The sequence below is a fragment of the Neovison vison genome, chromosome 9, assembly GCF_020171115.1.
Source record: "Neovison vison isolate M4711 chromosome 9, ASM_NN_V1, whole genome shotgun sequence".
Classification (NCBI taxonomy): Eukaryota; Metazoa; Chordata; class Mammalia; order Carnivora; family Mustelidae; genus Neogale; species Neogale vison.
In genome coordinates, this window is record NC_058099.1 from 1,340,133 (window position 1) to 1,443,093 (window position 102,961).

The 102,961-nt window shown below is 61.8% G+C and overlaps 2 protein-coding genes across 4 annotated transcripts; one reads left to right on the forward strand and one right to left on the reverse strand.

Annotated features, from left to right (window-relative positions):
* Window positions 1-16,915: 16,915 nt before the first annotated feature.
* Window positions 16,916-36,239, forward strand: DBH (dopamine beta-hydroxylase). Its single transcript, XM_044264210.1, has 12 exons — window positions 16,916-17,233; window positions 19,634-19,780; window positions 21,378-21,635; window positions 22,446-22,622; window positions 23,220-23,322; window positions 26,662-26,828; window positions 29,659-29,802; window positions 30,190-30,228; window positions 30,839-30,898; window positions 34,265-34,392; window positions 34,794-34,953; window positions 35,822-36,239. The coding sequence occupies exons 1-12, from the start codon at window positions 16,916-16,918 to the stop codon at window positions 35,951-35,953; spliced, it is 1,833 nt and encodes a 610-aa protein (XP_044120145.1). The 3' UTR covers window positions 35,954-36,239.
* A 5,540-nt stretch (window positions 36,240-41,779) lies between these two features.
* On the reverse strand, window positions 41,780-102,748 carry SARDH (sarcosine dehydrogenase). 3 transcript variants are annotated; one of them, XM_044264509.1, is made up of 23 exons: window positions 102,663-102,748; window positions 102,389-102,446; window positions 101,946-101,996; window positions 98,854-99,199; window positions 97,537-97,715; window positions 96,037-96,216; window positions 95,393-95,516; window positions 95,114-95,214; window positions 88,434-88,538; window positions 87,174-87,303; window positions 84,473-84,559; window positions 84,181-84,271; window positions 80,958-81,099; window positions 77,771-77,854; window positions 75,735-75,848; window positions 69,870-70,008; window positions 68,298-68,411; window positions 62,769-62,916; window positions 58,831-58,924; window positions 46,841-47,003; window positions 46,197-46,365; window positions 44,479-44,614; window positions 41,780-43,147 (listed from the first exon to the last, which is right to left on the reverse strand). In XM_044264509.1, the coding sequence occupies exons 4-23, from the start codon at window positions 99,170-99,172 to the stop codon at window positions 43,022-43,024; spliced, it is 2,745 nt and encodes a 914-aa protein (XP_044120444.1). In that variant the 5' UTR covers window positions 99,173-99,199; window positions 101,946-101,996; window positions 102,389-102,446; window positions 102,663-102,748; the 3' UTR covers window positions 41,780-43,021. The 3 variants fall into 3 exon arrangements, with proteins under 3 accessions (XP_044120444.1, XP_044120443.1, XP_044120445.1); XM_044264508.1 differs by lacking the exon at window positions 102,663-102,748 and adding an exon at window positions 100,970-101,103 and having other exon boundaries at window positions 102,389-102,628; XM_044264510.1 differs by lacking the exon at window positions 102,389-102,446.
* Between the last annotated feature and the right edge of the window lie 213 nt (window positions 102,749-102,961).

Genomic DNA, 102,961 nt, shown 5'->3' on the forward strand with positions numbered 1-102,961 from the left:
AAGGGGAAGCAACTTGCTCAGAGTCACACCCCAGGACCGAAAGGGTGAGTCCTTACAGACCAACACATGTCCGGCCGGCCACCTCACCCTGTCAGGTCCCCTGGGCACGGTGACTGCCCAGCTTCCCAAAGCTGTTCAAGCCATCCTGACTCTAGAGAGTTTCCTTATAGCAAAGCAGGCAGGTACCTCATTCCACTTAACTAATGGAAAGAGCTGGCGTCTGCCCCTGTGAGTACCTCTGTCCCTTCCAAGTGGGATAATTAAACGTCACCTGCCTCATTTCCTAAGGGATCAGTGGCTCTGCTTGATTCACTAATTAACTGTGTGCAGTACCTGCTTCCACCAGGCACTAATTTCATGATAAACATCCCTCATCGTGGGCTCAGTACGTCCCAGACACGAGGCTGAACGCGTTGCCTGCACTGTCTCATTTAAATCTTCTCAACAATCCAGTGAGACAGACGCTGGGAGTGCCCTCAGTCTGCGGCGAAGATCGGAGGCTGGGGAGCTGCAGACCAGAGCGGGGCTAGACTAAGTCCCAAACACGTGCTCCTTACACCCGCCTTCCGGATTTTTGATGTTCTCCCCAACCTAGGAAAAAATATGGGAACATTAATGGAAATTCCATATAAGGAGGCTGGGTGGGGGGAGAGTGTGAGAGATGCAAACCAGCCGGCCAATCAGCGCCCAAGGAGTCAGCTTAGAAATCCTTTAAATTGACATTTTCTGTCAAAATCCCGATTATGACAACTGAGCCACTTTTTTTTTTTTCAGGACTGCTTAGATCCTGGCAAACGTGTGCCAAGAATTTTAAAAGGAGCATCACTGCCAAGTCCTCTTCACCAGCCATCTCCAGCGGCCTTCTCCCTACGTCTGCTGTCCACGCACACGCCCAGAATTCCCCAGCTGTGGTCTGGGCAGCTGCAGACCTCCGGAGCTCCTGACCCCATGAGGCACTGATTTCTTTCCCATGCTCTGCAGAGGCAGGCTCCGGGAGCATGAGACGATGCCCTCAGAGCCCGTTTTACTTAATACAGGACGGAAAACACATCCTATAAATTAGAGAGCCTGCTTACTCTCCCTTTACGGGCGGTCACCGAGGCATGAAGTAGCTGACCACTGGTCCCGGGGCGGGGGGGACGCACTGCATTGAATGGATTTCCTTTGGAGAACGATATTCCAAGGTCACCACTGAACTCACTCTTCGTGTGACCGAACCATGGCCTGGCTCAAGGAAAAACCTCATTTCCAAAAATAAAAATGGGGGGAAAGTGAGGAGACACTGGTCCGACTGGATGGAAACAATCCACTGTCAGGTTTCCTTTAAACAGCCAGTTCTCCTGGTGCTGGCGACAAAAGGATTTGAGCTACACGTAGTTCTTTCAGGTTGGCCAAAACCAGTCGTGGGGGCGGGAGGAGCGGCTCCGTGCCACCCCGCCCCTCCCCGGTGCTCCTTCCACTACCATATGCTTTCTGCTCCATGACAGCTTCTGTCGATGGCGGCTACCACGGCCGCATCACCAGAATCTTTCCCAGCACAGAGCTTCATGGACAACACTCAGATCCAACAGATGGCCGAGTTGGTTAAAAAGCCCCAACCCGTTCGAACACGTGTGGCTGTTTACAAGGGTTCATTTTCCACTGGGGCCAAATGGGGCTTTGGATGATCATCCCTGTGCTCTAAAGACAAGACCTTCGTGTCCATCCACTTTCTTGGGGGGCCAGGGTGGATCGCTTGTAGGGGAGGGGCCGTGACAGCCAATGCCCATTTGTCTCTGGGTCTCCGCAGTCCCTGACTTGACATCTAGGAATAAATCATGCCCGTGACTGCGGGTGTGTGGGCCTCCTGATCGTAGCCGCACACAGAAGGTAGTCACGTGTCAACTCAGACGGAGGAAATTGTGCTCTTGGAGGAAAAGGGTGTGCATGCAGCTGCTGCTTCTGACCTGAGTCTCATCGGATGGGGACACTGGGGAGCCAAGTTCTTGACGAGTCATGATTTGGCCCGGATACTAAGAATGGCCCGGAGCTTTTCCAATTCCCTTTCTGGGAATCCTCAAGAGGGAGTGAGTTCACCATCACTAGACGTGTCCAAGCAGCACCTGGCTGACCTCTCATAGCAGACAAGCTGGCTGAGCTGGCCCCCAGGGGACCCCTCCGGTCTAGGAAGTCCCTGAGGTTTCAGAAGGGGTGGCTGATGGCAGCTCAGCTGGGGCGCCCCCCTGCCCGGCCCCCATTTCATCTGCCCAGTGGCTCTCAGGCCACCAAAGGGGGCCCCATGTGGATGGAGTCTTCCATGTTCTTCTGTCCCCAAATAGGCACTGGGCCAAATGACCCAAATGGCTGCTGTTTCCACCAGCACGTACTTCTGGAAATTGCTGGTGCCTTTGGGCAATTACTAAATTAACCTTTGTTTGGTCTTTGAATTGTTTTCTTTCCCTGGTCTGCACTCCTGGCCCTCCTGAGGGGTTTTGCCGTTGATCGAATGGGCTCTGTGTCACTTAGGTCACTGAACCTGAGTCCACCCAATTCCACAATGTCCATCAGGCCAAGCCCATTTAGAGAGTAGATTTTGGGGGGGGTGAGGGGAGCTGAGCAACGCCATGACATTGTGATTATTTTGTGATGTTGGCGAGGCAAGGTGCACTCGCGTTCCGGATCAAGGGCTCTGGGCGGGGTGTCTTTTAGGTGTGCCGGGGAGAACAACAAGGCCGGCGGGAGAGGGCAAGAGGGTGAAGGTCAGACACGGAGCCTGCAGGGCCACGGGAATGGGCCGCTGGGGGTGCCCGTGGGGGCCGGGCACACGCCGCGCGGTGTTTCCATCGCCGTGGTTTGAACAGACAGCCTGTCGGTGTGAACGGGAATTGCGGGTGGTTTTCGTGACTGCAACTTTGTACAACGTTGTGAGCCGATAGCTCGCTCCTGAGGAACCTGCGAGGGTGATGGATGACGGCGAGGCGGCGCCGGCAGCCGGGCCCGGGCTCCTCGGTGAGTCCCAGTTCATCGTGACACGTCCTGCCGGGGGTGGGGCGCGAGGCGGGGGCCGCGGGAGAGTCTTCCGTCTCCTCCGTTTCTGGGCCGTTTCTCCCGAGAGCGCCGCTCCTCTCATCTGCGCTTCCCGGCCGGCCCACTCGCCACAGCTCCAGCAGATGCCCACCGGGCGGCCGGACACGCGCGCGTTCCCGTGCGCGCACCGTGGTGGGAGACGGAGCGGGGCCCCGCCGCGGGGAGGTCGGAGTGGGCGAGGTTTCCGAGGGCTGAGGACACGGGGCTCCCTGGGTCGGCGGCACGGGCCCGGGACAGGACTACACACGTGGGGTGAGCTCACTAGTGCGCGGCTCTCCCGACAGCCCGGGGATGGGGGGCAAGGAATCTTGCCTTGTTTTCCCCGTCTGACCCCGGAGAAGGTGAACGGCCTGCTCTAGGTCACGCCGAGCCCCCCAGCCCCCCGTCTGACTCTGAAGTCTGTGCGGAGCCCGTCCTATGCTGCCAGGGAGGCCCGAGTCTCTCCTGCTGAAAAACAGGAGATAAAAATAAGACATTGCCTATTTGGACTGTAGGATCCTAAAATTAAAGCGATCTCCCCATAACCTGTCTGCTTCTGTTAGCACGCGCTTCTGGAGGAGGCGGAGTGCTGCTCACTTGAACAGAGGGCGAAGGTGATGTGACATGGGCAGACGTCACACGTGCCGATGCTGTGTCATGGGAGGTGGGGAGAGCAGAGCCTTCCCGTGGGACAGTCTCTAGGGGCCACTGCCGTCACGCACCCGGGGCCCTAGAGCACCCGACTGTCTCTGGGGCACAAAGATCGAAAACAAGGGCTTGGCCATTGCTGTCTTATCAGACCCATCCCTGCCGCCAGCCCCCGCTGCCGTGGCCGACAGGACAGGTTTGGACTGGGGGCCAGGAGGAGGGAGGCTGTGGGAGCAGAGGAAGAGGGGCAGCCATCGGGTTAAGATGCGGAAGCAGAATGAGCATGACAGACCGCGGACAGGGACTAAGCCGGTGCTCTGCAGTCAAAAGGGGCAGGGTGAGGTGTGGGACGCCAAGGTTCCCTCCTGCCCTCACCTGGCTGCTCCCCACCCCCATGTCTGGGTGGCCTGGGGCGGCTCAGGAGCCTCACCTAGGGTTCCTACACAGTGCCATGACCTGGAGATGCCCACGGCCCTCTCATAACCCCCCAGAGGAGGGCAGAGGATGAATTCATCCTCAGGAGCCCCCGCCTTGCCCCTCTCCACCCAGCCCCTGTGTGCACTGTTCGTGGTCCCGATTCCAGGCACAGTCTCAGCCGTGGGCTGCCTGTCCCCTGTCCGTCTGCTCGGGGCCGGAAGAGCCATGAGGACAGAGTTTTGCCTTTTCTGTTCTCCACCGTCTCCTAGGGCCAGCCTCGGCGCGAAGGCAGGAGCCGGAGGATCTGAGCTGGTCCAGGATTTTCTGCCCCCGACACAGGGTGACCAGAAGCACACCGTCCCTTCGCTCCTCACACCCCCGCTGGGGACCACTGGCCACTGAGACTGTTCCTGCTGGACTGACGAGGAAGTGCAAGTGACCAGCCAGGCTACAGAGGTCCTGAGCAACTCAGGGGTGACTCGTGACCAGAGCCCCCTGTCCCTGTCCCGGGGCCTCCCAGGAAGAAGGGGCAAAGCCCGTCTGAGCCCATCAGCCCTGGGGACTCTTGGATCAGCCTGAGACCCCTCAGCAGAGCTTCTGTGTCCCTGAATCTGTCCTGCACACATCCCAGGGCCCCGGTGCTTCAGGAAGCAGACAGACTGTTCCCCAGATGGGGGGTAACCTCAGCTCTCCAGGCTGGCCCGGCCCACCATCCCTCCCCAGGCCCAGCCCTGCCCTCTCGGAACCGATGTTCTAATGGGTCTACTGCCACCTCCCAGGCTCAGCCCGCAGTCTGGGCTGGTCCCAAACTTGGACCTAAGGATGCAAATCTGGTGGTGGTCAGACCAACAAGCTCCGCACTGCAGTGGGGCAGGGCCACAGAGAGACAAGGGCTTAGAGGCGGGTGGGAAGGGACCGGATCCTGGCCCTGCTCCCGGGGTGGGTGAGTGCCCTTCCCACTCAGCTGCCTTCAAGGCTCGGCTTCCCCAGGTGTGGCTCTGAGCTGCACAGATCCGATTACCACCAAGGGGGAGGGTGAAGGGAGCCTCGGCTCGCCCAGACTCGGCGGGGCCCTACCAGCATGATGCGGCCACCCTCACAGCAAACCCTGTGCGGAGTACCCAATCCCCCGTCTCTTCTGGCCTCAGCCTCGGTGCTGGTGTCTGGAGCCCTGGTCCCGGGGGCTTCCTCCATCCCGGGGGGGGGTGGCGCTCAGTGGGACGGTCTCCTTAGCTCTGATGGGGCCTGGGGTGGGGTGCTGGCATTTACCCGTGGCCCCTGCCTGTGGCCGCTTCCCACTGACCACCCCGGGGACTCCACAGCCCTGTCTGGCAGGCCTTCCCTCATCCCCTGGGCTCTGGAGAGGGCTTGGCATTCTTGTCTTTCCCTTGGCAACACTCTGCTGCGTGCGAGGCTCTGGGGAGAACATCTGGAGACACGTCAGCGTGGGCCTCCGAACTGGGGCCGATGGAGGCTCTGCCCCAGACCTGGCCAGGCGCCAGGCCGCTGATCTGCGAATCGTGGCCAGAAACGTGGCAGGAAGGGGAGGCCCCAGCCGTAAACTCTGCCCTCCACGTGCCCTCCAGCACCGTCCCTGGTCTTGTCGCTGACCCCCGGCACCCCAAACCGGACCCCCCCCCCCCGCTGAGGCTGCAGAGTGGCTCCTGGGTGGGGAAAGGGACCTGGACCGCTGTCCTCATTATGAAACCGTCATCACACGCAAGCACATGTGCCCTTCCCCCGAGCTGGCCGGGCCTCTCCTGCTGCACCATTTTCCTTTTGCTCTGTTTTTTGTTTTGTTTTGTTTTAAGGTTTTACTTATTTATTTGAGAGAGAGAGAGAGACAGATAGAGGAGAGGGAGAAGCAGGCTCCCCACTGAGCAGGGAGCCCGACGTAGGACTCGATCCCAGGACCCTGAGCTCATGACCCGAGCGGAAGGCAGAGGCTTCACTGACTGAGCCCCCCAGGCATACCTTGCTCTGGTTTGTTGTGGTGAGAAGCTGGGGTATTCACACCACCAAGAGACCAGGAGACCCATGGCTTGTGTTCCCCATAGGCAACGTTGCGAGAGACTCATGTTTGAGAGATTTACATTTCCCGTCCCTTCATGGGGAGCCTCCTCCAGGGCTGCCTGGGTGAACTGCGCTTTCTTCCCCTGAAACCTAGGGTTGAGGACCCCCTGCCCCCGCGTGTGGCGACACGTGGCTCTTACAAGGGGCTCAAGCCGGGCGCCTGGGTGGCTCAGTCCTTAAGCGTCTGCCTTTGGCTCAGGTCATGATCCCAGAGTCCTGGGATTGAGCCCCGCCTTGGGCTCCCTGCTCGGAGGGAAGCCTGGTCCTCCCTCTCCCACTCCCCCTGCTCATGCTCCCTCTCTCGCTGTCTCTCTCCATCAAAAAAATAAATAAAATCTTTTTTTTTAAAGGGGGGCCCAGGGGCTGTGTGTCAGAGGCGGGTGGTGGAGGCTTTTCGTGGGGCACTGCCTTGCCCCTTCCCGGCTGGCGTGGCCCGGCTGGGGAGAGAGGTGGGGGGTCCTCGGGCTGTGGCTCCTTCACTGTGGGGCCGATGCCACGTGGTGTCGTGTCTGTCCTTGCCACACACCAGCTCCTCTACCCCTTTCTCGGGAGCCCCGCCCCTCCCGGCCTTGGCACGGCAGCCGCGCCCAGTCGCTGCCCCTCCCTTGCGGCTTTTTCCTCTCCTCCTTACAAACTGCTTTCTGAGGCTTCCTCGAGCATTCTCGTCCCGGGGCCCCTGCTATACGTGCCCTCCCCCTGCCGTGCTGGACAGGGCCCGTCTCTCACATGCTCACCAGTACCGGTGTCAGTAATCCGGGCTGTTTCCTCCCACTTGTCGGCGGAAAGCGCTCTTGCGAGGGCTGACTTAGCGTCGTCCTGCCTGCCGGTGAGGCTGAGAACCTTCCCCACGTCTGCTCCGATCACCTGCCCGCTTCCCCGTTCCCCAGTTCTCGGGCCCCACGCCGATGTGCACACGCTCTTTACACGCTCGGGACAGGAATCCCGCGCCTGCTTGACGGGACCCAACTCTGTCCTCCCAGGCGGGTGTCTGTCTTCTCCGGGGTTCAGGGTCTGCCATGGAGGTGAGGCCGCCAGCTCTCCCGGGCGCTGTCTGCCAAGCTTGCTGGGAGGCTCGTGAAAGTGGACGGTCTTTTCTTTACTGTTTGAGCCATTCGGAGCTGATGTTTGGTTTTTAACCCACATAGGATTTTCGTGGATATGAGCTAGAAGTTTACCTGGTCTCGTTTGTGTTTTGTTTTGATGCACGAAGAGCCAGGCGTCACCGATTCCCTACTGAAGTGGAAACTGCGTCCATCAGACACCCAGGGGTCTGGTCCCGGAGCCTCTACTGCCCTACGATCCCCGCGCCCGTGTGTTCGCCGGCACACGACACGTGCCACTTTCCCAGGACCCCGGAGCCGCGGTTACGTGGAGGCTTGCCAACATCCTCTTACTCTGCTTCATGGTTTTTTTGAGTTGTTCTCTTCTGAATGATCTGTATAAGCCACCTGGGAGATTGGGAACCCTGTAGGGGCCCTAATTAAACCTGGATTGAACAGCAGATCAGCTCGAAGAAACCCTACATCCGGAGATGTGGAGCGAGAGTGGCCAAGATGCTCGGACCAAACAGCCTCGTTCAAGCCCCAGCCCTGCTGCCCCCCGCTGTGTGCCTTTGGACAAGTTGCTCGACTTCTCTGGGCTTTGGCTTCCTCAGCTGTAAAATGGGGTAATAATGACACCAATACTGCTCCAAGGGTTGGTATAAAAAGTAACTGAGCTATCATACGGAAAGTGTGTGTGGAAATCAGACAGCATCTCTGCTAAGGTGCAGAGCTACTGCGTTTACTACTAGGAAGGGAAACAAAACGCGGCCAGTTCTGCCGTGACTCGCCCTTGACTGCAAAGTCTATCCCTGCTTATTAGAATCAATATGCTTGAGCTTTGTCTTTGCAACATAACAGCTCCCACCAGGAGGACAAGGTTTTATCTTTGCTTACGTAGATTTTCCTTTTTATCCCACAGTAAAACTTGGAAACCTACATTCTTCATGTCGGCTCTTACGGTCTTCAGAAATTTTTAGGAGCATAAAGTAAAGGGATCTCGAGGCCCGAAGCTTTGAGAAGCACAGCTCCACCTTCTCAGAAAGGCAGGGAAAGCTTGGGATTACCTGAGTAGAGGCCAGAAGGCGGCGAACACAGTCAGAGGCTCTTGCTGATCGAAAAGGAAAGGAGAGAGTCATGCTAACCTGCGGAAGGGTATGGACGTGCGTCGGCAGCAGGTGTCCTACGTGCTGGGAAACCTGGGAGAACACCGAAGCTGCCTGCCCCTGGTCCCCACGCAGTTGCTTCCCCGAGCCTGGTGAGAACGCGGGACAGAAACACAAGACACAGACACGGAGCCTGGATAAGCCACGCTATGACAATTCCCTGACACTCGGAAAATTCCGCTTCGTAAATTCAAGTGAATCCAGCGGAGATTTATCAAGACAATTACGAGTTTAACAAGGTGGCTGGTTACGAAATGAACACTTAAAAAAAAAAAAAATCAATGTTTTTGTGCCTGTCACTTTAACCCAATTAGCTGTGTGCTGAGAAACGGCTTTGGAGTGAGGGGAGGTCAGGCAGCTTAACCGAACCCGGGATGGGCGTTCATTCCATGAAAACAAAGCAAACGCGGCACAACAGTCGCACGGGCGGTCCGAGCGGCGGGCACGCAGGTCGCTGTGGTCTCGTCCTGCGCGTCCTTGTGTCCGACCGCGAGAGGGGCCATAGCCGCGGACCGGCCCAGACTTCGCCGAGTTCGGTTCGGTTTCATCTCCCCGTGGATGCTTGCGTCCCGCCTTCCTCTTCCTCGGGTTAAGGTGCTTGCGTTGTCTGGTCGAGTCATCGGATGTAGCACCGTCAGAACGGGTGGGGGTCACCTCCCCGAGTCGGGGTGCTGGGTTGGGCGGCATCTTCTCTCCGGACGTGGAAGGAGGGGCCTGCGTCTCCTGCCGCCCGGTGCTGCCCACAGGAGGAGGACAGGGACCCGCTCCCACGCCTCCGCAGGTGCGTCCCTGCCTTCCTCACCGCGGCTCCGGGCGCCTGCGTGAGGCTCTCTCCGGGAACACGGGAACCTTCGCTCTGCCCCCGCCCACCTGGACACGGGCTGCGCGTCTAGAACGGGCCTGGTTCGCCGGTCTGCGCCTGGCCAGTTCTCGGAGTGGAACGTGGGCATGTCTCCGTGGCTCTGCTTCTTGCTGTGGCCAGCTTCTCCTCTCTGTCCTCAGTGTGTCACTTGGGGAACATCTATCAGATGGCCGAGGGGCGCCTGGCGCTGTCCCCAAGGTCCCGACTTCTGCTTCGTCTTTCCATGACTTTGCCCTTTAAGACGAGCGCCTGGCGCGGCACCTGGTCTTCAGCGATTTGCTCCTCAGATGCCTCCTTTCCGCTTCCAGCCCATCTATTTTAAACTCCAAGCTCTCTAATTAGTTCTTTTATATAAAAGCCCATGCTTGCTTCATGGATCCGATAACCCCTCTTATCTCTCTAAAGGTAGTAATTATGCGTATTTTAAATTCTCCTTCTGTTGACTCAATCGGTTTGCTCCCCTGGGCGTCAGGGTTTCTGTCTCGGAGGCGGCGGGTCTCGGGTCTCTTCCGCGGGGCTGCTTCCTCGCGTGCTCGGTCACGTGGCCGTCGCCTGTTTTGGGATCCGCTTCCCCGCGGATCTCTCTGCCGCTGCTGCGTCTGTCTCGAAGCCTCTGATGGAAGACGGGGAGGTCCGCGCACCCAGGCGAGGCGGGCGGGGAATGGGTCCCTCGCTTCACCGAGGTCTGTGGTTTCCTGGTCACTGTACTCCTATGGTGACCACCCTCTGCTTTAATCTGGGGACTTGGGGGCTCTCTGTCGTCCATGCCGGTGGGCAGGGAGCACGCAGACCATTGCCCCCATCCCACCCCTGTGTCCCACCTCCCCGACTCCTGATGCGGGGCGGCTTCAGCTGCGTCGGCAGCTGCCCAATCTGCGCATCTCTTGGAACGTGGTCCCCTCCGATTTTTTTTTTTTAAATCTTTCTGTGATTCCTACAGAATTCCAATCCCCTGAAAAGACTCATTTGTTCAAGCTAATTTTTTTCTTTTACTTATTTTTCAAATTTTTTTTTTCTTTTAAAAACCTTTTTCTGACCCTTAGTAGGACTGGGGAGGGGGCATGTTTCGCTTCTCGTGTGATGGAAGGCCCCGAGTACTATTAATCAGCCTGCAGAGAGCGTCTTGGCCCCGGATGCCCAGCGGGGCCCTGGCCAGAGCTGGGGAGGCGCCACAGGTCCTGCATGCAGGCCGGCCCCCAAAGCACACGGCGTCTCTTTTCCGCAGAGGATTTTGTCAGGCGGAGACTAAAAAGGAGGTCTTCCCGGCATTCTTAGACCGCACAATGCAGAGTAACCAAGACGCCAAAGCCACACAACTCCTCAGTGACTCCTGGGGCCTTCCTCCGAGCGAGGGATGTTCGTCTGCTCCCCGACGGAGACGCGGGCCGCCCCGGGGTTCTGCTGCCCCTTCGTGTCTATTGATGACTTGGTTTTTCTTTTTCCTTTTTTAAAAAAGATTATTTATTTATTTAATTGACACAGAGCGAGATCACAAGTAGGCAGAGAGGCAGGCAGAGAGGGAGGGGGAAGCAGGCTCCACGCCTAGCAGAGAGCCTGATGGGGGGCTCGATCCCAGGACCCTGATCCCATGACCTGAGCCGAAGGCAGAGGGCCAACCCCCTGAGCCCCCCAGGCGCCCTGACGACTCAGTTTTTAGAAGGCCGGCCTCCGTGCCGAGATGTTGGGAGGGACAGCAAACAACCAGGAGACTGCGGCAAAGGACTCGGCCAGACGTGATCCTGCAAGGCTCTGGGATGGATCTAGAGCCCTTAGCAGTGACCACACGGTGACTGACGTCCCAGTCCTGCTGTCCGGGGACGAGCTTTCTGCAGTGTGACACTCAGACACTCAGCCCTTCCGAGACAACCTGTTGCTCCAGACACTGACCAAGTGCCTCCGGAGAGACGCCCACCCGCCTGTCCTCCAGCTCCCGCCACCCCCTCACCTCCTACGTGCGGCAGATCTGTGTCCTGGTCATTTTAATTCGCCTCCGAGCCCCCCCAGCCCCCTCCGGGGCGTTACTGACGCGTCTCTCCCTAACTTGATCAGCTGCGGGAAAATTGGATCAGGGTGGGCAGATCGTGTCCCGTTCTTACCACGTGAATGTCAGAGGCCCCCGGGCATGGGGACCTGCTCGTGTCTACAGCTTCCTCTTTGAAAAGCAGATGGCCAGCCTTGGGCTTTATTGAATTTGTGTTTATGTATGTGATGCATTTGACCGTAGCCGGAGGGCGGCTGCCTGGTCCAATAGCAAATTTGGCCCATCAATGAGGTTGAAACCTACTTACCTGTAAGCAGCGGTTTGTTCTGGGGACGCGGCTTTGTCTTTGGGGTAGCAGAGACAAGCCAGGTTGGACGAGCTCCTCGATCAAGGCCTTCGAGCCTTGGAAACGATTGCAGTCCGGAAGCCCGGCTGCCTTTGCACCCACCCCCTTCCCCACACCCCAAATCCCTCTTCCAGGGATTTATCCTGAGAAACCACAGGCCCAAGCGCGAAGGAGAGCCATGCACGAGTGTTCGGCGCCCCACGGCCCCTGCTCGTTTAATTAAAAAGCAAACCCAAATATTTGTCAACGGGGAGCTGGGCACATCGATCGGAGCCCCGCCGTGCCGGAACCCTTGAGAACTGGCCAAGGGAACAAGGTCGGGCAGGTGTGTGAACAGGTGCTGTGTGTCCACACGGCGGTGGCAAGGGCGGGAGCGAGAAGCACTGACCCATCCCCAAGAGCACTGGGTTCCCGGGGCAGCCGGCAGCCCCGTTTCCGCCGGGAGCCTCCAAGAACTGCCAACGACCGGGACCCAAGCCGGTGTTTGCCCCTCAGGGCCCAAAGCCCCAAAGCGGCACCTTCCGACCACCAAGTGTCTGTCCGCGGATGATGGGCCAACAAAGCCGGGTCTGTCCACAGCGCGGAATGTCACTCAGCCTCCGGAAGGAAGGGCACAGTGACACCAGCTACGGCGTGGGCGGCCTCATCACGAGGCAGAGTGAAATAAGGCAGCTATGAAAGGGCAAATCCCGTAGGATCCTGAGGTCCCCAGAGTGGCTGGATCCATGGAGATTGAGAGCACAGCGAGGGGGAGGGGAGGGGTCTGCGTTCCACGGGGACGGCGGGATTCGGTGGAGGAAGATGGAAAGTTCTGGACACCGGCAGGGGGGACAGCGGCGCAAGAGTGGGAATGTGCCTCACGTCCCTGTGCACCTATAAACGGTCGCGACGGTGAATGTTATGTCACGTAATACACGCACTACACAAATAAACAATAAATAATGAATGGAAGTTGGACGTATATCATGGAAAGGGATGTTGAGAAAGGATTCATGGAACTGTTAATAGATTCATGGAACTGTTAATAGTAGTTACGTTCTTTGTTTAAAGATTTTATTTATTTGACAGAGAGAGAGAGCGCGCACAAGCAGGACATAAGCGGGGCTTGGCAGGCAGAGGGAGGGAGCCCGAAGCGGGGCTCGATCCCAGGACCCTGGGATCACGACCTGAGCCGAAGGCAGACGCTTAACCCACTGAGCCACCCAAACGTCCACATCCAATAGTGGTTGTTTTTTGAGGAGGGGATTCTGGGGGCTTTTACTTGCCCTCTGACCCATTTGGGGCACCTTTGCCTTTGAAGGGGGGGCTGTCCCAGCGGCCCGGCCTCTCCTATGACTTGACTCCATCGCCGCCATCCCCCGCCCCCTCCAGCCCAAAGTGAGATAAGCCACCAGGGGCAGAGAGGTTGAGTCCTGTGATCCTGCCTCTCTCCCTCCGTCACTCTCACTGGGGTGAAACCCTGTTCCCGCGGGTGACGCTCATCTAAATGCCGAGGGACAGCGCTCCCCCACCATGTCCCCAGTGTCCCCCAGACGCAAATACGGCTGCTCTGCATCACCTTCACCTGGGGCAGGACCTCTGATGCGGTTTGCACTGAACCTCCCTGAGCTGATTTCTAAACGTGCCTGCGTCTGAGTGGGCAGGGGCCCGGGGGCTGGGGGGTGGGCCGCTCCGAACCTGCTGCCGGAGTTGTGTTTGTTTGGCTGAGGCTTAAGGAGTGGGGGCCAGGTCAGAGGGCCCCCGGCTGGGTGCTCCAGCTGTCTCCTGCGTCCCGTGGGGTATGGCAGCCCCAAGCTGCTCCGGACCAGGGAGGAGCGTGAGGGGTGTATCCCCCAGAGGAGACACCGGCCCCCAGTGTGTCCCCCACAGCCCCGTGTCCCGCCTCTTGCCCAGCTAGAAGGCTGGATTGTCCCTTCCCAAGCCGAAGGGGCACAGCCTGCAGCCACCCTGCGGTCCCAGTGGAGTGGCCCGACCTGACCTGGCCCACGGGGCTTACGGCCACCCCTGCCCCTGCTTCCGTTCCCCCCACTTGCTCCAACCCGGGGGCCCGGGCACCAGCCAGGGTGGGCGTCACGTGGCAGAGCCATGGGGGGTACAGCAGAGGGTGACAGCGTCGGAGAGATGCGGGAAAGCAAAGGGCTTATTAAAACGCTGAAATTGGTTCCAAATGAGGTCAGCCATCGGAGCGCCTTGGAGGGGAGCCAGGCACTGAGCCGTGAGCTGTGTTTATTTCCCGACAGCATGCGGTGACGCCCCGGGGCCACCCCAGTCCCTCTGCTTCTGGAGGGCAAATGGGACCTAAACACCAGGGCTGAGCCGGACGGCCGAGGGAGCAGGGGTCAGAGGGCGCGCAGGAGGGAGCCGTGCGGCACAGCATTTGCTGCGTCCGCCGGGCACCCGGGGAGGGCAGGTGGGTCACGGGTTGCAGACTGGGGCTGGAGGACCGCTGAGCGCAACTTCCTCACCCCAGCTCAAATTGCTGGTTTGTAAAAATCCATTAATGCAGGGAACCGCACATCGCGGCAGAGGCCCTGTGATTGGCCCAGGTCCCTCTCACCCCCCGTGGGGCGCAGAGCCTCCCCCGCTTTTCTGCCTGGTTGCATTTCTCATCCAAGTGTCCCTTCCTTCCTCCTGACTCCAGCGGAATGTCCCTGACCTTGGCCGCCTCCCAGGGCAGCACCCTCCCCCCAACGGCACCCCTTGCTAGAAGTGCACTTTGGGGTCCTTGACCTGGTACTTGGTCTGGCCCAGCCCCAGGGGCAGGTTGTTAACCTCTCCGAGGCCCAGTGCCTTGGTATCTGAGGACAGTCGTGGTTCTGGCCTGAGGCTGGGGGGCGGGGAGGGGGGTGGCCCAGAAGGAAGCTGGTGGCAGGCTGGGCGTGGACTCGCTTTCTAGTGCTCGCGGATTCCTAGCGCTCGGTAATTATGATTTCTGCCACCGGCTGCCTCTGCCTTGTCACCTGCGAGGGGAACGCCGGCACTCCAGCCCCGCTCCGAGCCGGAGAGAGACGGTGCCTTCGGAATCCTGGTAAAAATAAACGTGTGTACAGAGGACTCTGCTGTTTACTAAGAGCGTCACAGGCCTTCCCTCTTTCAGGAGGAGCAGCTCCGAGCATCTGTGCATCTCCCCGTACCCAGAGAGAAACGGAGGTGTGCTCGGCAGCCTGAAGTCCTGCTCGGGGCCGACACTGCCTCCTGGGAGCTCCTGACCCCCAGCTGGGCCGTTGCTCCCAGGCCGCAGGGGTGAATCAGACAGAAGGTAAATAACTGCTGCGCCCCAGTCCTCTGGTGATCTGGTGGAGAAGGGCTTCCCCAAGGATGCCTGGCTGGGAGCCGGCAGGATTCGAACCCAGAACGCTGACATCCAGGTCGGTGCACCGTGAAGGCCTTGGGGTTTCAGTGCCCCAGAGTGTGGCGCCTCTGGTCCTTCTGCCTGTCTTCCAGCTGGACCACCTGGCTGGTGGGTACCAAGGCTGCCAGGAGGCTCACTCACAGCCGGGACCTCCGCATTTGGCCTGTACTGATGCCTGGGCCCCCCGGGCAAGGAGCCAGCCAGCCCCACCCACTTGCCGTGGCCACTCCCTGATCCCGGTGGGGAGTGTCTAGAGCACAACTTGACCTCAAATGACAGACATCTGCTTACAGGGCAGTTTGGAGAATGTGGGCTGCCTCCTCTCCGGGGAGAACTTCAGGGCCCCCCCCTTCTGTGCAAGGCAGCTCTGCCCAAAGGCCTCTGGTCCTGAAGCCAGACACCCCCTGGTGCCCCCCGACCACCAGCACGCATCCTCCCTGGCCACTGTGTCCCTCTGCAGCCTCCAGCAGGTTGGTCTGTTGCCCCAGGCCTGGGGCCTTCCGGGCTCCAACTATTCCCTGTGCTCAGTGTCTGTGGGTGACAGATTCTCGAGAGGGTGTGCCCCAGGGCTTCCAGAGCCCAGCTTCCCCCTGCCCAGGCCTGCGGGTGGACCTGCCGTAGACGGGAACGGTCCACGGCCTCCGCGAGGCTTCCTTCTGCCTGGTTTGGCTTCGTAGGGCAGCCGGGCTCTCATGAGGCAGGACGTACTCCCGCCAGGGCCCAGGGAAACTGGAATGTTCCCTCGATTCCATCTTCAGGCAGATACACTCATTCCTTCCTAAGGAACAGGGTTCAGAGCCAACCTGAGCCAGGCACGACCTCGTCTGGGCTGGCCTCTGCAGATGCGTGAGGACTAAACGTCATGCCGGCTGGTGACATCCCCGTGAGCCTGTGGTTGGGTTCTGGGTTTCTCCAAAGAGGGGAGGAAGAGGAGGAGGAGGAAGAAGGAACGGAGAGCCGGAGAGAGGGAGCCAGGAGCCTGGAGGGAGGGACTGGAAGTGAGAGCAGAGGGCAATCAGGGAGAACTTCCTGGAGGCAGCAGCACAAGTAGCCCACTCTGCAGAGGAAGAGGGGTGGGGCTGGGGTGCTGCACCAGGGCTGTGAGCCCCAATGGATCCGTGCAAAGGCCTTGTGGTAGGTGTTGGAGAAACAGTGCTATAGGCCAGCTGGCCTTAGAGGGTTCACTTCCAGGTTGGGCCCACGCTAGGCTAAGGGATGTCCTAGGTCTAGGAGTTTTGGTGCTAGGGAAGCAGGCCTGTTGCTTGCACCCTTTTCTTTGTCCCCCACCAATGCACCCTGTGCCATCTGGCCCCGCCCCCCTAGCGACGCACCCACTCCTGTGGGAGCAGCCGTGGCACCAGCTGGAGCGTGTGAGGAAATAGACAGGCGACCAGAGTGGGAACAGCAGGCCATGGAGAGAGTGTCTAAACACAGGGACTATGTGGGGACCGTCTTTTATTTTTAGCCTGAAATTGGTCCACCCTCCAGCCTCACAGAAATGGCTCCCTGGGCCAGGCCCTCAGCAGCAAAGTCTCGCTACTCACCGGTCACCTCGGCAAGGAGCTCTTGTGGTCTCGGTCTGCCCGTCCGTGGACGGGGTGGCGGGGGGCCCATCCTGCTGGCTGCTCCGGGACAGGCAGGACCAGACCTGCCTGCCTGGTGGTCAGCCTGGTGCCTGGCCGGAGGCATCTGGAAGGCCTTCTGGCTGAAGGAGGGGCCCCTCTGCAGACAGCACTTGAGAACGATAGGAGGGAAGCAAATCAGCCAGTCGGCTCCAATTCCCACTGATGGTGCCCATGTGTCATTAGGCCCAATTAGGAGAGCGAGGGAGGCAAAGGGTTTGCCCCAGGGCACGGGCTGGTGGGCGGGTCACCAGGACAATTGAATTCCCCACCAGACAAATGTGATTAGCAATGCAGCCTGGGCCCACCCCCCGGAGGGCCGGGACATAAATGTCCCAGTGGGGCAGCCGAGCTTACCGCGCAATGCAGGTCCCCGGCCCCAGCGCCCGTGAGGTGGCCTCCATGTACGGCACGGCGGTGGCTGTCTTCCTGGTCATCCTTGTGGCCGCGCTGCAGGGCTCGGGACCCCCCGAGAGTCCCTTCCCCTACCGAGTACCCCTGGACCCCGAGGGGTCCCTGGAACTCTCCTGGAATGTCAGCTACACGCAGGAGATGGTCTACTTCCAGCTCCTGGTGCGGGAGCTCAAGGCTGGGGTCCTGTTCGGGATGTCAAACCGCGGGGAGCTGGAGAACGCTGACCTGGTTGTGCTCTGGACCGACGGGGACACTGCCTACTTTGGGGTGAGTTGTTCCCTACCTCCGCACTCCTGACCTTGTCCCTTCCCAGCCCCCACCCGGCCTTCATCCTGCACGTACCCTACCTTAACCCAGCAAAGGAAGTTCCCCTGCCTCTCCATTCCCGTTCCCTCTGGTCTTAGCCAAGTCCGTGTCCCAAGCTTGGGTGTCTCGGGGCTGCCCATCTGAGAGCAAAACGGCAGACAGACGCCCTCCCTGGTGTCCGAGCACACACCCCGGAACAGCAGGCCGTGCTTCCGAGGCACGCACACCAGGGACACACACACCGAGTAAATGAAGGGACCGACTGCCCCCACCCTCATGGGGGTGGACCCCAGGTCCCCCACCGGTGCCAACACCACCCAGGACCCCCGAGCCTCGCGGTCACACGTGGCCGGGCGCCACGCCGGGCGCGCACACCCAGTGCCCAGGACGCAGCCCTCGCAGCCCTAGCTCGCACACGAGGGTGAAGTGAGCAGGTGCGGACGCTCCCCCTTCCCCCCGCCCGGATGCGGAGCAAATCTACCCAGCGGACCAAAAACAGGGTGTGCTTTTGACTCCTAGCCTCCAAACTACCCCTCTTGCTCCTGGAAAGCGCAGAGGAAGGGGAATTTTTCCTGCAAACTGGAGATGGAGAGGTTTTGGGGCACATTGCCAGGTGATGGGGGGCCCAGGGGACAGGGCGGCCAGAGCCTCCGTGGGGAGGAAGCACCCACCTCTCCCCAACAGAGCAGACACGGGAGGGGTAAACATTTTTTTTTTTTTTTTAAACTCAGGAGGCACTTTCTTTATCTGTAAGCAGAGGGCTTTCCTTTCTTCACTCAAATGGGGGAACCTGTAGGAGCTGGGCATCCAGCTCCTGGCCGCCCGACTCGGTTTCCCTGTCTGAGGAGTGGGACAGTAATCCCTCTCCACGGTTCTAGGCTGCGTGAGCTCAGGCGAGCTGGCAGCGGCTGACATTTCTGGAGCCCAGCGGTGCTCCGCCCAGCCCCCACAGAACCTCAGCCGGTGCGGTGCAAGCTGGGGACAAATGCTTGGGGCCCCCCAGATAGGACAGGTGGAGGTATGGGTGGGGGCCCAGATCTGGCCGGCCGGGCTGCACTGCTCCGTGTCTCATGCCGGGTTCAGGGACTGCGTCACAGCCAAGAGACCTGGGGCAGCCCCAGCTGTGCGCCATCAGCCCTTCCCAGTGGAGTCCCCGGGGCCCCGAATCAGGAGCTCTAGCTCCTCTGGGGACAGCTTTTCCTTCGCCCTCCCCCACACTACAAGATTAATTTGCACAACAAATTCCTGTGCAAACAAATGTCAGACTTGTTTTTCCTCCGTGGCCCATATGTTCAACAAACAGATTCTACATTTCCAGCCGAAGATCAAACTAACTTTCTACCTCTACAAAACGAGTCTGCGACTGAGCAGTGTCCCTTAGTGGGTGCTGTTTTCCTCTAGGGGAAATCTTGCAAACTCTTTTTGCAGGTTTCTTTTTTTTTCTTAAGGAAATGAAGACAGCCTGCTTTAGGTCTGGTACAGGGTTAAAAAGAATCCTAAGGCCAAAGGCTTGTGGTGCTCCTGAATGGGAACAGAGTCCTGTGGCGGGGGACCTGGGGGGCCTGGGGGGGTTCTTCCCTCCCTCTGAGCATCCCCTGCATTGGCCTGAAGGGCCCTGGATGGCTGGGCCTGACAGCCAGGTGCACAGGAGTCGGGGCGGGGGTGGGGGGCAGGTCAAGGTCAGCCAGATCCACCACCTACACGACCTTGCAAAATGCATTTTGGCCCTCCCTGGGCCTCAGTTCCCTCCCTGCAGGCAGAGCTAGGGCTGGGCGAGGGAAGCAAGATGCTCGGGGCACAGTGTTTAAGGTGAAGCTCGGTCTCAGGGGTGTGCGAGGTCCGGGTGAGCCCTAGGGAAAGACAGCCACCTTGAACCCCCCCACTGGTTTCTCCCTTGCTTCCCGAATCTGGTCCAGCCTCCAAGCATCCCCTTTCTGAGGCTCCAGGTGCTGTTGGGACCCTCTGCAGACCAGGGGAACGGTATGTGTCCAAGGCACCCGTTTGCCGTGCTGGCAGCTTCTTGGGGCTCAGAGGTCTGGGCACCTGCTCAGGGATGGCTTCTCTGGGCACACCGTCCTGGCGTGCTGGGATGTCCAAGGCCCGAGTCCCCACATGGGGTCTCAGCGGTGTGCGGTGAGCTGTCCCTGTCCCTGCCCAGCCCCGCGAATCCTGGCTGGCGTCTGAGAGCCCTGCTTCCAGGAGTAGAGGAAGCCAGTGGGATTCGAGCTAGCTTTTGCCGTTTCCAGGCAGATACAGAAAGAGCGAGTGACCCCCTAACCCCGGGAGCGCTCCCGGGACCCACAGCGCCTGAGCTCCGGCCCTGCGGCTTGGCCCTGGCACTGATGGCGCTTGTCCCTGCAGGACGCCTGGAGTGACGAGCAGGGGCGGATCCACCTGGATTCCCAGCAGGATTACCAGCTGCTGCAGGCTCAGAGGACTCCAGAAGGCCTGTGCCTGCTCTTCAAGCGGCCCTTTGGCACCTGTGACCCCAAGGACTACCTCATTGAGGTGGGTGGGGACCCCGTGTGCCCAGGAGATCGTGGCGTACCCCCAAGACCTAGGGCAGCACCCCTGGTCCCCTTATGCAGACAGAAAGCCAGGGAGGGATCTCAGAGGCCCTCGGTGAGGACAGGGACCGGCTCTGCCATCGGCCTCCGGTCCCTCCAGAGGTCCTCCTGATTGACACAGAGCTGAGATATTCCTAGATGCGGGTCCTGCCCTGAAGCCACCAGGATCTTGTTCCCAAGTCTCTTTCCCTCGGGTTCATCACCTTCAGATGGAATTCTGGAAAGAGCCCAGGAGACCTGGTTTCACAAACTGTCCTTTTGCCGATGGGCTGCAAGGCTTGGGACAGTTCCCTTCCCCCTCCAGACCTCACTGGTTGACCTGCCTGTAAAGTGCAGGAGAAGCAGGGTGACCTGTCAGGCCGGAGCAGTCCGGGAGTCCGGGAGTCCACAGTCATCGGGGATCCGAAAACCATAGGCTTCCCGCACTGCTCCAACACACCCACGAGGGGAAACTGCCCATCTTGGCCTTGGGGACAAAATTCTGTTAGGTTTTCCAGCACACGTTGACCTAGGTCACCGTGTGTGACCTTTCCAGCCTGGCCTCAGTGGCCACGTGGGCCAGAAAAAGAGACTGAGGCCCTACCGGAAGGACTGGCTCGGGGACCCCCACATGCTGGGGACAGAGCTGGACCCAAAGCGTCCTTCCAGCACTCCGTGGAGTCCGCACGCCCCGACCCCCTTCCCCACGGACGAGGCAAGGAGGGAGGGGCGGAGGACCCTCTTCAAGGACTTTGCACAGGGCGCAGCCGCAGCACACGTGCCGCTCAGGGCCTCGGGGTGCCGGGGGGGCCACAGCCTGAGGCTCTGATGTGTCCTTGGATGGGAGCTTCACGGTAGGCCCAGGTTTCTGTAAACTCAGAGAGCAAAGGGGCTGCCCACCACGGATACAAACACACACACACACTCTGGTGCCCAGAACACCCACAAGGCGTTTTCAGGCCCACATCCTAGACGCAAACCCAGGCTTACAGTCCCGGCAGCACAGCGGGGGAAAGCCAAGCCCAGACTCTCCCCCCCTTGGGTCTGTCTGTGACCTCTAGCCCAGTGCCCACTAGAACTTTCTGTGTCTGCCCTATCCAGCACCAACCCGACGGGGCAGCCCTCCGAGCTCAGCAGGACTGTTGAGAAGCCCCGGTCCGGTGTTTTTCCTTCACGTGGCTATGGCTCCTCATGCCCAGTTGTCATTGGACCGGAAGGGATGACTCACACTTGGTCCCCTGTGGCCCTGGGGATGGTGGATATCTGAGGTGGGGCCCATGGTGCGGCCCAGCAGAGGCTAGAGGAACTGGAAGTTTCGCGAGTGTAGATAGATTGTGTTTGCAAAGAAAACATGTAGTTGGTGCCCGGTGCCTGCTGTGGGCTGGAGGTGACTGGCCGGGGACGGAATCTCAGCCGGGTCCGCGGGGAGCCTCGAAGACCCTGTCCTTCACAGAGACAAGAGCCGGGCATGTCGCCGGCCAGGTCAGGAGGCAGGGACCTCGCCGTGCCTGGTTATGGGAGCCCAGTGCTGGGGGGGTGTCTGCGTGTCTCTGTTGCAGGACGGCACTGTCCACCTCGTGTACGGGGTCTTGGAGGAGCCTTTTGGGTCGCTGGAGGCCATCAATACGTCGGGCCTGCAGATCGGGCTGCAGAGGGTCCAGCTGCTGAAACCCAACATCTCCGTCCCGGCCTTGCCCTCGGACTTGCACACCATGGAGATCCGCGCCCCGGACGTCCTGATCCCCGGCAGGAAGACCACGTACTGGTGCCACATCACCGAGCTTCCAGACGGCTTCTCTCGGCACCACATCGTCATGGTACCTGGGGGGAGGTGGACCCCAGAGCCTCGTCTCGTCTCTGCTTCCCGCGGGCGCCTCCGAGGCTGCTGGAGAGACATCCCAGCCTTCCGTGGTTCCGCTGGCCCCAGGGGTCCCCTCGCTGCCTGAGCCCGAGCCACCTGTCACTGCTCACCCCCCACCCTCCCAGGGCGGCTGTCCTCTGTGCCCCTGCTGCCCAGACTGGACCAAAGGACGCTGATGTTTTGATTTCTGCGTCTTCCCCTGGGACTGGAAGGGCCATCTGTCTATCAGGTCATACCACCTCCTGTGAAAAGGCAGCTCACCTCAGACTCAGTTGTTCTAAACCCACCCAGAGACACCACGTGAGGGCAACAGCTGTTGACTGCCCGTGTCCCTAGCGCTGGGGGACGGGGTGGGGGGACTTACTCCATCTCCATAGTAGCACACTCTCAGTGGAGAAAGTGCAGCCCAGAGAGGTTGTGTGAGTGCCCAAAGTCACACGGGAGTGGCTGGCCTGTTCCCCTGGGCTCAGGCTTAGCCTCAGGGAAGCCTCTATGTCCTGGCCCAGCCAAGGCCACACTCACACGAGGACAGCTGCCTTCCTGTCCCCGCCTTATGCGGAAATGGCTTGCCTGGGTCCTCGTGCCCTCGGCTCTGTTTAGGGTTGGTGGCTCCCCCTTCAAAGCCCTGGGCCCCAGAAGCACCCCTGGAAATTGCTTTTCTTAACCCTCCCATTTTACAGATGGGCAAGCAGAGTCCCATGGGGGGCGTGGCTGTGGGCGAGCGGGCGATCGCGGCCTCAGGCTCTGTGCCCTCTCGCCCCCCCAGTACGAACCCATCGTCACCAAGGGCAACGAGGCCCTGGTCCACCACATGGAGGTCTTCCAGTGCTCTGCCCAGTTCGAGCGCGTCCCCCCGTTCAGCGGGCCCTGCGACTCCAAGATGAAGCCTGATCAGCTCAACTACTGTCGCCACGTGCTGGCCGCCTGGGCGCTGGGTGCCAAGGTGCGCCCGCCCCTCTCCGAGGCCCTCCCTCCCTAGGCCCCCGCGCCCTGGAGCCTCCGAGCAGGGCACTCCAGAAGGTGCTGGCGAGGCCTCCAGACCCCCGCCCCTCATGGCCCCCACCCCCAACGTTGTCTCTTGTCACCCCCTTTGTGGCATTTCTATAGAAACAAAATTTGAGCGTAAGTCCTTGGTGCGAATCGATCTTGTTTCCCCACTGGACTTGGGGTTTGTGCACCTGGTGGTCCCGGCGGGCAGCTGTCAGGGCCAGATGCCACGGCCTCCGCCGGCTGCACCCGTGAGGTTTCCATCGGCGGCTCCCACCAAGGCAGAGGAGGGCGAGGCCAGGGCCATGCGGCGGGCCTGGGGGGTTAGGCTCGTCCCCGGGACACCAGCTCCCCCTACTCCCCGACCTCGAGTCTAATAGGGGTATCAGGGTGGACTGGTAGTGAGCTGCCTGTCAGTGGGAGAACACGGTTCTAATCCCACTGCCCCGCCAACACCCCCCACCATAGCTCAGGCCGCAACAGCTGGGTGGAACCCTTGTGAGACACGCCAGTGTGCCTGGGCCCGACTCCCTCCCCGACCCGTCCTCCGCAGGCCTTTTACTATCCGGAGGAAGTGGGCCTTGCCTTTGGGGGCGCCGGGTCCTCCAGATTTCTCCGTCTGGAAGTTCACTACCACAACCCGCTGGAGATCCGAGGTAGGGAGTTCTCGGCACACGTTTCTATCCCTGCCTCTGTCCTCCCTTGGGAGTCCTCGGGCTTGGACATGCCCAGTCGGGGGGGGGGGTGACTGGGGGGTCTGCCCAGCATGGAAGCCCCCCTCCCGGTGGTGCAGCCTCCTCACCACCCATCGGGGCAGGCGTCCCTCCTATGCCTCCCCTTGTTCCTCTCCTGAGACTGTAGTGGGCTCCCTGGGCTGGGGCCCCTTCCTGCTGGCTCATCGTTGTACCCCACGCGGCGGGGGCCCCGCATCCCACCTTCCCCACAAGCACCCATTGCCAGGTACCGCCCTCCAGAAAAGGCAGGCACAGGCTTCTTGCGTGTCCATCTGCAGATGAGGAAATTAAGGCCCAGGGCTCAAGGGACCCCCACTGGGGCCCCGAAGTGAGTAGGCGGGGCCAGGAGGTCTGGGTCTAGGCCGACCGTGACCTCAGTCACACAGCCGTGGCTGAACGGCCCTCGAACGAGCAAGGTTGGTCGGACTCTACAGCTGGAAGGAATCGCTTAGATACTGGTCTGCTCGGAGTCCACGTGGCCCACCCTCCTCCCCACACCGCTTCCTTGCTCTGTAGTGGGGTCCACAGCTTCAAGGTCTGCGAGCAGAGGTGCCAGACCAGATCGCTGTCCCCTGTTTCCCGGGATGTCCCACTTCTCTCAGGCTGCTCAGACCAGTAGCTGCCTCTTGTGCCCAACTGCCCCTTCCCAACAGGGTGACTGCTGGGACCCAGGCACGAGATCTCTGCCCCCTCCCCACAATAGGCTGGGCTGCCCCGTGGCACCTGACAGGACGGCAGGGGCAGGCCACTCCAGAGCCAGCAAGGCCCCTGCCCAGAATCCCCCCTCCGATGGCCTGACGCCTGGGAGGCACTGCCTCTGGGATTATCTTCAGATCAAGGGAAGAGCCCAGGCTCACCCCGGGGGCATTGCTGGCTGGGTGCCCTGCCCCCACTTCTCAAAACACATCCCAGCAGAGCAAACGCACACTTGCATGTGAGCCCGCATCTGGGATTTTCAAATCCATGTTTTCGGGGCAACGGTGGCAAACAGGCTTTGCTGGTGGGGTCTTCTATGTATGGGACCCTCCACAATGCCATGGGCTCCCTGTCGGAGGGGCGTCTGAGGCTGCCCGGGGCCTGGCAGGGCCGTGCTGTGCGTGTTTAGGGAGGTAGGTCTGCTCTGCACAGAGCTAGCTGCTGGATCACCCCGTGCCTGCAGGCGCATAATGGGAGTCGATCTTTAGGATGGTGATGCCAGTTGTTATGGGGTCAGAAACCGAAACGTTTCTGTCTGCGGCACCAGCCCCTGCGGCACCACTACACGCGGCCACATAGCCCTCTCCCTCTCCCTCTCTCTTTCTTTAAAAGGACGTTAGTTTTCATTTGTGGAAATGAGGGGTAGAAATAGCCTGAGAGATGAGAGTGGGAGCTCCAGCCTGGGTCCCGCCGTGTCCCTCTCAAGCCTTGTGACCCCTGCAGCTGTCCTGAGGCTGGGAGAGCTCCCACACCCAGCTCCCGGCTGCATGTGGCCACCGGGCTGTGCTCTGCCAACGGCTGCCAGCGAACTTCCCGGGGAGGCGTAACTAATATTTTCTGCCACTGCTGGAATTATCTGCAGTGTGCACGGAGAAGGGCCTAAGTCAGCTGGGGCTTTCGCATGATATGGGATTTATTGCTCATTTAAAACCTGAGAGCAAATGGATTTTTGAAAACTCCTTAAGCGTCAGGGAGGTCTGTCTCTTCCTGATTATCTGGTTATATTTATGGATCCTTTGCCAAATATAAGGACGCTCTGTCATTTCAAAAATCTGGAGATGGGCCGCTCGGCTATAAATATCAAAATGCCACAATTATTTCATTATTTAATCCCCATCTGAATCTTAACCAATTGCCTCTCTTTTTTATTATTATCCTCTGATGTAACCGGCCCAGAGACACAGCAGCTGAGTTTGGACATTGCGGGGGGCGGGGGGGGGGGGGGGGGGGGGGGCGCCAGAGCAGGGAGGCAGAGGCAAGAGGGGGCGTTCTTGGCTTCACCTTGAGGTGGACGAGCAAGGAGACCGCTGGGACCCTGGCAACGCTCTGGGCTCAGATCCCAGCTCTGCCACTTTCCAGTCCCGCGATCTCGGGCAGAGTATTCAGCTCAGGCTGCGAGACTCAGTTTCCGCATCTGTAAATTGGGGAGGATGAGCCTTCAGTTGCGTGGGCTCCCCTGCCTGTGTCCCAGCTCTCCCGTACATGCTGAGAGGTTGGGCCCGTGGCCAGGGCTCTGAAGTATTCGGGGACTCGGCTGACCAATTTCAGGCAGGGGCAGAGCAGGGGCCACTGGAGGCCACGTGGTTGTGTGGCTGTGCCCGTGGCTTCTGGTGTCTGTGACCTCTGACCATCAGCTTCGTTGAGCTCCAGGAGGCCTGCCCAGGGAGCTTCACAGACTCTCCCATTAGCAAACCACAAGAACCAGCAGGTGTGACCGGACAGTTCTGGGCAGAAGCACAGCATTCTCCTTTGGAAGAGGCTCTTGACTTTGAGCCCAGAGAGGGACAGCGACTTGTCCGAGAGCACACAGCACCCTGTTGTTGACCAGGTGGAGTCTGGGGCTGTGCACAAGCCAGGGGCTGGAACAGCGGACACCGGCCCTGCTCTAAGGCTCCAGGCTCCTGCACGATGTCCTGTGATGTCGTCAGATGCGTCCCCAGGGTGCACCTTGAACTTCTGGCGGTCTTCAAAGGAGTCAAGTGGGAGGCTGCGAGAAGGCTGCATCTTAGGTGCCTCCCATTGGCTTCAGCACGTGGACGCGAGCGCTGCCCCCCCCACCCCGGCCGGGCACCAAGACTCGTCCGAGAGACGGGGCAGCCATGGTTCCCTGCCCTCCCGTTTGCACAGACGCCCCCAAAGGTGGTCCTGCGGCTGGATTCCCTTCCAGATTCCTTTGCACGTGGGGAGGAACGTGGAGTCTTTGCAAAGGCAGCTGAGGAAGTGCCGGCTTCCCAGATGTCCAGGGATATCCTGCAGATAGTCTGCAGGCTGCTCAGCCCCAAGGACGCAGACGCTCGGTTTTAGTTACCCGCCTTCATCAAGACTTTCCAAAGCATCCACTTAGTTTTCATAGAAACAATGTTTCTTTCTCTCTCCGTGGGTGTCGCACAGGGCGTGTGAATGCCGGGCACAAACAGGTGTGGCGGCCGAGGCAGCTGGTTTCTGGGGTGCGCCACAGGTGGGAGCGGCTGTGGCGCCAGCGTGGCCGAGGGGGCCGGGGGGCGTGCCGGAGCCCAAGCACTGGGGTGAGGGCACCTCCGCTCACCTCCACCCCCTTCCTCCCAGGCCGGCGGGACTCCTCCGGCATCCGCCTGTACTACACGGCCACGCTCCGGCGCTTCGACGCGGGGATCATGGAGCTGGGGCTGGTGTACACGCCCCTGATGGCCATCCCCCCGCAGGAGACGGCCTTCGTCCTCACCGGCTACTGCACCGACAAGTGCACCCAGATGGTGAGTGGCGCGGGGCGGGCTCCTGCCGCTCCGTCGCCCCAGCTCCCCAGCGGAGGTCCTATGGGTGGTGAGGGCGGCTTTGGGGCTTTGGTTCTGCAGCCCTGCAGTTTCCCCGCGGTCCCCCCTCCCCTGTGCGCGTCAAGGAGCCTCGCTGTGGGCCTCCCTCTCTAGCAACAGCCTGCCCACCCCGGCCCGGTCCCGAGCCAACCGCCTTGAAACAATGAGTAAAACCATTGCGCCCTCCGGCTCCCAGGGTAGGCGCTGCGGCGGGGCTAGAGTCCCCCTCAGCGGCAGGACCCCCTCCCCTCCCCCCAGACAGTCAGACGATACATTGTTACATGCTCTTGTATGTGGTGTCTGAGAGCAAAGCAGCAGAACAGGAAAGCCTCCGACTTCTGACTCGCTATCTGGCGGCTGCGTGCCCTTGCCCTGCATGGTTTCACAGGGTGCCTCCCCAGAGCCGGACCGCTGAGCTCGGGGGCGCCATTCTCAGGCTAGGGGAGGGTAGATGGGGCGCAGACCCCTGAGCAAACGCCCCCAGGTGCGGCAGAGACACCCCGATTCTGCGCCCTCGGTGCTCCCCTGCCTCACCCAGCCCCGCCTGTGCTGACCTACCCCGGGTCGCCAGCATGCATCCGCCAACGTCGCACCTGTGGCAAGAGGCTAAAGGGAGGTCCTTGTATGCCAGGAACACGTTTTACCAGGTAGGTCCCATAAATTCTCATGCGCAGAGGACATGAGCTTGAATAAATCTCACAAAAACTCCAGCCAGAAAGTGCGTCCAAAACTTCCCACACACGGCCCTGGTGGGTGCCCGGGTCCCACACCTGCGCACCCCCCACGTTATCCATATTTCTAAATACTCCCTTTCCCTCTTGTTCGGTGTGAGCTCCCCCGACTAAATTGTAGAGTTGAGGATCTTTTCCTCCGTCTCTTGGTGGATGTTCTTTCCTGCGGATGACCTCTTCGTAACCTTTGTCTGGCTTCCTGGTGGGTCTTGTCTCGCTATTGGCTTCTGGGTTCTTTTTTATGATGTCTGCGAATGTGCCGACACTTTCTCCCACTCCGTACCTCTGCGTCCCACAGCGCGCTGCTAGGGACATGCTGTCACCTGCTCTCCCAGCAGGGGACACGAGTGGGGCTCACTGGGGCCAGAGTCTGGCAGGGGCAGGGCGTGGAGCTGAGCGCGGCTCTGTCTGACCTCTAGAGCTCTGCCCACCGCAGCAGGCCGCAGGGGTGAGGTGTAGCATGCACATGCCTCTCCGGGGAGCCGATTCTCCAGTGGACTCTGCTCCTCGTGGGCTCCTGAGCTTGCAGGCTTCCCGCCATTGGGAGAGCAGACCGCCCGGACCCGCAGAGACGGAGCTATTAGCTGTACAGGAGAGGACCTCCTTTTGTCCGAGACCAGCCTCTGGCACTCTTTCCCGTGTCCCCAGAGCACCCATCCGTGACACTTCCTGCCACGGGAAAGGCTCCGTGGCCTGGGCCTGGAGCTGGGGGGGTGACCTACTCAGGGTGCCCCAGGGAAAGGGGCCCCAGGACACTGTGCGCTGTGCCCTAGAGAACGCGCCTAGGGAGGCTGGGCGCACAGACCTGCCGGCTCTTTCTAGTCTCCCAATACTTCGCAGCGGGGAAAGGACTTACTCTTCTTCCCCTACAGAGAGCAGGTTCTTCTTGGAAGTTGCATCGTGTGGGCTGCTCGTTGAAGGGACCCACGGAGCCTGGCCTTACCTCTCCTTTAGCAGATCCCTGGGGGCAGAAATTCAGCAATCGAAAGGCTGGTGTAGTGGAGAGCAGTCGAGATATCCTTATCGAAATGGACTGGCCAAGGGGAAGTACCGCTTTGGGGACGGGGGGCCACGGGACGGCCCCTCTCTGTGCAGTCACCAAGCTCCCGCATCTCTGGGCGATCGGCCAGAACACGGGGCCCTGCGAGCCCCCAGGGGCTCCTAGGCCCCACTTCTAACTGTCACATGTGTGGCCACGCGGTTCCCTCGTCCCCAAATCATTGCAAGGGGGCCCGAAGTTTCCTTAAGGCCGAGGCAGGACAGCAGCGGGTGGAGGGCACGAGGGAAGGCAGACAGAAGACCCCGTCCTCCGGGATCACCCAGTGACAGAGCCGCGGCCGCGGGGACGCCCTGAGCCGCTGACAGCGTGGACGGCAGCTAGCGGAGCGCGGTCCTGTGCGGTCAGGGAGGCGAAGAGTAGCTTCAAGTGTGTGATCCGCTTAGGAAATGTTTGGTCTCAACAAAGCTCACCTCAAGTTCTCGAAAGCGGCATTTGTCTGGGAAATCTCCTTAGGCATTAACGGTGAACAACGGCGTCTCGAAGGGACATGGTCAGTGCCATGGCCGTGAGACAGGGGCAGGTGCCCTGGGGGCTGGCCGGAGGCCTGCGGGCATCACCTCCTGGTGGGTGCTGCGTGGGACGGCCTCGCCCCAGACCCGAGCCTGTGGAGCAAGGAGGTCACATTGTGCTCGTCTTGGTGGCCCCCTGCCCGGGGTGGGCTCCCCTTAAAGTCCGTTGACTAAAAGGAGAGTGGGCGGAGCAAGCTTCAGGGGTTCCAGAGAGAAGGAAGCAGGCTGTCCACCCCTTACCGCAAGCCTCCAGGGGCTCCTGGCCAGGCAGCAGATTTAGAGGCCCACGGCAGTGACAATGACTTTGCCCTGTGGGCAACTCAAGCCCTACTGAGTTTCCAGAGGGACCCTGGCCGTCCAGGGAGAAAGACGTCGTGCCCTGCGGCCTACGGTCGATGCCCGGAGCCAGTGGGAGGGCTGGGGCCAGGGCCCCCTGCGTGCTGGGCCCTAACCCTGCCGTCTCCCACCCGTAGGCCCTCCCGCCCTCAGGGATCCGCATCTTTGCCTCTCAGCTCCACACGCACCTGACCGGGAGAAAGGTGGTTACCGTGCTGGCCCGGAACGGCCAAGAGAGGGAGATCGTGAACCGGGATGACCACTACAGCCCTCACTTCCAGGTAGGGCTGCTCGGGGTCTGGTGGGGGGTGCTGGCAACTTCTCTCTTCCGCAGCCATAGGAACACCCTGGTAGCGGGTTCCTTCTCCTGGGTCAGGCCCCAACACCCCAGAGCACACAGCAGCCAGCCCTTCCCTTCTGGGGATTCGGTCAGGGGAGGGCTCTGACGGTAGGTTCCGGCACGCGGCTGGCTGCAGATTCGAGGGCACTCGGGCAGCCCGATGGTAAAGTCTGTCCTGGGCAACTACCTTCCTGTCTCATCCTTCCGGGCTGGAGGTCGCACTTAGCCAGCCTTCCTTCCCCCCGAGGGGCTGGGAGCGCAGTCCTGGAGAGCCGGGGAGGCCAGGGGGCTGGGAGCTGGGTCTGAAGTCTCCCCTTTGCCCACCCAGGAGATACGCATGTTGAAGAAGGCCGTGTCTGTGCACCCGGTGAGTGCCCAGTCAGGAATGGTGAGGCTGGGAGGGCTGGGAGCGCCCCCCAGAGGAGAGACAGAGGGGGTGGGGGACGGCAGAGGCCTTAGGAAGATCTTCTAGACCCGCATCCGTGCAGGGCAGGGGCCGGGCTCAGCCCACAGTGACACTCGCCAGGACGTCACAGGGAGGCCCCAGAGGGGCCCAGAGGAGGCAGCACCCAGGGTGAACTGCGTGCCCCTGCCCGACCAGCTGGCCACAGACCCTAAGAGGTACAAAGAGAGACAAGGGCATGGGGGTGACTGGTGGGGCCCCGGATCATGCAGAAGAACGCCAGGTCAGGCCACGAGGTGGCCCAACTTCACCCACGGGCTGTGAAACAGGCAACCAGTCTGCACTGCTGCGATCGGGAGCGCGGAAGCCGACAGGGAATCAGTCCCTGGGGACACCCACATTTTGACCTGCACATGTGGGGGCCCAGAGAATACCACAGGGTTCCTTAGTAATAGGCTGATGACCACGTCACCTGACATAGGCAATAGCTCGGTCAAACGTGGGACAGGCCCTGGGCACCTATTACCCCCAGGTAGGCAGGTGTTGACGAACCTCTGCTGGCTTGGTTCCCCAGGGGGACGTGCTCATCACTTCCTGTACCTACAACACAGGGGACAGGGACCTGGCCACTGTGGTGAGTCACCTGACTTTTCCCTGCTGCTTGCTCGCGGAACGTGTGAGGCCTAGAGTGGGGGTGGGGGTCCCATTCAGGGCTTTCTGTGACTCATGAGGACAAGTCTAAGTCCTCTCCTCGAGCACCGGTGGTCGGGGGCAGGGGTGACCTCCCTCCCTCACTCAGTAAACCGTGGTTCTCAGGACGTGGTCCCCGGCCAGTGGCGCAGCTTTCCCCGGGGAACTTGTGGAAACACAAACTCACAGGCTCCACTCCAGACCTCGAGTCAGAATGTGGGTGGGGACACGTGGCCATCTGGGGTCGAAGGAGCTCCCCAAGTGACCCTGACACCTGGCGGAGTTGGAGAGCTGCTGATGTAAATGTGTCCGCCCTGTGTGCAGAGGCTGGGACGAGGGACCCGCGGTCGATCCCTGTCTTCGGGGAGCTCCAACCCCTGGGGGAGCGGGGGGTGGGCAGGTGACAGGCAGAGTTAGAATAAACACCGCTGGGGCCCCAGCCAGGGGGGAAGGGGAAAGGTGGTCTGGGGGTGCGGGGGGAAGGCGACTGAGCGCCCGGGCAGAGGGGAAGCTGCAGGAAGGCCCCCAGGACCCAGAATGATCCTCAGACCTCCGAGACCAAGCCCGCACACTGTGGATGGTGAAAGTGAGCGGTGAGCGGGCTGTGGAAGCTCCGGTCTTCACACCACCCACCCACCTTGGGGCTCCTGGCAAAGACCAGACTGTGCAGCTGACTCTGCTCGGCAGGGGTGCGAACGGAGTGCATTTGGGCTGTGCTGTGGGTAGCCCAGGAGGAGGGTCCATCCGGGAGACACTGTGTCCCCCAAGGCTAGCTGTGCGGGCAGGTGGCTGCAGGCCATCAGCCGCCGGCGCGCCCCGGAGAGGGAAAGGCCGTGCCGTTGGTGCCGACCGTGGTCCGCAGACACCAGCCCGGGCTGGCCCGCAGAGTGAGGCCTGCTAACAGCTGCTTGCCCGTCACCTTGTTCATCCCCGGGACCCCCCAGTTATCCTATGAAACGGGAGGCTCCCAGGGGAACAGACCTGGGGTTACGGTCCCCGGGAATCTGCTCGACCCCATGGTGGCCGCTTTTGGCTTTCATTCCGTGGTTTTTCCAATGGCTTCTCAAGATACAACCCACACACCCAGTAATTCACCCGTTTCGAGTGTGCAGCTCAGTGGCGTTTTCATCTGTGCGCACGTGTGTGCCACCATCCACACGGTCAAGTTCAGAACAGAACAGGCTGTCTTTCCGAAACAAACCGGCCCCCTTTGCCGCCACCACCCCCCAGCCCCCGGCAAGCACTGTCCCTCCCTCTGTCTCTGTGGGTCTGCCCCTCCTGGGCCTTCAGCCGCAGGAGTCCTAGGACTGTGCTCTCTCGGGATGGGCTTCCTGCCCTCAGCGTCTGTCACCAGGGTTCACCCGGGTTGTCATGAGAACTTCCCACCTTTTCACGGCCGAGTGACGTCCCGGTGTCTGGACGGACCACGGTCGTGGACCCAATCTCCAGGGATGAACATTCCAGTTGTTTCACCCCAGGCTTCAAGGTACGAGTCTCTGTGATTTCACAGGTGACAGGAGGCTCAGAGAGGGAAGGCGCTTCCCAGAGGTCACACAGCCGATAACGGGCAGAGCAGGGATTTAATGCAGGGCCGTGTGCCTGCAGGCTCTTGACACACTGATCCTCCCTCCCTGGGCATAAACTCGGGGAGCAGGACAGCTTTGCAGGAGCACAGCCCTGACCTAAACCCCATGCCCCTTCTTCTATCTCAAGAGGGGTCCGTCCATATGACAGGTGTTGAAGTGTAGTGCTTCCTCCACACGCTGGGGCTTGGTCTAACCGCTCACCCCGTCCAAGCTCAGGGACCCTCGAAGCCTTGCCAGAACCCTGTGAGGCAGGTGCCCTTGGGATGCAGTGAGATGGAACCACCAAGGGCCCTCGACTAGCAGGGGGCAGGGCTGGTCCAGGTGTCAAGGGCTCTGAGCTCTCATGCCAAGACTCCTGGCAGGGTGGTGCGTCCCCCACTCTGCAGGTGAGCCCACTGAGGCTGAGGCGGGAGCGGGGGACTGGCCCGAGCAGTGAGGGGGACCCCCAAGCACAGACACCCCCACACTACTTCTGCGAGGGCCCTGCTCCCTGCCCACTCTCCCCCACAACCACCTCCTCGAGGGAAGCTGGTGGCCTGTCCCAGGATGTTCAGGCCCCATGAGCACTCCAATGTCTCCAACTGCCCCAGCTGCCCCACAGCCTCCTCCAGAGGCCCCTGTGTCACTGGTGGGACCAAGGAGGGGGACGGCGGGCTTCCCGTAGTGTGACCACCCTCGCACCTGAAGGACAGAGGCTTGTGATGTGCTTTCCACGCGGAGGTGGAGAGGGAGGGACGGTGCCGTGAGCAGAGCCTTCCCCGGCTCAGGACTCTGTCTTGAGCGCAGAGGTGGGGAGCTGTGGGAGTCTGCAGGGTTGGAGGAGAGAGGTGACCCCCCACCGGAGGCCGGGCAGTACGGTGTGTGGGGCTCTGGCACCCTAGGAAACCAGAGGACGGTATAGGGACACCAATCCGCAGGGGCCCCGCAGGAGATTTCCCGTCTAGACGGCCAGCCTCCAGCAGCGTCTACGAGGGCCGGGGGCTGAGGCAAGCCTGCGGCTGGGCTCCTCGCTTTCTTTCCGCTGCCAGGGAGCGGCTGCTGCTCTCCCCTTGGAAGGTGCCGGCAGCCAAACGCCTAGCCCCCCCCCCCACCCCATTGTTCACAAGCAGCTGGGAACCCGGGATGTGGCACTGGGCCGGGCAGGAGGCACTCAGTTGACTTGCTGGGGTCCCGGCTGGCTGTTCTGTCGGTCCCTGCCGAGTGCGGCGTGTTCCTCCGCCGCTCGCCATGCCCTGGGAGGCTGCTGTGTGGTCCTCGGGCCACCATCCCCACTCCCGGAGCCCCTCCTCCCCTTAGAGCCGAGTTCTGGAAATGTCTGGCGGACAGTGCTGTGTCTGCGGTGTGAGGGGAGGCCTTCCCTGCCGTCCCTGCCTCCGGGCTCCCACCGGATGCCGAGGGGGCCCCTCTTCGGCCAAAGTGGAGAAGCTCTGTCCACTCAGGCCTTGCCCCGTAGCTTCCCCAGGACTCTGTTTCTGCATCCATAAGATAGGCACACTCGTTCCCCGCTCTCCTCGCCCTACGGTCGTCCTCTGGCTCACACGTGTGGCCCCGGAGACGCAGCTGCCGGCTGACTGGTTCGGGGTCTGACTTTCCCGTCGAGGGAGGTGGACCCCCGAGCAGCCAGCGTTCTGATCCCTGAGAACCCGCTGAACCCTCGCGTGCCCAGCACGGTCCGCGGAGGAGCGCAGGTCCCAGGTCCTGATGGGCGCGCGCCCCTCCCGCAGGGCGGCTTCGGGATCCTGGAGGAGATGTGCGTCAACTACGTGCACTATTACCCCCGCACGCAGCTGGAGCTCTGCAAGAGTGCGGTGGACCCCGGCTTCCTGCGGGAGTATTTCCACACCGTGAACAGGTGCCGGTCCCCAAGCGGGTCCCCGGGCAGGCGCGGCGGAGGAAGCCCGACACAGGCAGGGCTGGCCCCGGGGGAGGTGAGGAATCCAGGCTAGGGGCTGGGAGCAGGAGGCACAGACCGGTGGCAGCGGCACCTCCACGTCCCTCCGAGGGCCGTGGTCACGTCGCTAGTCCGTCCCCATACCCTTTTCCTGCTGAGCTTGGACTTGGCCCGAGAAGCCCCCTTCGGCCCAGTTCTGGAGCAGCCGTTCCCAGCCCTTCCGAGGCGAGCTGGGAGAGGAAGCCCTATTAGCCGTCACCAGCCCGAGTGGCAGAGCCCGGATAGCTGGTGAGGGGGGGCGTGACACCCCCGACCACCCCACTGCCCGCCCCCAGCCTGGGCTGTGTCCCCTGCCCCACCAGGTTTAATGCAGAGGAAGTGTGCACCTGCCCTCAGGCCTCTGTCCCCGAGCAGTTTGCTTCCGTTCCCTGGAACTCCTTCAGTCGCGACATGCTCAAGGCCTTGTACAGCTTCGCCCCCATCTCCGTGCACTGCAACAAGTCCACGGCCGTCCGCTTCCCGGTACGCAAGCCCCGCGGGGCGGCTGGCCCCTCTGCACCCCAGGCACCACCGAGGACCCCAGCGTGGAGTGACAGGCTCCGCTCCAAGGAGGGCAAAACCACTGGAGAGATCCGGGGGTGGCAGACGGGGCCCCAGACAGACAGACGGCCTGCAGAGGGGAGGACCGATGGCACCGCCAGGCAGGGTGGCTACCGTCCCCTGGGCGACAGCACATCACGGCACTCTGGTCGGTGGTGTGAGCGGGGCGCCAGCAACGCCCCCAGAGCCTAAAAATAAAGTGCAGGGGGAGGGGCAGGTGAGAAGCCAAACAGTCTGAAGCCGCAGGCTGGCTTGTCTCCTTATCTGGGACCCACAGCGATTCGGAGGCTCGTTTATTCCCGAGCGAGCAAAGCCCCGGAGAGCGGCTGGTGGAGGCCAGGCCCGTGCTGAGCAGGGTGGGGAAGGGTCTTTGTGCCTGCGGTCCGGGAGGCAGATTTCCTGCAGGCATCTGGGAGCTGGATTAACTGCCGAATGGAACATTCCCGGCACCAAGGGCAGGGCTGATGCTGGCTGGCGGCCAGGACGCAGTGTGGACACCTGGTGCGGCAGCCTTGTTGGGGAGGAGGGTCTAAAAACAGCCCGCACCCGGGGGCTCCGACTGCGTCACCTGGGGGCGCCGGAAGTGAGGGACAGCCAGGGAGTCAGGGGGCTGGTGGGATGGGGGTTCTGGGTCAGGACCCCCAAGTAGCAACCCGAGAGTGGGCGGGTGAGTTCAGGTCGGGACAAGATGAATTTGAGGGCAAGAACCCAAGAGGTCATGGCAGCTTGGAAGGGCGTGCCCTGTCTCATCCCTCTAGCCTCAGTTTACCACCTGGTCCTTTCTTTGCAGGGTGAGTGGGATCTGCAGCCTCTGCCCAAGATCACCTCCAAGCTAGAAGAGCCCACACCTCGGTGTCCATCCAGCCGGGGTCAGAGCCCCACCAGCCCCACTGTGGTCAGCATTGGTGGGGGCAGAAGCTGAGTGGGGGGCTGCCCCTCACTCCCCCTTCCATGCTGCGGCTGTGGGCTCCCACCAGCTCTGTGCACCCCCATTCTCTGGAGACCCCTGTTGGAACAGCTCTGCGTGCCCAGGGTGGACGGGCTGGGCCAGCCCCAGCCTGAGACCATGGTCCATTCTAGCATTTGCCCCACAAGGACCCCCTGCATGACCGAGAGGGTCCCATGAGAGTTCCCTCTTGACCTACCCAGGACTGGGGTGACCATCACCTTCCTCACACTCACCTTGGAGGTCTAGAGCACAGGGTGCCCTCCCAACCCCCACCCACAAAACCCTGACTGTTGCACGGGGAGGGGAGCCATGCCTGGCCGTCGGGCGGACCCCCAGCCCGGCCCCCGCGTCCCGGCCCCTGCCGATGGCGGTCTGTGTTGGTGTGCTGTGGGTCCACGTGCTGCTTAAACGTTTCCCTGCAGAGCGGCTCGTGTGTCGCAGTGGGCGTCTTCTCTGTCGCGGGGGCAGGACAGCCACTTAGCTAGTTAGAGGTTTGCCTGGGAGACTGCTCCCTTGCAGGATAAATCGATGTTTTCGCCTAAAGGGAAGCGTTAACAACTCTCGCCGCCGCCGAAAGATGACTCGGCAAGGACCCAGACCCGGATCCGGGTGCCGGCTCCTTGGGGCCGTGGGATCATCAGTCCTGGGCTGCTTTCCCGGCGGCTGTGGAGCAAGTGGGTAGACCCGGCTCTGGCCTCGGGCCTGCATAGAAGTGCTGTGCCCCCGTCTTGCTACAACACCCACCTCCCTGGCCCTCGGCTTCCTCCTCTGTGCCGGCGGCGTGCGCGAGGCTGTAAAGCTCCCCCGTGGGCCGGTGCTCCGGGCTGGCCGGCAGAGGTGGCGCTGCCCCCGTGGGAGAAGGCCGAGTCGGAGCCGCCTTTCCACAGCGGGCGCTGTGCCCCGCGGCCGAGCTGGAGCAGGCCTCATGCTTCCCGGGGCGGCCTCCGCCTCCGCTCCCTCTGAGCTGCCTCCCATTTAAGGCCAAGTTTGGCTCCTTGATGGTTTCTGGAGGGAGTAACGGATGGGACTGTGTTCAGCCAGTTCAGCAAAAATGCCGCCCAGCCTCCGGGGGGGCGAGAGGCTGATGGATGGACCCCCCGGTCCCCCCCTCAGATAACGGCCACTGAGCGGCCGCCTCTCCCGAGACCCAGTCCATCACAGACGCGGACAAACGGGCCCAGACGCGCTGCACTGCGTCGTGTAAATCACGGCTTCCCGCGCTGTAAGTCACGCGGCGTGATCGCTGTGAAATGCCGCCCGGGCGGAGGCTGGACCGCCGGCCGGCCCTCCATCTTCTTTATAGCCTCGGGTGACAGGTGCAGGAGAGGCCCCTCCCCACAAGCGCAGGCCTTGGGACCGTGGCCCGGAGCACACCCAGCCTCTGGCCTTCATCTGCAGGCCCGGCAGGACCCCTTGCCTCTGACCGGGGTGACTGCCAGCCGGGACAAGGGTCCTGGTCAGCCCCGGGCTGTGGGAAAGGGTACCAGGGAGACCTGCGGGCCACAGTGGGCCAGCCGCACCCACTGAGCCCCTCCTGGCCACCATCACTTTGTTCCCAACCCCCCTCCAGCGACTCTCCAGGCTCTTCTGAACAGCTGGTGGGGAAGAGTGACCTTCTCGTTCCTCTCTCTGCTGTGCAGCCCCGGGCAAGTTGCTTTCCCTCTCTGGGCCAGTCTCCCTTGCTGCCCTTTGAGAGGCAGGGGCTGCCAGGATAGATGGGAGGGACCCGTCAGCAGTGAAGGGCTCTGAGTCCCAGGCTGAGGTGTGCTCACCCAGGATCAGTGTTGGGAGGGGCTGGAGGTGGGGGGCGGGGAGGCCTTCTCAGTCCTCAGGCTCCAACCAGAGAAGGTGGGTGTGCCTGGGCCAGCCCCAGTGTGCTGCCCGGTGGCCATCAGCCTCCTGTGCCCGTTCAAGCCTGATTTTCAGCAGACTGACATGCTGTGAAAGGAAACATTCAGGTTCTCGGGCACACCTGCCACATTCCCAGCACTCCATGGCTACACGTGGCCGTGACCGCTACGGCCCCCAGCACAGACCCAGAGCACTGATTTCCTCATCATGGCAGTTCCACTGGGCGGTGCTGCCCTGGGGCTGCGTGGGGGTGGGAGGCGCACGTACCGGAGGGGCTGCCGTGGGCCAGCTCTGCACAGAGCAGCTGGACCACTGCAGGGGCCAGGATGTTCCACGGGGGCATTTTGGCAGGGCCTGTCTCCATGGCTAAGAATTGCCCCTCACACTATGGAAGGTCTGGCCTCGGGGGCCCCCCACTCACGTCCCGCGCGAGGCATCAGCAGCACGCCCCATCGTGACCACTGGCCTCCGAATGCTGGGCGTGGACAGGCACCCAACACTCTGCTCCCTCCCTGCTGCCGGCTGTCAAAGGATGTCTTGGTCCCGTCCCCCGCCCGCCCTTCCCATCGCGCCGACGGAGACACAGAGCCTCGGGGATCCATGCCGGCTCCCGCCGTTTCCACGGCGGCGAAAGACGAAGCTTCTCCGCGTTGCCGAACAGCCCTCCTTTCGTCCCCTCCTGCCCCGGTAACACACACTGGAAACCAAGATCAGTCTCCCTGGGACACACAGCGTTTGTCCTGTTTGCTCCCACACACCCACCCGGCCGCACGCATAAACGCCACACTTCCCTGCCCTTTCCAGAGGCTCTGGATGGAAGGCAGCCCGCGGCGTCCTAGGAGTCCCAGGCCAGAAACTCCTGCTTTTGTGGAACATTCCTATCAGGGACGTGGGGAGCCTTCAAGGGAAGAGTCTAGACGAGAATCCAGGAGGCCCTCGCTCCCTGCTTTGGAACTTCAGAGGGGCTGGGTTGTGCCCCACCCCTTGAAAACCCAGCTTAAGTGGGGTCTAGAAGCTGCCCTCAGCATACATTCTCATGAAAACCGGAGTTCTGGGCCCAAAATGGACCCAGGACCATCACAACGGCCCCCGAGGTGGCCCCACTGTCCCACTCTCCTTCCTCCGGTCTGACACACTCATCCAGTCCTAGCCAGGGAGCAGGCCCTGTGCTGGGCTCTGGGGCTGGATCCGGGGTGCCCTCGCTCACATTCCAGTAGGGGACACACACAGTCAATAGACACTTCAGAAGCATACCGTACGCAGACGCAGTGAGCCGAGGAAGTGCGGGAGGGAGGGCGTTAGGGACATCGGGGACAGCCTGTCCAGAAAGGAGAAAGTGACGAAAGTTAAAATCCCAAAGGAGGTGAGAAGCTGAGTCCCGTGGGTATCTGGGGAGGAACTTCTGGCCATAGAACAGCCGTGCAAAGGGCCTGAGGTGGGGAGCTGGGAGGAGGCTGGTGTGGCTGAGCTGAATGGGCAGGGGCGGCAGGAGACGTGGGTGCCAGAGAGGCTGCAATGGGGAGCCAGCGGGCAGAGGAGGCCGGCGCAATAGCCAGGGGGGACGTGTGGTTGTGGGGCCAGGGGGGTAGCCATGGGGGGGCAGCACGGGGTTGGGCTCCGGACGGACTCAGGGGAGAGTCACGGAACATCCTCACTGCCACCTGGGGACTCCTCCCTGAGCTCAGCCCAAAGCCCAGAGGTTCCCTCTGTCTCCCCACCCCTATCCTGTGCCCCGGGGTGTCTACCTCTTTTTGGGGACCTTTGCCCTCTGTCGTCCTCCCCAGGCAGGAATGAAAGCTTTGTTCTGGGCTTTGCTCCGGCTTCTTCCTCATCTGGTAGGGCCCATCTGGTAGGGCAGCAGCTGAGGGACCCCTGGGTGCTGGCCCATCGAAGGGGTGGTCCCCCCCGGGCCGGTTGAAGCCCTGCCCCCTGGCCTGGCCTTCGGAGCCCTGGGTCAGAGAGGGGCTCCTGAGTTTGCCTGGCATGAAGAGGACTAGCACGTTCGCTGGGGAGCCTGGGGCTTTAGGCCTTTAATTTGGGGGGACGGGAGCACAGGGAGAACAAAGCAGAGAGAGAGCAGGAGGAACGGGAAGCAGCTCGCGCTGGGGGCGTGGGGGCCTGCGGGGCTCAGCCCGGGGAACCAGCCATGAGGCAGCGGCTGGCAGCCCTCCTGCCCCAGAGGGTGGAAGCAGCAGGGCTGCCGCGCTGGATTGATGGTGCCCGGTGGCGGCTGGTGGCGGCCCCGCTCTGCTGAGCCCGTCATGGCCCCCAGCCTCGGCTCCCTCCTCAGGGCTCACAGGACACCCCAGCATCTCCTACCCCTGGGCCTGGGTGAGGGCTCAGAGGAGTGGGGGCCTCACAGGGGTCCCAGGGCTCCCAGTGGTCTGCCGCTGAGATGGCCCAGCCACCTGCCTCTCCCCCAGTGACGGGGGTCGGAACGTGCTGGGGGCCTCGGGCAAGCCCTCCGGCCTCTTGTGCATCCTCTCCTGGAGCGCCCTCTCACTGCGTCCGGGCTAGACCGGGCTCCACTGGAGCAGGCAGGAGGCCCGCTGGGGACCTCCTGAGCAGAGGCAAAGCAGGGAGCGTGAGGACTCTGCCCCCCCCACTCCCCTTTGCAAACGGGATGGCTGAGGCCCAGGTGAGGAAGGACAGTGGCCTGGGGCACATGGCAGGTCAGGCCCACCCCGGGACCTTAGCACGTGATGGTCTCACTGTCTACAATCATTTCGGGTATGTTTCCGGTGCCTCTCTTTCCCTAAAGCTTGCATTGTCCCTCCGTCCACCGTGCCGGAGGGAGGAGGGCCCGTGCCAACTCCCAGCACGTGAGGCGTCCAGAAGCGGAGGGAGCGCTCTCCCTCTACCCCCCTACCGCCTGGGCGTTCTCCCGCCAGGCCCTTGGTCCCCCCTGCGGAGGCAGGCATCATCCCTCCCAGCGGGGTCCCTCCCCACTCAGCCCTGGAAGACCAGAGGGGGCCTGCCGGCCTCTCTGACGCCCAGGCCGGGCTGTGTGTGGGGATCTGGGACCCGAGCCGTCTCTGACAGGCCAGTGCAACCCGCCGGACAGGCAGGAACCAGCAAGACCATCACGTGGGTGGGGGGCTTTCCTCCTGCCCTGCGGAGGGGCACAGCCCATCCACCCTGGGAGCTCCAGGGCTGCTGAGGCCGGCACAGGTGGAGTCCGTGGACACGGGAGCCCCCGTCTCCTTGTCTGGACTCCCAGCCAAGCTCAGCCTGTTTGCCCGGAATTCCTGACAGCGAGCGCCTTGCTGCTCCTTGTCCAGCAGAACCTTTGAGAACAGGTGGGGCGACAGGTGTCTGGACGGGGAGTGGGAGCGGGCCCTGGCGCACTCGGAGGTGCCGGCCGTCTGGCCCATCCCTGAGCCGCAGAGGCAGTGAGCCTGGGGCCGCAGCCCGGCCTGGACCTTCCTGTTGCCAGCGGGGACGCAGCAGGAGAGCTCGGGGGGGCTGTGCCGTGGCCTTGCCCACGTGTGACCAGTGCCCCTCCCGGAGAGATCAGGGTTATTTCTCCCCAGCGGGGAAGCGAACACGCCAGCTGCGAGGGCTCCTGTCTCCGAGCGCGGCCCTGGGGCAGGGGTGGGTCGGGACCTGGTCTGGTCCCCAAAACCTCAGCCTTCCCCTGCCGCCCCCAGGACGGGCGGTGTTGGGGGGAGACACGGACACCGGCCCAGTCCAGGGCTCTGTGGCCAAAGCAGGGGAAGCAGGCCAGGCCGTCGGAGAAGCTGTCTCCCCTCCTCTCCGTTTCTGGCTCCTCGGGGTCCACTCGGCTTCCCCAGAACCTCTCGGGCAGGAGCTGGGCCCGCCTGGGGGGGCCGGTTTGCCAGATGCTCGTTTGCCTGAAGCGTGTCAAAACCAGAGGCCCAAGCTCCCCGGCCTGTGGTCTGCGGAGGCGGCCAAAAAGCTTTCCAAAGGCCATCTGAAACCCAGACGTCTTCCCACGACTTCATCTTTATTAGCCTGACGGGTTCCAGGGGTGTGAGCCTCTGAGGGCCTGCCAGAGCCTGCCCACACCCCAGTCAGCCGGCTTCTCCTGGTGTGTGTCCGCGGGAATCCCGTCCTCCCGTCCCCACGCATCGGTCGCCTTCTGCTCCCCAGAGGGTCAGGCTTGCCTGGGCAGGGCCGCACGGCGCCGCTTTGCTGGGGCTGCCTGGTGGCCACCGAAGCCCTGGGGGTGTGATCCGGGAGACGGGGGGGGCGAGGCAGAGCAGGAGGGACCCAGGACCCAGGGACGGAAGGCAGGGAGGAGGGTCACGCCGGTCGATGTTTGGGAGTTCCGAAAGCCCAGAGAAGGAGCGGGGGAGTCACTCAAGACCCTGTACGAGGACCTCCCCCAGGACCACGGGACAAGAAAGTCAAGGACAGGAACCTCATCGCGATCATGAGGACCGAGGCCGCGTCTGTCCGCACGCCCCTCCGTTACAGACCTAACGAATGACGTGCACTTGGGGCACTCAAGGCGGGAGGCGGCCTTCCACACGGGTGAGGGGGGCACCGAGGGGAGACCCCTCCCACGCCCTGCTCCTGCTGGCCTCGGGCATGAGAGGGCGATGGCCAGAAAGCGTTCCCACGTGAGGAGCAGGTCAAGGCCGGAAGGGCTGGCTTTCCAGACTCCCTCGCCTGCCCGCCTCCCCCCACCTCCTGCCCACAGGCCCAACTGCACGGACCGAGCACCTGCTCTCTGCCTCCCCCGCCGCGCCCACAGCGGACGGTACTAGTCAGTCCTCACTCTCTCCCTAATTCCAGATGCACCTTGAAACCCCCTGGAGCTGCCCCGCAGGCAGGCTGGGGATGCCGGGCGGACCTCGGCCTCCCTGCTTCCTCACCGGGCTTACCGAGTGCTAACTCAGCATCTTCCCGGGACCTTGTAGGGGCCACACGGCCCACGGCCTGAGCCCGAGACCGTGCGTGTTTGTTTTGGGGGGAGGGGAAGGGTGGGCTAGGGACCGTCCCTTGGTCAGTGACCACAGGACGGGCCCTCAGGGTCTTCCGTCCCCTCGGCTGGCATCTGATTGCGGGATTGGCCGGCCTGGACTAAGGGCAGGGAGGACCCATGTGCGGGTTCGGGTTTGGGTTCGGGTCCTGGGTCAGGGAGTCGGGCCCCGCGTGGAGGGTCAGTGAGGGACGGAGCAGGTCTGGGCCTCCCGCTCGGCAGAGGCTCCGCCCGTGCAGACATCAGTAGATCCCCTTCACCCTCTTGTTGTCGGGGTCGAAGGGGGACTTGAGGTGAGCCCGGGCAGGGCAGGTCTCCCCCATCCGCTCCACAGCGTACTCCCCACTTTTCACAAAGTCCAGCGAGACCTAATGCAGGAGAGGAGGGGGTGGGGGTCCCTCGTCACCTGCTGGGTGCGGGGCTCACACCCACCTGAGGCAAATGCCTCTCTGTACCAAGGGCCCCCCTCCAGACCGAGGGGCCGTGCTGAGCAGATAAGGCCACCCGTGGGACTTGACCACGTGCGGCCCAGCAGAGCCACGGTCTGGCAGCCGGTGTGGTTTCTCCCTCGGGACACAGCACACCTCCTGCCCCAGAGGCCGCGGAGCCCCGGGAACCTGGGCAACAGGAGACAGCCCGGTGTGCCCGGGCCCCGGGCACACTGGCCTCGCTCAGGGGTCCTGTTCTCAGCACAGAGACGACACCCAGGGCCCGGCCGTGGACAGGGCATCTGGGCCGCGCTCTGAGACGTAGACGACTCCTCTCCCAGCCACGCGGGACAGGCAGTCTGGGGCCCAGGACCCCCGCAGCCGCTGCGTCCCACCCCCTCCCGAGGCCCAGCTCGTCCCTTGTACCCCTGCCTGGACCGTCTGACTCACACCCGCCTCCTCCTCGCTGACCCTCTAAAGTCTCTGTTGGGGGTGGGGGGGAGCCGCAGCCCAGAGTTCTCTGAGAACGGCCATGGCTCAGGCGGGAAAGCTCAGCCCCAGCTGCATGGGCTTCCCAGCCCCCGACCAGAGCCTTCCAGCGCCTGCACTTCCCAGCTGTCGCGGGGCTCGCGTGGGGCTCCAGCGACGCAAGCCGGTACGTCCATAAGGGTGTCGTGTCGTGACGGAGAGTGCCTCGCCCTCCTCTCTCGAGCCACACGGCCCAGCCCGTGCGGTGTGACCCTCTAGGGATCCCCTTGGGACCAGCTGATCTGGCGAGAGCTTCCAGAACCCCCTCGGGCTCTGACCCCTCCCGGCTGTCAGTGGGGCCCTTCTCCACCCCTGCTCCCCCGATAGCGTGGAGGGAGGGACGGGGTCATGTGGCAAACTGTGCCCATGCTTGCACACGCGTCCGTGTGTGCACACATGTGCACATGTTCATGTGCATGGATGCACGTGTCCCCCACGCCTGGAGCGCCTCTGGGATGAGGGGAAAGAGGACAGAAGGGGGTCCTGGGAGGACGGTCAGGTGTCCAGCGTCCACCCCAGGCTGTTGGTGCAGAGGGTGCCAGCCCTGGGCCGAGCCTCTGAACCAGAGGAGCCTGGAGCCCCCAAAGTCAGATTCTTTCAGACAAAAACACAGAAACAGCCCTGACCCTGCCCAGAGAGCCCCCAATCCACCCCCTCCCCCAGCCTGATGCAGGGGTACATGCGTCCCAGGGACGTCTGGTGAGGAACCCGGCTTCCCTTGGGGGTGAGGGGGCTCGACTCACCGGCCCACCGCTGGGGTCCCGGATGTAGCCGTAAGCGATGGTCTTGTCAATGGCGAACCCAAAGTCAGCCCTCCGGATGTGGCCCACCACTTGGCCATTTCTCCAGATGGCCTCCAGGCCGAACATGGGCACCTTTCTGGAAGAAGCAAGACACAAGGCTGGGCCCCGAGAGTCCCCAGAGGGGGGACCTGTGTGGCCTGGACCCAGCGTCCCCAGCTCTGTGCCTGGGCTCCTGACCACGGGGAAAAGACCGCAGCCGGGCTCTGACCGCCGTGTCTGCAGACGGGCCATGGGTATTCGGGAAAGGCCCCCCTCTCCACTGATTTTCACTGACTTCTGAGCAATTTAAAACCGTATGCCCCCGAGGCTTGCTGTCCTCGCCCGGCGCTCTCCTCACAGTACGACGCATCATCTAGGAAATGTCCTTTCCTCTAGTGCGCGTAAGGAATGAGCGCGGACCACACGTTTTTGGGAATTCAGAACAGAAATCACAGAGATGATCCCGCAATCACAGCCGCACCAGCGCCCGGAAGTCACCGGCCAGAGTGGGCGCCTCGTTGGTGCTGTCGACCGAGAGCCGGACTGTGCCCGGGGCCGTGTCGGGGGAGCCAGGTTGGGACCCAATGCTGACATGGCCGTGGGTCCGCGCAGGCAAAGTCCAGTGGCCTCAGAGACTGGAGGGAAAAGGCTGGGGCCGGCGGGGGGTCCTGGCACTTCCCGACTCTCTCATCCCAGCCATCCTGCAGAGCACGTGCCGTTGGCCGATGAGGAGACAGGCCCAGGGTCCCCGCGTGGCCCGGGGCCCAGAGCAGAGGGGCAGCTCCTCACAACTCCTGACCATGTCCTTCGTCAGGACCGGACCTCCCTGGGCGCAGCTCTGGGTGGATCTTACAGCAGAGAACAGCCGGGCTGTGGCACGGGCCGTTCCAGAAGCTCCGAGCTCTGGGCTGCAGGCACTTCCCGGAGGCCAGCGGGTGGAGGGGCTCTGCAGACCCCAGCCCCAGCTCCGTCCCCTCACCGGAGACCCAGGTGGTGGACAAGCAGCCTGACGAGGGCCCAGGTGACGGGAGCCCGGGGAGAAGCAGCAGGACGATGACAAGCCACAGCTCCGCTCCCTCTCTGCACCCCACCCCCCCTTGAAGCTCTTGACACGTCTTTGGACGGCTCCAGAAGTCCGGGAGAAGCAGCTCCACCTGGGGCCTCCTGTCAGCAGCAAATCAACCAAGCCCGGCCGCCGGAGACCGTTGCTACCCAGATTCCCTTGGCGCCGTGGTGGGGCCGACACCAGCCCAGTGATGTCATGTCAGAGTCACTGAGCCCAAGTGGAATCTGACGACAGTATGGGCCCAGCTCCCAAGGACAGAGCGGAGTGACCTGCTCAAAGCCACCCCTGGGTGGAGGGGGGCTGTGGGTCCCCACAGCGTGGGCTCTCTATCCCGGACAAAGTGACCCTGTCCCCTGGCATCCAAGGTCTCCATCTGGAAGTGGGGAGGGTCGTTTCACCCCAGCCCCTCCCCCACCCGCCATGTCCTGGGCAGCGGGAGGATGCAACCAGAACACGGCCGGCCGGAGGTCACCGCACAGTGACCGGGACTCTGGGACCTCGGCCTGGATCCACACCCACGGCGGTGGCTCTGTGGCCTTTCTCTTTCCAAAGCCCTGTCTGAGGAGGGTGTGCCCCCGCCATGTCCCCTGGGCACGGGACCGCAGCTACTCACTCATCCACAGTCAGGCACAGCAGGCGTCGGCGGAGGCCCTCGGCCCGCTGCTTCTCCAGGGCCGCCCGCCCCAGGAAGGGCACGGCCGACTTGAGCTTGCAGGTGAAGGCCAAGCCTGCCTCCAGGGGACTGTCATCGGGGCGCAGGTCTGCGTGCCAGTGCCGGTAGCCTGGGCGGGGGAGGAGAGCCGGGGTCAGTGCCCTGCAGGGGCGGGGGATGGGCTCCTCTGAAGGCCCCAGGGTTGCGGGGGAGGCATCTTCACCTGCACGAGCTGCCCTGGACGAGCCCTCAGCCTCTGCACTGTCAGCCGAGACGCTGGGGAGGGACGTGGGGAGCAGGTTTCCCAGGGACACCCAGGCACTGATGCCCAACCCAGCTGTGGCCCCGTCCCAAGCCCGGGCAAGCGTGTCTCCCGCTCGCCCTCCCAGTACAGGTGTCAGGGACCCCAGCACCATCCCCAGGCCCCGCGTGGGAGACCGCGTTCACGGGCAGCGCAGGAAGGGTGCAGGGGCGGGGGCCGCGGGCTGGGGAAGCAGGCATAAGTGAAACAGAGCAGGGCAGGAAAGAAGTGTGGGGGGCGACAGTCCCGGGCCTGCAGCACGGCTCTGGGCGGCCCACCGGTGCCGCGCGACCCTCCCACACACCTTTCTCGATGCTCAGGGAGTCGATGGCCCGGTACCCGGCGTTGACGAGGCCGTGCTTGGCGCCCGCGGTCATCACAGCCTGGTACACGGGCACGCAGGCTGGCCTGGGCACGTGCAACTCCCAGCCCAGCTCCCCGACGAAGGAGAGCCTCATGGCCCGCACCTGGGGGGACAGGGCACGGCTCAGACGACCCAGCTCAGGGCCCAGCTGCCACATACTGGTAGCCGGTCCTTACTGCCACCACTTTCGTTAGCTGGCCTGGGCAGAGGCTGTCCTGCTCCCGGGCATGGGGTCTCCAAGGACAGGGCTCCAGGCTCCGGCAACCTTTAAGGGGAAGAAGGGTGTCAAAGGAGGAAGCGGACACACGGTTCTCAGGCCTCAACTCTTCTCAGTGGCTGTGCAAGTGTCCTGGGGAGGCCGTACCGAATGGCCAGAGTGTGCTGTCTCCCAGTTCTGGACGCTCAAAGCCCCACATCCGGGGGTCAGCAAGCTGTCCTCCCTCCGGCAGCTGTGGAAGACGGTCCTTCCGCCCCTTCCAGCTTCTGGGGGCCTCGGGGACTCCTCGGCGTGTGGTCACAGCCCTCCATTCTCTGCACCACAGGCCTTCTCCTCGTGTCCGCGTCTCCTCGACTTTCATCTCTGATCGGGACACTTGCCACTGGAGTCAGGACCTACCCTGACCCTCGATGATCCCATCTCAAGATTCTGACGTCAACCCCATGGGCAAAGCCGGCAAGTTCCAACAAAGGCCGCCCTCACGGGGCTGGGCGGGGGTCGAGACGCAGACACCACCACCACGGCCCGGCCGAGTCCCCCAGACTCCCTCTGGCCTCACGCTCCTCCCCCGTAATGGGGTCAGGAGCCAGGCTTTGTCGGTTTGAAGAGGCTCCGAGGTGTGTTGGCGAGCCAGTCGCCGGGAGGTGGGTGGTACGGCTCGCGGCTCACCGAGGCCGTACCCCGAGGTTTCAGAGGCATCAAGAGGGGAAGCAGCCCGGTGCCGAGTCGTCCCTGCGAGTGCTCCCCAGCCTAGTCAGCGTCGGCCGGAGGCTGGGCTCTGACCAAAGACCCAGCCTCTGTCCCCGGGACACAGTCTTCGAGGGACCCAGCCAGAAGCACAAGCCAGTGCTCCTCAGCTTGCGGCAACCAGGCCGAGGGCTAGGAGGGAAGGCCCCTGCCCGGGACAGCCCCAGCCGCACGGTGAGCGGAGTCTGCGGTGCAGACAGGCCTCGAAGGAGAGCTGGGGCCGGGGGCACCGAGCAGGAGCGGACGTGTCGGGAGGGCGGGACAGAGAGGCCTGCGGCGGGGTTGGAAAGACCTTATCGCCAGGCGGACCTTGTGAGAGCTGGGCCCCAGGGGTCTGCCAAGGACCACAGCCCCCACCCGCACAGAGATGATCGCGCTCTTTACACGGTGTCCCTGGGCCACGTTCTGCGTGCACACTCCATCCCTGGCGCCCGTCTCGGCCCCCCACGGTGGCGGAGACCAGTGTGGACAACATCCAGGGAGGACGTGAAAACAGGGCACCGGGCCCGGCCTGAGCACATGCAGCTGTGCTGGAGCAGCTGGTCCCCGGGCACGTCCGGCCGGCGCACCTGGACGCCAGGCTTGCACCAGCATGGAGGCCACTGCCAGCTCGGGGCACAAGTCCCTGCCCAATGGCTGGTGCCCAGGGACTCGTCTCCGCTCAGTCAGTTCGCTGGCATGTCATCTACACACCCCGCGACAGGTGTCTGCTTCCTGGCCTTCCCAGGAGAGTTCTTGAGCCCAGAGTGTCCCCACCGGTGAGGTCAGCCCCAGGACTGTCCTTGAAACAAAAGGGACATGGAGAGGACAGGGAAGCAGAGGTCTAACGGGAGATGGAGGAGCTTATCCCATCACTGCCCTGAGCCCTAAGGCCCGCACAGCTCCGGCCGGATCCTGTCTACACAGGAGGGGGCGGAGGCCACTCTCCCCAACACAGACCCGGCTCCTTATAAATCTGACACTTTAATCATATTGTTGCTGAGGGGCTGGATTCTGAAAGCTTTTGAAACAGTGAACATTTGCTCTGAGTTGCCATTTCCCCAGGCCTCTCAAAAAAACTCAAAATTGACACAGAAAATGTACTGTTGACATTTCCCTGCTTCCCTAGTGCAAGCCGTGGGCCCCTGACAAAGATTGCCTTGTCAACGGGGTTCTAATTTTAGACAGCCCACGGAGGAGCTTGGGGCTCAAAGCCAATCTCATTTTGAAACAGGAGAAATCATTTTTAAAGCTCACCCATTAATGGCCCAGGATTGCAGGTTCATGTCAGACACACATGCTCCCAGTCAAGTGAGAGGGTCAGCACTCGGGCTCAGCTTGAATTCACCGGTGGGGAGGGACAGAGCCATCCGGGGCTCTTCCACACCTCCCAGGAGCCCCATGAGGCTGGGAGCTGGCTGGCCTGGCTCTGCACGGCACCCCTGTGCTTTGGTCCAGCACACAGTCGGTGCTAAAAAAAAATACTTCCAGAATGACGGAGGAAAAGAGGGGCAGACAGACCTCTGCTTCTGGCAAAGCGAGGGAAAGAGTCTGGGGAATTCCAGGTGCCTTTCTATGTTCACAAAATTACTCATCTCAAGACATCCTGCATATGTCTCCACTAAAGCCAGTGGAGTTGGGAGAGTCCTCTTTTCCTCTGAGCAGGGACATGTAATAAAGGGGGAAAGCTGAGAATGAGGATATCCGGAACATTGGCTCTGGGTCAGCCAGACCCATGTGGGTCAACCTCTCCCCACCTCCGTGCCCCCATCTGATAGATGGAGGAGGCCGGTGCTTGAGATTATTGAGTTCATGGGAAGCAGGTGCCTGATACATAGTCATCTGCCAGTAAAGACTGGGTTGGACTGACTTTAAAAGCAAGCCCCAAACTGAGGCAAACCCCTTTGCAAAACAGAGCGCCTCTCTCTCATAGTAACCACAGGCCCTGGCTGGAGTCACAAAATCATGGACGGTCATGAGGAAGGGCCTTAAAGCAGGTTTTATTTAAACCCTTTTCTCACCCTAAAGATCCCCTAAAATACTGTTGGAATTAATAAACATATTCAGCTAGGCTGCCCGATACAAATCAACACACAAAAATCAATGGCATTTTTCTACCTTAACAATGAACAATCCAAAAAGGAAATTTTTTCAAAATTCCATTTATAATAGCATCAAAAAGAATAAAATACTTAAAAATACACCTAGCTATGGACGTGAAAGACTGCTATACTGAAGACTACAAAACTTTGCTGAAAGAAATGAAAGCCTATACAAGTAAATGGAAAGGCATCCCATGTTCATGGAATAGAAAACAATATCATTAAGATACCAATGCTACCTAAAGTGACGTACAGATTCAATGTATCCCTATCAAAATTCCGGGGGTACTTCTTGCAAAAATAGAAAAATCCATCCTAGCATTCACAGGGGATCTCAAGGGACCTCAAATAGCCAGATTAATCTTGAAGAGGAGTAAGGCTGTGGGACTCTCAGTCCCTGATTTCGTAACTTACTGCCAAGATCCCATGATCTAAAGAGTGTGGTACAGGCATAAAAGCAGACAAATAAACCAGTGGAACAGGAAAGAGCCCAGAAGTAAACCTTCGTGTACATGGCCATGTGATCCTCTGCGAGGCTGCTGCGCCCACTCAACGGGAGAAGAGACAGTCTCTTCAACAAACGGTGCTGGGAAAACGGCATCTTCATATGCAAAAGAATGAAACTGGGCCCTGTCTTGCACCATATACAAATTTTAACTCAAACTGGATTGAAGACCCAAGTGTAAGTCCTAAAACTATAAAACTCCCAGGAGAAGCCAGGGGGAAGCATCGTGACATTGTACTTCTTGGATATGACATGAAAGGCACAGGCACAGGCAACAAAAAGCAAAATCAGTCCCATGGGACCACGTCTGTGCATCAAAGGAAACAGTCAACAGTGAAAAGACAACCTTCAGAGTGGGAGAAAATATTTACTTATCATAACTGGAAAGGGGTTAATATCAAGAATACATAAAGAACTTCTACAACTCAACACCAACAAAACAAATGACCTGGCTAAGAAATGAGGAAAGGGCTTGAATTGATGTTTCTCCAAAGATGATATACAGATGACTAATAAGTATAATGAAAGCCTGGTCATTACCACTAATCATTAGAGAAATGCAAACCAAGCCCACAAGGAGATATGCCCATGAGGACGACTACTGTAAAAAAACAAAAACAGAACAAAACAACAACAAACAAAAACAGAAAGTAACCAGTGTTAGCAGGGGCGTGGGTAAATTAGGCCCTGCTGATGCACCTGTATTCAACTAATACAAGGAAGGAGAGGCCGACACCTGCCACAGCACGGATAAGCCTTGCGGACATGATGCTGAGTGAACTAAGCTGGACGCAGAGACAAATCCTAATCCAAATTCCACTTCCACGGAATTAAATGAGTCAAAGTCATAGAGACAGAAAGCAGACGGCTGGCTCCCAGGAGCTGGGGGAAGGAGGGCTGGGAGTTGTTGGTTAACGAGTATTGAGTTTCTGTTCTGCAAGATGAAAAAGTTCCAGAAACCGTTTGCACGACAACGTGAATACAGTTAACACGACCGGCCGGTATACTTAAAAAGGGTTAAGAGGGTAAAAACAGAAGACCCTTTCCTCCATGGGTGGGCAGCTAAAGCCCAGAGGGACTGGGTGATTTGCACTTTCTTGATGTTTGGGACACCAGGGGCAAGGGAGAGGCCGCAGACGCTGCGGATGCAAGGAGGTGAGGGGCCAGCCTCGTACAGGAGCAGGAGGCACCATGCTGGCCACAAGTGGGGGCCTAGGGTTGAATCTGAGTCCCCAGCCCCAGTGACTGACCGCCCTCTGAGTCTCTTCTGCAAGCCCTGCGTGATCACGGTGTGTCCTTCAGAGGCTCCTAGGCGCACTCAACCGAACAGTCCCCATAAAACCCCAGGCAGGATGCTCACCGTCGGTGAGGCGCTGCTGTGGGCCCGGATAAGGACCTGGGGGCTCAGGGGCATCAGCCACTCGCCCCAGGCCCACGGACGTCCTGGGTAATGTTTGCTCGTCAGCTCCGGTGGCGGCGGCTCCTTCTGCAGCACAGACCCCCACGTGGCCGATTACAGGCCCCTGGCAACTTCACGACCGCTCACGGGTCTTCCTGGATATTCTACGACAGCTCTCCAGCCCGGACGAGCCCATGGCAGCCGCTCCGAGGAAGCCACGGCCGGGAAGCGGCCGCGCGAGGGCTCAGCCGGGGCTTCCGGCAGGAGCGCACGTGCGCGAAGCCAGGAGACACGCGCTCCCTGCCCTACGCTGACTCACTCTCACTTCACTATTTTTGGGTGCTTGGATTTCAGTAAAATTTCGGGTGCTCGGGTGTTAGTAAGATGTGATTCAGGAGCTGGAGCTCGGGGCCTTGCTGCGCCCCCACCAGCTGTCCGTGGACATGAAGCCAGGCAGAGGCTGGGCCACTGCTGCACTGGGTCAGGTCAGAGGCCACGCAGGTGCCCAGGGGCACAGGGGAGGCCATGTGGCTCTGGAGGATGCCCCGGGCATGTCACCAGAACGAGCCTGCGGTGTACCTTTCTGGGTAAATATCCCAAGAGAGCCCAAGCACACACACCCACAGACACGGGCCGGCGCGTCCAACCTTTCAGATCACATCAGCTCATGGCAGTTTCACAAGTTTCCAGGCGTTTGGTTGTGTAACAGCAACCCCCAACACACCAGGCACATTCTCCAACTGAGAACTGAGGATCCAGGGCCCCGGAGGCACGAGATAGACAGGGATCTGTGCCTGGGCTGCCCCTCTGCAGGGATCTGGGGCCCTGAACCCACAGGAACGGGATGGGGGGGTTCGGTTGGCGACAGAGTCAAGGGTCTTTCAAAACCCCCTGGAGGCTCCCAAGACATCCTTGATTCTAATCACTTTGCGCTAGCGGGACGTGCAGTTCCTCCCAGGGGTCCGGTCCGGCAGGCCAGCGTGCAGCGGTGGTAAAGGTGAGGGAGGGAATTACGGTAGTAAAGACGGCGGTGATGGTCGTCGATGCTGGGTGGGGCCCCGGGGAGGTGGTGGTCGGGCGGGGGGTGGCGGCGGGATTGTGATGGGGTGGGGGTGGGGGTGGGGAGGAGGAGTGGAAACTGAGTTCACAGGAGAGATACGGGGTTGAAGTTCCAGTAGCATGTGGAGAACACGACCCTCTCCAAGGATCTGAAAAGCTCCACAGACTGCGCGACCCTCAGGGTCCTCTTCCAGGCCCCGGGAGCGCCCAATCCGCCACAGACCCTCCCGACCGTGGTCCGCAGCGGACGGCCCCCTCCCCGGCCAGCCGCCGCCGGAGCCGCAGGTTCTGAGGCACCCGTCGGAGCCACAGCTCGTGCCGGACAGACGGCTGTCTGCCCCACGCCGCAAGGCAGGGCGTCGGGTCGGAACACCCCGCGTCCCCCGCAGGGCGGCCCTCCCTCCTGCAGGGACTTCCGGAATCTCCCAAGCCCAGAGCTGTCCAGTCTCACTCCAGCCACGCTTGGACCTGACACCTCCGCGCTGAGACATGCCTGTCCCCCAGGGGACACGGAGAACAGTGGCTGCGGTGGTGCTCCGCCACAGCCCTGGGACCTGCCCTGGCCCCCGGGCTTCCCAGAGCCTCGACAATCTCCAAGCTCAGACAACGCGACTTCAAGCTAAAACCCAGCTGGCAGGGGCAGGCGCAGGCGCAGGGAAGGCTCTGCGGGGAGGCCGGAGCCTCCGACCGGCCGGGAAACCTGCGCAGGTGGGGGAACGTTCCATCCCGAGCCCAGCCAGCCCTCGGGCACCGCAGAGAGCATGTCCCACCGTCGGGAGAAGAAATCCAATTTCCTTCCGACCTGAAGTTAATTTTCAGAAGAAAATCACTTCCCCGCCGCGCCTCGCGACGAGCTCGCCGCCCTGCGTCCGCTGCTTTCCAGACGGGCCCTGTCCCGGGCCGAGGCGCCAGGAACACCACGTCTCCCCGGGCCCCCGCACAGGGAGAGTGCGTCCCACCGGGAACCTTGCTGGCCTCGAGGCCGACCCGTGGGAGGCAAGGGACGTTGGGTCAGCCGGCTGCCAAGGGGACCAGCTCCCTCCACCCCCGTTCTCCTCTAGGAATGCGAGGCTCGTGCAGGCTTGGGGCCCAAGTGTTTTGGGGTGTTACTGCAAGACAAGGACGGCGTTCGGCCGGGAACGCCACTCGGCCGGGGTCATCTGTTGGCCGTGAGTGTGGGTCACGGTGGGCAGGGCCCTGCTCACCCCCTCGGCCCCGGGTGCGGTCTGGGCTCCGGCCCTCCTCGTTCCGTGCACTGTGACCCTGCCGGCTACACAGGCCGCATTCCTCTCCTGCATCTGGTTGGCTGGGATCCAGGGACCTTCCATCAGCCTTGGCCGGGCCCACCCCTCTGGCCCCGGCGCCTCCTCACACGGAGGGATACGGCGCCAGAACGTGCTGAAGCCGGTACAACGCATTATTCGGGAGACTACGAAATCCCCCCGGATTCAGAGAGAGTTCAGCCTGTCTGGACAGACTCATGAGAGCTCAGAAACGATTTTAGGGATTGTCTAGACTTTGTGCTGCCAGTGGGGAAACCGAGGCCAGGAGAGGCGGTCCCAGAAGGTCAGGGCAGGACTAGAAGCCAGGCCTGCAGGCCCCCAGCTCTGCTGAGCACAGGGGTGACTCTGTTCCTGACCCTTGGTTCTGGGATGACCACGCTCCACCTCCCTGCCTGGCTGGGGAGGCCACCACGGGGCCTGGAACAGCCCAGGTCCCACAGCCTGGGGTCCTGCCAGGCGGACTTCCCCGCCCCTCTTACTGGCCAGTGAATGCCTGGCAAAGTCTTTATGTCCTAGCCCTGGACTATCCTGGACCATCATGGGGTCTGGGCCACTTGGAGGTCAGCAAAACCCGTAATATCGAACACTGAGGAAACTAAGCTTTTGCTCCATTCTGCGCCCTCCGCCTCGGCCCTCAGGAGAAGGCAGTAACGGAGACAGGACTCTGGCACGTCTGGGCACCAACTTCCCACACCGTCTGCCGCAGCCCGTCCTCGATGCTCCTGCCCCGCGTGGCCCTCGTCTCTAGCAGCTGGGCCCACCGGGACCCCTGGGGTCTCCCAGCCCCGTAGGGCAGGACTGGGTCCTCCCGGTGGGCCACACAGGGCGAGCAGCAGTGACCTGACTCCGGAGAGCAGCAGGGGGCGAGGAGGGACGAGAGGGGGGGTGTGCGACACCGAGGCGCCGAGGCCGGGATCTGCACGAAGACGGGTTAGCCGCGCACCGTCCCCCGAAGGGCCCCGCGGCACGAGGACAGGGATGCAGGTGTGACCCCACAGGACAGCGAATCCGTGCGCTTGGAGACCGGCTGTTCTAAGGAGTGAGGTGGCGTCGCCCGGGCCCAGGGCGTTGGTTGGTTGGTCCCTTGCAGGGGTTTCTGGCCGGCCGGGGAGAGGAAGGAGTCTCCGCTGGCTGCCCCGGGCATGTATCCCTCTAGTCCTGCCAAGGGGGCCAGGGTGCAGGGGGATGGAGGGCCCCGTACGAGGGCAGAGCCCCTCCCCACCCAGCACAGGGACCCCGGCTGCCCAGGCTTGCCAAGACTCCCTCCTGTGAACGCGGTCCCGGCCGCTGCAGGGCGGGCTGTGCTGCAGGGCCTGCCCTGCCCCCAGCCACCCCGCTAGGCCGTGAGCCCGCCTTTTCGACCCCAGAGCTTCCGGGTCCAGCCTGGGACCCGGCCCCGGGGGACTCCTAGCCAACGTGTCGGGAATTAATTCTAGAGCCAGGTGGGGAGTGTAGGGGACCGGGGTGAGGGGTGGAGGTGGCGAGCACGTTCAGTGCGGGGAATGCTGTTCAGGCTACAATGCCGGGCTCAGGGCAGAACCTGGATTGGCCCAATGTGAGCCGAGGGCGCTGGTCTCCCGCAGACGGGACCCGGCCTAGGAAGCTCTGTACCTTGGCGCCCCTCGTTCCCCAGAAGGCCTGGGACGGCCCCCGGCATGGGGAGGAGGCAGAACATGCCAAAAGATGGGCAAGAACACCGCGTGGAGTGACTGGAAGCCAGGACCGGGGACCTGGGACGCCTGTTCCCGGGTCTGACTCCGGGTCTGAGCAATCTGCCTTGGGCCGGTCATCAGAGCCGCCAGAGGCCCGCCGCCCACGGGGAGCTCAGCACCGGGCAGGGCCCAGGACAAGGAATGCCCAGCCGTGGCCGCGGCTCGAGGTGGGAGAGGGTCACGTGGGTTTTCGGAGTGGTTCTCGCAGGACATTCGAAGGAACCAGAAAACTGCTGCACCTGGGGCCCCTGGTGGGTCAGTCGGTGAAGCGTCTGCCTTCGGCTCCACTCACCGCCCTGGAGTCCCGGAATCAAGTCCCGCATCGGGCGCCCTGCTCAGCGGGGCGTCCGCGTCTCCCTCTCCCTCTGCCCCTCCCCCACTCCTGTCCTCTTACGCTTGTTCCAGTGAATAAATAAAATCTTAAAAAAACAACAAACAAAACACCTCTTACAACCACCGTCGGGATAAAGCGGACTGTGCAAACCATACGTGGGCGGTCCTGCTCCTGTCTAAGACCTCGCGGACGAGGCCGGGGATAGAAGGTTCTGTGAGGAACACGAAACCACTAACCCGGGCTCGGCTGGGTCCTGCAGAGGGACAGGCGCGTCCTTCTCCCTGCTCCCGGCTTACAAACGTCCCCCGTGTCTGCAGCGAAACACTGATGCCCACCCTCTCTCCAGCCGGACCCCGGCATCCCGTGCGCCGGCCCTCCCCGTGTGTGGGTCCTGCCCACGTGCCTGCCGGTGAGCCAGCTCGGGGCGGGAGGGGGGAGGCTCAGAGAGGTCAAGGGTCACCCCCAAAGGGCTTGTGCCAAACGTCAGCTCTGCCTCCAGGCCCCCTGCCCTCTTCGCCGCCACGCGGCACTGATGGTTGGAAACCGGACGTTTGTTCACAAAGTCATAAAACACGTTTGACCAAGCCAGGAAGGCCTGTTCAGAGGGGACAGTGAGGAGAAGCAGCCCCGTGGGTGTCCTGCACCCCGACCGGGCATCCCCAGGCACCCTCCCCTCGTGACTGGGCCTCCTGTTACCCCGGGGAGGGGCTCGTCCTGCAGCCAGGCCTCGCTTCCCCTCGGTCCCAGATCAGACTCAGCCTGGCTCCCGGGCTGGCCAAGGTGCAGACAGACAGCCACGGGCCGGGCCTAGGGAGGTGGCGGGGGCTGCCAAGGGCCAGCCCCCAGGGCAGGAGGCAGCTGCAGCCCACTGGCCAGGAACCAGTCCTGTCCCAGGTGCCTCTCTCGGAGCGGCGTGGGCCGGGAAGGGAAGTGCTCCTAGGTTCTCTCTCCCACCGCCCCTGAGCCACAGGCAGCCTGAGCAGAGTGGACGCCAAGCCTCTCAGCTCCCCTTCACGCTTCCGCAAGCCAGAACCCAGGCCCCACGGGAGCTCACGGCACAGCTGCAGTCAGAGCCCGCAGGACGCCAGCCAGGGCCTGGGGTCGCACTGGGCTGCTTTCTTGAAACACCCACCTCCTCTGGTCCTGGCAGGCAGCTCTGCACCAAAGAGGCAGGAAACAAGACGGAGACACCCCCCCGCCCCAGCTTCCTGTCCCTGAGCTCACTCCTGAGACAGAAGGCAGGAACAGAGCCTGGTCAGTGCTCCCTAGCTCTGCAGGACGGCCTTGGTCCCCACCCTCTCCAGCAGCCCCCCCTCGCCAACATCAGTGCACGCTGCTTATTTACTCATAGGACCCAAGCTGGGCCAGGATCCCACTCCTCACCAACATTCCTTGGTACTGTCCCCACCTACCCCTGACAAACGCAGGAAAGTGGACGAGCAGAGGAGCCCCCAGCTGTCCGCCCGCCCGCCCCCAGCGGGCACATCTGTTTTACGGACACGTGGCGGCGTGCTTTCCTGTCTGACAGCCGAGGGCCGAGGGCCGTCCACCGCCCTCTCTGGGCTTGGTCTCCGACATCGGAGCGGCTGCAGGGCCTCGGTCCGAGCCCCGGCCACAAGCGCCTCCAGCCTGACCGCCACGCGGGGCCATCCCAGACCAGCCCGTCCCCTCCAGTGAGCCTGCCCCCTGGGGACACTCGCTAATGTCTGGACACATTTTAGGTTGTCACAGCCGGGGGTGCTCCTGGCATTGAATCGGGGGAGGCCAGGCACGGGCCAGACACCATACAGTGCCCGGGACGGCCTCCAACATAGAAGATCTTCCCAGAGGCCCACAGGGGCGAGGCTGAGAAACGCGGTCATGGAAACTTCCTGTCGTTGGAGAGATGATGCGGGCCCGCGTGTGCCGTGGGGAGTCAGATCGGAAACCAGCCACTTAACTTCCAACAAGGATGTGGAGGGAAGCGACAGGCTGACCTCGAGCTGGCCCCAGCCTGGCCCCTGGTCTCCGAGGAAGCTTCTAGCAGAGCCCGGTCCAAGGGAGCCTGACATCACCCACCGTTCCAGAGCCTTGGGCCCCAGGACCTGGGCTTTCTGGGGCTGGGGCAGGGGTTGTGCCCCCCGTGCCTGGGGAGCTGCTCCCCACCTCCCCATACCCACAGCGCTGGGCGGGTAGGGGTAGGAGGACACTGGGGAAGGACAGGCGTCTCCTCAGGGTGAGAGCTCTATTGTCCCCAGCCCTGTCGTTCCTGACGTGACAGAGAGAGGACACACCACTGAGAGGCCATGCCCTGTGCCTCCGAGGAGGGGGAGGCCGCGGGCAGCCGTGTAGGTGGCAAGGCAGAGTTTCCTGGCAGGAGCCTGGGAGCGAGCCCACCGGCAGGCGCCAGGCACCGGGCAGAGCCCCAGGGGGTGTGGGGGGCGGGGTCTGGCTTGGATCCATCACCCCTCTGAGCACCGAACAGCTTGTGGGCAGGAATGTCTAGTCCCCATCTCACAGCGGGGAGCAGAGGCTTAGACCGGCTCCCACGTCCAAGCCCCAGGCACATGGCCGCCGCCCACAGCCCAGGAGTAAGCAGCCAAGTGGTACCTACCAGGTGCCCGGCGGCTCTCACCAGCTTGTGGGTGGAAAACGGAAAAGCCTCGTTGCTCAGGTCTGCATCCAGCACCTCCTGCAGAATGGCCCGGCTGTGAGCAAGAACAAAGTTGGTTGATTCGTCAGTCAACAAACACTTGCTGAGTACTCCTGCGCGTGGGCCCTGGGCCAGGAAGATGCTGGGGATACTGCAGTGACCAGGTCGAGTCCCTGTGCTCGTAAGGCAGACGAATGACAGACAGGGTCTTCATACAAGCACACCAAGATGAACAGGAGCCAAAGATACAGTCCGTTCCAAAAGCCAGGAACGCTGACAGGGGAGGGGAGCCCAGCGCGCGGGAAGCAGCTGGACGTGTGCTCCTGGGGCAGCGACCCCGCCATCTAACGGCCACAGGTCCGATGGGCAGGAGGCTGGTTTGTGAGCTCCCTGAGGGCGGAGGCTGCCCTCCTCACCTCCCCCACCTGCCACCGCAGAGCCCGGCTCTCACACTTAACAGGTCACCTGAGACCTCGCTGTGCCTAGAGCCGTCAGTACCCAGGGAAACCCTCACTTCCTGGGCCCCTCGCCCCCTGGCCTCCCTCCGGGCCTTCATTTACTCCTTGGTGCACCATCCAGGTCCCCTGCCTCTGTTCAAGCCTTTGTCCTCCTTCAGGTCTGGGCTCAGCGGTCACCTCCTCTAGGAAGCCCTCCCTGACTCCCTGAGTCTAGGTCTGCGAAGCTTGGACACATTTCCCAACAGGGCACCTCCCACGGGGTTGTACCTGCCCCCTCCTCCCTGAACCCAGGCGCTCTGTGACAACGGGGCTCCTCTCCCAACGTGCCCGGTGCAGACGGGCACATGGTAAATAAAACTGATTGACAACAGCCCAGTTCTGCGCCCCGGGGCGGGCTCCCCATTGGCAGGAGACAGCCCCGCAGGGGGGTAGCGGCGAGTGCTGGGCTGCAGGGTAGCGCCGCTCGGAGGGCTCCCCACCCCAATGCCACCCCCACGGTGCTGGAACTGCCCACCCACGCTGGCCCGAGGTGCCCAGTGTGCTGCAGGCTGCCTGTGCTTATGTAACACACGCCCCCGGCACCCACGTGGTGCCACCCCCGGAAAGCCCGTCCCCAGGCTTCCAGGAGCACGTCCTCTCTGCAGCCCCAGGGACGGCCGGCGTCTTCCTAGCCTGTGTCCCTGCAGGAGCAGGAGGCTGGAGCTGCCGCCCGGGCTGAGGGCTTGAAGGAGCTCAGCGGCAGCGCTGGGGGCAGCTCGGGGCACCGATCTACGGACGGGGCGGGCACACAAGTCTGCGGAAGGCAGGCTGGGGCCCAGGAGGCTGTCCCTCCCGCAGGCAGGCAGCGATGGCCAGAGACGCCGGTTCGAGTCCCGACCCCCCTCACTCGCCCTCACCCTCAGCCTGTCCTCCACGGGGACCGTGCGGCCTCCTCCCCGGGCCCTCGGGAGCATCAGTGAGCCACCGGGACAGGGACCATTCGCTTCTGCACGGTCTCCACCAGCCACACGTGGTCACTTGAGTTGAACTGAATTAAAATTAAATATTCAGTGTGGCCACACACGTCAAGGGCTGAGGGGCCACCAACGGCTTAGTGGCTACGGTCCTGGACCACCCAATTATGGAACGTTCCAGAGAGTTCTTCCGGACAGCAGGTCACTCAGCACGGCCCATGGTCGGGGGCTGACAACTCCAAAGGTCTAGCCCCACTGGTGGAGCCAGCAAGGCAGACACTCGTGCGGGAACGAGGCGCTCTTGGAGAAGGAGAAGATGCTCGGAGCAGGGAGCGGAGGAACTACTGGGGGAAGGACGCGGCTGTCACCGGCGTCCGCCTGGAGCTGTTTCTAATGAAGCAGAGGAGGCTGACCCGTCCCCCCGGGGCCCTGTCTTGATCTGGCTGCCCACACCCTCCCTCCCCTGCCTCCCCGCCTCCCCCACACTAAAAATAGCCCCCTGCCGGCTGACGGCTCAGCGGTAAGGGTGTGGAGGTTTCCCTGGGGATGGGCCAGGACCCCCAGCCCTGTTCCGCCCACAAATGGGAGCCAAGCCACCTGGCCCAGGGAGAGATGAAAAGCCCCCCACCGGGCCTCCACTTTCCTCTCCTCCCTTCCCGGCTCCACATGCTCTGCCCGCAGCCATCCCGCAGCCCCCTCGAGCCCTCTGGAAGCATCACGCTGCCACACCCAGCGGCCAGTGCTGGCCCTCATCCCACGTGGGTCCCCTGGACACAGCTCGATGCTCCCTGCTCGAAGTCCCGGCTTCTCCGGCCCCTGCAGCTCCTCACGCAGCGGCTGGCCTCCTCCCCAGCCCGGCACTGAGACCCTGTTGGAACCCAGCCCCACCACGTTGCTGCTCTGCTCAGCCCCCACTCAGAGAGAAAGCCACTGGACCTACAGGCTCTCAGCTCCTCTGCTCTCCGAGCGTACCTCCAACCACCCTGCTCCAGCCGGCCCCGCTGCTTTTCCCTACATGCACGGGCACACCCCTGCCACAGGGCCTTTGCACCTGCTGTTTCCTCTGCCTGGAACCCCGCCCCTCCAGAGAGCTCCAAAGGCTGATCCCTCATTCCCTCCAGGGCTTTGCCCAAACGTTCCCTTGGCGGATACTGGTCAAACACCGGACAGAAGCCAATCACCTTTAAAGTACGCGACTGGCTCAGATTCTATACATTTGTTCAGCAAGAAGGTGTTGCCTGTCCGCCGGGCACCCCTGAGCAAGGCCCACATAAAAACAGCTACAACACAGCCTGGGAGGGGAGGTTGGCCCGCCCAGGACCCAGCCAGGGAGGTGCTGGCTTGGTCAGCCCTAAGGCACCCGGGAAAACGGACCCCGCGGCAGGCTCTGAGCGTGCAGTCCCCGACCCACTCTTCCTCTCGGGGGCCAGCCGTTCCCACCACTTTAGGGAATACATCCTTCCTTTGACGTGGGCCTCCCCTGCACCTCTCTGTCCCGCGGGGTCCACCGCTCACGAGGCGTCTCTCCCGCACCTATGTGCACCTGGGCCGTGGGTCAGTAATCGAACACCTGAGCCAGGTGCAGAGGGTCCTGGGACTCCTCAGGAAGGGCCAGTGCTCAGGGCCTGCAGCTGTCTGACAGCCTGGGGGGAGCCCAGGCCCGGCCGCCCTGAAACTTACTAGCTGCGCCACCCTGGGCAAAGAGCTCTACCTCTCTGTGCCTCTTTCTTCCCCCAAAAGGACAAGAACAATCAGAACCGCCTCCCAGGGCTGTTATCGGTGGCTTCAGGAGGGGTCAGTGCAGGGCTTGGCGAATCACAGGCGCGCTTGGTGGTGGTTAACACGATGGTTCTTTCCCACGGGTCCCCCTGCCCCCGAGTCCCTTCCCGGAAGCCCAGCTGGGGGGATCCCTCTGGAGGGCACAGCTGCTCGGGTGCCCCTTTGCCCGGGCCCCCTCTGTGGCTCCACGCACAGCCCGCAGCTGAGGACGTCACAGGCTCTGACGCCTCGTGGGTGGGCAGGCCGCTCGGCAACACCACGAAGGAATGACCGGGGCGCCCATCGGCTGTCCTCCTCACCGGAGGTGATGGCGCAGGCGTCTGGGCCCGGGGGCAGTAGCCTCCGCGCCGTACTATTCCCAGTCCTGGCAGCAGGTGGAACCCCGGACTGGCTGTGCCCACTCTGAGAGCATCAGTAACTCCCAGACTCCATCAAAGACCCAAAGACACCCCCCAACACCCACAGGGGCCCTTCTGTGACCCTGGAACCCCCAGATGCCGAGTCACCATATGGTTGAGTCTGACGCTCCCATTAAGGGCTTCTCCGAGTTCCAGCGCTTGAAGATTTAGCCAACGTGGCATCTCTGGGCTCACCAGAGCGTCCGGCGAACCAGAACGTCCCGTTCTGGACCCGCAGTGGTTCTGCCCACACGATGCAGGGGGAGGGACCGGGGGCTGGGTCCCGGGGCTGGGCGCCCCCTGCTCCTCACCTGGCTGGGCCCTGAATGCTGATCAGACCCAGGTCCTCGGAGCCGTCGATGAGCTGGCACCGGAGCTTCTGGTCCTGCAGCACCGTGCGGATGTGAGCCCAGTTGTGCTGTGCCACGGCCCCGCCCACTGCCAGGTAGTAGCCGTCCCCTGGAAGAGAAGCACCGGCTCAGGACAGGATGGCAGGACGGGGGCGGCGCAGCGAGGCCTCTGGCCTAAGGACGTATTGACTCTTTTCTTAGTGTGAACAGCACAAGGCAGAGCACAGGGACCCTCCCTGGGGGCCCTGGCTTCTCAGCGGGCGGGCGGGGGCAGGGTGTAGGAACTCCAAGGGCTGCACATGCCAAGGCAGCCCTCTCCTGGGACAGTCTGCGGCTTTCACCCACTTCTCAAAGGGCTCCCGATCCAGGAAAGGGGACACGCTCCCAACGCCAGCACGCCACAGGGACGCTGCTCTGTCTGTCTGTCCATCTGTGCCGGGCAGCGTGGGGGAGTCCCTTTTCCTCTCTGGCTCTCATTTCTCTCCATAATCCTCTGGCCCCTGGTCTCCAGGTCCCCCCTTGGCCTTGGCAGGACTTGCTGGGGCCAGGCACTGGGCTGGGCTCTATAGACAATATCCCCTTGATTCCCGGGAGGCCTGGGAGGCTCAGTCCATTAAGCTTCTGCCTCCGGCTCGGGTCATGATCCCAGCCCCACGTCAGGCTCCCTGCTCAGCAGGGGAGTCTGCTTCCCCCTTTCGTTCTGCCCCTGCTCATGTTCTTTCTCTCTCTTAAATAAATAAATAAAATATTTAAAAAATATGTCCCCTTAATTCCCCCGAGAAGGCTGACACTCTCCACCACACCAGAGTTTCAGAAAAGGAGACTGAGGTTCATGGAGGTCACATGATAGAAAATCAGACTCTGTCCAGTTCTGAGTCCACGGCCTGGGCCACACTGCCACCAGGGCAGGGGGTGAATGGAGGGCGTCCCGCCTTGGCCCAGCATCCTGGGAGAGCCACTGCCCTGGGGATCTGGGACCCGGGATAGCTGTGTGTCCTTCGGCCCATCACACAGCCTCTCTGAGCCCGTATGCTCTCATCTGCAGGGCTGCGGCTCCTGGGGCAAGCGGGCTCCCGCTGGTCCCGCAACATCTCCGGGAAGAACCAGGGGAGGTGGGCCTGGGGGTAGTGGGGTCTCCTTCATTTCAGCTTCCTCGGTAGCTCCCCTCGCGACGGCCTCTTTCCTTCCTTCCTCATTAATTCTGACAGGGCTCCCGGCCTCGGAGCAGTGGTGCCCGGGCAACCCCGGAGCTCCCGGCCGCTTCCACATCTGCACGGTGGGAACAGGCCTGGAGCTGGCCTTGCGGGCCAGGTGCACACAGCCACCATGGGAGGGGCCTCAGGGAGAGGCCTCAGGAAGAGGCCCAGAGCTGGCAGCCAGGCTGGGTCCGCCTCTTCTCGGGGTCCTGCGTGGCACCTGCTTCTCTCGGCCCTGGACACTGTTGGCTCCGGGCATCGGCCCTCAAGGCCCAGCACCAGCCCCGGACCCAGCGTAACTAGTGGACACCATGGAGATGGCCAGGGGGCTTGGGAGGCCGGAGAATCCCCCCAAGTGCTCTCCTTTGGCCCTTCCCAGGGGCTCCTCGACAGCTGTGAGGCAGACCCCCGCCCTAGGGCCTCACTAGCCCTAGCCAAGGAGGGTGCCGCTGGTGGCCACAGACTGGAGGTAAGGGGCGCAGCCTCTTGCCCTCTCTGGGAGCACCTGCTGGCGGGCCGGTGCTCTCATGTGAGATTTCTGGGGCTGCACTGGGGGCCACCAATGGAAGCTTGGATCTGGGACCCTCCCTCTCCAATCCCGCAGGGGTAGGAGCAGAAACAGGGGCTGCGGTCCCCACCGCCCCCTCCCACCCCGTCTAGGTGGGCCCTGGGACACTGCTGACCTTGGAACTCCATGTACCACGTGCTCTTCTGCTCCCCTAACCCGCTGCCCTCCAGATCCAACTCAGAGGCCGTTGCCTCCAGGAAGCCCTCCCTGAATACCAGAGCTACGGTACTTCTTGGCAAAGGGCCGGGCCCCAGGTCACCCGCAGCCCTGTTGTCTCCTTCCTCCCCACGTCCCAAAGCCTCCTCCGAGCCTCTTCTCTCTGCGCGCATGGCTGTGGCTCTGCCCAGCCTGCAGCACCTCTGGCCTGGAGGGCTGCATCTGTCCCCTCCTGGCCCCAGCCCCCGATGCTACACCCCCACCCTCCCTCCCACGCCCCTTAGGATGGTCCTAAAGCCTGTCAGAGCCTGCCCCGTGACCCCTTGGTTCTGATACGCTTGGCTCCACTCTTGGGCCAAAACCTGTCCTCATCCAGGCCCCCTGCTCACTAGGGCCTCACAGGACCTCAGCCACTCATCTTCCCGGACTCCGCTCCAACATCCCCCCGCTCCAGGAGGCCCATTTACCCCACCCCAACCGTGCACCACCGCCCCCTCCCCACAGTGGCCTGCCCGGGGACCAGCGTCTGTCCCCAACCCACAGTCTCCCTCCAGCCAGGACAACACCCAAAAGATGCATGCACATTTGCGTCCTTTGGACCACAGGGCTGTGCAGAAAGGGCTGCTCCTCAAATCCCTACCACCTACCCCTCTGGGGACACTTCGCAGGGACACTACCCCACCCCCAGGAGGACCCTGTCTTGGGAAACACACAGGTCTTGGCACCAGACAAAACTGGCCCAGGGGCGGTTTTGTGACTCGCTGGCTCCAATTCTTACTTGTCTGAGCCTGCTTTCTCATCTGCAAGATGGGCAGAGCCGCACGGCCCCCCACAGGACTGTTGAGAGCATCCAAGGATAAAAAAAATCTACTGGTTAGGTTTGATCGTGGTTCCTCTTTTCTCTTAAAACTGATGAGCACAGAGGGAGACAGAAGCCAAAAAGACAAATCAGCCCCCAAGGGCCCTCCCCAACCCGTCCCTGGGCTGGGGACTCTTAAAGGACATTGGAATTCTGACAATGTCCTCTGTCCCAGCCCTGACACACCCTGTGACTCTCTGAAGCCACCCGAGGCCCCTCCCGGAAGGATGTGAGTTACTAGGGCCACCGGTGCCAGAGAGGTGGCCGTAGGTGGACCTGGCATTTCCTGGGCACTGTCCCTCACCAAAGACCTGAGGCGCTGGTCCTGAGGCCACAGTCAGCACAGCTCAGGCCCTGCCCTCAAGCGGACACGGCCAAGAGGGCAGTCAGCCAGCACAGAGTCCGGGGGCTCGGGCCCCAGCCGGGGAGCCGGGGGCTACAGACTTTATTTTCTATTTCTCAGTATTGTTGCCATGCCTCCTGCGGGCATGTGTTCCGTCTGTGATGGGAAAGATCAGGCGAGCTCACGTTTGGGATTGACAGCTGCTTTGTACACAACCTTGATGGGATGCAAATCGCCACATCCCCTTGACTTCACAGTGATCTGATGTAACAGCTATAATTACCCGCCCCCCCTTCCAAAACATGCATATTCATGGCAGGAACGGTACAGTTTTTAAGGCTGAAAATAAAACAAAGTCTGCACGCCACCCGTGTGCTCGTGTTTGGCCGTGTCCCCGGGCCCGGCAGCACGACGCAGAGCCTCCCGGGATGTGACGCAAGTGTCCTCGTGCCTCCCTTGCCGGGCACACTTCCACCAGCGGGCTGAGCGCGGACCCTCCCGCCCTCCCTCCCTGGAGAACCTGGAGGCGCTGGAGCGCAGGAGCATCAGCGCCTTCTCCCTCCCCCTGCTCCAGAGCCTGCCGTCCCCCAGCCCTGGCAAGGCAAGAGCTCCTCAAACTCTCAGGCCAGGAATCCCCCAGAGTCACCCCAAAAGGCGCATCGTGGGTGCACCCTTAGACGGTGTCTCAGTTTACAACATGCTTTCACTACAGCTCCCCGTTGAGGGAACTAGCGAGGTCCCCGCACCCCAGATGGTGAAACTGAGGCTTGGAGCAGAGGGACACCGTCAGGCCAGACCTCACCTCCTCCGGGAAGCCTTCCTCATCCTGGCTCCGCTCCTTCCCATAGCCTTCATACTCCTACTCTTTGCCGTCCCAGTGTTCTAATGGTCCCCTGGCCCGTCGGCCCGTATGGTGGTCCGTCCATACCACGAGCTCCTGGAGGCTCCAGCCAGCCTCCCTCCTCCCCTGCCTCTGCCCGAGGGTAAGGCCTGTGTGAGCACCGGGGGAAGGAAGGGGCTGAGTTCGTGTACGAAGCACACACGCTCTCACTGGGCCCGCTGCATTCCTGATTTCTGCGCCAGCACGGGCAGGAGGGAGGGCCCCCCACGCCCTACCTGCCCCCCCGCCCCCGTAAGACCACTCACCCAGGCTCACAGCCTCCAGCTGGCCAGTGCTACCCGGGGACATGCTGTATCCAGCAGCCACCCCAGAGGCCCGGGAGTCCCACCTGCCCTCAGCACCCCTGTCCACCCCGAAGGACTCCATGGCAAGCGGCAAACTCGTCCCACTGCCCCTGCTCCCCGCCAGAAACACAAACTCCATGCAGGCCAGCACATTCCTGGCTGGGTTCGCGGCTGTGCTCTTGGGGCCTGGCTCACGGTGAGCGCTCAGGAGCTAGCACTGAACTCCCGCGCCTGCCCAACACAAGCTTGCCTGCTCCTCGCTCCGCCTCCCTCTCCCAGTGCCCAGGCCGGAGCGTGCTCGCACAAGCTGGGGACCTGACTGAGTCCCACGGAGAATAACCTGCCTTTGTCGGCCACACAGAGCCAGGCCCGGAGCCGAGGGGCTGCCGGCTTCTCTGAATGGGCCGAGCACTTCTAGCCTCCCAACCCTTGCCCTGGATGGCACAGTCACCCACACGGAAACTGCACAGTTGACGCCTTTCTCTGCTGCAAATCCAAATTCACCGAGGTGGCAACGGGGCTCCCGCCTGGAGGAGGGGCGCCCCACTCTCTGCGAACCTCAGCCGTCTCTCTTGTTCCCTGGCAGAGGCCATCACAGGACTGGAGATGAGACGGCTCCAGCGGGAACCAGGGGGTAAGGGCAGGGGAAGTGGAAGTGAGGGGAAGCAACTCTGGCTCAGGGCCACAGTCAGGGCTGCAGACAGGGAAGACAGGCACTGAGCTAACTGTCCCTGGGAGCATGCAAGCAAATGTGAAGGGACTGCAGAGGGCCACCCAGTAACAGCGAGTACTGAACCGCCTATCTTCCAAGGACCTGCCCCAGCCGGAGTCGGGATTCAGCACAGATGAAAGTCGACCCCGCACGGAGGCCAGAGACAGGAAGGTGCTAACATCTCCAGGTAAGCCTCCCCCCGGCTCACTCTGTTCCGGGCAGACGCGCTGAGCACCCCCACGGCGTGGCTGCTCTGAAACACGGCGGTCTGGACGGGTTCAAAGACAGAACCACGGAGCCCTAGAGCTCAGCGTCGCTGCAGGAGCAAAGCCGACGTTCAGCCCGAACCCAGACCTCTCGTCTCCCAGGCCCCACCTGCTGCGGCACAACAGGGAATTGCAGCCGTCCCCGTCCGCCCACCAGCAGCGGCCACGAACCCCAGCACGGCTCCGCCGGCAGGACAGCGCTCACCTTCAAAGGCAGGGGCCAGGGCGGAGGCCTGGGAGCTGGGGGCCAGGCGGCTGACGGTCAGGTCGCTCTCGGTGCCGCCCCTGTGGTTCAGCATGCAGGTGTACACCGTGGAGCCTGGGGGCGGGAGGAAGACCCAGGGTGTGCGAGCCGCTCAGCGGGGCCGCCTCTCGGCACACCCGAGTCCACGTGACCGTGTGACAGGAGGCCCTCAGAAGGCCTCTCCGTGCGGTGACGCCGCCACGACCCAGTGGGCCAGAGAGGGAAGGGCAGGTCCCCCAGTGCTGCCATCCCCTGAGGAGGAAGGGTCCTGAGTGGAGGTTCTTTCTTCTCGAAATGCCTTGAGCCGGGACCGGGACCCCCCCCAGCCCACCCACCAACCATGCTGGAAGGTTCTCGGAGCAGGGATGCTGTCTCACTCACTCTGGGGTGCCCAGCTGGCTGAGCTGAGGCTCCCACTGTGTTTTGAATAAATGACTAGTCAGACGGGTGAATGAGGAGGGGTGAAGGGGAAAGTGGATGGAGGGGTGCTGGGCGGGACTTGGGGGGCGGACAGCAGGGATCAGTAGGAGCTTTAGAGGAGGTAAGCAGGGGGTGCGTGTGTACGTGGGTAGGTGGGTTGGTTGGCGGGGGAAATGGTGTAATGGGCTGAATTGTGTCTGCCCAAAATGATATGTGGACGTCCCAACCCCGAGTACCCGTGAATGTGACCTTATTTGGAAACAGGGCTTTGCAGCTGTAATCGCATTAAGATGTTCTTCAAGGTGGGCCGTGACGCGGTGTGGTGGCGTCTTTATAGGAAGAAGACACAGTGCGATGCCTGTGGGACATCGAGGCAGAGACCACAGGGACGCACCCACAGCCAAGGAACCCCAAGGACCATCGGCCCCAGCAGGAGCTGGAGAGGCTGCTGACGGTCCTACCCACGGTCTCAGAGCAAGCACAGCCTTGCTGCCACCTTGATCGTGACCTTCTAGCCTCCGGATTGTAAGACAACATGGTTTGCTTATTTACAGCCACCAGTTTGGGAATGTGTTATAGCAGCCCCAGGACACTAATACAGAGGGGATGGGTTGAGTTTTTAGGTGGACGGACACGTGGGTGGAGTGGACGTAACACGAAAAGAGATGAAGATGCCAAGTGTTACAGGAAAACGTGGTTCCTTCTTCACTTGACACTCAAATTTTTCTGAGCATCCTATATTTTCATTTCATTCTGGAAACCCGGTCTGGGGAGAGCATTCCTATGGGGGCGACAGTCTTAGGAGACATTTCCTGAAGGCCTGCTGCCTTGTATCCTTTCTGGAACAAAGTAAAGGCGAAGGAGGGAGGGAGGAGGGGGAGGAAGGGCAGAAGGAGGGATGGAAGGAGGTGCTGGGGGCCTAAGGGCTGGGACTTGGCAATGAGGTCAGAGGGGTCCAGATGCAGGGGTGTGGGGCCAGCCTCAGGGGCAGAGCCAGAGGCTAGAGGAGCCCAGAGGGGACAGGTTCAGCCAGCATAGGTGCCCAGAGCTCTGTCCTCGGAGCTCTTCCTGGCACTGGAGTGGGAAAGGAGCATGGTCCTTTGGAGGTCATACCCGGGGGTCGGTTGACATCAGCAGAGAACAGCCAGTCAGCGGCCTTCCTTGCATCCAAGCCCACCAGGTAGAACTTCCCGAAGTAGGACATGTTGAACACAGCAGCAGCCCCTCTGCAGGCCAGACACTCCTTCTTGATCTGTAAAGTTCCACGGAGGAGGGATGCTGTGAGAGCTCTGACACGGGCCTCCTCTAGGGAGCATGGGCTCTTTGCAGGGGACTGCAGCCCTCTGCTGCGCACCTGCTCTTAGGGCCCCCCTGGCCCCTCCCAGCTGGAGCACACCATGACCATTCTTCTCAAGCACAGGGAACGCTCTCCAGGGTGGCTCATACGCCATCAAAAAGGCAGTACGTTCAAAAGGATTAAGATCACACACAGCATGTTCTTAGAACACAATGGAATTTCATTAGGAGTCAATAGTAGGAGGAAAATTGGAGAGATCACATATAAGTGACATTAACCCACACACTCCTGAATAACCAAAGGATTGAAACAAACATTCCCGGGGAGTTAGAAAATATGTTGGGAAGGATGCCAGTGGAAATGCAGTACATAGGACTGGAGGGAATGAAGTCAGGGCTGTGCTCACAGAGACCTCACAACTGCAAATGCCTCCATGGAAAAGCAATCCTCAAATGGATGCCTCGGCTTCCCTCTTGGAGACACTGAAAAAAGAAGAGGGAAGGAAAGATGGACGGAAAGGAAAGAAGCAGGCTGAAGGGAAAACAATAAATACTAGAATGGAATTAAGTGAAAAAAGGGAATAGGAAAGTTGAGAAAATCAGCAAAAGCAAAGTTGGTTCTTTGGAAGGATCAACAAAATTGACAGACCTTCAGTTAGACTCACAAAGAAAACAACAGCAAGGACTCAAAGTACTAAATCAGGATTGAAAGAGGGGACATCACTACCCACCCTACAGCAATAAAAAGATTATAAGGGAATACCACACGGACCTGTCTGAAACATGTGAGACAGGAAATGGACAAATTCCTAGAAAGACATAAGTAATGAACGCCGAAGAAGAAATGGAAAATCTGAACAGATCCATAACAAAAAGAGATTGGGTTAGTAACTTAAACTCCCTATAAAGAAAATCCCTGGCCCAGATGGCTTCCTTGGTGAATTCTATCAAACATTCAAAGAAGAATTAACACCGAGTCTTCACAAAATTAAAAAAAAAAAAATACATGAGTAGGAAATACTTCGTAATTTGTTCCACGAGGCCAGCATTACCCGAATGCCAAAGCTGGTCAAAGATGCCCCTAAGAAAACGAGGCCAATATCCCTCATGAAAACGCCCTCAAGCAAATACCACTGAACCAACTCCAACAACATGTAAAAAGGAACACATACCACCTTGAAGAGGGATTTCTCCCGGGAATGGGATGTCGGTTGGTCATCCCCAGATGAAATGATGAAAGGGAACACAAAACAGAAACTATATGATCATCCCTATAAATGCTTAAAAAAAGTATTTGATAGAATCCAACACCTTTCATCATAAAAATAGTCAATAACCCAGGAATAGGAAAGAACTTCCTCAGCCTGATTAAAAGCAGGCACAAAAATTCTACAGCCGACATTATACTATAACAGGGAAGGACTGAAAGTGTCCCTCCTAAGATCGGAAACAAGACAGCTGTTTGCTCCCCTGCTTCCACTCAGCATCATACTGGAGTTTCTAGTCAGAACAGCAATGAGGCAAGAAAAAGGAACAGAAGGCATCGAGCGTGGAAAAGAAGGAGCAAGACGATCTCTCGCAGGTGGCGCGATCCTGCATACAGAAAATCCTAGGAACCCGCAAAACAACTATTAAAACTAACAAAATAGTTCAACAAAGTGGCAGGACACGAGGTCAGTGTACAACAGACAAATACAAACTATTGCTTTGTTCTTCATTTCACTAACAATGGACAATCAAAAATGAAATTAAGAGAATAATTCCACTTACACCATCAAAAAGGACTTATAGATACTCGCAAATAAATTTAACAAAACAAGTGCAAAACTTATACTCTGAAGACGTGGCAATATTTTTGAAAGAAACTAAGAAGCCCTAAATGAACTTTACAAAGTGAAGACTGGACTAGGGCTGAGATGGCAATGCTCTCCACTGATCCAGATTCCACACGATCCCCACCACAGTCGCAGCCGGCTTCTGGGCAGAAACGGACAAACTGATCCGAAAATGCATACGGCAACGCAACGGACCCAGAACACTTAAAACAATCTTGACAAAGATGGGACTCGTGCTTCACGATTCGAGACTCATTACAATACCGTAATCGAGACGGAGGGCATGAACACAGGACACGCATCCAGATCGCTGGAATGGGACCGACGGTCCGGAAACAAGCCCTCACGGTTATGGTCCACTGATTTCCCACAGGGACGCCAAGGCCACGGCGGGGGAAGCGGGGATCTTCAACACGCAGCGCCGACACAGCTGGACGGCCGCACGCAAGAAAGGAAGTCGGACCCTTCCTCACAGCATACACAAACCTTAGTCACAGTGGGTCACGGACCTAAGAATCAGAGCTAAACCCATAAACTTCTTAGGAGGAAATATGTGGGTCCATCTTCGTGGCCTTGGAAAGGGCGTTAGGAAATGCCCTTCGGAAGCAGAAGCACAAGCGGAGAAAGGGACATCCCATCCGCTGGACTTGGCCAGAACGGAGACCTCTTGTGTGCTGCCAACACCACCACCAAGGAAGGGAAGACGACCCACAGCGCGGGAGAGGATACGTGCCCGGCTGGAGTCTGGAGAGAGGCGTGTACCTGCATAGAACGGGAACTCTTCCGACTCAGTAAAAAGACCAACAACCTCATATAAAATGAGCAAGGTGTCTGCGTAGACGCCTCTCCAAAGCAGACGGAGGAATGGCCAGTGAGCACATGGGAAGAAGCTCCACGTCATCAGTCGGTAGGAAATGCGGCTCAGAACCCCGATGAGAGACTCTGCACTTCACACCCACCAGGACGGCTAGGGTCAAAGAGAGTCGTACGGGGCGGCGAGGCCGTGGAGAAGTCAGACCCTCCGCGTCGCGGGTGGGAACGAAACAGCGCAGCTGCTTTGGAAAACGGTTGGCAGGTCCTCAACATGTTAAGCGACGGGTTCCACCATGACTCAGCAATTGCCGGCATCCACCAACCCTGCTAGCGGGTACCCACGAGAAATGAACACCGAGGGGCACGCGGACACCCGTCCATGCACGGTCCGAGCGGCACTGTTCACAGCAGCCGAAATGGGGACACAGCCCGAGTGTCCGGCCACACACTGTAGCGTCCGTGGGATGGAAGAGTCCCAGAGCACAGAGCAAAGATGCCCGGATACACCCCAAAACGTGGATGGACCTGGAACATTCCGTGCTGGGTGAAAGAAGCCAGGCACGAAAGGCCGTGCCCTAAAATGTCCCAGTGAGGTGAATCTGTAGGGACAGAAGGAGCTTAGTGGCTGCCTGTGGCTGGGCATGCGGTGGGGAGAGGGTGGGGGGCAGGGGTGCCGGCTAGCGGGCCGGGTTTGTTCTGCAGGTAGACAAAAGTGCTCTAACACCTGCTTGTGGGGACGGCGGCTCTGTCCCGCGAGGCCACTAACAGGCACGGGATTGTACGCCTGAAATGGACAGGTTGTACGGTACGGGAATTCTATCTCGATAAAGCTGTTTTGTTTTGTTTTGTTTTGTTTTGTTTTAAAAAAAGAGCCTGACTTGGGGCGCCTGGGGGGCTCAGTGGTTAAGCATCTGCCTTTGGCTCAGGTCGTGATCTCAGGGTCCTGGGATGGAGCCCCACAGTCAGGCTCTCTGCTCAGTGGGGAGTTGCTTCCCCCTCTCCCTCTGCCTGCCTCTCTGTCTCCTTGTGATCTCTGTCAAGTAAATAAATAAAATCTTTAAAAAAAAAAAAAAAGAAAGAAAGAAAGAAAAGAAAAGAGCCTAATAGCCCTGCTGCCGTCCGCAGGTGCCCCAGGCAGGGCCTCCTTGTTATCCTCGTGTTTTCCTCCTTGGTCTTCTGTCCCCAAGCCCCTGGTGCTTTGCTCTGAACTCGTCACCTAGCCGGCAAGCACAGGCGCCAACCTGATTCTGACGGCAGAAGATGAAACTCGGGCGGGACGTTGCCCCGACCGCGCACTCACGGTGCCTCAGGGACCCTCCTCGCACCCCGCGGCCCATCCACCAACCCGCACAAGGAAACCGCCACAAGCCTCCTCGCGCTAAGTGCCCTCCGAAGCCCGGGCAGGGGGCGAGGTCGGCGGGGGCCTCCGCAGCTGGAAGGCCCAGACGTGCCCCGGGCCAGGTCGGTCTAGCGCTGCGGGACTGGTCCGGCTCCGGGTCCGGGGGTACCGCGTGGGTGGATTGGACCGAGTGGGGAGGACATTTGCACCCGGGAAACCGGCCAAGGCCCCGCCAGGCTTCCCTGGGGGAGCAGGGTCCGCTCCGGAGCCCCCACGCCTCCAGCCTCCGCAGACGCCCCTCCCCTCTGGGTCGCTCCCGCACCCGTCAGGTCAGGCGCCGCGGGAGCCTCGCGGACGCTGCGGGGCTGCAGAGCAAACCCAGACCAGTCTCCGGGCTGAGTCCCGTCTCCCCGGGCTGGGGCGTTGCCAGGCCCAGAACAAGTGTGTGTTTCATGCTTTGGGACTGTTCAGGCGCATCTGCGGGGGCTGCATGAAGCCACCCAGCCAAGTTGGCATCCCCTCCGGGCTCCCACGTCCCCGAGGGCCAGACGTCCTGCCGGCCCTGGGCGGCGCGGGTGCTGAAGCGCCAGACGGGAGCCCCCCGCGCCCCGAGAGGCAGCGCCGGGATTCCGGGAGCTTCCGGAGGCACGTGCCTCCGGCTTCCACTTCCCAGCCCCTCCCCCGAGCCCTCACCAGGAGAACGAGCTTGGGGGAGGCCACGAGACCTGCAGGCTTTGTGAGGTTCAGTGCAAAATGGAACTGCGGACCCCAGTTCCAAAAGTTTGCACAGTTTTGAGATGGCGACGGCAGAGCGTTAATCGGGGGGCAGGGCCCCACTGAGCCGGGCCCCAGGTGACCTCGTAGGCCACACACCCAGGAAGCTGGCTGGCCGCCTTCCCTCTGGGGCTGCCTCCTGGGCCACCCTGGGCCGGCACCTGCCAGGGGAGCCCTCGGCTCCATGCCCACATCAGGGGGCGGCCAAGGCCATGCTCCTGCCCTGGAGCAGCCACCAGGACAAGAGCTGGGCCCTGTTCTACTGGGTGACCCCTTTACCAAATGGCTGGGCCGCTCGACAAGGAAGCTGGCGTTGTTTTCTATGGAAACCACCCACAAAAACATCTCTGCGTGGGGCAGACGGGAGGTGGTCAGGCCCCAAGTCCTTGTCACCCGCCAGAGTTGGAGTCGGGCACTCAGGCCGGGGTAATGGGCGGTCAGGTTCGCCGTCTGACCAGCCTCAGCTGCCCACTTCTGCAGCCGGGGGGACCGTAAGCAGACCCCAGACCCTCTGCTTGTGCCCTGGAGGGGCCCGTCTGGTATCTGCGCATCTGGATCTGCTCTGCGAGAGGGAGGGAACCCCCCATGCTGGGCCCGGAGGAAGGAGCGAGTCACTACACGGTCTCACGCAAGCTTGCCTCAGAACAGCTCCAGGGCAGGGGGGTCCGAGGCTCAGAGAGGGGCAGCCCCTGGCCTGGGGCCACACAGCCCGCCCAGCCCCGCTGCATGTAACAATAATACCGTCCTCAGGTCTAACCACAGGCCAGGCCAAGCCTCGATACAGAGCAGTGGGGGGCGGGGGGGGGAGAAACATCACGAAATTCTCCTCAAAATGGAGCCAGCCAAGCACAGGGTAGACAGGACGGAGCCCCCAGAGCCTCCGGCTCCACCAGGGATGGGGGTGGGGGCCTGGGCACTGACCACATCGTGGTGCGGCGGGAAGTCGAACGTGTACTCGTCCCCAAGCAGGCGGCCGTAGGCGTAGTCGCTGTGCGCCTGGTTTCCGTAGGCCCCGTAGTAGTCGTATTGCAGAACCTGGGGGACGACACACGCGTCACCGTCCTCCTCCTCCTCTCTTCCCTCCATGTGCACGCACACGCGTACGCACACACACATGCTCGGCTTGGTGGGCAGGGAGCTGGCTCCCACAGGGGCGGAGACGGAGCTGCGAGCCGGTCCAGCCCCACGGAGCTGCCCTCTGGAGGGCTGTGCTGTGCTGTGCGTGCGGGGGAGGGGGCGGGGGCGGGGCTCAGCCGTCCACGGTCCCTCCCTCGGATGACACCCTAATCGCCCTGGTGGTGGGTCTGAGAGCCGGTGTCGGGAGAGAGCCGGGGCTGTGCCGGTTGGGGCCCGGAGGATGGAGAGGAAGTTGGGTGGGGGCAGGGTGGGGAGAGACCAGGGCTGACAAGGAGGAAGGGGCCGGTCAGGGCCGCGGCCAGGGCTTTCAGGGCAAGACTACGGCAGCGGGATAAGGCCCCGGCACCAGCCCGTTGAGGGTGACGGAGTTGAGGGTCCAACACCATTGCTGTGGCCATCAGGACCACAGCACGCTCCAAGGGCCTCAGGCTCCGAGGGATGGAGATCCTTTCTACAGATGGCAGCACGGCCAGCCCCGCCCAGCCTCCTTCCCCCAGCAAGAGCTGAGTGCGAGATTCTGACTGCGCTGGGCCACTCGGCCGCCCGGGGCCCCCCTCAAGCGCTGGCATCTGGGGCGGGGCCTCTGCACAGTCATCTCTCTGCCCAGCAGGTGCAGTTTCCACCGGCCCCTGAGGCCCCAGAACGGACATTCCAGGTCGCTGTAGCCTGGCCGGGCTTCCGGGATTTGGGGGACATCTTGTCACCTCGTGCCCTGGACACCTAGGATGGCTCCCAGGTGAGAAGGTGCAGAGCCCACCCGTCTCCAGATCAAGGGTCCCCGTCCCTGCTCCACTGTCCTCTACTCTCCTGGGGGACGGGGGCTTCCAGGGACAGGCCAGCTGGCACGTGGAGGGCTCTGCTCAAGGCACCCTGTCCTCGTGGCCCCAGCCTCTCAGCCTCCTGGGGACAGGCCTGTCCCCTAGCATCTTAGAGAGCCTGTCTCCTCTGTCCTCAGGTGTCCCAGGGTTTGCCTGTCCCTCCAGTGATTCGGACCTCAAGGGGAGCTCCGTGCTCCTGGGCAGAGGGCAAGGGTCTCTGCAGGCTGATGGGAGAAGGGGCCAGGACCGAGGAGCCGGAGAACAGTGACCCCTGGGCAGTAGCGAGCTCTGGTATCTGCCTCGCCTGCCTCCGGATGCCCTGGGAGCGGCCTTGGGCCCTGAGTTGCTGTGGAGATGGGAGGAGTTTGCGCAGGAGGGGACTGGGAAACAGAGCAGAGGGAGAGGGATCTCGATTTGCACAAATCTGGATCAAATACTGTCCCTCTGGCTGGGCTGGAAGCATCACCACGCCTGCTCCAGCAGACCCCAGCCCCAAGCCTCACGGGTGGGCGGCGTGGCTTCTTTTCTGACGGCCCCGGGGCCCATGGGAGGCACGGGGGCAGGGGGGAGCCCCCAGGAGGGCACCAGAGGCCAGGAGGCTGTGAAATCCCAACTTACAAACTAACGCGGAATGCCTAATTTGGGGCTAAGTCCTCCTACTAACATAAAATACCAGTTGCAGTTGCCAAAAATATATGAACAAAATTATGAGAAGACGCGCTAATTTCTCCTACACACGGGCGGGGGCTGCGCTGTGCACGGCCTCCTCACTGTGGCACAGCAGCTTTCCCCGGGGCCCCGGGCTTCTCAGAGCCCCAGAAGGCCTGAGTGACAGCCCCGGGGCCATCAGCAGGGGAGGGGCTCCGGGTGGAGCTACAGGGGCTCAGCCTTGTGCACACAAGACGACTCACCCTCCCCACAGGCCCCCCCTGGGCTGGCAGCCTCGCAGGTGGGGTGGGGGACGGGCGTGGAGGGGGACCCCGGCCCAGGGGGTCTACTCACCGGAGCTGTGCCTTGGGGCGTAAACCAGCCTGGCCGCTCCCAGCCCTGTCGCTCCTGGAACACACAGCCTCGGGCGAGTAGCTCCTGGGTAGGGGTGGGGAAGAAGCACCCTTCAGGCGGGCCAGACTACCCCCAGGTAGGGTAGCCAGTGACCCCCAGGGAGCAGAGGGCAAAGAGGTCTGGTAGTGGGACCCAGGACCCCATGCCCGCCCCAGAACCCCGCCCCAGCCCCCCTGCCCCAGTCCAAGAGTCCCAGCCTATTGAGAGACCTTCTGCTAGGGACAGAATCGCACCCCCAAGGTCCTATGTTGAAGCCCTAACTCGCAGCGGGGCTGCATTTGGACACGGGGCCCATGAGGAGGGGTTAGGGTGGACTGTGGTCATGCGGTGGGGCCCTCGTCCCAGGAAGGGAGGTCCGGCCGTGCCGCCCCCCGACAGGGCAGACGCAGCAAGACGGCAGCCCTGGGCAGCTAGGACGACGGGCCGCACCTGGAGCCGGGCCGCAGCCCCGGGCTCTGGGCTCCCGGGCTCCAGAATGGGGAGAAGGGATGTCTACGGGGCCAGCCCCCCCGTCTGCGCTGCGCTGTACCAACAGTGGGAAGAGGCCAGCAGTCTCCCTCCCAGGCCCCCCACCCCACCCCCCCAAGAGAAGCGACAACAGAGCAGGTGGCAAACACCTAGCAGCGGACGTCGGCGACACGCGCCGCACCACGGGCGAGCCTCTGGCACACGGGCCGGGAAAGGAAGGTCACGTGTCGCTCGGCTTCCCTCACATGCAATGCCCACCGCAGAGACAGAAAAACCCGGGGGTGGCTGTTCTAGGTGGGGCCGGGGGCGGGGAGAATGGGGAAGCCCTGCGTCCCGGACACGCGGGCCCCTCTCCGTGGTGGTGACGGTCGCACAGCGTCGTGAATGTCCTTATCTCCTGAATCCTGTGCTTTAACACGGTTGAAATGGCCAATTTGATGTGTCCTTCACCGCGAGACAAAAATGTAACAGCCTAAATTGGTTTCCTGGGCCGAGCTCACACGTGCCTGCGCGCGGGGACCGCCCCCGCGGCCCCGAGCGGCTCTCAGACAGCAGGACTGTGTCCAAGAATCCGGCTCCGTTCCAATGCTGTCTGCCCCGGGACCGCATCAGAGTCCCCCGGGGGGGCATCCCTCACGGCTGCCCCCCACGCCGGGCTGGCACCTGTGCTCCAGACGGACCGGCCGTGGGTCAGGACCCCAACTCTGGCGGCACGGAGTTGCTAAGCAGCTCACCCGGCTCGGAGAGCTGTTTCCCCCACTGGGTCGCCCGCGCACGGCTGCAGGCTAGAGCTCGGGGACAGCAAGCGGGACAAGCGGGACGTCAGGCCAAGTGTGGGCGAGGGTGTGCGGCTCCCGGCCCTCCGGGCGCCGCTCTGCCCAAATCTCCACGGGCTCCCCAGCCCAGAGGCTCTCGGTGCCCCTCCTTTGGGGTGTTTAGGAAGGCGTCATTCCATAGGCACGACTGATTGAAGCAGTGGCCACTGGTGACTGAGTCCACCTGCCGCCCCCTTCCTCCCCAGAGACCGGGGTGGGACAGGAAGTTCCTGTCCCCTAATCACGGGGCTTCCAGCTGGGTTCCCTGGCAGGCAGTCTCCTTCCTTAGGTTGGGCCCAAAGCCACTATTAACGTAACAAAAGGCATCTTTATGGCTCTGACACTTAGGAAATTCCAAGGGTTCGGACCTTCCCGCCAGACATGGAACTGGACAAAGACCGTACCTGTTCCTTATTCTGAGTCATAGTGTCGCACGGACACAATAAAGTCCTAGAGTGGCACATTTCTTTGAAAATCAGTTTGGGCTGGGGAAAGAGAGAACCGCCTCTCTCGCGTTTGGACGGGGCCTGCGTCCCCCGCGCCCCGCCCAACAGGCAACGGCCCGGAGCCCCAGGCTGAGCAGCTCCAGAAGCTGGGGCTGGCAGGGGTCCCGAGGCTCTGGACCAGCCGCCTCTGCCGACTCCCGTGAGCCACCCAGACCCCGAGCAGGGAGGGAAGGGGCCGAGGTCACACTCCCAACCGGTGACACCCCAGAAATGTCCTCTTCAGACATCCAAAGGGGCAGCAGCTGAGGACACAAAAGATCCCCTGCAGTGAGTGACGGAGGCGTGTGCCTCGGGGGAGCATCCCCTCCCCAGGAGGGAAAGAGGGGGGCTGGGCTCTTCTCATAAAACAACGTATGGCCAGGAGGCGACGTGGGCAGGGCTGACCGTGTGAGAAGGCGGAAGCGTGAGGGGATTCAGACGCCTCGCTGGGCACGGGGTGTGCTGGCTCCTGCGCGTGCCCTTTGGGCAAAGCTGTACACTCCTGAGCGGTCCTTATGAGCCCTCCCTGCTTCCACGGCCAGCCAAGCAAGCCCTGTGATCGCTCGGGAGGCCGTGGAGCCCTCAGGATCCATGCAGGGTGAATAAAGGCCCAGGCAGCCTGGGGAGGGCTGGAGGCTGTGTGGGGTCCGAGACCGTTGCTGGTCCCCTAAGCTGAGCCAAAGGGCAGGGCAGCCTGGGAACCACTGATGTCTTTGGGCCTCTCCCCAGGAGGTGCAGGGGACACTGGGTCCCTCTGGGGTCCAGGCCCTGGAGTCCCAGATGAAGGAGGTTCCTTTATTCCGCTCCGGGAGCCTGCCCTTCCTGCCGTCCCCTTCATCACCCATTCAGCAAACGTCCCCTGAACAGTGGTATGAGTCAGGCTCGGGCTCAGTGCTCGGGAACCAGAGACGCGACGGCACAGCTCCCCAGCCCAGGGCCACAGAGAGGCAGAGCCTGCATAGGCTGGGCCACAGGGCAGGTGCCGGGCTTGCGGGGGGGCCTGCGAGAGTGCACAGGGCCAAGCCAGGAAGGGCATCCGACGATGGGTTTTATCGTACAGGTAGAAGCTGGCCGGGGAGGAAAGGCAGCTGAAACGCCCCCCTCCACTCCCCCCCAACCCCGAGCAGAAGCTGGTGTCCGTGGCGCGCCCTCCTCCGACAGGGGACCCGCGGACGCCCCACCTGCCGCTCCGGGCCACCAGCAGCCAGCCAGGCTCCCAGCACATTCTGCCAGGAAGACCCTGGGAATGACCGAGACCCCATGGCCTCGCCTGTCTGGCAGCTGGGGCGCCACACGCCCTCCAGTCACCCCAGTCCCCTGGGTGTCCTGAGGGTCACCGTGCTCGTCGGGGGGCGGTACCTCGTGCAGGGGGTCGGTCCTCATGTTGCGTCCCGCCAGGGGCTCATCATGGGGGAAGACCACGGAGTAGTTCTTGGCGTAGGACTCGTGGCTGCGCTCCCGGATCCAGCGGCGGTGGTCGGCGAGCTGCGGATGGAAGCGCCTGCGGCGGAGGGAGGGGCCCGTCACTGCGCGGCCTGGGACGGAAGGGCTGGCCCAGGACCCAGGCCCCAGGACCAAGCACCCAGGACCAAGCAAGCACCCAGGACCAAGCTGGACCCTCACCCTCCACCAGAGTCCTCCCCGAGGCCTGGGCTCAGCAGGGCGTCCGGGCTCTGCTCTCCCACGGGGCGGGGGGGCTCCTCGTGGCGACCCCGGCCCTCACACCAGCCTCCCTCCAGCCTTCCTGAGGCCACAGCAGCCGGGGCCTCCCCGCGGCGGGTCCATCTGGTCTCCGTGGACAGCCATGGCTGCCCCAGCCGACTGCACAGCCGCCGGCGCCCCTGTGTCCGGGACCCCAGCCCCACCCCCGCACATACCCGCTCTCAGACCCCCCGCTCGGACCCGCCACCCCGGATGCCCCTCCCCCGACTGTCCACCTGCTGGCGTCTCATGCATCCCCAGGCCCTAGGTCCTTGTCCGTGCTTCATCCCCAGTGATCCCGTCCTAGCCGGTCAGGGCTCTGACGCTTACTCTGCACATCGTTCCAGAGAGGGACGTCCTGCCTGGGGCAGGGGTGAAGCTACAGACCGGAGCCTAGGACCGTGGATACGATCACTAGGAATCCCGAGGATGCCCGGAGCTCCCTTCTGGCGCAGGACCAGGGCCGAGTGCCCTCTGCGGGAATGTCTGCGGAACCCTCGTTACCCCGCAGCCCCTGGAGGGAGGGGCGGGGGAGGGAGCCACGGAGCTGGGCCCAGGGCCTGGGGAGGGTTCCTGGAGGAGAAGCGGTGTGCAGGGCGGTGTGCAGGGCGTGGGTCTGGGAATCTGCAGCTGCCTTTGGAGGGGTGGCGATGGGAAGGCAGGAGGCTAGGAGGTCTGGCCTCCGCTGATGGCCACTCTCGTCAGACGTCCCCCCATCACTAGGAGCGGACATGGTTCTCCTGGGATGGGACCTGCAGACGGACCTTCCCAGCAGCTTTGAGGGTGTGAGTCCTGGACGAGAACGGGGACAGGCAGCTGGAGGGTCTGGGGAGAGCGGGATCTCCTTCTTCAGGCCTCGGGGCCGTCAGGGGAAGCCGGACCCAGGGCAGGCCTGGGTGATCCCGACTGACAGATGTGACCCCTCCGGCAGGCGTCCCGCCGGCCAGCACCGCCGGCCCCTCCACTCACATCTGTGCCCGCGTGCGCAAGGCGGGGACGAGGGATCAAGTTCAGCCGGAGCACGACCAGGGGCCGGCAGGGGAATGACCACGCCTACGTCCACACACACCCGGCCACACCGTTCGCCCCATGAGCAGGCGGCCGGGGCCTGCGGCCGGGGCCAGGGTCCAGCCACCCTCCTCACTCAGAGAAGGAATGACTCCTCCTCCTCCCCACTCACTGGGACCCCAAGGACTTGTGCTAAAAATCACAGCCTGCGCTCCAGACCCTGCCCAGGCCAGGCTCCGGGGGGGCACCGTGCATGCGAGACTCAGACGCACTCTGCTGAGGGTTGGGTCACTGCTCCCGTCTCACAGATGGGAAAGCCACCTGCCTGCGCCACGAGGGTGGCTGGACTAGTTCGCTGCCCCCGCCTCTATCCACCAGGCCCCAGCTCTTAAGGTTCCCTCCCTGTACCCTCTGCCTCCTAACCCGTGACCTCCAGGCCCCAGCCTGCGAGCCATAAGCCAGCCCACGAGATGCTCCTGCCAGGGAAGGCAGCCGACGGAGGAGGGAAGCCCAGACCCCCTCCTGCCCAGGCCGGGGCCTTGGCCAGCCCAGACCTAAGGCTGCCCGCTGACTCCAGGACTGTGCACCCCCTCCCTGCTGGGCCTCCCTCAGCCCAAGACGGGTGCAGGCAGGCCAGCCTCGTCCTACAGCTGTGGCCGCCGCGGCACCAGGAAGCTGCCCCCCCCGCCCGAGGCCGGGGGTGAGCCCTGGCGGGTGGGTCCGTTCCAGGGCTGAAGCACTCGCCCGCCAGGGAGGTCAGAGCCCGGTCCGGCTCCGGCTCGCGCCCCGCATGACCTGCAGACGGACGGCCGCCCCCAACGGCGCCTCCTCTCGCTGTTTGCAGCGGGAGGGACTTGGGCCGGCCCATCCCCAAGGCCCCTCACAGCTATCGTTTCTGGAACATTCCTCTCTTGGGAAAGCGTGGGCGCAGCCCCAGCCGGGCTCTGAGGCAGCCACAGTGCAGACTGCCGTGCCAGGCGCCACGGAGGGGGTGGCAGTCGGGGAATCTCAGTGTCTGTCTGTCTGCCTCTGTGCGGGCCAGATATCCCCCCCTACGCCACAGCAGTGGGCGTAATGTCCTCATCAGGCCGGGAAGGGGCAGGGTTAGCAGAGCAGGGGCACGAGCTGAACCAGCCCCTATGGGCCGCCCGGGTCCCCCGGGAGGCTGTCTGCCGGGACCAGTGACGGTGGAGCGGGCTGGACACCCCCGGGGCGTCCCTTCAAGCTGCTGCCTGTGGACCCCAGCCCTGTCCGCTCCCCCGCCCGCGGGCCGTGGCTGGGAGTGTCTCCCCCCGCGCTGCCCGTCGGCGGAGGGTGGTACAGACCAGGCTGCCCCAGCTCTGATGCCAGCTCCCCTCCACCTGGGCTCGCGTCTGTCTGGGCTTCCTTGCAGACGTGTTTCAGAGCGATCTACCGACCCAGACGCGTTCGCGGCTCCCAGCACCGGCAGCACACAGCGTCATGACCCGAGGGTCGCGGAGAGGCCATGGCTTGGCCTGGGGTCAGACTTATTCCTATCACCCGATGGCATCTCGGCTCAGGGCTGTCTGCCGCCCAGCCTCGTCCTGTGGACCGACAGTAACCAGCGCAGCCTCACTTCCTGGGCCGCGTGTGGTCCCACCTGCTCCCCAGGCCTCAGTCTCCCCATCTGCCAAGTGGGATGATGCGATCCCGTTGCTGATCCTGGAGCTATCCGGAGGGTCCAGCAGGACGCTGGCACAAGAAATCCGGGAAGCTATCAAGGGCCATGGATCTGCCAACCCCAGGCCCCTGCTGGCACCTCTTCCAAGAAGCCCTCTGGATTTCAGGGAAGGCTCCTTTCTAGAGAGCCCTTGCCATGTACCCCACTCTACCGAATCCCAGGGCCACTCGCCTGATGTCGTAGCTGTACATGTCCTTCTCCGGGCGCCCATGGACGATCCAGTGGGCCAGCTCCCGCCCACAGCCGCCGCCCAGCATCATTCCTGGCAGGGGTGGAGCCAGAGGTCTGCCGAGGCCCCGGAGCCCAGCCCACAGCCGGCATCACCCCTCCCCTAGCCCTGGATCTCACACCTGGGGTGCTGTGCACCTGCTAATAAAACCTTGCCCCTCCCTGCCGGCCTCCTCTGCCCCACCCCCCACCGGGGGCAGGGGCGGGGGCCCAAAGTGGCGGCCCTTGTACTCACCGGCACTGTTGAAACCACAGCCCAGGTAGAATCCTCGGAGTTCGGGTGCCTCCCCCATGAGGGGCTTGTGGTCTGGCGTGAAGGACTCTGGAAGGAAGGGATGAAGGAAGGGGTGAAGCATCCCGTGATGCTGCCTCCGGGCCGTGTGCCTCCGGGCCAGGGTCTCCTGAGGGGGCAGTGGCCGGAGTGAGGTCTGCTGGTGCCTCCTTCATCCAGGCCTTCCCCATCCTCACGACTCAGCTCAATGCTGCTTCCTCCAGGGAGCCTCCCTGATGGCTCCTGCCACATTCCCAGGCTCCTCAGCATTTATGGCCAGAGGCACCCAGCTGGGAGGGGACTCCACCTTGCAGAGTCCAGGTTTGTCTCACGACGGTCACCATTCTCCTGCTGGTGAGGGGCCTTTCCCCAAGCCCCCATCACAGGGTGAGGCTCTCCCTCCCTGCGCCAGCTTCCTGCGGTGTCCCTGCTTCTCATCCTTGCCTACTGGACCAGGAGAAACGTGAGGGCGGGGCCGGGCTTCACTCACCGCCGTGTCTCAAGGCCTAGCACAGGCCCCACCCCACAGCAGGTGCCTCATAAATGTTCAATGAATGAAGGAACGATCCTAAGTTCTTTGGGAGAGGGACGGGGGTTTCTGCTCCTGCCTGTTGCTGGTGGGTCACCCGGAGAGGCCAGGGCATGATGGCGAGGGACCCTCGGACATCATCATGAAGAGCCGAGCTTTGCAGCCAGTCCTGGGTTCGAACCCTGCTTTACTCCTTCCTAGCTGTGTGACCTTGGGCTGGTCACTTCCCCTCTCTGAGCCTTAGTGTCCTCATCTGTAAAACTGGGAGCACAGCACTTCCTTCCAGGGCTGTGGGTTAGCCCATCTGCAAATACTTGTAGCCCACGTGTCTGTGGCCCAGGCTCGGCTCTGAACGAGACCAGTCCCAGCCCTCAGGGAGCTGACCAGACAGGGACGGACGCAGGAAATACACAAATAAGCAAAAGAGAATGTTTGGTAAGAAAACAGAGTGGGAGGAGAGGGTGGTGAGGGACTCCTGCCTATGCTTCTTGGCAGGTACCACGGTCACCAGGGGAGAGATGAGGAGACCCTGGGAAGCGGGGTCTCTCGAGCCCAGTGCCCTGCTAGTGAACCCTGGATGCCGGAGCGCCCCTCAGGGCTGTCCGGCCCCCGGCCCGAGTTCCTCACCTCTGTGCAGCTCTGCTCCCTGCGGGGGGAGCAGGCCTGAGCTGGGGGGGCGGCATCTGAGGCCACCCCCGTCTGGGACCTGGGGGGAACCTCCAACCAACCAGAGGGGGGGATACCCCAGAGAGGGGGGAAACCCCAGAGGTCTGAAAGACAGAGTTGGGATGGCTGAGGGAGGGTGGGGCGGTCAGAGAAGGCAGAGAGCATCAGGGCGGGAGCTTCCCTGGGGGCCCGTGCGGCCACCCCCGCGAGCCCTTGGGCAGAGCGGGGATGTTTCCCGCCCGGGACCATGGGAGGACAGGAAGGCCGGAACAGCCTCATGGGGCAAGTCAGGGGGGACGAGAGCCTCTTGAATGTTTGACGAATGACTCAAGCCTGTACAACATGAGGACGCGGGAAGACGGGACGTTTGGCTGCACAGACGGGGCCCCCACCTTGGCGGTGACCTCCGGGACCTGGAATGGGAGCTCTGCCTGCCCCCAGATTCCCCAGAGTCAAAGGGTTCTGGGACTTCCGAGTTCTGTTCTGGAAGCCGAAGGCCACTGACCAGGCTTGTGCTCCCTGGCAAGAGAGAGGCTGATTTCCGCCGTGAACCCTCCCTCCCAGGCAGGAGACCAGACACAAGATGTCCTCACAGCACCTCGCCTTTGTGGGAGCAGTGACTGCCCGGGCTAATTAAACACGATGCTCCCGGGTGACCCGCCCCCCCGGGCTCGTCTCAGGCCTGTGCTGCTCACTGCCAGCCTCTCGCAAGCCCAGGGAAGCCATCGGGGGGGCGGGTAGGCAGTGAGTCTTCAGCCCACGGCCCACGGCCCACGCCCGGTGGGTGCTTCTAACCTGCTCACCGAGGCTGGGCTTCCTGAGAGCTGAACAGATTAGAGCCGCCCTGGCTGGCGGCCGTGCTGATGCCAAGGGCATGGAGGGAGAGGGCTGGACCCCTGCAGGCCACGGGCCCCCGGCATCAGAACCTGCCCCTCTTCTGGCCCGGCCTGCCCCTTGGCTGTGGACAACCCCTCCCTCCCCAGCCTCTGGCTATCCCCTTCTGCTCAGGGGACGCACAGCACTTTGCTGGCCCAGCCGCGCCCCGCACCGAACAAGTGGCTCTGCTTCGTGCCGCACGCCTGCTGAGTAAGTGCTCTGCCACCCATTTCACAGACGAGGACACTGAGGCACAGGGAACTGAGTCTCAGACACAAACTTTCCCCTTTGGACAGCATATCCTTGGACACCATATCCTATGGACACCATATCCTTCAGGGACTCTCTCCCCAGCCCTGATGTGGGCCGAGGCTGGCCCCACCCATTTTCTGCCTTGATTGACGATGAAAGAGCCCCCACGCGAGCCAGGGAGGAAGGGGGCAGAATAGGGCCTGTTCTGTTGGAACCACGACGGGGGTGCGTGTGTCCCGCCTGCACGCGGCGGGGCAGCCCAGGTCCAGGACTGACACAGACCAGACGCACTTCTCAGCCAGAAGGACCCTGGGATGCCCAGCTCCCAGCCTCCTCACTCACCAGGGCCGCAGACCGTGGACTTGACCCCCGTCTTCTCCAGCACAGGGACGCGGTTGACAGCACCTTCAATGTGCGGGCTGAACACGTCCCAGTCCAGGTCGAAGAGGCCAAAGGCAAACTTGTCTGACACCTGGCGGGGCAGGCAGGGGTGCGGCCCTGTGACAGGGAGCTGAGCCCGGCCAGCCCGCCCCAAGTTAGCAGAGGGACAGGGCTGGGCTGTGCCCCTCAGGCCTCCTCCGCTGACTGCGCAGCAGGGCCTGTCCGCTCCCCTTCCCCATGTTGGCCCAGGCCCCCCCGTTCTGTGCTGGATTGTTGCCGTGGCCTCTCCCTGGCCACTGGTCACCTGGCCTCCCCACTTCCTTCCACCCATTCTCCTAAGTCAGACCAGGCCCTCTCTTGCTCTCAAGCCCTCCATGGATCTCCGTGGCTCTCTGTGCCCGACAAAGCCTTACAAGGCCCTGTCTGTGTCCACCTCTGACGCACGGCCACACGGGCCTTCCTTCAGTTCTTCGAGAAGGACCAGCCTGACCTGACCTCAGGGCCTTCACCCCCACCTGAGGCAGCTCCTTGCCCACCGGATCTCTCTGCAGGCCTCTGCTCTGCCCTCAGCTCCCCGGGCAGCGGCAGGGGCGGGGGTTGCCCGGCCCGACCACAGTGTGAAGGTCCTCGCTCTGCACCACGCTTACTGGGCTTCTTCCTAACCTGCCGGCTCCATTCAGCACACAGATCCCCAAGGCTTCTTGTTTATTGTGGGTCTCCCCACCTAGACAGAAGCACCCCGGGATAGGGACTTTGATGTTGGTCTCGCCCTGTCCCCGGGAAGTAAGACAGCATCTGACCCGAAGCTGTCATTCAGTCACTCCATTTCCGCATGAAGCCAGGAGTGAGGGAGGCCCGGGCATGTTCGGGGGAGCCGAGGGGGCCGCCGGGCCTCAGGCAGCCCCCGAAGCCGCTGGGGGGAGCAGCCAGGTCTGGGGGGGGTGCTGCTGCCGTGGGGGCGGGCCTCAGGGGGGTTTGCTGCGGACACCGGGCTTTCAGGTCTCTGTCTTCCAAGGCCATTACTTTACGTTTCTGCACTGTTCTTTGCATTTCCCTCACTGTCACGAGGCCAATCCTCTCCCTGCCCCAGCTCCGGGTCTGCCTGTGTGCCGGGAGTGAGAGGACCTGCCACTCCTCCGTGGGAGGCTGGGTTTCCTGGAAGAAGGCCTCTCCATGCTGAGACACGGCCCCGAATCACCCCTCAATCCCTCAGTGTCTCACCTCCTCCCAGAAGATGGGGTTGGTCTCATAGCCGCCCACAGACAGCGCGTCCCCTTGGAGGCGGAGGTAGACCGAGGCGTCGTGGTCGCGGACATTGGGCATGTTCTGGAAGGCAGAGCAGAGAGGCCTCGGGGTCAGCCAGGGCCGGGCGGTCCCAGGCCCACAGTGGCCCATGGCATCTCCTCCTTATTGTAGGCCTCAGGTTACACAGCGGACAAACCACTCCCCCCACTCAAATCTGTCCTTCCCTAGACCCCATAAAACAGCAGCAAAGAAGTAAGAAGGAGAAGAAGGAAGGAGGGAAGGACAAGGTCTAAGCCACAAATCCAGGGGAACCGCGGAGGGACTAGAGCATGCGGAGCCCTCCAGCAACACGGCGCACGCCGAGCCAAGTAGGCACCCCTGCGCGGGCTTGGGCACGGGAAAATGCCAAGGGGGGCCCGTGCGCACCCTCTAGCCCCCTCCTATCTGCAGAGTCCTGGCTTGTGCCGACCCAGCTCCCTCTGCAGGGCCTGACAGGCAGAGTGCATGGTGTGTGGGTGTGAGTGTGTGTGCTCATGAGCGTGTGCGTGTGTGTGCATGGATATGTGTGTATGTGTGGGAGTGAGAAAGAGTGCGTGTGTGAATGGAAAGGCCAGGGTCTCTTCAAAGCGGTGAACCCAGGTCCCCTCCATCCCCACCCAGCACAGCCTGCAGCCTGGCCTGGGGACAGCCCTGAGGTCTGGGGAATGGGGTCCCCACAAGCTGTGGTCTCAGAGGTGTGAGGGATGGGTTTCCGTTCCCCTCTACAGCAGCCCAGAGACTCTATCGTGGAAACACAAAGTGGCCTGTGGAAGGTTCCAGATGCTAATGAAGTGGCCTGTGGAAGATTCCAGATGCTGACATAGGGGCCCTCACCAAAGAGGACAGCTCACCCTCATCATCCCTTACAAGATGCCCTCCTGTCCTCCGTCTCCAAGCTTCCAGTCGGCCTGCAGAAACTCCCCCCCTTAAAACCCACACCAGGAACTTCAGAGCGATGACAAGGTTGGGTCCACCAAACAAGGGGCCATGGAAAAGGAACAGATGAAGAAAGAGGTCTCAAAGTGAGAGATGATTATCTAAATGAAAAATGCAACGGCAGGGTCGGATAAGACCATCTTCTAGATATGAGGCCAAAAAAAGACAAAGAAATTGCAATCAGGAAAGAGAAAAATAAGGAAATCACAAAGTCAGCCCTAAAGGTCCAACATCTACCTTATAGGGGTTCCAGAAAGACGAACAGAGGAAATGGATTAGAGGAACATCAGAGAAGCAATCTAGGACAACTTCTCAGATTAAACATCACAGATCTCCATATTAAAGGGCCCACCAAGCCCTGTGCATGGGCAGGCAGCACAGAGGCCATGCTGGGGTAGAAACATCAGAACTCCAGAGGAACAGATGCATCCTGGAGAATGGCACAACATTCCTCGAGGCCAGAGGACCTGGAGCCAAGTCTTCAAAATTCTGACAGATAGCTTTAGATGGAGACTTCTGGGCCCAGTCAATCCATCAATCAAGTGTAAGAAAAGAATAAAGATTATTTCAGACATCGATGAATGCAGAAGTGTTTACCCTCCATCTGCCCCTTCTCAGTAAGCAACCAGAGCATAAGCCATGGATCCAAACAGAAGAGGAGAGAAGAAGGCTCCAGGGTCACAGCTGAGCAGAGGCCACAAGGCAATCCTTCTAGAATGGAGATCAGAACAGCCGGAGGGTACCTCCAGGGGAAGGGAATGGGACTCACAGACTGTAGTGATTTCCCTGATGTGCGGAGTGGTGCCGAACATATTCTTGAGAAGTAGTTGACAGTTGAAATGTTTGGGAGGACAATGGGACAGTTAGAATATAAATGCACATATCCTCAACAAAACACTAGCAAACTGAATCCAGCAACAGAAAAAAAGGATTATATCCCATGGCCTATGAGATTTATCCCAGGAATGTAAGGTTGGCTTGACATCTGAAAACAAGTCTTTGTAATACACTGTATCAACTGAGTAGGATGAAAACCCATCACTTCAATAGGTGACGGAGAAAGCATTTCCAACACATCTCATCACAAAAACACTCAACAATCTAGAAATAGAAGGGAACTTCCTGACAAAGGGTATCTAAGAAACACCCACAGCTAAAACACACTTATTTTCAGCTCTTCCTCTAAGATTAGGCCAACAGAAGGATGTCTCCGCTCAGCACTTTCACTCGCGCTGGAATTTCTAGCCAATACAGCAATGAGGCAAGAAAAAGTATTAAAAGGCCTCAAGCTTGGGAAAGAAGGCGCAAAACGATCTCTATTTGCAGGCGACACGATCCTGCATATAGAAAATCCTAGGAACCCACTGAACAACTATCGCAACTGACAAAACAGTTCACCAAAGTGGCAGGATACAAGGTCAACATACAACAGACAAATAAAAACTATTGTTTTGTTTTTCATTTCATCAATATTGGGCAACCAAAAAATGAAATTAATAACTCCACTCACATCATCGAAAGGAATTTTTTTGAAGATTTTATTTATTTACTTGAGAGAGAGCATGCACTCACATGAGCACAAGCAGGGGAAAAGGGAGAAATAGAATCCCTGGCGAGCAGAGAGCCTGATGCGGGGTCCGATCCCAGGACCTGAGATCATGATCTGAGCTGAAGGCAGATGCTTAATGGACTGAGCCACCCAGAAGCACCCATCAAAAAGAATTTTCAAATCCTTACAAATAAATTTAACAAAACAAGTGCAAAACTTATACTCTGAAGACGTGGCAATATTTTTGAAAGAAACTAAGAAGCCCTAAATGAACTTTACAAAGTGAAGACTGGACTAGGGCTGAGACGGCAATGCTCTCCACTGATCCAGATTCCACACGATCCCCACCACAGTCGCAGCCGGCTTCTGGGCAGAAACGGACAAACTGATCCGAAAATGCATACGGCAACGCAACGGACCCAGAACACTTAAAACAATCTTGACAAAGATGGGACTCGTGCTTCACGATTCGAGACTCATTACAATACCGTAATCGAGACGGAGGGCATGAACACAGGACACGCATCCAGATCGCTGGAATGGGACCGACGGTCCGGAAACAAGCCCTCACGGTTATGGTCCACTGATTTCCCACAGGGACGCCAAGGCCACGGCGGGGGAAGCGGGGATCTTCAACACGCAGCGCCGACACAACTGGACGGCCGCACGCAAGAAAGGAAGTCGGACCCTTCCTCACAGCATACACAAACCTTAGTCACAGTGGGTCACGGACCTAAAAATCAGAGCTAAACCCATAAACTTCTTAGGAGGAAATATGTGGGTCCATCTTCGTGGCCTTGGAAAGGGCGTTAGGAAATGCCCTTCGGAAGCAGAAGCACAAGCGGAGAAAGGGACATCCCATCCGCTGGACTTGGCCAGAACGGAGACCTCTTGTGTGCTGCCAACACCACCACCAAGGAAGGGAAGACGACCCACAGCGCGGGAGAGGATACGTGCCCGGCTGGAGTCTGGAGAGAGGCGTGTACCTGCATAGAACGGGAACTCTTCCGACTCAGTAAAAAGACCAACAACCTCATATAAAATGAGCAAGGTGTCTGCGTAGACGCCTCTCCAAAGCAGACGGAGGAATGGCCAGTGAGCACATGGGAAGAAGCTCCGCGTCATCAGTCGGTAGGAAATGCGGCTCAGAACCCCGATGAGAGACTCTGCACTTCACACCCACCAGGACGGCTAGGGTCAAAGAGAGTCGTACGGGGCGGTGAGGCCGTGGAGAAGTCAGACCCTCCGCGCCGCGGGTGGGAATGGGAAAGTGCCCATGCTTCGAAAATGGTCTGACAGTTCCTCCAACAGTTAAACATAATTCCTATATGATTCAGCAATTCCACTCCAAGATATCTGCCTGAGAAATATTGAAACACATCACACAGAAATGTGAACGTGAATGTTCATAGCAGCATTAGTCAAAGCAGAAACCACTCGAATGTCCAGCAACAGGTAAGTGGAAAAATAAAATGTGATCTACAATAGAATATTATTTAGCCATTAAAAGGAATGAAATTCTGATCATGTATCCCATGGATGAACTTTGAAAATGTCAGACTGAGTGAAAGAAGTCAGACCCCAGAGGCCATATATGGTCCAATTTCATTGTATTAAATGTCCAGAATTGGAAAATCTGCAGAGACAGAAATCAGATTAGCGATTATCTAAGGTTGGGGGCAGGACGGGAAAAGGGGAGTGACTGGTAATGGGTGGCTTTGGAGGATGAAGGTAACGTCGACAGAGAGATCAGAACACGGACAGAGGCAGCGACCGTTACATAGGAAGCTGAGCAACTGGAAAACAATGAATAACCGCAGGAAACACAAAAGTTGGATGCTATTTCTCAGGACTTAATAATATTTCCACTGTCAGTATACTGCAAATCCTGACTACTTGATTTAACCAAAAAGCAAACCAAAATCATTTTAGAAACTGAGCAGAAGTAGGGAAAGAGCACATCCCCTGTAGCTCTCTGGCACCGAAGGAACTGCCTCCTCTCCTGGACCACTTACCCTGGAGATGGGCACATCAGATGTGACTCCTCTGTCCCATCTCTGAGGACATACAAGACCAAAAGGGATACCTTGGCAGATGCCCCCCCCCCAGTGTCCAGCTGTCCAGCTCCTCCGTAGAACTGAATAAGAACGTCCGCGCTGAGCGGTCGCTGGAAGGAGCGCGTAGGAAGTTCCCGGTAACCGAGCGCTCCGGAAACAGACACAGTGAGATCGTGACCTCTGCGGTCACTACTACTCTAAAAACAAAACAAAAACTGGAGTTCCGGCGAGCAGGACAGTGGGGACACCTGGTGGCCGGGGAAGCCCATGACTTTCCTTCTAGCTCCTGGGCCCCAGCACACTGAGCTGCCCTGGAGCGCCCAACGCGTCCTGCCACCTCCACGCAGAAGCCCACCTGCAGCCGTGACCCAGCCCCACTGGTGTCTGCCCGACCGCACTCTGCTCCCTTTCGTTGTTTGTCCTTCCAAACCTTGCTGGCCACATCCTCTGGGAAGGCCGCCTGATGACTCGAGCATTCCCTGATCTCATTCTCTGGGGCACCCGCCGGCTGGACCACCCTGTGCCCCGTGGTCCTGGCCATCGTCACCCTCACCCCAGCGACCACCCAAGGGCACCTGCTCCAGCCAGGAGCCGCACTCAGCCCTTCCTCTCCAACACGGGCTCCTCCCTCAGCCCCGTGCACTCAGTACCTTTATTGTCCATTTTGCAGAAAAGGAAACTGAGGCCCACCGACACTATGACTGGCCTGGCTGGGCCATGGAGGAGCCGGGACGCAGCCCCGAGCCTGAGCCTTCCTGTCACCCAGTGCCGGGTAGAGCAGTGTGTGCAAAAGCAGCCGTAGGCCAGCAGAATGAGGACCAGCCGAGAGCACGGGACGCTCTGCAACTTTCGGGGACACACACACCAGGCCCGGAGAGGGAGGGCACAAGGTCACAGAGCAGCTGGGGCAGTGCTCGGCTCGAACCCAGCTGTGGGCCAGACCCTCAGAACTGGGGCTTCCTAGGACGCACAGCCCTGTGGCCACCCAAGAAAGATCCCTCCACAGGACACAGCCTGTCCCCAACCCTCCCGAGCCCACTGTGGCCTGAGGGCGACCCCTGGTGGCCACCTGAGGTCTGTGCTGCAGCCCATTAACTCGCTCATGAACCCGGGAAGCCCTGTGTCAAGGGAGAGGGGCAGGAGTGTGTGGGGAGGCCGGCACCTGCCCCAGCCCCTCAACAGTGTGGTCCCAGTGACGAGCCAGAAGCCGGGCTCATCCCGGCCAGGACCCTCGTTGCCGGTCCCACCTCACACGGTCCCCGTCCACCCTCTCGGCCCCCCTGAGCTGCCTTCAGGTCCTGGGCTGCTGGGTTCCACACTCTGCTCCCTGGGCTTGGAGTCTCCGGAGCCCCCCGCCAGCCTCCGCAGAGCCCAATCAGCCTGCTTGGGAATTGCTCCTTTACTGGTCTGTACCTGCCCCCCAGCTCAACCCCGACCGGAAATGGGTTCTAGAATAGGGTCTGGGATGCAGCAGTCCATGTTTGCTGGTGGGCGGGAGGAAGGAAGGAGGGTTACATGGAATGGTGGGTTAACGGTTCACAGATGGATGGATGAGGAGGGAGGGAGGGAGGGAGGAAGAGAGGGAGGGAGGGAGGAGGAAAAGAGGAGGCACTGACAAGGTGACCATTGACAAGGTGACAGGAAGCTACCAGCCCACACCACAGTGGGACAGTGGGGGGGGATAAGAAGGGGAGAAGAGGAGAGAGGGCAGGGGTGCAGAGCCCTCTGTCTCCCTTGGCAGGGCCTCTCCAAGCCCCCAGGGAGGACCTGAGGGTCTGAGATCGGTGCCTCTGACACCAGCCCCCGGGGCACATCACGCAAACACACGCGGGTCCCCTGAAGCAGCACCTGGAGCTCGGAATGTGCCCCCACCCCAGACGGGCTGCACCACGCAGGACATGCAATTGGGCCTCCCTGAGGAGCCGTGCCCCAAATCAGCACCAGGAAGCTCCTTCATTTCCTCTGACCCCACCCCAAACACCCAGTGTGAGGGTACCCATTTCACAGATGAGGTGACTGAGGCATGGGGTGGAGCGGGGACTCACAGGGGTCACGCCGCCTGCAAGCACACCTACCTGGATGCCCTCGATGCGCTCGGTGACGACGTAGGCATGGTGCATGGCCACCAGCGGGACCTTGACTCCAGCCATGCGGCCCACGGCACCGGCCCACACGCCTGCAGGCGGGACAGGGTCAGGTCAGCTCTGCAGCACCAGGCAGGGCTGCCAGCCCAGTGGGCAGGGGGAGCCTTTGCGGGCCTGTCTGTCCCCCCCCCAGGCCCCCACTCCGAGGCAGGCCAGGCTTAGGAGGCAGCCAGCACGGCTGCCCGGGAGCCAGGAGAGACCCCCGCCCACCTGCGCAGTTGACCACACAGGGCGTCTGGATGGAGCCGTGCTCCGTCTCCACAGCGGCCACGCGGCGTACCCCGAAGTCGTCCGTCCGCACGCGGATGCCACTCACCGGGCAGTTCTCGATCACCTGCCAGCGAGAGGGGCTGCTTCCAGAGCCCAGCAGGGCTCGGGGAGGGTGCCCACCGCCCCCAACGTCACCGGCTCCCCACCACCCAGACGGGACCTGCACCCCTGCTCCTGCTGGGCCTGCGTCCTGTGACACCACCGAAGTGGGGTGACCCCAGCACCGGAAGCTAACCCCGCGCTCCCCGACTTGGAGGACGCGTCCCCAGACACGCGCGGTCTTTCTCATAAAGTGACGTCCAAAAAGCAAGGTGGCTTCGCTAACGGGCGTTTGCTGTCTAGTCTTCCAGACCACAGAGCAGTGTGGCTGGGTTCTGCCTATAAAAATACGTCTTCCTAAAAATTAGTTGGGGGCTGTAAAACTGAAACGTCAAACTTGTCCTTTCTGGTGTTTTCCACAATGATGTGCACGTCTGGATAAACAAGGAAAAGCACCGAAGAGGTCCCCAGAGGACACGCTGGTCTAGCAGAGCCCCGGGTCCTCCAGGCTGGGAGCAGGGGACGTAGGCGGGGGCCGCCAGTACCTGTGCCCCCCGAGCAGCAGCAGCCCTGCTGAGGGCGGTGCAGGTGCCCGCCGGGTCCATGGTTCCGTCCTGCGGCACGTACAGGGTCCCGTACAGGTCGTCCACGTTCATCAGCGGATACAGCGCCTTGGTCTCTGCCGGACTCAGCACGTGTGACTCCACGCCATAGGCCTTGCCCAGCTAGAGGGCCCGAGAGCAAAGGGACTCAGCCCTCAGGGTGCAGACCCCCGGCCACTGTCCTCCCCGCCTGCGCCTCCCAGAGTCAGCTCCAACCTGCGTCCCCCAGCAAGCTGCCGCTGTCCCTTGGGCCATCTCCGCGCTAGGGTGGCGGGAGGCTGAGGAGCATGAGGCCCACGCCAGGCTCCGGGCCGTCCCACGGTCACCCAACTCGGACCCCAATGACTTCAAGTCCCCCGGGGGTTGGCGCGAGCTAACAGATGGCTGGCCCCCCCGCAAGAGCTCCGACCAGGCTCGGGCACACAGGGGCCTCCTCTATAGGCGCACACGAAGCCCGCGCACGGGGACCGCTCGGGGACCGCGGGGACTGCCCGGGCTGTGAACTTGAGCGCCGGGTCCTCCAGCCCCGCCAGCTCGCAGGAGACCGAGCCCTTCCTCCCCGGTCCCGCGGGGTCAGCAGGACAGGCCACGCCCTCACACCTGACTGGCCCAAGGGCAGCCAATCGCGTGAGCTGGAAGCCCGCGGCGCGGGTCAGATTCTCCGCTGAGAACCGAGCCGAGAAGGGGCAGGGGCTTCTCGGCAGCGGGGGGCCTTGGGCTCCAGGGCTGGGGCTGGGGGCCGGGGGCTTCCCTTCCAGGCCTCCGCCCGGGCCGGTCACCGAGCTGAGGGAGGAGGCGGCAGAATGGGGCCGGCTCCTAGGCGCAGAGACCCAGACCTGCCGGGGTGAAGCCCGCGGCCCCCGCCTCCACCTGCGGCCCCGCGGCTGGTTCTGCCCGCTGGGCCCCGAGCAGAGATTCGGTCGGCGCCCCAGAAAGGACAGACTGCCCGAGCAGCCTGCCGCACCCACGTCCTGCGATTTGGCGTCCAGCCTGGCCGCTCTGGGTTGGCCAGCAGCACCCCACCCCAATCCAAGGGTCGTCCATAGCAGGAGCCTCTCTGTCAGTCCCCCGCACAACCGCCCTCCCCAGGCCTGGGAGTGGGGCAGGGACAGGAGAAGTGTGGGCACTGCCTCCGGGGGGGCAGGATTTCACGTGCATCTTATCTCCCAAGAGCAGGTCTCGGTGGCGGTAACAGTTCCAGGTGCTGGGCCCTCCCGGGTCTGGGGCTCACTGGCATCGGCTCCACAATATGGTCCCATTTTAAAGGCAAGAAGGCCGAGGCACAGCCACTTGTCCCAGATGGCCCAGCAACAAGGGCATCTGGCTATGACGGTAACCCAGATCGGTCAGAGCTCCTTCCCCCAGCCCTGCTGCCCCAGACCCCCAGGACGGGGAGCACCCATGCCACCAGCAGCCCCCCACCCCCGGTGGGAGCACACCCACCGACATGAGCCTCTTGTACTCATCCAGACGCTGCCGGTTGGACGCTACGAACAGGCCCCCGTTCTGGATCCAGCCCGTGTGCAGCCCCGTCTCCTCCTCCAGGTCACGGCTCACCACGCGCCTCGTGTGGGCCAGAAGCTCCACCTCCACGTCGCTGGGCCGCAGCTGCCACAGCAGGCCTTGCCGGGAAGGGACACCATGAGTCCCTGACAAGGTGATAGGCCTCCCCCTTCTGCAGGGCACACTGGGGCTCCTGGAGATCAGGCAGAGGGCCTGGATCTTTCTCTGCAGCCCATGGGGTACTCCGGGAGGCTGATGAGCCAGAATCCCAGGGTCAAAGCTGATCTGGGGGCGGCCCTTCTGGCCCCTGGGCAGCTCACACAGGGGTAATAGCAGGGTCCCACTTAAGGAGCACTTGCTGTGTGCCAAGTCCAGGGCTGAGCCTGTCACAGGGTGACCCGGGAGCCCCAAGGGGCAGGCAGGATGATTTTAGAGAGCAGTTCGATGGCACCCAACAGTCCTGTGCCCAAGACAATAGAGCAGGTAACGATGGGGCCGGGACCCCAAGCCAGGACCCACGCAAGCCCACGCACACATCGTCCACCAGCAAAGTGGGGAGTGGGCGGCCAGAGCTAGGGCCGGTGTGACAGTGAGGGGAGAGGCTGGCCGGCCCAGCCGAGACGGGACAGCAGGAGGGCAGAGGCCGCGGTGTGCAGGCCCTGGCATGCCTGAACCTCTCCCCAGCTCCGCATTCAGTGCCCTCGCCAGTAGCGAGGTATTAGCCGAGGCGGGGGTGCGCCCCCCCCCAGCCGAAACTGCAAACTTCACCCGGGTCCAGGGCTCAGGCAGAAGGCTGGCTGCCCCGGCGATCTGCATACAGTAGGTGCTTACTACATGCCCACTGGTTAGTTAGGAGGACGAGGACCATGCATGCTTGCCCATGGAGGGCACTGCTCCTTGCCCCACCCATGCTCTATGCCCCGCTGTGGACGCCCCTCACCCCAGGGGCCCCGTCTGGGGACGGCTTTCTGTTCCTGGCACAGACAGCTGCGGGGGCTCCAGGCTCCGGTCCCAGCTCGGCTCCCCCCTCCCCACCATGGCTCTTCAGAGGCACAGGGAGCAAAGGGGGTCCCTCCCTCTGTGCCTTCAGATGACCCCGCATCGCTTCTCCGTGTCCCTCCTCCTCCTGCGCAGCTGCGTCTAACAAGCCTCGGGTCGTCACCCCGGAACTGTCCCCTCACCGAGTCCGGTCCCTCCTGGCCCAGACCTGCCCAGGCACCGCCACTCGCCCCAGCCCCCACCTGCCCCAGCCCCTACCTGCCGTGTGCCAGGTGGTCCCGGAGGTCAGCCTCTCCCGCTCCAGCAGCACCGCCCCGGTCACACCCAGCTTGGCCAGGTGGTACAGGGTCTGGCAGCCCAGGCTGCCCCCACCGATGACCACCACGTTGGCTGCGCTGGGCAGGGGGCGGCTTGGGCCCTGGGCCACCACCGTGGGGCCCTGGGCCTCTTTCAGGGTCCGCAGGTACGGCACGCTCTTCTCAGTGGTGGGGCCGGCTCGGCTGGTCAGCGCACGCGGCCCCAGGGCCCGGCGAGAGCAGGTGGTGGCCACACGCAGGGCTCTGCTCAGCGAGGCCATGGGGACCGGGCTCAGCACCACAGAGAGCTGGGGGAGAGAGTCAGGGCTGGCTGGGGCACCAAGGGGCATAGTGGGGGTTGCACCAGCTGCGCCCCGGGGGACCACCCCATACCCGCCTTCCTCCGCCACCTCCCCGAGGCCCCGATCGCATGTGCACCCCCCGGGTGTACTGAGGGCCCGGAGGCATCATCGGCTCTGGGCGGGTGCAGAAGGTCCCTGCCCACCCCTGGAGCTGGGCCCATGGGCGGACCCAGGCAACCAGAGTCTCCTCACCCCCCTCCCCTGGTCTGGGAATGAACACTCTGGCTCCCCCCCACCCAGCCCCCACTTCCCACCATGGGAGCCACTCCCAGGGATGCAGGCCTGAGGGAGCAATGTGTCCTTGAGGCTGGACCGGGGGGGGGGGGGGGGGGGGCTGAAGGACTGAGCCCCATGAGGCCTTTGTAGGAACTATGATCTGGCAGCTGGGGACAGAGACCTGCTTGTCTTCAGGTCCCAAAACAAGCACCGTGTCAGGACTGATGAGGGAGCAGGAGGCTGGCTGAGGACAGAGCAGAAGCTGGCGCCTTGCACCCCCTCTCCACCCGCTCCCCTCCATAGGTGTAGCATTCCTCAGGCACCCCGACCGCCGTAAGACGATAAATAGTTAACTTGCAGGGATCGCAATCCTGCAGAACAGGAATCTCCCTTGCTCTACAGGTATCCTAGAGATCTAAACAGGGAGGTTACCTTATCAATAGCACAAATTTCCAGAGGCAAATAACTCTCATTTCCTGAAGCCCTAATGTCCCCCTCCCCACTATACAACTGGAGGAGACTGAGGTAGAAGGGAATGTAAATGACAGCAGGGTCATAACACCCCACTGAGAATCTCCCAACTATCTTGATGTTAATGCCTGACCTAAAAACGACATTGATCAAGGCATAAGGGCAAGGCCTCCCCCCGGCACCTTAACATGTGGCCCTCCTTAATATGTGAAAACTCTGTGGAAATCTCCCATCCCTTCACCACCTCCCCCCAACCGCAAGGTATATAACACGCCTGCCCTCACAACTGGGGGCAGCAGCTCTTCCTGCCCACGGGTCCTGTCCCCGTGGTGCTTTAATGCACCACCATTTTGCACCAAAGATGTCTCAAGAATTCTTTCTTGGTCATCGGCTCCGGACCTCAGCCCACCGAACCTCACCTAGGTTCTAGAACTTCATCAAGGACCCCTTGCTGGCTAACCCTGCCACCTGCCGGTCTGGAGCGGCCTGCCTCTGCCCCGTCACTCCCTGTCCTCCAGGGGCGGACCTGGACAGAGGGTGGGCACTGGATGGCTGTAGGGGGCACAAGGGAGGTGGAGGGAAGGGACGAGATCCTGCTTGGGGAAGTAGGGTCACCCGCAAGGGAGGCCAGCGAGGAGGGCCGGGCATCTGAGAGCTGAGGGCAAGAAGCTCAGGTCTTAGGGGGACCCAGGACCTGGAGAAATGACCGCCAGAGTGGGAGGGGGAGAGGGGGCCTGGAGAGGGAGGGAGTCCTGAGAGCCCCTGGGGCTCAGAACACTTCCCCGGGGTGCCTTCCTGAGCGCCTGGCCACATGGGTTTACGTTGAAGGAAGAACCGTGGCACAGCCCTGCGCTGGAGAGACAGACAGGCGGGGGCTGGGGTAGAGACGAGGAAGGTGGCAGCCCCCAGGGGGCATTGCCTGGACCCAGACCATGGAAGGAGGGGAAGCTATGTGCTTGGGTAACCCCTTCCCTGCCCCTCCCCCTCCCACCACCTCCTCCATGTCCCCCAGTGGCCTTCAGGGCTCACCTGGAATGCCCCCTCCTTCAGGCAGTCCCACCAGGCAGAAAAGTCTCATAATTACAAGACTGTGACAGGAAGCCCACCTCCAAAGGAACAAAGGTGCCAGAGAGATGTCTCCCTGGCGGTGTGTCCTGTCCAACCTGGGGAGGAAAGGACACTCGGAGGGGCCTCCTGGGCCCACTTCTGGGGGCAGCATGACACGTGAGTGGGCCTTAGTCATGAACTCACCTGCATCGATAGTAACGACTGATACTAATTAACCTGAGTCGACCTCTGTTTGCAAGAGCGTCCCACAAAAGATGCCCTAATGAGGGGCGCCTGGGTGGCTCAGTGGGTCAAGCCTCTGCCTTCGGCTCAGGTCATGATCTCAGGGTCCTGGGATCGAGCCCCGCATCGGGCTCTCTGCTCAGCGGGGAGCCTGCTTCTCCTCCCCACCCCCCACCCCCCACCTGCCTCTCTGCCTACTTGTGATTTCTGTCTGCCAAATAAATAAATAAAATCTTAAAAAAAAAAAAAAAAGATGCCCTAATGAGCATTGCTGTGACGCTGTCCCCATTTTACATGGCAGGAGACCAAGGTACAGGAAGGCCCTCCAAGGTGGCCGAGGTCCCAAGGCCACTCTGTGGCCCAGCTGGGTAGCAAGTCCGGCCCCATGCACAACCCAAGTCTGCAGGGGCCTGGTTTGGGGCAGGGGAGGTGGGGGGAGCTGCAGACTCATCGGTGGGAATGCGGGTGAGGGGCCCAGGGCCCAGGCTGGTCAGGGCTGCCCACACCCTACAGGGACCCTCCCAGGGGAGTGAGGGCAGAGGAGGGGCAGAGAGCTGCAACATAGGAGGCTTCGCGGAGCACGTGTGGTGGCGACAGGGCATCTCAGTCCCTTCGCCACCCTTTGCCCCACGGTCCGACCGTCCACCTGCCCTTCTGCCCACAGAGGTGCCCTGGGCACGGGTTGGCGCACCCCTGGGCCTGTCTCTGTCCTTACCTTTTGTTCTCGAAGTTCTCTAATGCTCCAGGAGCCCCCGAGAGTGGTGCCCTACGTGTGGAAAGTCAGCGTTACGTGGCTGCGGGCACAGTCAAGGCTGGGCACCTGACCCCTGGGGCCCCCACCCCCCGCACTGCCCCGAGCTCCTGCTCCGCCTCAGGCCCGGCCTCCTTCCTCCCTTCCAACTTGCAGGGGCCGCTGGCCCCGGAAGTGGCCACCTGCCCCCTCCACGCACCCTGGCCAGGCCGGCTGTCCCAGCTGGGGGCCGGTTGGGGGTGCCCCCCCCCCACCAGAAGCAGCTGCTTCAACATTAACCCGCTCTCCCGCCCTCCACCTCTCCCGCCCGGTCCGCAGCGTGTTCCCTGCGGCACCAGCCGTGAGGGTGCAGGGCAGCCTGGGGCTGGGGGCAGGGGCCTGGGCCGGGGCCTGAGCGACAGCTTCACCTGGGCGGTGAAGTCCGAGCTAGAGTCCTCCTCCTCAAGGGCTGCGGGGTGGGGGAGGCTGATGGAGAGAAGAGCGGGCCCAGCCTTCGCCGGGTGCAGGAGGGCGGGAGTGGCGCCGGGCCCCCGCCACGCACACGGGGACCGAGCTCGTGCCCACCCAGCCAGATGGTCACTGCAGCCAGGGGCAGCGAGAAGTCCCGGCCAGCGCCGGGGCTGTCCCAACCCCGCCCGCCGCGGGGGAGGAACGGGGCCCGCTCCCCCCGAAGGGGCGTACCTCCAGCCGCCACGGCTGCCCTGGGCCCCCGAGGCCTCCCTGTGTCCCGCCCAGGGTCTGCAGGCTGCCCGCCCTGCTTTCCTTCTCCGCGGCCGCCTGGCCGGAACCGCCGGCCCCTGGCCCCGCCCCCTGTCACCGCCCCCCTCGCTCACCACCACCCCCCCGCCCCCGCCCGCCCCCTGTCACCGCCCCCCCGCCCCCGCCGGACGCGCCGCCCACCGCCTCTGGCTTCTCCCTGGCCAGGGCAGCAACCCGGCGGGCCGCAGAGCCTGGCTGTGGAGGGGGTGGTGGGGCGGGTG

Bases quoted from the DNA above. Each gene is read 5' to 3' on its own strand.
- SARDH (XM_044264510.1), bottom strand. From the start codon at position 99,172: ATGGCCTCGCTGAGCAGAGCCCTGCGTGTGGCCACCACCTGCTCTCGC. The intron at 84,560-87,173 runs GTGAGTGAGGAG...CCTTCCTTCCAG, and splicing joins GTCCACGGTCTGCGGCCCTG to AGTCCTTCACGCCAGACCAC. The intron at 58,925-62,768 runs GTGAGGAGCAGG...TCTTGCTCACAG, and splicing joins AGCATTCAGGGCCCAGCCAG to CCGGGCCATTCTGCAGGAGG.
- DBH (XM_044264210.1), top strand. From the start codon at position 16,916: ATGCAGGTCCCCGGCCCCAGCGCCCGTGAGGTGGCCTCCATGTACGGC. The intron at 29,803-30,189 runs GTAGGGCTGCTC...TTGCCCACCCAG, and splicing joins ACTACAGCCCTCACTTCCAG to GAGATACGCATGTTGAAGAA. The intron at 30,229-30,838 runs GTGAGTGCCCAG...TTGGTTCCCCAG, and splicing joins AGGCCGTGTCTGTGCACCCG to GGGGACGTGCTCATCACTTC.